The sequence below is a fragment of the Chelonia mydas genome, chromosome 1, assembly GCF_015237465.2.
Source record: "Chelonia mydas isolate rCheMyd1 chromosome 1, rCheMyd1.pri.v2, whole genome shotgun sequence".
In the NCBI taxonomy this organism is placed as follows: Eukaryota; Metazoa; Chordata; order Testudines; family Cheloniidae; genus Chelonia; species Chelonia mydas.
The window spans coordinates 154,701,866-154,813,655 of NC_057849.1; the positions used below are offsets into that span (position 1 = coordinate 154,701,866).

The following is a 111,790-nucleotide window of genomic DNA, read 5'->3' on the forward strand; positions in this document are numbered from 1 at the left end:
TACCTGCTCCAGACCAGTGGCTGGATTGACATAGCAGAAATGTATTGACACGTTTACCCACACACAAATTAATAGAGGTTAAGGACTGCAAGACCAGCCAAGGTTTGTAACAGAATTGTATTCCACATTAGAAGTATATATATTTTATAAACATCAAAACAAAATGCAGCATCCCATTGATTTTTTCCCTATGATTAAATGCTGCTCATTTTCTTTTGCAGATTAAGTACTATATGTAAGAAATACCCAATTTCACCAGGGACCATCAGTATAATCTGCACACTTTTCACATGAGTAATAAAACCCCATAAAGCAGAAAGACATTTGGATTGAGACAAAAATCTCCTCTCATCTCCATTGTGATGTTTTTATTTTAATACTAATGTCACACAAAACCTACTTCAAGCAACATTCAGGGTCTGCCAGAAACTAACCCAAACCAATATATTGAGAAAGAAGGCTGGAAATTATTCTAATCTCCTGTGTCTTGTGTGAATAGCCCAGCTGAAGTCAAGGGAACAATAGGCCTGATCCAAAGTCCATTTAATTCAATAGGAGATTTTTCAGTGACTTCAGTAGGCTTTAGATCATGCCTTATTTGCATTAATAATCTTTTAAGAAGTAAAGTTCGGATCTGACCTATTGTCCCAGCTCTAGATTTTGCAGGGGTTTCCTAACAGTAGGTAATTTAACAGACGACAGGCCGGATCCTGCATGCCTTGCACACTTAAAACTCCCACTGACTTCAGTAGGATTTTGAGTATGCCAGGAATGCAGTACTGGGCACTTCCATTGTCCTGCAACACCCTAAAAACTATTAAATGGGGGATGGACCAGAGCTCTGACTTTATGGCTTGTTTCAGTTTAAGTTAGAGGGTTAATCTAACCTTTTTGTGGGTGTATGTGTTTCCTTTTATTAAGTGTAGGTTTTTAAAAAATTCCCACTTTATATTAAAAGGTGCATTTATAAACTGTTTACAAAAAGGGTTAATAAAGGCTTCTTAGATACCTTAATAAGTGGTTAATCAATTGTTTTGGTATCAAGAAAAGAAATAGGTTGCTTAGAGCCATCTCTATCACCTTCTAGTAAAGCCATTTGTAAGTTTTTTGGGGGAAGGATGAGGATGTATGTCCATGATCTGTGGTTGAAAGGCTTTTTTCAGATTTTTTTTTTTTAAATGTGTAGTCTTCATCTGATGTACATTGTTACCTGCCCTTCATAAGGGAAGGCTGGTGGAGTTAATCGATTTGTAATTATGCTGTGCTGCTAGGTGGTTATTGTAAGTTTAATTATTGCCAGGACAGCTTTGAATCTGTGGTTTCAATGTCACATTAAAGACATAATAAAATACTGATGTGTCTAAGACCAACTATAACACACTACTCATGTCTATAACGTCTATTATAATAATTAACCCTTTATTAACTATTTATAAATGTATTCCTAGTATGAAGTGTGACTAACAAAATCTCTCTCTCTCTCATGGACACATACCAGAGTTGCAATCATAAAACCTCTGCTGTCCTTGAAAATATTTTTATGAACTTATAATTACATATCCAGCAAAGTAATGACTTTGGAGGAAATGCAACTGTATCACATAAAAAGCTTATCTGCTTTTTAAAGTGAGGATTTCTGATCTAATAGAGCATGATTGTAATGGATTTCCAGAACTGTCTATCTGCCTTTGAAAAAACAAGTTGGCATATAGGACTTGTACTGCATTGCACAGGAAAAATCCTTCTGAAAGTGTTTTGAAAAAGCAGTTACTGTACATACCTGAAAGCTACTTTTTGGAAGTTCAATGTCCATGCCATTTTAATTAACAATTAACAAAAACAAAGAACACATATCATAGACTAACTACCTGCTAAGTCTTTCACTCCTCAAAACGGTTTTTGCACTGCAAAAATCACAGTCTCCCTCTCCCACCCAAAAACATTAAGAACTAGTAAACCATTTTTTCTGCATTTGTGTAAACAAAACAAAACGGCCAAAAAATTGTCCCAGACAAAAATCTTGGGTTACTAGTTTGACATGGTATTTTCCAGCTACGTTACAGATTCCTGAAAATATGACTGACGTTGAACTAAATAATGCTAATATAATTAAAGCAATGTGAATACTTTAAGTTTAAAGACAAGGCATGCTTTTTCCATTCAGAGAAACTGTTCATGTAAAAATCCATCATCCATGAAGCATGTTCTGATTTTTAATTTTTCTTTGCTTTGATAGATTGGTTGCTTCACAATATCCCTTAAAAGACAACTATCCAAGAAAAGCTAAATTTACAGTGTTCACATTTTAAAGATTGTCAGTTTTATAGAACAAATGTTGCTAAAACAGTGGAAGATTGATGGATCATTTCTGTTACTATCTGAAAACATGGGTATCTACTAACATTAGGTAAATATTTTGACAGTAGACTACAAGGTTAGTAAGTTTGTAAAAAGGCGCGCTCTCACACACAGTCAAAAAAAAAAAAAAAAGAAGAAAGTGATATTTCAGTAGATCCTACAGAACTACAGAGCAGAACAACATTTGTATTTCCACGTTGCACAGGTAACCAAATGACATGGTTAGGGTGACCTTTTAACAGCATACTTGCGCCATCTTTCATTCTACTTCGTACTGGATGATTAAGTAAAATTATTTAATAATGTGAAAAATAAAATTCTTGAAAGAGTTTAGCAAGCCTAGAAAATCAAATTTGGGTTTGGTAAAGTCAACCTAGCTATTCAATCTACAATGAAACAACAACAAAGTACAGTCAAGTCCTAAATGTTTCCAAGAGTACTCTTCAGCTATACATTTAACAATTCAGAAGTAATACCTGTTTAGGTTTTACTTTGTTCATTTGAATACTACAGTTAAACTTGCATTCTCATTGATTTTTCTTGGCTAGCTTTGCTTTTTGGGGGAGATGATTACAGTCTGAATACATTCCATTTACTATGGAAGAGGGGAGAATTGTTTAGAAATAGAAATGTTTCACTACGTAGAACTTCAGGCATTTAACATCTTAGATTTTCAGGAGGGAATGAAGGTTACTTATATTTCCAACATGCTTTCCAAATTATATTTTGCCTAGTCAACTTTAAACCCAGCTGAATTTTTCATGAATGTTTTGTCTGAATGATCATCAAAAATAAAAGACGACCAAAAATACAACAATAGAGTACCTATAAATCACACAGTTATGGCTGGAGGGGTGACTTTCACCTTGCATAGACTGAATAATTATTCATTAATTGCTCCCAAGCAGGTTTGGTACCAAAAATTGAATCATTAGTAACTTAAATTAACTTAATTACAATCAAGTGCATCTGTTTTAATTTTGCACAATTTCCATGATTTCTTTTTAAATGTTGCAGTTTTAGTTATTAGATGTCAGTCCTTGAAAAAATTTGGGCCCCATAGTTTGTTAAACAGTACCTCTGATTACTAAAACTGAAGTAATTTTACAAATATAGTTTACTTTTCACTATACTGTTTACTTTTTGCAGTTCTCTTGAGACTGACATTAAAAATGGATTACTCCATTTTCTTTTGTTACTAGTAACTTTCCAGTCAATTTCACTTTCCAGGTACTTATGCACTAGCTAAATGCTGCAAACACCAGCAAGAACGCTTACTTATTCTATTGAATACAAATATATATATTTCCACTAGAACTAAGGAAAAAATCCAAGGAAACACTTTTAATTGGTGTAATGATTTGTACAAGCTTGCTTTCGTAAAATCAAAAGGGACATCATCAACTTGAAATCTAGTTATTTTCAACTGAGTTAAAAGTTTCAGGTACTACACCTGCCTGAGTCCCCCTGCCAATATATATATATTTTAAAATCACATTTTCCTATTTTTTGAGGACTCAATTCTGCCAGCCTTACTTGTATTAAGCAGTACATTATTCTACTCACGTACGTAAGTATTTGCAGCACCGTGGCTTCAACTGCTACTAAACATGAACACAGTTGGCTGAATCTAGCCCTACAAATATTTTTCCTCTCACCTTCTGTTGTATGAAAAACATACACAATACAATAGGAAAAAATGGCTCTTCCATGGAAACACTGAAAACAAAGTGCTGGCAGAAGCAAACGGTAAACAAATTGAAAAGATAGAGAAAAGTATATTTGCTTCCAATCTCTGTCAGTTATATTCATCTTAGGTGTTGCTTGTAACAATAGTAGGCAAAATGTTTTCAGACAGGAGTTTGATTTTTAAAGTTGACTGTGTCCTTTTAATTTTGGGGTCAAATTGGACTTGTCAGTATGCCTTAAATCAATTACATTATACCAGTTTTCATAATTAAATCTTTCATTATACACTCTTAGTATTTTCTTTAAACTGCTCAGTACATAGGGAAAGGGTATTACAGGCAAAAACAGAGAAGTTGGATTAAAACAAATACTTTAAAAAATTTAATAATTCTAACCATAATAATACCTCATTACTGCAGTTGAGTCAACAGGCCCAATTTATCACAGGCATAAGTGGGTGCTATAGTAGCGAAGTCAGCTGCTTATGCTAGTGGTGAGTGTAGCCCAATGCCAGTAAAACAAGGGTTTTTTTAATGGTAACCTCTGAAAAATAAATTTGCCGTCTATGTACATGTAACAATTTTTTAGCATCTCCTGTCAAGGTCTCTGTTCATGCTGCCTATAAATTGCCCAGTAAGGCAGACTTTAAAGCCCCAATTCAACAAAGCACCTAAGCATGTGTTTAATTTCAAGTATATGGTTTAACCCCACTGAAGTCAATGGGATTTAAGCACATGCTTGGATATTTTGTGGAACAGGAATGGCTTTAAGTAGGTGCTTACAGTTAACCACATAACTAAGTGCTTTGCTCGATCAGTGCTTAAGATTTGAAGGTAGCGCCCTCCTTCTTTTCACACTGTCCTGCTACAAGACTTCTTGAGTCTTCTGTTATTTGCACTTAACAATGGGGAAAGACCAGCTTTTTCAGCATGAAGCGTCAATAACAGGTGTTCAGAAATAACAATACACAACTCAAGATCTGCAGATAAACTGAAATTAACCATTATCACAGATAAATCTATTTTCATCACTAGTTCTGAGTTTGTTAAAAGATACATAAGGATTTTTTTACAAGCCTGTTGTAAATTCTGGTAGTGATGTTTGTATTTGAAAAGATTCTTTATCGAATCCATGAATTATATTTTTTGTATGTGGAAAAAAATTTCAACTTCAGTAACATAACCCAGGTGGAAAGACTAGCCAGTCAGTTTTTCATTTTTAAAAATCAGACTGAAAAAACATGAATTATTAAATTTCTCTGTTGATTACTAGAAATTTTGTGGATAATTGTACTTACTTACCTGAATACTTATTTAGCAAATATCTTCAGATACAAGTTTAGATACAGAGTTAAATGTAATTTGAGCATTAGTTTACAGATATATAAATCAAAGTTTGACAATATCAAAATCCCATCAAACCGTGGGCCCTTCTTATGCTATTATCAAATATATTATACCACTATGGGATAGCAGAGAACCATGGAACACTAGCATTAGGCATGTTTATTAAATTTGGTCAAATTTTCAGAACCTTCCAAATAGGAATACTAAACATTTATTTTCCCCTTCTGGAAATTTTTTTCTCATGCTCAATACAGTTGTCATTCCAATTCCTACTGAATTTATAAAAATATTTTTTTTATCCAATAATCCCGCCAAGGTAAAAATAGGAGTTTTTATAGCAAATGATAAACAAGCTCACTGACTATGAGAGAAATTAAACTTATTTAAACTGTCATACATTCGCTACTGAATCACACATCTCTATTGTGTGTGTGTGTGTGTGTGTGTGTGTGTGTGTGTGTGTGTGTGTGTGTGTTGTTGCCCACCTCAGACTGGCAGTTTTTAAGGTGCAGAAGCATCTTTCAAATGTGTGTCTAACTTAATGATCAAGTGACACATGCTCTGAATTTACATCGTTAGCCAACCAAGAGTTGTGTTAAACAATAGGTCTAATTGAAACGGCATAATTCTTTAGAAATTGTAGCACTTTCAATATAATGAGAGAAAAAAAAGGGATATTTATGTGGATCATTATATTATTAGATGCAATTTTTTGAAAAAAAAAAACAAAAACAAAAACAAAAACCTAACCTCTCTTCAAAATTCAAAAACACATCTGAAAGAAGTTGCTGCACCTGCAAAGACACTCTTTAAGCTTACTATGAAATACAAAAAAGTGCACCCTTCTATATCTACATATAAAACATATTAGAAATAAAACTTGTGTAAAATGTTTGCTGTGCAAACTATAAAAACAGTCAGTCAGTCCATTCATTTTCCTAAATATTTTGTCACACTCTTGCTTCCTACTGCAAAGAATCACTGTTATCCAAAACAAGCCCACTGATGTTTGTTGTTGAGAGGTCTGCTCCATCATCTTCACCACTATCCACAGATTCATCCTCACTTTGTCCTGCCATCATAACTTGCTGAACAGCCAAAGTAGCACCATCAGACGACAGAGACTGGAGACTGTCTACATTCATGTTGACCGGAGCTGTAATTGTTACAACAGCTCCTGCAGAGATGAAAACGTGTAAACTGAATTAGTAAACAATTAGTAAACTGAAAACAATGATCAAATCAGAATTTAGATTTAACATTACACAAGAGAATTTGTATTTTTTTAAATAGGATACCTTGGAAATTACGTACAACAAACAACTATGTTATTTAGGTTGCAAAGTCAAGCACTCAAAAGTTAGGAAATGTCAGAATTGAGATTGCAAGACACTGTTTGGTCCCTCTGTGTGCATGCATGAATCAGTCTTTAATTACATGATCACAAACTAAATATTTCCCACTGTACCCCTACCTCATTCAGTGCACAGGCTGGAAGGTGCTCAGGGAGTGAATCAGGGTTACTTAAATGGATGAGACTGCTGCCTTATTTAGCTCCCATTGATGTCAACAATTAATTGAAGTGTTGTTGTAGCCGTGTTGCTCCCAGGATATTAGAGAGTCCAATAAAAGATATTACCTCACCCACCCTGTCAACAGTTACTGGCAGCTTTCCTATTGACTTCAGTGAGAGTCAGATCAGGTCCTTGATGCAGACGTTGCAAGGTGAGTAGGGACCTGAGGCAGGGGAGTACAGGAAGGGAAAGGCTGGTCCTGTGATTAAGGCAGTTGGATGCCATCCAGGAGGGATAACTGGGTCTATTCCTCCCTCTGCCACAAAAGTTCCTACATGATACTAGCCAAGTCATTTAAACCAAAAGTTCAACAGGTGGTCACTAATTATATATTCCTCATTTTCTCAGTGCCCAGATGTGAGACTCTTGGGACCTGTTTTGCAGCACTGAGCACACAACACTACAAGAGAATTCAACGGGAGCTGTAGTACCTTGGGCAGTAAGGCAGTGTGGTCTGCAGGAATGAGAACAGCGTGGAGAGTCAGGAGGCCCCATGTAACAAGTCTGGCTCTTCCACTCTGGGAAAAATAATACATGATCATGTAACTAAAAACTATATCATAATACATATGCACCAGGGCGAAGAATTAAGGTTGTGTGGGCAACTTTAATTCTGACATTTCCTAACTGCTGAGTGTTTGACTTTGAGAAACCTAAACAACATTCTTGAAACACATTTTTTCTATATATAATATATTATATACCAAAAAATCCAAGTATTTAGCTAAAATTCTGAGAGAGAAATTTCTGTTAATTTTTTCCAGACTATCAACACAGTGATTTAGCTACATCAGGAAATGCCCCAAAACATAACAACAACAAAAGCCACTTTATTTCTATGTAATAAAGACATTTAAATAAGGAATTCATTTTACTATACATGTTCCAGCCAATTTTCCTTACCATCTGACATTGTAAGTTCATTAGATTGCTGCTGAGCAACTCCTGATGCAATGGAATCAGGCCAGAACCTCTGAACTGGTCTGTTTTGAGCTGTTTTTTTCTTTGTTTTTGGAGTTTCAGAACAGCTGGAATCCAGCATTGGCTGAAGAATTCGTCTTCTAGCATTGATAAACCTAAACATGACCAACAAAAACACAACACAGCTTATGACCAAAAAATTGTGAATGCATGCGCGTTCACGCACACACAGAGACGGTCTCAACCAATGTTTTATGCAAAAAATAAAAATTAAATAGAAATTCATATTAAAGATGAAAAATGCTATTTCTCAGCACCTTGATTTCACACTCCATGTTAGGGATGCACAAGAACCACTGAACCACAACACCTGCTCCTGGAGCACTGAAGTCCTTTGATATTGCAAATCTAACTAAGGAAGCAGCTCTCTACTTCTCCCTGGCTGGCAGGCCCGCTTTCCTCCCTCCCCTACTGCCAGCTGGTACAGTTCTTCTTCTAGCCAGGTGCATTCCAAAGTCCACCCACCCAATATAAGCTGTGAATCGTTGCAGCATGGCCCAGATAATGAATAGTCCTCTAATTAGGGTCCCCCCAGACATGGCTCCTACTTGAGTCATTTGCTCAGGTTCCCTGCTCACCTGGCTCTTCTCTGTTTATCTCTGGTTTGTCCCTAGCTCCTGCCTGACATCCTTTGATGGTCCCACTAAATCTCTCATTCCTGGCTCTTGCTCCAGTCAATCCACTCTCTTGTCAACAGTCTCTGCCAAACAGATTCTCCACCTTCTTCCCAATTCCCTGTAACTCTCTGCTCTCCTCCCATTTACTTCAGGCCCCTCCAATTGCTGCACAGGAACCATCCTTCCGTCTCTTTCTGCTCCTAAACATAAATTCAAAAGTCTGACAAGCCATCAGTAATTAATTTCACTGTAGTTAGGTAAGGAAGGATTTTCTTATGGCAAAGCACAGGACTTTGAATGAGGAGACCAGAGCTCTATGCCAGATATGACAAAGACTTCTGTTCTGTTGGGCGGGTCATTGAAGCTCGCTAAGCCTTAATTCCGTTATCAGCAAAATAAGCATAATACTACTTCCATATCTCTCAGGGTGTTAGGAGGTGAAAATCCTTAGTGCCTGTAGAGTGTTTTGAGCTCCTTAGGTGCTTTAAGTTTGCAGAGTACTGTATGTGGAAGACCACCCATTGTTTCCAGGAAAGTTTAGTGTAGAACTGTAGATTTAACTCTAGATGTTCATGATTTTTTCAGTTTAAGTTAGACTCCTAATTTTATTTCTATGTATTGAACACATGTGGATGGCACTCACATACACAGAGTGTACCTCCATACCTACACTCCAATAATGGACATTAAACCAAAGTTTTGGATCTTACCAATTGTTAACCTGCAGTAGTGTAAGATTTGTCTGGGCTGCAATCTGCTTTTTCTCATCTTCTGTTGGATATGGATGCTAAGGACAAAAAAAAGACAAAAAAAACTTTGTATGTAAACTTTTTGCTTTTTTCTTTCCTTAAAAGAAAATGAAACTTTATTACAATTGATTAAAAATTGCTAGAATAAAAAAAACCTGTTTCATCAACAAAATACATTTTAAAACAAACTTTTACTGATACAGTCACCCTTAACAAGTAAAACTTTACTAAACAAAAACTGATTTTATCCTTATAAAGTGTATATGCCACCATTTAATTGCCCATGTCAAATTCAGGAAAAAAATGCTTCTCACAGCTGCCAGAGTCCTTGTTAGACAGTGTGATCCTTCACCAGCACAGCATGTGGTAAGATTTGATTAGTTACACTGTCTGACAGTTATGTCACATGAGAGTGCTGATGAGCCTTTTGTGGTTAAACAACACCCTCCCTCCCCCCGAATTAAAAATGACAAGGAAACTGTATGTAACATAAGAAATACACGTGTGATTTTCATGCATAATTTATCTGTTGTAACATCAGTTAGCTAAAACAGAAGATACTCCATTAATTTATAGTGCTCTATTTATTACAAATAGAACCTATCTTCCCCTTCCAGCGCACGTATGCGTGCACAGGGAGGACGCTGTAGAATAACACAGAGCCGATGGCACACAGCAGTTGTTGGAAGGTTTGGTGAAAATTCAATTCTCCATCCACATATAATTTATACATGATTGCTCCTGAGTGAGCCATGCACTGGAGGAGTACCTGGCACTAAATCCTGAGCACACTGAAATAAAGAATAACAACGTCTAGAAAATTTAATAAAATCTTGCAGTTCAAATGTTAAATATATTCAAAATTAGGGCCTTATCCAATTCATATTAGAGTCAATGGAAAACTCTAACAGATTTCAGTGGAAGCTGGATTGGGCCCTTAATGCATAAAAAGTAAGGCCAAAAAGTTTTATCTTCCTCAGGAAGCAAATCCAAATAGACCACACAGAAAGTCTTCTCTGAATACTTATGTCTGCTGATCATGTTTAGTCCTTACCCCTATGTGCTGAAAGAGCCAAGATCTCATCACATTAGTAGCGTGCTTTGGAAGAACCCCTCTCTTATTTTTTGACGAGCCATCATCTTGATGCAAGATACTTAGATCTTGGTTTAACTGTAACTGAAGCTGCACAAATAATTTAAGAAAAATGTAGAAAGTTATAGTTACTTTAATGAATAAAGATATTGCACAAAAATTGTTTTTATCATTATGTGAAAAAATGACTATATTTACAGAAGCAATGAAATACGTTAGCTCTATAATCTGTGTCAAAAAAGGGAACTTTATTTACCTGCAGTGGTAGTGGTGGAAGTTCTCTTGCAGTATTATCCTAAAGAGATCCATACTCTGGGTTACATATTATCAGGTTTCTGACGTTTTAGCATTTTCTAGAACCTCTTTCAAGAATTGCTGTAGTTGCCAGAAGGCTGTATTCACTGCATCACAGCTATCAAGTGCCCATTTATTTTCACTTACAATAAAATTCATTCCAGTGCAGGGGGCCAGGCATAATATCCTCCTTATCCTGTAAACACCATATTGAGAATCTGATTCTCTACTGACTTGCAATTTGTGTATCCATTTACACATGGTGCACAGAGTGTAACATGCTATGCTTATTTGGTAGCGTTTCACACTTACTTTACACAGGCGTGACTACACAAGATGCAAGGCTGTGAAGAATCAGGCCCTATGGGCTTAACATGGAGCTTAAATAGTGTAAGACACCTTGTGTGGGTCTTCTGCACTGAGGTGAATTTAACTCTAAGGCCCTTACTTCCCCAGCCTAAACAAATACACCAAAACTCTCAAAGCACAATAGGTCTGTGCATGTGCCTCAATCCATATCATCATCAAAGACGACAATAATGACCGGTATAAAAAGCAGCTCTCACTACTTAACATTCCCCCCGCCTCCAGCCTCTGGAAACTACAAAGCTGAACCGGTGAGAGGCGTACACACCAGCTCCTTAAAGAAAGCCATATATATAAAACAGATACAAAGAATATATGTATGACAACTAACTTTGTAAAATGAACAGCTATCACCAGCTCCACTTTTAAGAGAAAAATCGGCTAAACTCTGTCCTTGAAGTAGGTACGCAGTTTCTTGGGAACTGCATGTATGCACGTTCAAGTTGAGTTTGGCCTGATGAATTTAGATTATTGCAACAATAAGTTCAAAAGAGCATGAGAACAGAGTAAATTAAATGACAAAGTTTAACTGATTGTAGTGGAAATTCAGCAGCTCCTTTAGAAAGTATATAACTGTATGCAAAGCCACTCTACAGGGAGAATCTATTACTTAAATTTACATGCTTAAAATACCAATTAATGAGGTTTTCCTCATATATCTCTAGCTATATGTGTGCATACATTTTTAAAAACTACACTAAAGCAAAATTAAGTTTTAAAGTTTAACTGCACAAAAATCAGGAGATTCTGAATTAGAGTTTCCACACAAATTCTAACTCTACCCAGTCAGTAATCAATGCTGCATGCACTTGATTTATATTTATGCTGTACCTTTTCTACAGCTTCAGAGGCACATATTTAATGTTTTGTTTTACCAACTCTGATACAGAGGCTGTATTTGTTTTACAAGACCATGAGGTTGTATTATATTCTCCATGTCCCCTCAGCTACAGAGCATAACCAAGTGGCATCAGCTGTTTTAGAAAGGGCTGACTGGCTTCACATGTAAATGTTTTTGGTCTCCCAAACCTGGCAGGCCACTGCATGATTAAAAGGAGCACAGCATACAGACTTGAAACGAGACAGTCCTCTCAGTCAGCTGGAATCCTCTGAAACTGAAGTCAGCAGGATTTGAAAAGTCTGCACTTGGGAACAGAGATCATGAAACAGATTTCAAAGCCTGGTGGCCAGGTCTCCCCACAACCCCCAAGACATCTGAAGAAAAAAAAAAAAAAAAGAAGTTGTACTGTATTGTATCTATACTGTATGATCATTTAATGGAAGACCCTAATGTAATGCCTACAAGGGGAAGAGTTCAGGCTACTATAGGGTCCTTAACACTGAGTAGCTTCATTCTTAATTGTTGTATTATTAAAAGCTAGACCTTAATGATTTTTAACACAGATGTATGAAACCTTCATGAGGTATCAATCTTTCCCTCTTTTGTCTCCTTTTTTCACTCTCAATTGATGTATCTAGATGTTCCCACATTGAAAAAATCTGCATCTATGAACATTTGGAGAGATGCTCTTCAGTGTTTATCCAAACCTAGTAGGAAACAGCATAGAGCTCACATATCATTTCAAACAGCTGTGTTACAACTTTATTATTTCTAAACCAAGTTTCTTCAAACAAGACAGAACACTGGTTCATCACCAAGCACTGTGTATATGCTGAGTGTGAATCTATTTTAAAAAGGATGTTCTTGAGCTAAGTGTAAAGTATCATATGAAAAAAAAAATTCTTCGAGCCCCCAAACACATTCAGAATTGACAACACACACAGCCAAATTTTTTAAATTCACAGCAATCGGCTTCTTTGCAGAGGCTCACCATTGTATTTTTCAACTCCCACAAGATGATTTCTTCCCCATTCCCTCAGAAAGTTATGGAACACTAGAAATAGGAATTTAGGAAGTTCTATTTCATGCCCAAGGGTCACAGTGGAATACAGGGTCACAGTCAACCCACAGATGGACTTGGGAGTTCCAACTAAAGTCAAAGGAAGCTATGGACATATATGTGCATAAATTGAGGTTATTTCCCATTGGATGCCACACTTTTCCCATTCAAAGTGGCAACAGTTTTCCCTCCCAACAATCCAGACCAATTTTACAGGTCATGGGTATGGATGCAATTCTTATTAACTCAGAGGTATATGTATCTGAGGGCAGAATTTGGCCATGTATGTGCTATTACAAAGGATAAGTGAATTTTAAATATACTCTTTCATGAAAGAAAATCAGTAATTGTTAATGGGCTTTATATTGTGCAGATGAATCTTCCTGTTCAAATGTTTAACAAATTAATCCACTCTAGGGGCTTCTTATTCCTGGATGATCTGATTTACCACTTTCTGATACATAGACCACTATCTTGATGTTCTGATTTGAGACTGTCAACCTGTTATCAAATATTTTCCCTTCCTGAAATGCAGATTTCATTGGACTGTCCTATTCTAAACTGTAAAGGGCTTCCCAGCAAAAGAAGGCTGACCTTTCTCTTTCTTGAGTTTGATGTAATGCACACTATTTGGCTGTCACCCATTTAATTCAAAACAGTACTCTGAAAGTTTGTGTAGTGAGAAACACCTCTTAACAAGTGTAAAATCTGAAATATATAAAAATAAAGTTTTAAATTGCAAGAAGTCTGCCAGCACCAGTAAAATGACACTTCTGACACCAGCAGTATGACATCATAACATAGTCGTATAAATCCATCCTGCCATAATCCTAGTTCAGTTACAAAGAGTTTAAAAAGGCTTAATGTTTACTCAGTAAAATATTTTTCTTCTATACAAATACTTCTCTGCTATCACCAAGAAGAAAGAAATTGATAGTTGATGTCATGATGCTCTGTCCTGTCAAGGGAGATTTTTGCAAATCTTTGAGATTCTATGCCATATTACAAATGTGGGGATCTTTGCAACAATGCTTAACTTTTTTTTTCTGGAATTAAGGTAATTAATTCTACATTCATTAATTTTTATTTGTGTAATGCTCAGTCTGGCACTTTAATCATACTGAATATATTACTACTAATTAAAAAAAAATAGGTTTTTTTACTCCAAGAAACTATTCCATGAAGACCATGAAACAAACCTGTGAATTCTGGATCCTAATTGTCCCAGGTGACAGTGCTTGTGTCACTACTTGACCTTGTGGAGTGACCACAGTGACTGGCTGATACACTGTACCCCCTTTAAAAACAAAATACAAAATGATGATTATAAAGTAGATAAAAAGTGAATATTTGAAAAACATGCATTTCAACACTAAGATCACTATTGATTTAGTTGGGGATTGGTCCTGCTTTAACCAAGTGGTTGGACTAGATGACCTCCTGAGGGCCCTTCCAACCCTGATATTCTATGATTCAATGAAGTGAACATCTTGGTGGGAGTTACTTTACTGAGGGACAAATAATCATTCTATTTAATTATTTTAATATAATTACTGCTGACAAATAGAAATGCATTTTTTAGATAACTGATATTAACTATATTTTATTACAACTTCTCTAACACATTAAGATGCACTCTTTGATATTAAAGTTTCATTTATAGAAAACTGCAACACGTTTGACTCAATTTCCATCCATTTTAGATATGCCAGATCAGATGCCCATAGTGACCTTAGTGACAAGACATTTCAAGTGTATTTCATCTTGACTGCCAGCCCAACACAATGGTGCAGTTTGGAGTTGTCAGGATTTCACTGTCTTCCAGATCCTGTTACAAATCTACATAATGCAACGAAAGACTTTAAAGCGGAGGTGGGCAAACTACAGCCAGCAGGCCACATCCGGCCCATGGGAACCTCCTGCCTGGCCCCAGAGCTCCTGGCCTGGGAGGCTAGTCCCCAGCCCCTCCCCCGCTGTTTTCCCTCCCCCGCAGCCTCAGTGCACCGCGCCACTGCCACAATGCTCTGGGTGGCCCGGCAGCGCAGTTGCAGAGCCGCGGCCTGACCTGGTGTTCTGGGAGGTGCGGTTGTAGCGCCGCCAGCCACTGGTGCTCCAGGCAGCGTGGTAAGGGGGCAGGGAGTGGGGGTGGGGGGTTGGATAGAGGGCAGGGGAGTTGGGAGGGCAGGGGTGTGGACAGGGATCGGGGAGGTCAGAGGGTGGGGAGCAGGGGGGCTGGATAGGGCAGGCGTCCCGGGGGACAAGTCAGGAATGAGATGGGGGGTTGGAAGGGGTGGCGGATGGGGTAGGAGTCCCGGGGAGCCATGATGGGGCGAGAAGCGGTGGGGTCAGATAGGAGGCAGGGGCCAGGCCACGCGTGGCTGTTTGGGGAGACACAGCCTCCCTTAACCAGCCCTCCATACAATTTTGGAAACCCGATGTGGCCCTCAGGCCAAAAAGTTTGCCCGCCCCTGCTTTAAAGCACAGCATTTTAATAATATATATTTTTTGCCTAATAATATTTTGAAAAAAAACTGTTCTTTTCAATAATAGATCAAATAATTTTTCCATTTATAAAAGGACATTGCATAGAAATATATCACCCTCCCCCACCCCACATACACATAACCCTTTAGATATATTTCTGTGCAATGTCCTTTTTTCGGTTGTATATACATAAGTATATACCAGTGGTTCTCAACCAGGGTTCCGGGGCCCCCTGGAGGGCCATGAGCAGGTTTCAGGGGGTCCCCAAGCAGGCCAGCGTTAGACTCGCTGAGGCCTGGGGCAGAAAGTCAAAGCCCCACCGCATGGGGCTGAAGCCTGGGGCCCTGAGCCCTGCCACCCAGGGCTGAAGCCAAAGCCTGAGCAACTTAGCTTCACGGGGCCCCCTGTGGCATGGGGCCCAAGGCAACTGCCCTGCTTGCTACTCCCTAACACCAGCCCTGGCTTTCATATGCAGACAAACAGTAGTTTTGGCACAGGTGGGCCATGGAGTTTTTAATAGCATGGAGGTGGGGTGGGGGTCAGAAAGAAAGAGGTTGAGAACCCCTGTTTTATACTATTCTTAATTTACACAAAACATATAAAACCAGTATTCAAAAGAACTACTGGGACACTTGGTTGTAGAACATTTGGAAAGTTACTATTATAGGAGTTTTTAATAAAAAAAAGAAAATTCCTATCTTTGTACATTTCTTAACAACTGTGAAAGAAAGCAAAATAAAGAGCAATATGTCAGTTTTTCTTGTGTGTGTCATACCTGCTACTGTTGCCATAGTTACATTTCCCTGCTGCAATGCTGATGCAGGCACCATAATCCCTTGGGGACTGAGTGTGCCTGCAATGGCACTTTGAATTTGCTAGAAAAATAAAATAATTAACTTTAAAAACTAAGTATGCTCATGTAATTTGTAGTTGCAACAAAGCTGGGGCTTTAAAAAGAGGTTCATCTCCAAGAGAAAGACTCCATCACTCAAAGGGCATTACTGCAAACTGACCAGCTTGAAAACATTAGTCATTAAATAATAAATCCATAAAGCAGACATGAAATAACCAAATATATTTGGGGATAAAAAAGATTTTGGATACATAACTAAACCAGAAGTGAAACAACAATTTTCAAAGACACAGAAGATAAAGAGTAGATACAGTGGGTCTCAGGAAGTAAAATTATAAGTGAGTTTGGAGGTTTAATAAATAACTTCATTCCTTCTGCAGCTTTCTGACTTAAAAATGCAATATGCACACAATATCTTAATCTAATTAAACTGTGTACTACAGTTATGTAATTTAAATTATGTTGGTAAACCCTGATCCTGCAAATATTTGTACATATTCTTAACTCTGCCTGTGAATAGTTCCATTGACTTCAAAGGAAACACGTGTAAAAGTTAAACAAATGTGCGTCTACAGCATTGAGAGCTAGTAGCCATGCCACCAAAAATTGTTTTAAGTAATCTCTATCTAATTTCAAACTTTCCTCTCCATGCTTCAAGGTACCAAAAGCAAAAAGTGAGTTTTAAAAACTGAAATTTAAACCATTAGGAATATTCATAGTGCATAAAATTAAACATGCACATAAGTCATTACAGGATCGGCACCCTAGACTGAAGCACTACTAGGTAGTATGACATCATTGTCCACACTCAAGGAAATAGTGTTGCCAACTTTCTAATCACACAAAACCGAACACCCTAGCCCCACCCACTACATTCCCCCTCCCTCAGTGGCTCACTCTCCCCAACCCTCCCTCACTTTCACTGGGCTGGGGCAGGGGGTTGGGGTTCAGGAGGGGGTGAGGGCTCTAACTGGGGGTGCGGGCTCCAGGGTGGGGCCAGAAATGAGGGGTTCAAGGTGTGAGAGGGGCTCTGGGCTAGGGCAGGGAGTTGGGGTGCAGGCTCCGGCTGTGAGTGGGCTCCAGGCTGCGGCCAAGGGATTTGGAATGTGGGATGGGGCTGCGGGTTGAGGCAGGGGGTTGGGGTGGAGGAGGGGGTGAGGGCTCTGGGGCGGAGGCGGGGATGAGGGGGTTCACGGTGTGGGAGGGGGCTCTGGGCTGGGAGTGAGGGGTTTGGAGTGCAGGAGGGGGCTCTGGGTTAAGGCAGGGGGTTGGGGCACCGGAGGGGGTGAGGGCTCTGGCTGGGAGTGCAGGCTCTGGGGTGGGACCGGGGATGAGGAGTCGAGGGTGTGGGCAGGGGCTCTCGGCTGGGGCAAGGGGTTGGGGGGCAGGAGGTGGTATGGGCTCTGGGCTGGGGGTACAGGCTCTGAGGTGGGGCTGGGGATGAGGGGTTTAGGGCATAGGAGGTTTGGGGTGCAGGGCTGGGGCAGAAGGCTGGGACTCAGGGTTGGAGCACAGGCTTACCTCAGGAGGCTCTGGTCAGCAGCTCAGCGAGGCTAAGGCAGGCTGTCACCCGCAAGCACCGCCCCCCCAGCTCTCACTGGCTGGGAACAATGGGCGGGGGAAACGTATGGAGCCCCGTGGCCTCCCGCCTAGGAGCTGGACCTACTGACCGCTTCTGGGGTGCAGTGCGGTGCCAGGACAGGTAGGGACGAGCCTGCCTTAGCCCCCCCCAGCACCGTCGACTGGACTTTTAATGGCCCAGTTGGCGGTGCTGATTGGAGCCACCACGGTTCCTTTTCGACTGGATGTTCCAAAAAGGGTAATAAAGCAATCATTACCCCTCCGATTACTTTATAAAATAGATTAGGTATTGTAATCAGATATTTCAACAACCTAGCAAATACAGTGCACATGTATAAGAATATGTACAGCTGTTGATATTACAAGGTAGACAGAACAGACACACGTGACACATCTCTAAAATATTATGACTAAAAAACAACAAGTAACCTTTGTCCACTCTAAAATGTTTGGATCAACTTATATGTTCAGTTTATACACATACACAGAGCCAAACCATCTTTAGTGAGGCAGATAAACTGGACAGCGGGGTCAAAGCTAAGAAGACATTGCCAAAGAGATACAATGCATAGTATGACAACTTTTTCTTGTGTCCATTCTCCTTCCTAACATCTGTTGTCATCAAGGCAGCAACTCCAGCAAATCCAAGGGTTTTTTTTAATTTTATTTTATTTTTGAAGTTGCTGGACTGAGGTAAGAAGTAAAAGGAATGCAAGAAAACTAATTATGGCATGTCTCTAAGTGTTGACACTTTTCAATAAACTTGTCCACTGTTCAGCTCCTCAAAAGAGGGTTGCTAACCTTAATAAAAACACAGTTACAAAGAACAAGCTAAGCAGCGTATAAGTGGAATTCTTACAAAGTGTAGCAAAAACGTATTATAAATTTCACAGTATTTCTAAGCAAAAGCCCATTTAAACGAGCGTAAAATGTACCTGTGATGGTACAGGTGAGTAAGGACTTCCAGGTTCTCCACTTAGTAGAGTTTCACTGTTCATTTTAGTTTTCAGACAGGCAATGTAACGACTACAGAAATCCTTGCAGAGTTCATTAACCTTTTCTAGCTCAAGCAGATGAATACGTAGCACCTGGATTGCCTTTACCATCTAGAGAGAAAGATGGAAAAAAGACTTAGAAACAAGGCAAGAAAACACTATTACTTTCATGAATAATTAATTTAGGGCAAACTTTAAATACATGTAAGAATATACTATTTCAATTACCAGAACACAGAATTACTGATGCAGAAGGCTGCTCACAATACTCTTTCCCAGGTTGTATTATACTGGAATGTGAAAGGCATGTGTTTAGAACAAAATCCTGTGTTGCTCCACTGCTTAGGTAAACTGTCAAACAAGACAGAACAAACACAAATACAGCATAGGATTTTTCTTGTCTTGGCCACAGTCTATATTACTGTACAATTTTTAAAAAATGGTTGGGGCAGGTGTGGTGAACAATAGTACTCTGAGCTATACTCAGAAGAATGGATTCAATTCTTCAATCCCATTCCCTCACTCCCTGGGCCAGGAGAAACCATAAGTGGTATAGTAGCCCCGCTGGGGAGGAATGCTACCCATTACTCGGCAACCCATGTGGCCAACTAATGCTGCCCTATTACCTGAAAGGACATTGGCAGCAACATAAGGCCTCAAGAACAGAGCTGTGAAAGTGAAAAAGTGGGAAAGGAACCTTCAGTTCTTAGACAAGAATAGAGCCTGTCAGCAAATAAACAAATAAATAAAAATGAGCATTCATGCCGTCCTTTGAATATAAACATATTTGTAATCATATGCTTTAAAATACAGTTCTATTCCAAAGCAAGACTACATAAAACTGACATCTTACTCAACAGATCTGCTCTGATGTGTATTCAGCCATATCTGCTGACTTTAGTAACAAAAAAGCATTGTTTTTCTGCTTTTTATGCCAGTTTGCAGAGCTAACACATGTAAGAAAGAATCCACAGCTCAGCTCACCCTATTTCATCTTGTGCATCAACAGGATTGCTCACGAAACTCCAATCCGTTACCTTCAGTGAGTTTGTACTGGGATAAGAGGGTTGCACTGGTGTCACTCAGGGGATAATTTGAAGACAATGGGAATGCATGTGTAATCTTATCTGGCCTACAGAACTTTATTACTTACAATGTATAAAATATGTTTTTTCCCTTGCCTGCCACTGGATTTTTTTTTGTATCACCCAGAAGCCTTAGACAAGTTGAATTGTTATCTGGGCAAATAAAAGCATCAGACTTCCTGTTCATCAAACAAGGACATTCGGAGAGCCAGAATGACATCAGACACAGCAGCATAGACCATAGTCAGAGGACAGAGTGGATGGAGGAGACTGGTGAAAGGGGAGCAGAAAGACCTAAGTTGCCTCAGGGACAGAGAGGAGCAGCAACACTGAGCTACCAGTGAGAGTGGACAGGAGGAGATGCTGGGCAGAGGGATGGGCTTAGATGCTGTCAGCAAGATATGCAATGCTTTGGGAAAAGGGGCTGATACAAGGGAAAAAGCACACTACTGAGCATATCTGAGGATAATGTGTTGGATATAAGTGCTCTGATCAGAGGTCTGTGCTGCAGTCAGGTAGTTCAAAGACAGTCAGGTATCTTTCCCAAAAAGGGAAGCAATGGTTTAACTTCTCAGCCAAGCCAAAGTAGGCTGTGTATTATTATTTATACTGTAGCAGCACTAGAGGTCTCAACCAGAGATCAAGACACCATTGTGCTAAGCAGTATATGTACCTAACAAAGTCTGCCCCTGACCCCATAAAGCTTATAGCTGACTCAAACGAACTAAAAATTGAATTACTTGCTGCTGCTAAACACAATTTGATTGTATTTAGAATGGAGATGATCTCTCTTTAATACTCTGTTGCAGCCTTCAAACTGCAAATTGGCTCCTTTAAGGACAGGTAGTCTGATTTTTCGCAGCAATCCTTGATTTACACACTAAATACTTAAGAATCATTTGTGTAAAGACTATCTACACACGTAATTTTAAACAAATCTGAAAAGTGTCTGGAAGACATTGAACAACACTGCTGGGTTTTGGGGTAAAAAACCATCATCAGCAGAGCGCAATATTGGAGGCCCTGAGTCAAGTAAGAATAAAGATCATGACACATAAGGAAAATGGGGTACTTAGAGTTAAATGCAATTTCCAGAATTAATTAAAAGCTACTATTGATATATTTCATGTCAGAAAGATTAAATGTTCTGTGTAATTTGCAGAAAGCATGAGATCTTCTTGTAAATGGGTGAAAAACCTTTAGAACTGATTTGCTACACATACATGATCTCTCTGCTGCTCATGCAAAATACACCAAAGCAGAAAACAAGTTGCTTTGTCCTCAACGAGAACCTGTTACTATATAATTTTCTGTAAAGTGTTAAATAAGGAGATCCAACAATTTGTCACCTTGTTTAACACTCTTTACAATCACTAAACAAGATTTTAGTTCTAGAGATTCTGAGATTGAGATTTTGTAATTTGAAGGCCAAAAGTGGCCTTAATCCTAGATGAGAGGTGGGCAAACTATTGCCTGGGGGCTGCATCTGGCCCTTCAAACATTTTAATCCGGCCCTCAAGCTACTCGCGGGGAGCAGGGTCCAGGGCTTGCCCCGCTCTGCATGTGATGTGGCTAAGCGCAGCTCCCGGAAGCAGCAGCATGTCTCCACTCCAGCTCCTATGCGTAGGGGTAGTCAGGGGGCTCCACACGCTGCCCCGGCCAAAGCACTGCCCCTGCAGCTCCCATTGGCCAAGAACTGCGGCTGATGGGAGCTGCAGGGGCGGTGTCTGCGGACAGGGCAGCACGCAGACCCGCCTGGCTGCGCCTCTGCGTAGGAACTCGAGGGGGGACATGCCGCTGCTTCCAGGAGCTGCTTTAGGTAAGTGCCACCCAGAGCCTGCGTCCCTAACCCCTCCAACGTCCCAACCCCCTGCCCCAGCCCTGATCCCCCTTCCGCCCGCCGAATCCCTCCTACTCCCCAGAGCCCACACCCACAGCTGAAGCCCTCACCCCCTCCCACACCTCAACCCCCAATTTCGTGAGCATTCATGGCCCGCCATACAATTTCCATACCCAGGCTAAAAGTTTGCCCATGCCGGTCCTAGATCAAATCATATTAATAACTATGGCGTGGAAGACTTTACAAATGCAAAATTTCTTCAGGAAGTGCCTCAGAAATATATACAGATAGCTAGCTTTGTTACTGTGCTTGCTGATGAATCAACTGACAGGTAAGTAACGGAGCAAGAGATAGTGAAATCCGATTTGTGCATGATGACAAATCTTGTACTCTTTACTGATACCGAAGACTTGGAATCTGGGATAGCTAGTGGTACTACTCGGAATAAAAACAGCGTCAGGAATTGTAAACGTCATGGCAGAATAGCTACAACGAAAACCAAATGGCCTTTCAAGATGGATTGTACAGTAGTGAATACAGGATGTTAAAGTAGTGTGCAAGCCAAATATAGGTACAATTCTCCTTGGCTGGTTGTTGCATCATCCAAAACACTGAGCTGCTATTCTGGATTTCAAAAAAGATTCTCCTTATTCTATATAAAGTTTGGATTTCTTCTGTAAAACATAAAAGTCTCAAAAGATGACAGCAGTTTCAAGCAGTGCACTATTGTGGATGTATTCACCATGTACATTGATTTGCTTGCCCGGCCAGAGCACTGAAGCCAAATGATCATTTTTGATCACTAACAGTCACCCATTTGCTACATATTGCAGAAACTAAGTTAAGGGAATCTTAAGGAGATCAAGACAGGCAAATTTGTGCGCACATTGTTTTCCATGATGGATGGAGCCTACATGATGCCTGAAGTTTTTCCTACTCTTCAAGGAGAGGATCTTTTCTTGTATGAAGTTTTAGCAAATCTAAAAAGTGGTATGTCGGAACTTACAGCAATGAAAGGCAGTCCTAGCCCTTTGGTTCAAAACCTGTAGGGATGACAAAATGCTTCTGAGTCTTTAAAAGAAGAGCTGCAGAAAAATCAGAACCATGTGCTCAAAGTGTTATTTTAAATATAAATGCACATTCACTGGGTTTCAATATCTTGACTACACAGAGTCCTAGTGATAAAAAAGATAAAAAAGCACCGAGCCATTACGAAAGTATACAATAGATAATCTTCTAGACCAGGGGTCGGCAATCTATGGCACGCATGCCAAAGACGGCACATGAGCCGATTTTTAATGGCACGCTGCTGCCTGCCGGGTCCCAGCCGCTGGCCCCACTCCGCTCGCTGCCGAAACCAGGCCAGCAGCGGGCTGAGCGGGGCCGGCGGCCAGGACCCCGGCAGGCAGCAGTGTACCATTAAAAATCCTGCCCGCCCCAGCCCACTCCTCTCCGCTCCCCGCCGCGGGGACAGGGTGAAGAAGCTTGGTCCTGCCACCTGCTCCTGCAGGGCAGGCAAGCTCCCGCCTCCCTCGCCTCTTCCCCCAGCATGCTGGGTTCCTGCCCCTCCTCCTCTCCCTCCCTGCCGCCGATCAGCTGATGGCCCTTGCGAGGGAGGGGGAGAAGCGGAGCCACAGCTTGCTCACTGCTCCGGGGAGGAGGCGAAGAAGAAGTGGGACGGGGCCCTGGGGAAGGGGGGTGGAATCAGGGCATATCCCCTCCAGCCCCCTGCCGTGAGCCACTTTGGGCAGGGGGCTGGGAGCACCCCCATGACCCTAGCCCACACCCCAAGCCCTCTGCCCTGATCCCTACACCCCACCACACACACCCCAGCCCTCTGCCCTGACCCCTGCACCCCACCACACACACCCCAGCCCTCTGCCCTGACCCCTGCACCCCCCACTTTCCCACCCCCACCCTGAGCACCAAATGGGAGCTCCTGCACACCCCCCCCCCACATTCCCACCTGCGCCCCTCGCACCAAATTGGAGCTGCCCAGGTAAGCACTCCACACCCAAACCTCCTGCCCCAACCCTGAGCCCCCTCCCTCATTCTAGCTCCTGGCCAGACCCTAAACCCCAACCCCCAGCCTGCTCCTTCACCCCCAGCTCTGTGCTCAGTGCACTCTCACCCTCAGCTCAGTGCAGAGAGAGAGAGGAAGAGAATGGGCTAGAACCAGGGAGAAGGTAGGTGCCCACCGGCAGCCGGGACCCTGGCTGGCAGAACCCCAGACTGGCAGCGGGCTGAGTGGCAGTGGGCTGAGCCGCTCAGCCCACTGCCGGTCTGGGGTCCTCGCCGCCGGCCCCGCTCAGCCCGCTGCCGGCCTAGGTGAACGGAATCCCAGGCTGGCAGGGGGCTGAGCGGGCCGGTGGCATAAGATCAGCATTTTAATTTAAAATGAAGCTTCTTAAAATGTTTTGAAAACCTTGTTTACTTTACATACAACAATAGGTTTAGTTATATAATATACAGACTTATAGAAAGAGACCTTCTAAAAAATGTTAAAATGTATTACTGGCACGCGAAACCTTAAAATTAAAGTGAATAAATGAAGACTCGGCATACCACTTCTGAAAGGGTGCCGACCCCTGTTCTAGACCAATGCAGTCCTCCAGCGGTTGCCTTTCAAATTGTGTTTAAATACCACCAAATCCCAAATAAATGATCATGAACATGCATATTTAACAAAATGTTTAACCAGCAGGTCACCTACTTTTAGGGGTATATTGTTCTTGGTGGAAATATTGTTAAATAATTGTCCTGTAATGCCGCAGTGGTAGAACATGGGTTTTACACAAAGAACTTAAAAGCAAAAACTACGAAGTGGCAAAGCAAGACTTGATGTAGGTACAAGTAAACAGCCTAAATATAAACTTTTTTTAGCCTCATCAAACTATTCTCTATGCAGAGATGGGCAAACTACGGCCCGTGGGACCATCCTGCCCAGCCCTTGAGCTCCAGGCCGGGGAGGCTAGCCCCCAGCCCCTCCCCTGCTGTTCCCCGTCCTCGGCAGCCTCAGCTCGCCCTGCTGCCAGCATTCTGGGCGGCGGGGCTGCGAGCTCCTGCTGGGCAGTGTGGCAGGCTCTGGCCGGAAGGCGCGGGTGGCAGTCCTGCTGCTCTGAACGGCATGGTAAGGGGGCAGGGAGCAGGGGTATTGAATAAGGGGCAGGGAGTCCTGGGGGGCAGTCAGGGGACTGGGAAGAGGGGGCGGTTGGATGGGGCGGAGGTTCTGGGGGCGAGCGTGGTCAGGGGATGGGGAACGGGCTGGAGGTTGGATAGGCGTGGGAGTCCCAGGGGGCCTGTCAGGGGGCGGGGGTGCAGATAGGGGTCCGGGCAGTCAGGAGACAGGGAGCGGGGGGGGGGGGGGGGCGGCGGGAGGGGGAACGATTAGGGGCAGGAGGTCCCGAGAGGGGGGCGGTCAGGGGACAAGGAGCAGGGGTGTGTGTGTGGATAGGTCGGGTGTTCTGAGGGGGGCAGGGACCAGGCTGTTTGGGGAGGCACAGGCTTCCCTACCCAGCCCTCCATACAGTTTTGTAACCCCGATGGGGCCCTCGGGCCAAAAAGTTTGCTCACCACTGTTCTAATGGCTTGAAGAAGGACCAAGAACAAAACACTTTCATGGACAAAGTCACAATGAGCATACAACAGTAGGTAGCATACTGGAGGGCTTGACTAATGCTAGTCTATAGGATCAGACGGACAGTACTCATAGTATTACCTGGGTATCAAAACTTTTACTTGTTTGAAATAAGTTACCTTGCCTCAGTTCTGACCCTACGTCTCAGATTAATGGTGATACTGTAATTAACATTAAAACAAGGACAAAACTAACATAAGATCAAGTGAGAGCTAGACACACTAAAAACAAGAGAATAAAAATAAAATTCTAGCAGAACAGTCTAACACAGAACAAACAGACCATAGAGAAACGCTTCCAGACAATCACAGCAAAAATAATATTTCATTTTAATTCGCTTGAGAGAAAGAGACCACAGCCTGTAAATTTGGATGACAACATTTTCGCATGTAACAAGTACATCAGCAGTCTTAGCTTCCTGTGGACAAAGCATTAGAATTCTTTTCCCCCAGCATGACTTGACTATTACTTGCCACCTAACTATGGGTGTCAATGGCCATCTGATATTGTCTTTCCAGTTGCAGAAACAAATCTGGAACATCCACTAATGGTTAAATCCAGTAAGTAGAATAATTTGTCCATAGGTGCCAGATAGTAAAAACTACACTGATATTGTTTTAAACAAAGCCAGGAACATACTACAAAACAGGGAACAGAACTAGAGGAATGGCTATGCCAGACAGATCCTTTGTCCGTTTACTTCAGTCTCCTTTCAGTGAAAGTGGCCGGCACCAGATAGTTCAGAGGAAGTTGAAAGAAACCTTATAGCAGGACAGTTACAAAATAAACTGCCCATGGAAGAAGTTTCCTTCAGATTCTCCACCATCTCATCAGATATCTTATCAGATTGGCTTATGCACTAAAAAATGAGGGTTTATTGTTCTTCTAAAAAACTGTATCTGTTGCAACTGTACTGAATCTAAACCAAAGTCCATTAAAGTCAATGGAAAGACTCCCACTGACTTCAATGAGAGTCATATCAGGCATATTATCACTAAAAAATGTCTAATCCTTTGATGTCTATTAAGTTTGGCTTCAATGACAATGAATTTCACGTGTTGTGTGAAAACTATTTTTTAAAATCGGCCTTAAACGTGTTGCCTTTAAATTGCACTGAAAATCCCTTGCTCTGGTATTATGAGAAAGAGTAAACAGGAGTGCGCAGATTTTTCTATATATTATTCATTATTTTGTCCACCTTTACCATGACCATTTTATTTGTCTCAAGATCACTTTTCCTGTGGAAAGTCTCTCCTTGCCTTTAAATAATACCATAAATCTGATGAAGGTAACAGACAGCTCTGAGTTTCGAAACTACTTCTCATATGATAAATAACTGCTTGGATTAGCAACACCACCTCCATATGTCCCCCACAGGAATATATTGGGAAATACAGTCAGACACACTACTCGCAGAAGGCCAGCTCAATACCTTGGGGTCAGCAGACGCATCAAAGATTATGTTCCAAAAGAATGCACATACGCCTGAGTGTTGCCTTTGAAAATTGTTAGTGTGCACTTCTGAGTAATGCAACCAACCATTAGTTAGATAATTCTAACTAATCTTTAACTCTCTGGAGCAATTCAAATCAGTGTAAAAATAAATTGATAATGTTAAACTGCTAATTTGTTAAGTCTTCTTTTTAAATGTTGCCAGATAGCTTTTCACTACTCTGGGCGATTTGAGCTACTCGAAATACTCTGCTTGGTAATATTTGTAACAGAATTCGCAAAACATACTGCTAACAAGTCTCACTGGTAAGCCCCTGTGGCATTCTTAGTACTGACCCAATAAAGAAATCTCATTACCTAATGCTAACAATGGTTGTACCATTACATTACACTGCATCTAGGATGAAAAAAATACAAGTCCTAATGTGTATCTTCTCTCGGATAGATTACTTCAGAGTCATTCACTGGGGTCTGATCCAAAGTCCACTGAAATCAATGTCAGTCTTTCCATTGATTTCAATGGTCTTTGTACGAGACGATGTTCGGAGTGGCACCCTTTAGGATACTATGCCAACTGGTTCAATTGGGTGCAGCATGGAGGAACTGAATCCTCTCAATTCAAATAATCAGACAGTGCTGAAAATTTAATTTAGATGTCACCCTCAACTACAGGTGCACTAAGGTAGTCCTTAGAGATATTTCAAGTAAATTCTGCTGGAGTTTCGCATGCTGAAATCTTTTGCATAGCATTAATGCAGAAATGCATCAACTCACTTAAGTGAGTAGCCCTCATAGTATCAAAGTAATAGGAAGTCATCAAAATGACTAAAATTTACTAAAAATTGCTGAAGGTAATCACTGTGCTTTAAGGTTCTGCAACCCAATACAGCTCACAATCCACTCCCATTTTAGCCAAATGGCTTCATTCCCAAAAGATCTGTGCCATGTGGGCAAAGCACTCTTTAGAGGCTATGCACACTTTATCAACCCCTTCCTTGGGAGTATCTCAGCCAGTTTAGGTGTATGAGCCACGTGAATCACCTGTAGGGTGCTGTTACTGATCCATGGGAGACTCCCAGACCATCCTTTATGACTGCTCAGAATGTCCTGCAATTAGTGGATTAGTCTCTGTGCTGCCCTTGAGCCATGTGGGTTTGCCGAGAACCATTGTCACAGTATCCCAACTATTGTGGAGCTACTGTTCCCTCAGAACAGTCCTTGAAGCAACACTGAGTAAGTCATAAGAACATAAGAATGGCCATACTGGGTCAGACCAAAGGTCCATCTAGCCCAGTATCTTGTCTTCCGACAGTGGCCAATGCCAGGTGCCCCAGAGGGGATGAACAGAACAGGTAATCATCAAGTGATTCATCCCCTGTTGCCAATTCCCAGCTTCTGGCAAACCGAGGCTAGGGACACCATCCCTGCCCATCCTGGCTAATAACCATTGATGGAGGTTTTGAACCCTGTTATAGTCTTGGCCTTCACAACATCCTCTTGCAAGGAGTTCCACAGGTTGACTGTGCATTGTGTGAAGAAATACTTCCTTTTGTTTGTTTTAAACCTGCTGTCCATTAAGTCTAAATTCTGAAAGCTGTTTCCCCCTCTCCAGACACAAAAAGTAAAAAGAAAGCTCTTTCATCTTGGCCAAGCTCATTGCTCTTCTTCTGTTGGTACCGAAATACGTGGTTTCTTTTAAATCAATACTGAAACGCATGGCTCTTCCTAATTCAGCTCTTGTTCCACGATGAGCCAACCAGACACAGGGTTCTTATGTCAACCCTCCTTGAATTATTAGTGCTCCCACAACAAGGGAGGCTTGCAACTGGTTGCAATGGCAGCCTTTCCTCCCTTATAACTTTTAAAAATATATATTTATAAATCCAGGTGGAATGGGCAGGAACCTTCATTACAAGGTTGATTTCTCCTCCTCCTTCCCCCTGCCCCCCAGCTTCTCTTCTTCTGTCTTTGGCCCCAGCTCATCCTGGCAAAGAATGCAGGCACCAACAGGGACTGTTATCAGGACAGCCCAGAGAGACTCAGAGTGGGCCAGACAACTGCAAGGCTCCCTTCCTTCCAGTCCAGTCCCCACTGCATTGCCTCAGTTCTGACCCTCTGTCTCAGATTAGTAGTGATACTGTAATTAACGTTAAAGCAAGGACAAAACTAACATAAGATCAAGTGAGAGCTAGACACACTAAAAACAAGAGAATAAAAATAAAAATCTAGCAGAATAGTTCAACACAGAACAAACAGATCATAGAGAAAAGCTTCCAGACTGGAAGGAAGGGAGCCTTGTGGTTGTCTGGCCCACTCTGAGTCTCTCTGGGCTGTCCTGATAACAGTCCCTGTTGGTGCCTGCATTCTTTGCCAGGATGAGCTGGGGCCAAAGACAGAAGAGAAGCTGGGGGGCGGGGGGAAGGAGGAGGAGAAATCAACCTTGTAATGAAGGTTCCTGCCCATTCCACCTTGATTTTTATATATATAATTTAAAAGTTATAAGGGAGGAAAGGCTGCCATTGCAACCAGTTGCAAGCCTCCCTTGTTGTGGGAGCACTAATAATTCAAGGAGGGTTGACATAAGTACCCTGTGTCTGGTTGGCTCCTGGGGAGTAACTCTTCTGCTCATTTCTTTGGTGCCCCTGACTGACTGGACTGTATATTGACGTGTGAGAAATCCAGAATGTCCAATAATACCAACAGGTGGGGGAAGAGGTTACACTGGTCAGAGGTGTCATTTCTTAATTATCTCATAGTGGAAAGCTCCCAAATAGGGGAGGAGTATGACGAACACATATACCATTGAGAACCTATCTAAGGTATTTGGAGTAAGACATAAACAAGGTCAAACGATCTAGGGGCAAATGAGCTTTAAAGATTTCGATTATTCCTCTTGAAAGAAACCAGGAACGGGGGACAAAGGAAAACAGCGTCTTTGTTAATATTCAAAAAGTTAAAAATATCGTGAGGCAGTATCATCTGATCTACCTCATGCAGAATAAAATGACTTTCATTTTTACTTATTTTGATGACAGAATCTAAGGCAGATTAATAGAAGTCTGGAAGAAAAAAACCCCACAGGAAATGTTAAGATGCCAGTCAAAAGCTGTGGCCGATATAGAAGCAGCAGCAGTCAGGCACTCCATTGCTGTCAGTCGTGAAAGAACTGACAGAGGCCCTACAGGCTAATAAACTGGCAGAAGTGAGGGAAGAAAAGAGCTGTCCCTCAATTCTAAGACTATAAGAATTCCTGCCAGTCAATATACTAGGATCATGGACTTATAAATGACACTCTAACACCAATGGTCTGTTTAGGGAATTCTGCTTACAGTTCTGTCATGTTAGCAAGCAGAGTCACAAGAGCACGTACCATGTCACTCATGACATCAGAGATGACTGAATCTGAAATAATGGCTGAAATCTCTCTCAGAAAGAAATCTTTATGGCTATTTAAAACCATTAAATGTATTTCCCCCCTCGACAATGAACCTCATATTTAAACAAGATATTTTAATTGAAAACAATCTTTGAAGGTGTGAAATGTCTGCAGCGGGGCTCTTTCCTTTTCAAGAGGAATCTAAAATGGTGACAGCAATATGGTGGGTCTTACAGAATATCAGTAAACCTGCAGTGTTTTCCATTGGCTCGGCTACACTTTTCATATGGTGGGAGAGAACATATCATTATAGCCATTAACATAGCAGTTATTCTTATTACCAATACTTATGATAATATAGTGGTATGAGTACTTCACAAGGCTTCACTGGGTCATTAACATTCCAGTTAAAATGAACAAACACCACGTGCCCCTGCTGCTTGCAGCTTTCAAAAAGCCGGTGGAAGGACCTGGTTTATTTTCTCTCTTCCACATTCTGTTCATTATTTTGGTCTATGGTGGCAAAAGCCACTCTACTACAGGATTTAGCCACAGAACCGTTATAGGATACAAACACATTTCTTCTTCTTTCTGTCTGGGCAAATTATTTCACAATGTCAATGACCTTTTCTTATGCAAGTTACATCAAACCTTGCTTCTCTGTTAGAGAGATACAAAAGCCTCATGGCTGAAACACTAGACAGGGACTCAGGAGTTCTGAATTCTCTTCCTAGTTGGGACTTTGGACAAACCACTGAATCTCTGTGCTTCAGTTCCCCATCTGCAAAGTGGGGATAGTGAGATCTCTTCACCTCATATAGGTGTTGATTATGCATTAATGACTCTAAGGTACTCAGACTACAGAGGAGTGCCATTGAAAGGCCTATAAATATAATGTAAATATTTCACTAACTCCTTAACTATGTCTCCATCTTTCTTGAACACAAACTGGGTTTTCCAGTCTAACTCTGTTCAGTTAGAAGTCACCAAAACAAACTTTCTACTTGACAATGGAAATATCCTAAGCTATCTATCTCCCTTTCATTCAAGTCTAGTCATGAGTCGCCCTCCACCATGAGCTCCTCTCTGCACCTCAAATGTATATAAGCTGCAAGTAAGCCTACTGTAACCTTTTCAGTACAGCACATCGTCTTCCTTCCACTCCAAGTAGCTTAATTTAAATATGTATTAAGCTCTTTCAATGTTTCCTTATACTTCACTCCCTCCAGTCCCCTGATAGTTTCCAATGATCCTTTCTGAATTCCTTCCAGTTTGTCAATACCTTTCTGGTCTTGTACCCAGAAAGAAACCCAGTATTTCAACCACAGTCACACAAGTGCCATATAGATAAGAACTATTACCTACCTCCCTGCTCCATGATATCATGTCTTTCTATATGTATTGACTTGTGTCTCCCACCTTTCCCTTCCCCCAAGTTATTAACTGCATGTTTTTAATCTTTCTAAGTCCCTTTCTATTACAACATTCTTCTGCCCTGACTTGTTTCCCCAATTTCATTAAATTCATAAATGAAACGTGTTTACTGACTCTTCAAGACCGCTAAAAATGTTACCATCAGCCTTTGTGGGCATCCCAATAGACACCTTCCCCAATTCAATCTATTGCCATTTATCATTAATCTTTGTTTACAGTCTTTTAATCTATAAAATATATTTATGCACACACTTTTAGAAAAGTAAGGATATGAAACTCTCTTTTCTCCAAAGATACATAATAGATCCCTATTCTGAGTCTCTAAAGCTCCAAGACTGTGTTTGTAAAAACACAGAACTTGCAACCATGTAGGAATAATATAAATATGCTGTAACAGAGTGCAAAAACCAAAGTAAAATATATCTTGATCAAAAGACAATACAATAATCTTTTTTGCCTGCTTTCAACAGGTTCAATGAGGTGGACTTCAAGGAATAATACCTTGTAAAAATATGTTTGGAACTCTGTGTGGATGCCATAGATCCCAAGCCAACATTTTTCTGACACTCATCGTTAAAACCACCGAAATCATAGCCCTAACAAGAAACAGCAACATAAGATGTACTAAGACAGACTTCTGAGGTTGAATTTATGGAGAAGGGACTTTACTGGGCTTGACATGTGTGCATGAGAAGCTAGCAGGACTCACTGACCTAAGTAGAATACAGAGAAAAGATATTTCACTGTAACATAAAAATAAGGTAGTCAAACATTTTTTGTGTGATGCATGCCAGAAGAGCCACATGGGCCTTTTTGGACCAGACAGTGAGTTCTTTCTGTGTAAGTTGGAATGCTCTTTTGGTAGGCTTCTTCTGAGCAACTGGGACTTCAGAGGTACTGAATCTCTGATCCTCTACCCGCAAGTACTCATGAGCAGCCTAATTTGAAGTTCCTTCTCTCTGCCTCGTCTGAAATGGCAGAATTCCATTTATTGCTACAAAACAGACACAACCTTATAGGACTCTACATTTGAACAGCTTTTTACATAGGCCCAAAATACCAAGCTGAGTATCATTTAGAAATGCTGTCTCAAACTGATTTATCATTCAACACAAACTGTTCTACTTGATTTTTTTTTTTAAAAAAAAGATTTGCTTATATTCCTATTGCATACCATGCCTCAGACTTATTTTTATGTATAAAAGTTAGTGGGCAAATTTTCTAACCTTTCCTCCCTCAGACAATGCAGATGCATCAGGGCAAAGAACACGCAACAGGAAAATCTGACTAGATAAGTTATATAGTGAAGCAAAAATTATCTGATTGCTTTCTGAGAAACTACTCTGTACAGTCGACTGGATTGTAGTGGGTATATGTCTTAACGCATCTCTAAATATAATGTCAACCTCAGCTGTTTTATGAACACATATTGGAAACAACTATTGAAAAATGTGAGGCATGTGGTCAAAATGAAGGATGCAATACATCAGTGGTTCCCAAACTTCAACAACCTGTGAACCCCTTTCATTAAAATGTCAAGTTTCACGAACCCTCTCCTAAAAATGAATATTTCCAGGGATTTTCTCCTTTACCTGAGTGTAAATTACAAAAGCAGTGATCTTGGAAATATAAAATTTGTTTTTATGACATGATTACACACTATTTATTATTAATTATTATGTATAATTACATTATGAAAAAGGCAACATTCTTCCAAGATCTCACTTTCGTAGTTTGTATCATTTTGAATAAGCCTGTTATAAGACAAGGCTCCTATGTTTCATCAAGGAGTATCAGATGTGAAACAGCATGAAGGTATTTAAGAAGCCAACTCAAAGACTTCCTCTTTCACAAGCATTCAGGTCTTGAGCAGTCCAGGCACACAACGCACGTTACAACAAAGCTTAAACTTATTCTTCATAATAATTTTAAAAACAATACTAGTTGCCTATTTAATTTTAAAAAACAGAAAAAAATATCCACCTCCCTTTCTATTTCATATAAGGAGTCTTGAAGTTTAAATATGTGTGATAGATATGCTTGCTTTGATCTGCTTAGCTCTTGGAAGTCCAGGGGCTCCGGGCTGCTGGCCCCGGGCTGCCTAGGGTCCCTAGAGACAGCTCTGTCCACCATTAGGGAATTTTTCCCCCCCCGAAAACTCCCTGTAACATTTCGTGAACCCCCAGGGGTTCATGAACCCCAGTTTGGGAACCACTGCAATAGATGTTTATAGATAAGAAAAAAAAAAAAAAAAGGATAAAAAGATTAAGTTTACAAACTTTTTCTGATCTTTAGTTTCAGAATTCAGTACTTGCAATACTAACAATACACCATTGTAGGATCAAAAGATTTGGGAATCTACCAAAAGCAGCAGTTGAGAGAAGTAATTGGGAATAAGAGGGAGAAGTGTCATTTGCTTCATAAAAATGCTTTATACTTACTAAATTATCAGTTTCTGGATCTTCACAAAAAAAGGGTTTTCCTTCCTTCTCCTGCTTCCTTACAAAATTTTCAATATCTACATCAAAACTAGCAGAGGTAGTGCCTTCTGAGCCCTGTGTAGATTGTTCACATTTTTCAAACAATAGTGCTAACAATGGAAACAGTGGGTGCCTAGGAATAAATAAATAATAAAATCAGGCCTGAATAAATATTTTTTTACTTTATATTTACTACTTTATAATGTTAGGTATCCAAAAAGTAAAAACCTAACCACCACTCATCCAGAAAAGCAATTCTGTAAGTTTTATTAACAGATTATATACAACACAACTGATAATATTAGCCAAAATACATGTGAGGGGTTTTTTTTTGTTTTTGTTTTTTTAAATAAGAGTGAAACTGTATAAGATTTAGACATAACTAAAGCTGTATAATAAAGCAGGACTATGTAATTGGACCTTAATAAGAAGAAATCATAATTGCAGTTATGAAGCTATGAAATGCCATTTTATTAATTGTTATTTAGTAGAAGGTGATGTATTAGTACAATGTGTAATGGATTAACACTGACACAAAGAATGAAACCAGATTTAAATTACAAAAAAACAAGCCTGAGAGCACACATCTGGTCTCCAATATGTGCCCCATTTCAATATAATAAAATCACCTTACAGTTTGGTACAATTGAGAACGGCCTGTATTATGAGAGACTCACTGTGAAATTAGCTAACTTGGCTCAGGTCAGGACTAAGATGATTTTACCATTAACTCACTTTGTCATCTTGGCCAACTCACTTACCCTCCCTCCTATGTGTCATTTTCCCCATGTGTAAACTGGCAATAACAGTGCCTTTGTAAAGCACTTTTGGTATGTCTACACTGCAAAGTGAAGATGTGATTGTAGCATGGCTAGGCATACATATGATAGCTTTAATTTAGCTAGCACAGGTCACAACAGCAGTGTACTCAGAGCAGCACAGGTTTCAGAATGGGCTACCAACCAAAGTACATGGCTAGGGTCCATGGAGGGCTTGTATTCTGGTTGATAGCCCATACTAAAGTCCTTGCCACTATGTGTACACTGCTACTGTTACCCACACTAGCTAGATTAAAGCTAACACAGGTATGCCTACCTGTGCTACAATTACATCCTCACTTTGCAGTTTATACATACTGATTAATATCTTCAAATGAAAAGTGCTAAGATAAGTATTTTTGTATTACAGAGTTGTGAGAAAAGGCACATTTTTATTTATTTATTTTTAATCTAAAAGAAAAAGTGGTACAGGTTTCGTTGATCACAAAAATAAAATAAAAAACAAAACAAAATAAATGAGAAAAGGCCTCAGAAACTATTGAAGCTAATTCTAACATATAAAATATAATGGGACAGCATGAGTTAAAGTCACTATTCCTCAATAGCCTAGACAAAATATTGTTGCTAACTTAAAGCTTGATGCCTGCTGCCCACTACAGCTATAGCAATATCTGTTTTTAATAACTGACATGTGCACTTCATAATATAGTCTTCAAGATCATGCAACAGAATCCTAAATTTGGGGAAATTTTTGCCTTAAGTAAAGAATCTAAAAATGAAACCATTTTATTTGAACTTACTCATCGTTTACTTGCAAACTACAACTCATCTGGTTTTAATCTGCCTAGTTAAAAGAAAAAAAAAAAAAAAAAGGCAAAAACACACCCCGAACTGTACTTTTTACCTTTCAAACACACAACCAAAGTCCACAATACTACCTGTAAATGGCCTGCTTGTCTGCATCCATTGGCGTCTGAGATTCTACAGGGGCAGGACTCACTCCTTCTGCATCAGTTTCAGAGCAGTTTGGGTCTTGTTCAGTTTTTAACTCGGTTACTACTTGCATCTGTAGAAAAAGGAGGATAAGTTATTTTACGTCACCAAGCACAAAGATTTATTAGTAAGTATACTGTTTTCTAAGTAAATAGCAATGCAAAAAGCTAGTAAATTGCCAGAAGGTTGGTATGATTTGGCAATTATACAAAAAGCATAAGCAGTAACAAGAAACTCATTTAATCCTTGACACTTTCTGTTGGATAGTGTAAAGGTCATTTCAAGTTTCAGCACTCAGCTTTAAAATTGGGATGACTGATATTAGTGAACTGCTAAAGCATTTTGTGTCTCACAAGCAGCTATTTTTGGAATAGGTTAGACATATATTACTCCAAAAATGAGTTTATGAAAAGGCTGACTTACCAGCCTTTGTGGTAAAATCACAATAAAATTTTTACCCTCCTATTGATTTCCTTCTCCCTTTCCACAGAGATGCTGATGGAAATAGGGACTCTGAAGCTAGTTTCCTAATCCATTAAAATTTACACTTTGTTATACAGAACTGAAATATAGCATTTGCTGCAGTCTTTCACTAATCAGGAATGTAATTTCGCCTTACAATTTACCTCTAAACTTTTACATATGCAGATGATATTAAACAATATAGGAATACCTACTCAATGTAAAAAGCAACAGCAGTTGTATTTAAAAAGTAATATTTACTAGTTTTTCAGCAGAATGGAGCAAAGTAACTGCCATTAAAAATATTTTAACAAGGCATTTGTTTGCCAGTTCAACTAAATGAGCTCATCTTCATATCCATGCAGAACAAACTTAATCACCTTAAAACTGAACAACAACGACAAATTAAAATCAAGTTAAGTGAAAGATACCAGCCTAAAAAGGCATCCAATAGCGTATGTTAGAGAGAGACTATCAGTCTGAACAGCTACTCTGAAGTTTGTGTGGGAATGCAGGGCACAAGTAAATGCTGCAATAGTAAGAGGCAAGAAAAAGATGCAAAACAGGAAAGCACCAAAGCACCTTAAAAGATAAGCCTGAAGAGTCATGATTTAAACATTACTAACAGGATATAGAGTCCTGTAATCTTTGGGTAGTTTTATGCTATTCCATGATCATATTGGGTATATTATAGCTCCACGAGAGCATTGTTAGAGTTACAGTAGGGCAATTCAATCTGCACATATAGAACATCTTGAATGGCACTAATGGACTGGGAATGCCTTTGAGACTTTCTGATGGCTTTCTAAAATGGGACTTCCATTCTTTTTCACCTACAGCAAGGTATCTTTAGATTAAGAGCCCGCTTAAGGGGGACAGAAAGATCATCCCACTTGAAGAACTTATCCATCATGGAATCCAATCTTCCCTTCAAAAAGGATTGCATTTTTCTTCCAGCTTGAACATTTGTCACGTCCCCCTAGGGGCACTGAACCAGTGGCATAAGAAGATTCTTTTTCTGCTTGAACCATGGCAGTTTGTGTCTTATGCAGAAAAGCCAGGCTGCATTAAGCACCATCACCACCATTAGGATCAAGGCCTCAGAAAGAAAATTAAAAAGCACAGAAGGACCCACCCTCACAAGGGTTGTCACCACCTTGTTCTCAAGAGCAATCCTTTGAAGAAAGAGTCAGCCCCTTAATAAATATTAGAGTAACCAATTCAGACGTCATCTAGGGACAAAGCTGCACCTAATTCCGCACACAACAAACAAAAGGAATTTAAGACACTATCCTGAAGTGAGTCTTGCATAGGCTGTTTGTTCTTTGTTGTCTGACATGGCTGAGCCCTCTTTTAGCTCAACAGGAAATTTTGAGAAAATGGCAGAACTTCCTAACCCTCAAGAAGTTCTCTCGGAAGGGTTAGCTGATTTGGAAGCCACTGTGCCTGGAGAAAGACATAAATCGATGGACTTATTTTTTGGCTAACAATGAGAAAACAAGTTACCTAAATCTGGGGGCTACATTCTTTCAGCTGTTTCCTGCTGATGACAGAAGCCAAGACACACCAAAACCAGAAGACTACCTTGTGGCAGAGTGCTTCTGAAGCGCAAAACAAAAAAAGAACCACCGCTCTGCTCCTGAGGGAATTCTGCACCACTGTGCATTCACATAATTCATGTGCCGTGCAGAATTTTCTTTCCTCAGCACAAAATACATTCTGCCAAGAAGTGCTGCAATTACGCCTTTTGCCCACCAGGGGCCGCTGTTGTGCCAGAACAGAGAGCAGACGCTCCTTGGTGGAAGCAGCCCCAGCTGCAGACAGGGAAGAGAAAAGACTCTGTTCCCCACAGCGTCCTACCTGTGGGGCTAGTTCAGGAAGCATGGTATATGGGGAGGGTGGAACACATGGAGCTGCTGGGGAGTTACAGACTGGGGTTCAGAGGGGCTAGTGGGGGGACAGACTAGGGTAGGAGCTGAATGGACACATGGGGATGGCTGAGTGGGGACACATGGGGACAGAAGGGTGCAGGGACACGGTGGGAGAGGTGGCCGGCTAAGTGGGAGTTCAGGGACACATGGGGACGGGGCAGATGTGCCTGACTGAATGAGGCTAGGGATCAGCGAGAGTCTGCACGGGGGAGGCTCCCTAAGAACCCCTCCTACCCCACCCCCCAAAAAACGGTTCCATACTTCTCCCACACACACCCAACAACCCTCCAAGTTCACGCCTAGGCTCCCTCCCAGCAATTACTTTCCTCTTCCTCAGCTCCTCCATTATCCTTGACTTCTCCAAGTCTTTGCACTGCTTCTGAGGGGTGCGGGAAATACATTTCTGTATTGTAGTTTAAATAAATTACTACTCAAAATTACATAATTGCGGATAGATATTTTGAAATAAATTACCAAAATAATTGAAACTGGCATGATTATATTGTGTTATTTTGACAAATAAAATATACAGAATTTTGCCAAATTTGAAACTATTGTATACAGAATTTTTAAACTTATGGCGTAGAATTTTTTAGGGTGAAGAATTCTCCCAGGAGTAAACTGCCACTAGCCAGGGTGGATTTGATTTAAATCAAATTGATTTAAATCATGACTTAAATCACTAGTCAGGAAGACTCGATCTAATCATGGATTTCTACATAAAAGTGCATTCTTGTTGGTTGTTATAACCTTAATACATATTCTTCACAACTCAGAGATAGATGTAGGTTTCATTTTTAGAAGGTACACACTATACATTTTTAAAGTGAAAACTTTTCAGATTAGTTTTACAGCTATATCAGAAAAGAAACGATTGTTTGGTTATTTCATTTACCAAAGGTAACTGAGGCAGATATTTATGAAGTCATTGGGAAGTGAACTATCTCCAACTCAACAGGTTAATCATTAATATTTGGAGGATTTTCTTGCCATGTTGTATTAGGAGGAGAACATCACCAGACAGACATTTAAATTGTTTTATTTAACTAAAACAACGTTATGTATTCTGGATTTTTTTCTTCAACAGCAAACGTATGATATTTTAACAAAACAAGCACAAGAATTTTTGAATTTAATTAAACATTCAAGTTTTTTTTAAAACCAGGTTTGTTTTTGTTAAAATTGTTTTTAAACTAAAATAGTTAAATGAAATATTTAAAAAAAAATTAAATTGATGTCATCCAGGTCAACATGAGAAACTTAAAATATTGGCTTCTGCAGCTCACTCAGTTGTCTTCACCTTCATTTTCCTGTTTGGTCATAATCTGGGAAAGAAAAAACAAGCTTTTCAGGTCCCAAATGATTTCTCAATTTGGAATGAATTAGTCCAAAGGAAGAAAATATTCTTTCTACACTGGCTGAAGAAGCTACTGCTGTTAAAAGTGAGATCATCACTTCAACAGTCTCTGAATCCAAGTGCTTAAAACAAAAAAGAGTTGAAACCCTCATCTAACACCTTATCTCTGATTACAGAGACCTTAACAGTGCTTTTCTGTTGAAAATGGATTGAAGACTCCAAATCCACCAGTTAACTCGTGTCTTTCTTTAAAAGATCATCAGCAAACATATATTTCTTGAATGGTTCACCCTTAGTTCTGAAGTTTATTATAGTTCGCATTATGGAGGAATAACTGCTGGATGTCCATGTCATAGCCAACTCCTCTTCTTCAGCAGTTAAGGTTTGATCCTGGTACGGAGTATTGAGAATATTTGCAAGAAAATAAGCTGAAAATAGTGCTTGTCCCATTCGTTTTTTTAATGCTTGTAATTTAACTCTGTCATTGCATATTTCTCATTTTAAGATCTCACTCAGTTCCTTCCAAATTTCAACAGCATCAGCAATAAAACAGCTATTTCCCTGCATTTTGTTCCAGGCTACGGAAATAGACTTCAGGGTACCCAGCATGTGTTCAACATTTCTCTTAAGATCAACGTTGAGAACTTTGGCTGCGACAGTACCATCTATTTTTTCATGATTTTGTTCCAAACTGTCATCAGATTAGGCCAGTTCTTGATACAGTGCTCAAAACAGTCCACTACTGAGTTTCACTGCACATCTTGTGGGAGAGTTAGCTTGGTTCCTCCCACTCTTTTCAGAGCAGCCGCTGCAAAGTGGTTGTTACGGAAGTATTTTGCAATTTCAACAACATTAGCCTTTATTTCTGGAACACTGAAGTCTTTGGCTAGGAGGTGCATCACATGATCACTGCAATCGTATGTTATTAGCTTGGGACTTTCTTCATGCTCTTCTAAATAATTTCTTCTCATTTTGGATACATTTGCAGCATTTTCTGTGACTAAACTGCATACCAGACATTTGAAATTTTTTTCACACTTTGTTATAGCTTTTATTGCTACTTCTTGTAAGTATTCTGCTGTGTGTGCATTTCCTGATGTATCAATTGTTTCTGTAAGGAAGACATTCCCTTCTTCTGTTGTCACACAAACACATACAACAGGATCATTATGGACATTGCTCCACCCATCAAGACTCAGGTTAACAATTTCACCCTCTAAACTTTTTGCACACTGCTCAATTTTTCTTTCATACACTTTATCCAAATTTGCCTGCAACATCTGCTCTGTTGGTGGACTGTATCCCAGTCTGAGTGACTGAACCATGTTAATGAAGTGTGGGTTCTCAATCATATGGAAAGGAGAGTTTGTTGCATAAACAAACCGGGCAATTTTTTCATCCATTACCTCTTTTTGTAATCTGCTGGTTTTTATCACAAACTTATCTTTACTGGTTGTTTCTGGATGATGGAGTTTTTTTTTCTTTTTGCTACAGCTGATATACTGTGGCTATGTGACATACATGATGTGACTGAAATATTATCATTGGCAGATAACTCTGAAACTATGGAAAATTATGGTGATCTTGAAGATGGATAGTCTTCAGAATCCTGTATGTTGAGGATGGATTCTCCTAAACAAAATAAGTCAATGCAGTTATTTAATTATTATTACCATACTGCTCATTTAGTATTACTCATTTCATTCACTGATACTCAGTACTACTTTAAAGGTGAAATTGTAAAAAGATGATCTGCCTATTTCAGTTATTTTTTTATCACAACTGCATCTAAAATGATAGTACCATAGAGTAACAACCATATTTTTTGCTCAAACACGACAATTTAAAAAGAGTCCAGAAGGAAGACAGGCAGTCCTTAAGAAAGAAGTATGAAATAAAAAAAGTTTACCAACCTGAAGATCCTGCATATTCAGACACGTTCCTTTCATCATCTTCAATACAGCTTCCTCCTGAGAAGGAGCACTTCTCATGATGTTGTTTCATTCGGGCAACCAGGCCTTGCATTTCTTTGTTGCACTGTTTGCATTTTGCAAGCATGCCTGTTTTACCCACAGGTAGAGGAACTTCATTAAAATATTCCCAAACCGGGTCTCTTTTACAGTCTTCTGCCATTATAGGTTTTCCCTTCTAGTGAGAGAATGGTATGGTAGATCTCAAATTAATGAAGGCTACACTCAGAAAGACCTTAAGACTTCTGGAATATGCTGCTCGAATAGTTTCACTTTTGTTTCTACTGCCTGTCCCTTCCTTCTCACATTTATCTCCAGACTTCTTCTCCTTGTCCGGATCTATTCCGCCCCCAACAATCTTCTATTCATTGAACTTTTTGAAACTTTGCACTTTTAGAGAGATAAAAGGGATTGACTCTGTGTACACAAATTTGCAGAGGGACAACAGGGTTGAGGTCTGTTATTTCTCACCTCTATATATTATTTATTTATTTAAAAACATTTTTGCTGTTAACAAGCATGTTATCTCTGGAGTGGAGACACAAATTCACAGGTTGAGAACTGCAAAACTAAGCATCTCTGATGGTATCTTCTAGACTGAGCCCCATTGGGTAGATAGAAAGATTAACTTAAAGAATCATACAGAAGCCCCTGGAATCTCATAAGATTGGATCCCTAATCCATTAACTATTGGAACTCATTTACAAAACTTTTCTTAAACATTACATGAACATATTGTCTCATACTATAGAATTAGAATTTATAATCCCTATTCCATGATGAGATCATTTTAATTAAGATACATTATAGCTCAAAGATATCTTTAGACAGGTTTTTTCCTCAAAAAGCATTTTATCAAAAAAATCCGATTTTTTAATTTTTTTTTTTTTTAAAAAAATCACTGATTTTTATCCACCATCTCTTTACCAAGGCAAATAAGTATTCTAAACTAAGTAAACTTGTCAAAGAAAAGGGTTTATGGAAAAAAAGCTCTCCAAAATAAAAGCAGGAGGTACTCCAAAAAGAAGACAGCAATCCAGAGACCTGCCTCTTGGAAATAAAAGAGAACTTACTGTTCAGCTAACCAGGCCTCTTTGTAGGGGAAGCAACAACTCAGTTTTTCTTCTGACAGTTAACACTATCTCCATCTACTGGCAGGAAGACTTGTACCTACTGCTCAGGCTGGCATACAGCAATAACGGAGAACAGGTCTTCAGAGTGCGGATCAATGGCATGACTTGCCCGCAGACTAATGTTAATTTGAATGCAGTTTTAGGAACCACTGCTCAACGATGCAACATCACATCACATATAGAGCCTAACCTAAAACAAAAAGGTAAATTTTTCACTTGCTAATAGTAATGCAATACATAGAGGAGAAAAAATGCTCTCACTTGTTGCCCATCTTGATAGTTGTCTATACTTAATGTCTGTGTTGCCATCATGGTTAATGAAGGGTTTATAATGTCAAATCATCACAAGAAAGAACACATATTCTAGAAAAGAGTAAAAGATGTCAGTTACAAAAATAATTTTTTTAAAAATGGATTCTACACAATGCAAAAAATGTTACCAAAATTTGTGTGCGCAACAGCAAAGTGACTCAGTTATTTAATTGATCATGCAATTATATTTTTTTTTTTTAGGCAGCCATCACTCTTGCAAACAAAACATTTAAATTAATTGAGCTATGGCAATTTAAGGCTCTGAACCCTACATGTTTTCCTTCTGTAATGTGTCCAGTCATCAGGAGTGCTTTGGTTGTTGCCAAATCTTTCCCGCACTCTTGCATATCACTGTAGTATATGACCATTAAGATGACTAATTATTCATTATTTTCCAGATGTATTCTATTTTCTAGATATTAAAAACAGTCTCAAGTGGAGTTTTTCCATTGAGAAAACATTTCAGGTAGTTTGAAGAATATTCTCCATTTTCATTTTGTTGAAGGGTTTTCATATCATGAACAGAGGAAGGTCACAGCTAAGGATACTATTTAGTCACAGAGATCATGGCAGTCACGGATTCCATGACTTTACTGGACTCCATGACTTCTTTGGCTGTCAGGGACTGAAGCTGGGACCGTGGCTTTGGCCAGGGCTGTGAGCCCCTGTCCTGGGGCTGTGACTGTGCATGTACCCCTTCCCCCTTGACTGCAGCTGGGGATGTGTGCCCTGCCCTGTAGCTGGGGCTGGAGCCGGGACTGTGCGGCTTCCGCTGGGGCTGTGTATTCCCTACCCCTTTGGCTGGGGCTTGAGCCAAAGCCATGCGCAAACTGCCACCCCAAACATACTGGGGCCAGGGCCATGCGCCACTGCCACACTCCCCACACCAAAATGGCTGGAGCCATCTGTTGTTGTCCACTCCTCTCTCCCCGCTGGGGCTGTGGGCCCTTGCCCCGTGGCTTTGGCTAGAGCTGGAACCTGGGCTATGCACTCCCCACCGTGGCTGCTGCCAGGGCTGGAGCCAGGACTGTGTGCTCCTGCCCCCCAGCTGTGGCCAGAGCTGGAGTCGTGGGGCTGCGTGCCCCCCACCCATGGCAGTGGGGCTGGTGCTGTCAGTCCGTACCCCCAACTGGGGCTCCAGCTGTCATTCTTCTTCCCTAGCTCTTCCCCCTTCCCCCCAGCCCTGTCTCCTGGTTACTTTTAGTAAAGTCACAGACAGGTCATGGGCTCCTGTGAATTTTTATTTATTGCCAGTGACTTTTACTAAAAATAACCATGACAAAATGTTAACCTTAGTCTTCGCTCTTTGGGACAAGCTTTTGTATGTGTTTATATGGCACCTAATGGGGCTCCTATCCTGATTGGGGCCTCTAGGCACTACTGTACATTTTCACTGATTTTAAGGCCATAAAGGTCCATTATGATCATCTGATCTTCTGCATAATGCAGGCCATAGAACAGCACCCAGCAATTCCTAAATCAAGCCTTTATCCTGTGGTTGAGCTCTAGCATAATGTTTAGAAAGACATTCAATTTTGTGAAGAAAGGGGATTGGATTCACATTCCTAGATCCTTTAAACCTTTGTTTACAGTATTAATGAAAAACTAGGAGGAGGCTATTTTCTGGTTCTGGTCTGGAGGCAGCAAAGATCTCAAGAGAACAGGATTTTTACAATATTTCAGTCCAAGACAGTAGAAGCCTCACAAGAACACCTGATCTTGGCAGAAGCTACACCATTCCAAGTCAAAAACCTCACAAGAGCAGATCATGAGATTCTGTCATTTAATAACAGAAAGCCTAGGCCTGATTTGTGTATTCTTGGCCCATCTCCATTTAAAATGCAACTGTCCTTATACTCACCCCACACAACCCCAAAGCAAGCACTGAAGATATAAGAACTATTAATACTGCATTGCATTAATCTATATAGATATGGGTGGGCAGAGATGCTGGAACAAATTTTTATAGTGGGAGTGCTGAAAGCAGAAACCATGTATTTGGTTGTTATTACTACTTCAAGCCAGGGGGTGTTGCTACACCACCAACACCCCTAGTTCCAGCATCCCTGGGGGTAGGGCAGAAATTAACAATCTTCTTCATAACACTTTTCCATTATAACAATCTTTCTTACATAAGATTTCTCATGACAAAAGGTACATTGCTATATTGCCATAAACAAACTTACACACATTAATACTGGGATAAAAATCAAAACAAGAAAGGTATTTTGTACCTAGATATTACAACACTAGACTTCTAACACCTTTAAAGGGATCTTTAAACCTCATTGGTCCATAGTGATTGACACCATTGTAAAAAGGATGTAAGCGGTGGCCAAAGGCCTGGTTGGTAGTTGGTATTTGTACCGTCTGGTGAGGGAGGTCTCTAAAGGTTCTCCACCTTAGGTGGACTGGAGAGCAGTGCCTCCTTCCATGTGTTACCTAGAAATACAAGACCGGACTGAGGTGGAAGGTCACTAAAACAGCCTTATGGCTCAGTTTTTCCATCTGTAAAATGGAGATAATGCTTTCTTCGAGTGCTGTCCCTGTGGATGCTCTGCTTCAGGTGTTGGTGCATCCCAGTGCCGTTGATCAGACATTTTGAGTAGAAGTGTCCGTTTGGGACACACGTGTGCAGTAGTCATCTTGCGACACAGTTGGCGCCTCATCTAGTGAGCGCATGACCTCACAGAGGAGAAGATACCACCCTACCCCGCGATCAGGACCCCTGACCTCTCTGCCACCTCACCGTCAGGGACCACCTAAATGGAGACACTACTCTATTCTCTCCTGCTCCTCAAAAGATTGTGCTTCAGGCTAAGATCTGGATACCGAGAAGGATGGAGAGTGTCTAGGTCTTTCCCTCTGAGTACTCTCCCTCTGGGAAACTGTTGCGTAAAAGCAACTCATGAATCCCAGCAAGGTCATTGCATGGGCATAGGCCTGGGGGGCCATCCATGGGTGCCCATACCAAGGCCCAGAATCACACCTGGTCTCCTGGTATCTAGTACGCGTGTGCAGTTCACACTGCGTAGTCCATGATATGAGGGGGGGGTACGCAATATCACTGAATACAGAACTTCATCGACATCTTTGTCTTCACTTGAGAAGGAGCGAGCAGTCCCAGACGGTGATGGTGAACAATGTGGTACCGGTTACACTGTGCGAGGACAGGTGCGTACCGCTGGGAGCTCAGTGCAAAGCAGGGGTGATTCCAGAGTCTCAGAGATGAGCAGGTCTTTTGGGAATCTAAATTCCTTTATTACCGGCATCAACAACATCGGTATCAGGGACGGTATTTGCGTAGGTACCATGGGAAGCATGTGCATCAACGCCCATACTGTTGGTGCTGATGGTGTCGAGATGACTATGTGCTCTGTCAATTGTGAGGTAGGTGGTGGCCAAGTTCTTGTCAGTGCCGAAGCACTTGGTACTGTGTGTTTAGGTGGTGTCCTCTGTGCCGTCTTTGAGGTTCTGGGCTTCTCTTTGCCTCTATCGCCTGACAGCGCAGTCTTGTCCAGTCCAGTCCTCTGGGGGTCCTTGGACTTATCGGCAGTGTTGGTACTGGAGGTCCCAGGGAGTCAAAGATACTGTGTTTAGTACTTGACAGCATGGAGGCTACTGACCTTGTCAGGGAACTCTTCCTGGGATAGCTCCTTGGTAGGCAAACTTGGGGCCCTTTTCTTACTCTCTTTGTGAGAGTCTGCTGCCTTTCTCTTCATGGATAGTGGAGAGTGTGAGATGGCAGATGTCGGTACTGTTGGTGATCGTTGCTCTGGAGAGATGCCAGGACTGTAGTCTGAGGCTAGTCGCAGCAAACTCTCCATCATTAAAAGTTTCAGCTTCAATTCACAGGCCCGAGTTTTGAGCTTGAGACACTGTGTGCATTTTTGTGGGAAGCGCACTTCTCCCAAGCAACGAATGCATTGGGAGTGCCCGTTGCTCATGGGGATGCCCCTTGGCAAGAGAGGCACCTTTTCAACCCAGGGTATCCTGGCATAACCCCCATGTAGGGATAACTCCTGTGAAGGAAAGAATTTAGGGAAACACCAATTTGAACTAAACGGTAACGAGGAGGAAGAAAAAAAATTTAATAAAGAGAAAAAGGGAAAGAAAATGGAAGCAACTATTAACTATCTAAATTTTAAAGAAAAAACATATCATCATAAAGAGCACTAAAGGCACTTGCCTAGAACGGGCTTTGCAAAGACTCTGTCTCTGGACAAGGGCGGTTGCAAAGGAATGGATGACGGTTGGATTACACAGCCCTATATAGCTGCTGCTCACAACGTGAGACCAGGGGAGAATGGGCTCATGTGCAGTCCAACAGGCACTGCTACCAAAAATCTCAGATCCTAGGTACAGGGACGCATACACACCTAAGGTGAAGCACCCACAGGGACACTACTCGAAGAAGAATCTATTTTTTCATGTTTAACTGCCATCTCAAATTTAAGACCTATTAAAACAGGTTTAAGGTTTTCTACTAAAACTTCTCCCTTCTCTGACTTAACTGACAACGTTACAATACTTCCAAAATCTATATTCTCTCTCCTCCTCTTCATGTATCCAATCCCTGTAATTCATGTTGTTTCTTCCTCTTTAGTATTTCCAAATCTGTCCTTTTCCTCTTTGTGATCATTGCTCAAAACATGTCTACACCCGATCATCCTCTTACCTTGATTCTGATAACTTTCAATTATCTTTTACCATTCCAATATACTACTACTGTTAGTTTTCTCACACACCATTTGACTACCACATTTTATTCTTAAGAACATAAGAATGATCATACTGGGTCAGACCAATGGTCCATTTAGCCCAGTATCCTGTCTTCCAATAGTAGCCAATGCCAGATGCTTCAGAGGGATTGAACAGGATATATTTATATCAAGTGATCTATCCCCTGTCATCCACTCCCAGCTTCTGGCAGTTAGAAGCTGAGGAGATCCAGAGCATGGGATTGCATCCCTGATCATCTTGGCTAATAGCCATTGATGGACCTGTCCTCCATGAACTTATCCAATTCTCTTTTGAACCCAGTTATAGTTTTAGCCTTCACAACATCCCCTGGCAATGAGTTCCACTGGCTGACTTTAATTGTGTGAAGTAGTACTTCCTTTTGTTTGTTTTAAACCTGCAGCCTATTAATTCCTCCATCCTTCCCATCTCTTGCTGTAAAAAATTAAAGCTCCTTCTCATCACCTAGAAGGGTTCACACAATCTTTCTTCCACGTACATCTTTGCTCTCATTTCTTCTTCTCCCCTCATTTTCCTATGCTTTCTTCTTCTTCCCCTTCACTCCCTCCCCCGACCACTTATCTTCCTCCTTCCTTCGTCTCCTTTTTCCATTCTCAGATCTCTGCCTTCTAGACTGCTGCCAACTACCCCTGAAAAACCTCCTTGGCTTCCTCTGAGAAGCTCCCTCTCTGCCCCCCTTCAAAAAAATCCAGCTCTCCTATATCTTGTGCTTATCTGATCTTACTAAGACTAATCTCTTCACGATGGTGAGAGTATTTATGTTCTGTAAAACTTTTACAGCACCAAGAAACAACTTCATTTTAATATAGATTTTTGCTATTTAATTTCTTAAATGTGGTGCTAAATATTGTGTGTGGCACCACCCATTAATGTAACAAGGACGAATAAAAGGTTCACATTTTATACTACTTTATAAATACCACCTTAGGAAAGTCCAATAAAAATAAAATAAAAAAGGATAATGAAATTATAAAGTATTTAAATGAGAGTTTCATAAGCCAAATTTTCATTTATTTTCTTGGGAATTAGATCAACGTGTTTTCTCAAATCCTTAGATACTTGGAGGTTTCTATTTTCTAACCCAAATTTATTAAATAATGACTACTAGGTTAGCGTCATTCCACTATTTAATTATGGAATGGAAAGAATGAGGAACATTTCAAAGTTCTTGCTACATTTGTCTTGGGTTTACTATTTAAATTCCACTATCCCATATATTTACTAGAGGAGCATATTTAGCTTGAAGGTATCAGTTAACTGCTACTCCATCTCCATAAAACTATAGATTCAGTATCTGTTTTTTGGAATGGCAAAATATTACAGATTTCTCCAGTACAGAAGTTATAAAGAGGGGAAGGTGGGAATAGAAGGAATAAATGCACTTACTCATCAAACCTGTATTATTTCGTTACTGTACTGAGACACGTGATTGTAAGGACTAAGCAGTCTTGTGAAGACCAGTGTTCATCTTAATATTTAAAGTGGAGGTTTCAGTAAAATTTGTAGGATTCTAAAGGGCCACATTCTAAAGTGGCTGCTTTCTCAGAGTTTCATCATATCTTCAGGTGTGTCTCTTTCTGTTTTATCTGATAGTTTATGCTTGGGGAAACCAAGTAGATGTCTTCACTTAAATGGAGTGAGGAAAAGAACTGTACATTTTCCCTACTCTTATAGGCTACTCTCATTTCATGTCTTAGGGGGATATCAGAGGGACAAACCAACATAGCTCTATAAATTTACATTGTGCCTCTCTGATCTACTATAATTATTTGAATAAGTCAAATTAAATGGATAAAGGAGAATCAGAAGACATAATTTGGTAAAATCCTTTTGAAAGTTCATATTAAGTCCCTCACAGAAGGCTACTATGGAAACTATGTAGTCACCGAATGAGAGACGATGTTCTGTTCTTAGTAAGAAACTAGTCAGAGAGAAAACAGAAAACAGGAATAAATCATTAATTTTCAACGTGTAAAGGGAGTCTGTCCAAAGGAATCTTTTTCAGACTAATGTAATTTCATACCATTATTAAATGACCTGAAAATAGTGTGAACAGTATTGTGGCAAAATCTGAAGATAAGTTATGTACACTAATCAACACTACAGAAGAACCTGAGGAACTTAACAAGGTCCTAACAATGGCCTGGATGACCCCATCATGCCTGATTCTGACACAGAGGAGACTCTCCATGTTTGCACCTCCCCCACCTATGTGGAAGGGGAGGAGGAAGAGATATTTGGTAATTGGAAGCAGATCAATAGCTCATTCCACTGCGAAGGGCTCCAACATCACCACCTCTAAATGGAACATTTGAGAAGGACCTCTAAAAGGAATCCTATTATTATAGCGGTCCTCCCCTATAGCCTCCTTCTGTGGATGAGGAGGATACTGGGCAAGCCAATGACAGATAAAAATTTAGCTAAGACAACTCCAAGGTAATGCAAACTGAAAAGAACAATTTGAGATAATCATGCACACTGATTGGCTCTAAATTAACTGAATCTACTCAGGAAAGACTGAGTCTTCATTGTGTATAACTAAAGAAACATAGCTGTTCATTATGCAGTGGTGGCAAAAAAACCAAATTATGTTAGGTTTTATTAAGAAAGGGAGAATATAAGAAAGAACAATATAATGTCTTTATATAAATTGGCTGTACATCCTCATCTGTAATACTGCACTCAATTCTAGTCAGCAAAAATATAATTCAATTAAAAAAGGGATAGAGCAGAAATAGAGAAGGTTCACAGAACAGCAACAATGATGATTAGAGGCATGGAAAGATTTCCTTGTGTGAACAAGAAGGTCTATGTAGTTTAGACAGGAGATCAACAGGTGAGCTGAATCATATATAAAATCCTTAATGGTATACAGGTCAATCATGTGCTCCTATTTACTCTCATAATAAGAAAGTGGACATCCAGTGATATTAACTCAAGGCATAACTACCTTGTGGGATTCATTGGTGCAAGATATGGCTAAAAGAGAGCTTTGTAGGATTCAATAAAGAAACAGATATAAACAATGTCATTTGCAGGAAGACTAAATACGGCAGATAGTTATAAGAGATATAAAACCTCATTCCTCAGGGTATAAACCAACCATTAATTGCCGCGGGTCATGAAGAAACTTCTATGGAATTATTAGTGCATAATTGTTCCTTATAGGATTTTTTGTTTACTAAACTACATCTTCCTCTGAAGCATTTAGTACTGGCCACAGTTAGACAGACAGATACTGTAGATGTGGGCCACTGACCTGATCCAGTATGACTAGTAGCAGTACCAGTAGTAGTACCAATACTTTCTATACAACTGCCCATGTTTTTGTGTTCATACATAGCAAAGTAAAAAAAAATAAAAATGGGTATTTCTCCTGCCCAAGGCAGGCTAGCGAGGAACAGACTGCACTTTCCATTGAAATATAATGGAATTTGCCTCCATTTGCACACTGCCTGTTAGAGGAGGAGTTAACATGGTACCAGCTGCAATGAAGCTGCTCACCCCTTTATTTCAACTGGACGTAGAAGCCATTGTCTTATTCCAGCAGATTGAATTCCAGGCTCATTGCTGCACAAGATAGCAGATACACACCTAGGAATCAACAAGGAAAAATTCAGATGGAAATAACAATTTGGCAAATAGCTTATCAGCTGGAAACAAATCTTTTTCCCCCCAGAAAACAGAGTAATAAAAACAAGGGTTATAAAAAAAAAAATGTAATGGTAAGATGTTTTTTCTACCATTTCTATTTTGGGGGGGGAAAAGGATGTATTAAAAAAAGAATAAACTGCCCAGTCTTTATTGTTGACTTGCCCTGATCTTACAACCTCCAATGTTGCTTTTGTTAGTGCTTGCAAAGGAAAGCAAATATTGCGTCTGCTGATCTTCTTTCCATTGTATGTGGAACCTTTGTATTTTACTCTCTGGATAAACATCCATTTGCTTGGGCAACACAAGGCAAATTCCAAAATAAATCTAGTGATGGCAAATCAGAACAACTGTGTACTGTCTTACAGGAAGCTCTTCCATATCAAATCAAACACAGAGCCAACAATTATTAATCAGCTTTTTTGATATCCTTCTTAATTGTACTCTCTCAAAATAAGTTCAACAATTATTAGTGAAAAAAATAAGTGACCTGCTACATGAAAAAATATGCAGAATGTAATGTTGGGAATTATTCATCCCATATGCAGAAAGCTGGTAGGTTGTATTGTAGGTTTACAAAGCAGTTTAAAAAGACTTCTTTAAATTATCACTTAATATTGAATTATGTTTGACATATTAAAACTAGCATTTAATGAGTGCTGATGCAGAAATTATGAAAATGTACTCAGAAAATATGGTTCCTGAAAACACTATTGAAAAATGGCAGTTAACCCAGAGCAAAGTTTATGGTCAATAAAACTATCTCAGGGGAATGGTCAAGATGCTAACGCCATACAGAGGTCAAACGGTGAAACAACAACAACTAAAGAGTGGTGATTCTTTAATACACAGTTGTGATTTAAAATAAAACTATGTATTCACTTATTCAAGACTCCATATTTCTAATCATAAAGCAATATTTCTAAAATTTAGCTACAATGAAAAAAAGAAAAACCCCAAATCCAAATTTTGGAAACTGAACTGGAAATGGTTGGATTTGAGATCTAGAACTTCAGCTGTGTTCAGTGTAGAACCAGTACCTCAAATGGCCAGTTTTTATTCCTGGGATAAACTATAATGAGGACACAGTGGTTCATAGTACTTTCTCCCTTTATCCACCAAAGCCCCACCTCCCCCAAGAAGCTGGACATCCCCCCTAGTTTTCTGCAACTCCCCACTGTTGTCTTTGTGGAGGGAGATCTGTGGCCTCAGTACCGCAATTGCAGGCAGTATATCTGGGGACCACTACATTAGCTTTATGAATGTTATCGGTACGTTATATGTATTGTGGTGGGCTAGGGATTGTATTCTACTCTATGGGGGAGGTTTAACACTGCTCCTCTAGGAATTAAAAACAGTCCCTTGACCCTCCCTCATGTAAGATACCAAGTATGAGCAGGGAAAAGGTGCTTAAGGAGGACAAGACCCAGGTGGAAGGGTGCTACTGAAGTGTGGAGACTGGATGGGAAAAGATGTTGTGGGAGGAAATTGTGTTAGTTTGAATGGGAGGGAATCACATGAGGTTGTGGTTGTGCAGTCCTCCCCATGAAGATACTTGAGGCCTTAGCAGACTACTGTGTTTTCCTGTAGAAGACATCAGAGGAGACTGGAGTGCCACTGGAAATCATGGGGCCTCCATAGGTTGGGACAGTGTGAAGCTTGGGCTTGAGTCTAATATTGCTGAGGTTTTGTAAAATTAATTTTATTCCTCGTGTACTCCTACAAATAGGGCAAGATTTAAAGAGGGTAAAAAGAGGGAAGGTATGAGCACTCATATATCACAGATTTAGATGCTGATAAGAAAATTAAAGGAACCAAAGGACATAAAGAGAAGAAATTCTTTAATTGCCTAAATACCAATGCTAGGACGCTGGTAACATAAGGAATTGCTCATTTTTTGGGCATAAATTCAGTCTAGTTGGTATTACTGAAACCTGGTGAGATGATTCACATGATTAGAATGTTAAAATCAATGGTTACACCCTATTTAAGAAGGATAAAGGGGAGAGAGAGTGGCACGCTATGTCAAAAATGCCATTACCTGTTTCTGAATCACTGACAACTTGGAAGAAAATGATCTTGAATATTTATGGATCAATGTCCTAACAGATAAAGCACAAGATGGGGTATTAGTTGGTGTCTGCTACAGACCAGCAAAACACAGTAGGGAACAGGATGACCAGCTCCTTACACACTTATCTATAATATATAGGGAAAAATGCTACATGATCATAGAGGACTTTAATTTGAGTGACATATTCTGGATGTCTCATGCTGCAGCAATAAAATATCCTTGGATTTCTAAACAGTATAGATGACAATTTCCTAACTCAAGAAGTGTTGCATCCAACATAGGGGAACTCTATATAAGACCTCATCTTAACATATAAAAAGGACCTGGTCACAAAACTAAAAATTAATGGTAGCTAAAAACAAGTGATCATGACTTGATTATTCTGTTTGCACACTAAATATGTAAAGTCCAGACCAGTAATATATATACGTGGTACTTTAAAAGGGCCAATTTCACAAAACTTAACACACTTATGAGCCAAGTCAGGTGGAAAGAGGAATTTAATCAGAGAAGTATGAATGATAATTGGGAATCATTAAAAACACCGTACTAAATCCCCAAAATCTCACAATTGAGGAAGAATGCCATATTGGTTAAAAAAAAAAAATCTAGCTGGTTTAGAGAGGAAGTGAAGGCAAATATAAACAAATGGAAAAAAGGAGAAGTTGATAGTAGTTAATATAAATCAGAAGCTAGGAATGGTAGAATATTTATAAGGAAAGCAAAGGGATACAAGGAGATATCTATGATCGGAAGAGTTAAGGACAGTATGGAGTTTTTTAAAAGTGTATTAGCAACAACAGGAATCCTAAAAATAGTATTGACCCATTACTAGATGAAAATGGTAGATTTATCAGTAGTAATGCAGAAAAGGCAGAGGTGTTCAATAAATATTTTTGTTCTGTATGTAGGTGAAAAAAAAAGATGAGGGAGTTATATCATATGATAACATTCTTTCCATTCCGCTAGTATCTCAGGAGGATGTTAAACAGCAGCTACTGAAGTTAGATATTTTTAAATCAGCAGGCCCACATAACTTGTATCCAAGAGTTTTAAAAGGGCTGGTTGAGGAGCTCACTGGACCATTAATGTTGATTTTCAATAAGTATTGGAACACTGGGGACGTTCCAGAATACTGGAAGAAAGCTAATGTTGTTCCAATATTTTAAAAGAGTAAACAGGATTACCCATGTAATTATAGACCTCTCAGCCTGACACTGATCCAGGGCAAGATAATGGAGCAGCTGATATGGATCTTGATTAATAAAGAATTAAAGAAGGGTAATCAATGCAAATTAACATGGATTTATGCAAAACAGATCCTGTCAAACTAACTTGGTACCTTTTTTTGATGATACTACAAATTTGGTTGATAAATGTGTGTTGAAGTCATGTACTTAGAATTCTGTAATGCATTTGTCTTGGTACTAACATGACATTTTGATTAAGAAAGTAGAATGACATAAAATTAACATGGCACATCTTAAATCGATTAAAAGCTGGCTAGCTGATCGGTCACAAAAATGCAACTTTAAATGGGAAATCATCATCAAGCAGGTGTATTTCTCATGGGGTCCTGCAGGGATTGGTTTTTGGCCCTATGCTATTTAACACTTTTATCAGTGATCTGGAAGAAAACAAAATCACCACCGATAAAGTTTGCAGATGACACAAAAATTAGAGGAGTGATAAATAATGAAGAGGACAGGTCACTGATGCAGAGTGATCTGGATCGCTTGGTAAACTGGGGGCAAGCAAACAATGTGCATTTTAATACAGATAAAAATAAATGTATACAACTAGGAACAAAAGAATATAGGCCATACTTACAGGAGGGGGATTCTATCCTGGGAAGCGGCAACTCTGAAAAAGAACTGGGGATCCTGGTGGATAATCACCATAACATGAGCTTCCAGTGAGATATTGTGGCCAAAAGGATTAATGCGATCCTCAGCTGCACGAACAGGGGAATCTTGAGCAGAAATAGAGAGGTTATTTTACCTCACATATGGCACTGGTGAGACTGCTGCTGGAATAATGTATCCAGTTCTGGTGTCCACTGTTCAAAAAGGATGTTGATAAACTGGAAAGGGTTCAGAGAGCCATGAGAATTATTAAAGGATTAGAAAATATGTGGTATAGTGATAGACTCAAGGAGCTCAATCTATTTAGCTTAACAAAAGAGAAGGTTAAGGGGGTGACTTGATTAGTCCGTAAGTACCTACAAGGGGAACAAATATGTGATAATGGGTTCTTAAATCTAGTTGGGAAAAGTATCACACAATCCAATGGCCAGAAGTTGAAGCTAGACAAATTCAGACTGGAAATAAGACAATTTTTTAAAAAACAGTGACAGTGATTTAGCATTGGAACAATTTACAAGGGTCATGGTGGATTCTTTATCACTGGCAATTTTTAAAACAAGATTGGATTTTTTCTAATAGCTGTGCTCTAAGACGGCAGTTCTCAGTCAGGGGTCTGAGGCCCACTGGGGGGCCGTGAACAGATTTCCGGGGGTCCGCCAAGCAGGGTCAGTGTTAGACTCTCTGGGCCCAGGGTAGAAAGTCAAAGCCCCATCGTGTGGGGCTGAACCTCGCCACCCACAGCTCAAGCTAAAGCCTGAGCAATTTAGCTTTGTGGGGGCCCTGTGACATGGGGCTCTGGGCAATTGGCCTGCTTGCTACCCGCTAATGCTGGCCCTGTCTTTTATATGCAGAAAAACAGTTGTTGTGGCACTGGCTGGCTGTGGAGTTTTTACAGCAAGTTGGGGGAGTCTCAGAAAGAAAAAGGTTGAGAACTCCTGCTCTAAGACATTCTGGGGAAGTTGTAAGGCGCATGCTATACAGGAGGTCAGACTAGATGATCATTATGGCCATGGAACCAATGAAAGCCAAAATGGAGACTATTTTAGCTTGATATGGTCAGAGAGAGTACAATAACTTGGCAAGTGTAAAATACTCCATATCCGTATAGGTTAAGAAGTCAAAATCAAAGTCAGTTTGCTTTTGTCACATGAAAAAGACAAAGCTCCATTGAGGTTTTGCTAAAAAGCAAAACAAGGTAACCTGAGCCCAAGGGCCCAAAGAAAGCACACAAAATAATACCCTAGCATCTTAACTGAAGCATTTACATTGCACACTCATTCTCACAATGCCTACTTCATCTATTAAAAACACAAAGACCTGTGCATACCTTAACAGATGCATACATTAAAGATAGTTTAAATCAATGAACTTACTAATGCAATAACACAGCAACATAGTGTACAAGAGTGTACTGTGTTACAGGGACTCATTCATTCCACTGCAGTTGAAGTGATTACTTGTCTCTGACTTACCTAAACACTACTGAGCATATACTACAGTTGTTCTGTGTTTGTTATTTATAGGATAGCCAATAATATGATGAACATCCGATGAAGTGAGCTGTAGCTCACGAAAGCTTATGCTCAGATAAATTGGTTAGTCTCTAAGGTGCCACAAGTACTCCTTTTCTTTTTGCCAATAATATTGTAATCTTTGTTTGGAGGATATTCATATGTGTCTATGGGATACCCAGAGCATCAGCTTGCAAAAAGAGCTTGTCTACACAGGGAAATTGACTAGCATATCTAGAGCAGAAGAACGATTCCACTATGCTGGAGTGACTTTGCAGCATGGCCATTCTATTCCAGAGTGTCACTTTTATTCCAGAATAGTATGCCCACACAGGGGAGTTATAACACCATAGCTATAGCAGAGTAATTGTTCCATTATAGCTGAAAAGTTATTCCACTATAGCTAGTCAATTTTCCCATGTAGACAAGCCCTAAGAAAGTCACTGATATGATTTTCCATTACAATAAGAGGAAAATTTGATTTTATATAATTTTTCTCTTGATTGCTTTGTGATCCAATCAAGCCACTACCCCACAGAGACATGAAAAAGAGTGTAAGGCAAAGTTAAGGTTTGAGTGCATCTTACCTTTCAAGAATGTTAAGTTGGAAATCCAAGAAACATAGAGTTAAGCTTGGATTTCTCAAGCAAGGCACCCAAATTTTGCCCATGAGGAGACAAAAGCTTATCATCATCATTTCTTTGCATGTGGAGTGTTAAAGATATGCATTACATAACACTGGTTTTATGTTTCATAGAGACATCTCTACTGTTACTTTGTTACTACATTAATCTTTATATTATTACATGAAAAAAGCAATGTAATAATCTGGGCATGCTAAATCTGCATATGGATCATTTTGTGTCTAGTGACACTTGGAAAATTGGATGCCACATGCCATCATAGAGATTGAGCCTATAAAGTACTATGCATTTCACAGGAAGTGTTATGTGCCTTCAGCATTTGACAGGATTAGGTCCTTAATGATGAGTGAGTAAACACTGCCTTCAATATACAGTTTGTCAAACCAGGAAAATTGAAAAATTATTTTATATGTGCTACTTATGACTAACAACGTTGTGAACTGGCACAACCATTGTGTGATTAAATGAACCTGTTTTTACGGTCACTGTTAAAATGAAACTTTAGTATGGATGGACAAGGAAGTACAAGTTTTTAATTTTCTAAATGCATCACTATGAAGGCAAAATTAAACAAGTTAGGATGCCTCATTTAAGAAGCACAACCTAACTCTGCATTTCCTTTTTTTGTTTTTACATTAGCATTCTTGAGGTAACATTCACTTAACCCAAATATATACGCCTGCAATCTCCATTTCACCTTAAAGGTTCTGGGATTTTAAAAAGAAACCTTGGGCTAGCTGGAGGAAGGCCCCTTTTTCCTATGAACCGAAGGGGGTCCAAAGATTGGAAGGTATCCTGGAGGTCTCGAGTGAATGTTACCTGGGGCTGCTGGCTACAAAGTCTCCAAATAACCAGTGTCCTCTTTACCAGATGGGAGTGGGAAGTCCTGTAACTCTACAAGGGTACTCAGAATCAGGGATCCTCTCCTACAGGACACAACAGTTCCCTTCCTCTCAGCTTCCTATTGTACACAGGACTTGGGCTGTCCTCCTAAATTCTGCAGGAATGGTGGTGAGGAATAAAGTGGACTGGAAGGAGACCTGAAGTTCAGAAGAAGTGGAGTAGGAGGGGGAATCTCCTTATCCCTCCTTTTGCTCTCAAGGCCCCAGGAAGGGGATCTCGGCCTTTTCTCACTAGTCTCCAGGACGCATTTAGGGTTTTCTGGTAAATGAAGATTCCCTCACCTGCTCATGCCGGCTTCCTTACATCATGAACCTTAGAAAGCTTGTGGCCTCCTGCTAGTGAACCTTGGGATGCTCATCACAGTCCCCTATTCCCACTGGCTTTAGCAGCTTCGCTTGGCCTCCAATTAGCCAAATTATGTTCATATGGGACTAACATAGGCAATGGTTTCTGAATAGGTAGTTATTCAATATTTTATTTTAGCCTCATAATTCAGTGTGGCCCATACACTATTTACTGCACTTCATCCAAAGCCAGCACAGAATAAAGAATTATTCATTTCTTAAGGCTTTTTCTGGGGTGCTCTCAATGTAACACCTTAGTTCTTTACAAACATTAATGAATTTATCTTCACAATATCCCTGTGAGATTAGATATTATCCTCATTTTAGACATGATGAACTAAGGGACAGAGACCAATGACAAAAATGTCAGAAGTGTCTACTAATTTTGGGTGCCCAACTTGAGACGCCCAAGGCCTGGTTTTTCAAAGTACTTAGTATTTTATAGCAATGAATATGCTCAGACTGGAGCTACCATTGACATCACTTGTAATCATGAGCTCTTCACACTTCTGCAAATTTGGTCCAAGATGTCTCTTGCTGGGCACCCAGAAAACAAGGCACACCCAGTAAGTAGCCAACTGTGAAAACGTTGGGTTTAGTGACTTGCCCAGAATCACAGAGGAACTACATTACAGAGGCAGGGATAGAATCCAATTCTCTAGTGAAGCATTCAATTGTCTTAACCACAAGACCATCCTTTCCTCGTCCTGCAGTCCCCTGCCTTTTCACAGCATACCTTCCAACTTCTGCAACAAATGAAGTAAGAGTGCTAAAGACCATAGCCTCATTCACTACAAAACCTGGATTCTTCTCGAGAGCACAGTCCTTGTGTGCACTAAGTAAGTCAGGAGTCCAGCAGGTTTGCGATGGTTATATCCACAGCACAGTCCTCTGCCACATAAAATAATGGACTAACCAGTAGCAGTAGAAGACGATGTTCTATGTGGACCTGCTACTAGAGGGACATGAGACAAATTTTGTCAGTGGCTTTCACAACTATTTGGTATCTAGCAAAGGAATGTTGAGTCAAAAATAATGGGTTTAATTCCAGTGTGCTGTAATGGTTAGAGAATCTTCTGCTCTTGTTCCCCCTAGCCTCTCCTATCCCCTCCTGCTCCCATCCACCATGCATAGCTCTTGGCCCATCCCCACCCCTGCTGCCCCCACACCCAACTCCTATCCCTCTCCCTTATTCCCTTTGCTCTTTTCCCTCCGCCCCTTAGTTCCTATTCCCCCATTCCCTTTCCCCTCTTTTTGTCCTATTGCATCTTGCCCCTGTTGCCCTCTCCTGACTCCTGCTCCTGTTCCCCTCCCCACCAAGTTCTTAGTCTCATTACCAACCCCTCTGCTCTTTACCCCTCTGCATTTCACTCAGGCTGCTTCCTCCTTGCTCTTCTTGCAGTCTGAGCACCAGTAGGAGGAGCACTGACAGGAGAGACACTCCGTTCCTGTGCCTGGCACCACAGTGGCATTGGTAACTGGGAGAAGCAATTACAGGGAAGGTCCTGCTCAGCCCATACAGCCCTGGGATGCTGCATGCTCAGTGCAGATGGAATCTTCATGGAATTTAGCTGCCAAACTCTAATAAACTGCTAATCACATGTAAACTTTTTTCAGAGGCTTATAACTCAAATAAATTTAGGCAAGTTTTCACAGGGGCAGCAAAAAATATAATCCTGGCACAAATGCAATCACCCTATCAAATTTCAAGTCTCTGCATCCAGGTCCCCCAAAACAAAGGATGTAAGATTTTTTAATTGGCAAAATGTATTTTTCCTTAATCTCATTCTCAGAAATGGTTGAACTGTTTTAGCTGGAACTTTCCAAAATAATTCATTTTAAGCCCAAACAGTTTACGTTTGCCGAAGTTAGAAGCAACTGAAAACAGGATTTTATACTGGAGAGTGTCAGGCAACCTTACTATAGGCACTGCTATCTTCATCACTTAGAATATATAAATGAATTTAGTGGTTATGAACTGACTGACCTGGAAACGTAAGTTCTTTAGCTAAACAGGTACAGCATGAGAAGTGCATACATACATACACCCACACACCTCTCACTCCTCTATATTCTATACACACAGATATTATGTACTTCAGTTCCAACTCCTATTTTAGAATCCCCCGTGTTTCTTATATAGGACATATATTTGAGAGAACAAAAACTAAGCCTGCATTACTGTTTTCCCCACTCTTTAGTCCATTGTTTTTAACTCTAAAGTAAGTAAATGGAGAGGGCCTAGCCCACTGTGACTACCCCCAAAACACACTATATCCTCAAAAAGGGCAGAGAAATAATCCCGAAAGCCCACAAACACAGGTTTAATCTGCTGGCAGTGTAATTCATTTTTATTTTATTCCACTAGAAGTAAATCATCATATCCCTTTTATTATCAGCAATAGGAACTGCAGAAGAAGGGGAGTTCCACCAGACAGAGCCAGAGAATGCTACTCTAAGGGCAGTATATGACTATTATTTAAGCTGGCAATTCTACCCCCAGTTGTAAAGATCTGCTTTACAAAGCCTGGAATGTAGACCCAACTATTATATATTTTTGATAAAGTATTTTGCTGAGTTACCAGTTGAGTATTTACTAAAAGCTTCACCAGTAAGAGACAAATAAGGAATAGCAAGGGTTTTTTTTGTTCTTTAATACAGCAGCACAAATAATACATTAATTTAAACATGGCTGATGCACACCACTGAATTTTAAGAGTTGGATTTTTTATAAATTGTTTAGAAAACACACTCTTTAAATCAGTGATACTGAGATTAAGGCTCTGGAGCCACAAGTGGCTTCTTAATACATCTCCTGAGGCTCTTTGAAGTACATGATATTAAAACAGTATCGTTTAATTATTAACCAATCAGAACGCTTTTACTATGTTATTAAATAATTGTAGTTGATAGTCATTTTGCTGTGAGAAAAACTATATATGTGTGTATAGAAAATGAAACAACGAATTCATGCTACTGTGGCTCTTTTGAGTAATGCTGATCATTAATTTGGCTCCTGAACCACTGAGGTCTGAGTATCACTGCTTTAAATTATGTACTAATACTAAGTTGTTGACATACTCTTTCTATTATAACACAGAAATGACACACAGATTATAACAGAACAAGAAAGACTGTCTCCAGAAACAACAACCTGAGACCTAGTTAAACTCTCAACTTGAAAACCCTTCCCTCCCTCCCTCCCATACAGTACCCATCAAAGTCCAGGGTTATTTAAATTAAATTTTTGATTGTACTTTGCCACTTGGAACTGAAATGAACATTTAGAATAACCAACAACTACTCTATCTTAGCTCACACATTTATCGTATTAAACCAAACAGTGGTCCACAAACTTGTTCTGTACATTCAAGGAGGAAGAACACATGTATGCAAAGCAGAAGATCTAGGTTTTATTTCCAGTTCTATCACAGGATGACCTTGGATATGCCACTTAACTCAGGTTATGTCTACACTAGCACTTTTGTCAGTCAGGGATGTGGGGAAAAAAAACAAAAACACAACCCGACCAACGTAAGTTATCCCGACAGAAGCACCAGTGCGCACAGCACTATGTCGGGGGGAGATGCTCTCCTGCCGACATAGCTACCGCCACTTGTTGGGGATGATTTAATTACACCAACAGGAGAGCTCTCTCCCGTCAGCATAGAGCAGCTACATGGGAGACCTTACACCTACACAGCTGCATCGGTACAGTTGTGCTGCTGTAAGGTCTCTAATATAGACATAACTCAGTTTCTTCCTCTGTAGAATGGGAATACAGAGGCTATTACTATTTACTTATCTCACAGGATTGTTTTGAGGCTTACTTAGCTAATATTTGACACTGTCAGATGACGGTTGCCTTGTATTTTCTAACCCCACTTTCACTTTCGTTCTGGGCTACCAATGTTCCATGCTTATGACATCAGAAACACTTCCATGATAGTGAAGTGTGACATCAGAAATAATGATTAGTGAATGAACTGAGTAAAAGTAAAAATTTGATTATGAATGAAAATATTTTAGTATTCAGCAATCATGGGAAAGGATATGGATGGCTTTTGATGAAGTATTTTGTAATACTTGTCTAGGTGCAACCAAAGCAAAGAGTTAAATCCAGCTCTGTCTTTAATTTACTGTTCTGAGAACCTTACAACACTTAGAAAAGCAGTGAGTTGTACATTGCACACGATACGGATTATGGTAAAACGGTAAAAATGGAGTAAGATAATCCCTTGACAGAGTTATTCTTTTTAACCAGACACACCCCATAAACAAATGAGGTAAAAAGGCACCAGCTACTGCAAGAGATTAATAATATATCTGGAATTTTAAAACTACGCTAAAATAGCTCTAATTGTTTCACTTACTACAATAAAGCACATTAATGTCTTTACCCTGCTGGTGTACAACACTTTTGTAAACTCAGGTGCATGTCACACTTTTGCAGAAGTGCCTCTTCAGCCCCAGACTACTAAATACAAATCTCATACATTTTTGATCCACATCTCTTTGGCACTCAGGACATTAACAGAACCATTACAACAGACAATTCCACGAATGCAGTGGTACTGTGGGTCATTCATACTTGGTTGTTAGTATATGCCATTCAATATAAATCAAATAGTTATGTATGGTAATGCCTTTTAAACCATTTCCAGTTTACTTATACATCAGCTATTAGACCCTTTGTGACTTTATTACAGCATTGCATTTGCAGTGTGGATAAAATAATATATAAAAATTGGTTCTTGCACAGTAGTTTGTTTTTTTCCAAAGAGAAAAAACACAGCAACTAAAACTAGCAAAAGACACCCAATTTGTAAGAATCTGAAAAATCCGAGACTGAACATGTATTTCTAGCATACCCCAAACTCTTACTGATTTAAGTGGGAGTATAGGGAATACAAGATTGGACCTTGTTTTAAAAATATGGTATTTTTAAACACAGAATGCCTCAAAGGAGTACCCAGGCCTCTACAACTATATTTAACATGGAAAATAATACAAACAACAAAAATCTAAAAGTTAAGCCTTTTACTATAAAGAAAATGAATGTAAGCCAACAACTTGTATGCCAAATTGGACTTTCCAAAGGTGTATCACAATTTCCATGTAACACACCACACAGAGCTCTTAAACTTCCATAAAGCACACAGCAAATGGTAATGAAATACTGTTATAGTTCAGCAGAGCACTTAAAGCAAGTGAGTAATAAATAAATAAATATCTCACAGATGAAAGGAAGCAGGTATAATTAACCTCACTTTACAAATGGAGACACAGGCGAAGTGGCTTGCCCAAGGTTACTCAACAGATCAGTGATAGGAATAGAACCGCAGATCTCCTGAGTTCCACCCTAGTGCTAAATCCTCTAGACCACACTGCCGGTGAAGTCAATGAAACTATTCATATGCTTAAATATGTCCTTAAGTGATTTACTAAATTAAGGCTTAAATTAAGAACTTGCATAAAGTTTACATTTTGACGTTGACATTTGTGCCCTTTATTATAAATCAGGGACAGGGGAATATCTAAAATTGAAAATATTCATGGTGACAGACTAAACTGAAAATATGTTTGGAACCCAAACTGAGCATTGAAATTATTATCATTTGTAACAAAAAATAAAGAAGCACTAATTTAGGTATAATAAAAACAAAGAGGTTAAACTCAAAAGACACACTGTACTATTTCACCAAATAAATTTGATTTGTTATTGGTCTCATTTTCAATAATTTAAGACAGCTCATTATAACTTTTGTACTTACTAGTTTATAAATATACAAATTATCTGCAATTTTTGGCAGAGGTATTAAGAAAATGTGTCCACAATATATTTTTATTATCTGCTACCCTGGAGATTGTGGGTTTGGATCAGGAAATTTCTGATGCTCCAGCAGTCATTAGTTTTCTGGCCTGCAATATAATCTGAGAGATTAAAGTATCCTGTATACACAATTAACATTCTTGAAATACATTTTAGGGCTTGTCTACACATACACACTGTATCATTGTGACTATACATGTATAGTTAAAGAGGTACAACACCCCTATGTGGACCCAGTTATGCCAGTACAAAGGTGCTTTGTATCAATATACTCATATAGGTATTGTTTATTTCCAATCCCGTATAACTACGGGTCCAACTAATATAACTCCTTCAAGCTAAAATAAAACCAAAAAAAAAAAAACAAACCCTAACCGAATCCGGTATACCAGTACAAAAACTGAGTACAGACCAAACACTGGAAATGAAAGCAAGATCATGGACTTTAGAATAAGCAAGCAGCGATAACCAGTGATCAGTGTAACAAGAAATCTTTAAAAAAAAAAATAAATAAATCAAGTTTTAAATTGGACATTGTAAATTAGATGAATCTTTTACAATAAAGTAAACTGACCTTCAAAAAACAAAAAAAACTGTGATTCCCAAATTCTCCAAAGAAGTCTACAAACTAAGCCAAAATGTGTTTCATACTCTTTACACCAGAAAGATATTTGAAGGAACAGACATCATAGTCCAAGTAGGGCCAAGGAAAAAAATTAAAAAATAAATTTTGCCTGGATTGCTCTATTTGGGAAAAATAGTTTATTATGTAGCACAACATTCCTAATTCATAAAGCTATCAAAATAAACCTGGAACCTCACTTTCCCCACTGAAACCACACATCAGTTACACTTCTGTAGATGACTGGGACAAAGAGAGGACATTAATTGAAAGATACATACAAAGTCAAAAACAGCAATTGTATCTCCAAGGGTGTTGGAAATGTTAGCTGCGGGGACACCATTCTACAGATGAAAAATAATCTTAAAAATAAATAAATAAATAAATAAATAAAGCAAGACAGGCAGAGAAACACACAGTATATATGTTAACCAGTGAAGGTTTAACTGGTGAGCTCTGGGTGATATCTACTGGTACATGGGACGCACATTTCCAGAGACTCAAGATGTGTGGCTAATTGAGGGAATATTTCAGGATAGTAACAATATCGGTACCCCATTTTATCTAAATATATGTACTACAATAGTGCCCAAAGGCTCCAGTCAAGTTTTGGGGCCAAATTGTTCTAAGGTGCTGTGCAAACATGTAGGAAGTCATGCTCCATGTCTCAAATTGCTTATAATATAAACTGAAACGACGATAACGTAGCAGGTCAGTTTAGCATAGAGCTAATAAGACCAGCCACTGCCTAGCCTAGCTATGAACACAACTTGTAATTTCTGAGTCATTTAAAAGACATCATGCCCGACCACTAGTCAAGACAGCCATCATTAACTGGCTGATTTCTTGAGGGTGTCAAGGCAAAAGTGGAATTCAAGCTGGGATGGGAGGAGGGCTGTGAACTATTCAGTTGGTATCTTTGTTGTTTATGTGGGGGCCTAACAACCCACCCCTGCAGGCCAGGTCTATTGGTGTCAGGCTCAAGTGTTTACACTGTAAGCTCCTTGGGGCAGGGACCCTTCGCAGCTTTTCTAGCCTCTATAGGGAGGAAGCAGCGTGGGCCATGGAGGAGCTCAGACTAGGTGATCTGGGGGGCTAAGGCTCAAACTCTCAGCACCCAACAATCACCGGCGCAGCAGGCCGGTGGGCGCGGCGGGCAGCCCACGGCCCGGCCCCGGCGGGGCTGTGGCGGGGTGGGGGGTTAACACCGCGCAGAGGGGCGCTGGCGCGGGCGAGCTCGGCTAGCGGCGACGCGGGCAGCTGCTCTTTCCTCTCACCCAGGGACTGCCGCGGGCCAGGCGAGGCCACAGCGGCAGCGACCGCAGCCACCTCCCACCCTGCGGCGGGGGGAGGGGGTGGAGAGCAATGCCCCCGCCGGCAGCAGCCCGACCCCCGCTCTATCGGAATCTTCGCAAAGGCCCTTTAAATATCCCCCCCTCCCGCCGCCTCCGCCCTCGCGGCACAAACAGCTGTTACCCGTCCCCCTTCCCTCGCGCCGCCTCCCTCCCCTTCGGCGGGCGGGCGGGCGGGCGCGCGCCCGCGCGCGCGCCGCCTCCCTCGCGCTCCCACAAAGGCAACGGTTAGTCGGCGGCTGTTCCAGAAATTTCCTCGCTCCCCCCTCCCTTCCCCGCGCCTACCCGCCACCGCCCCTATCCTCCTCCTCCCCCCCCCCCGGGTTGGGTATAGCGCGGGTGCCCCCCTCCCCGCTGCTCCGAGTGGCGGGCTCTCGCTCCCCCGCCATCCACGGTCTGCTTGTGTGTCTGGGCCCGGCCGGCCAGCCGCCGGCGACGGGCGCGCCGTGATGGATGGCTGGCTGGGAGCGGGTTTGAGTGACAGCGCTTACCTGGGTGCCAATCTTCGTCACACTGACAAGCGGCTGCAGCAATCGGGACCCGCACCGCCGCGACACGCGTCACCACGCACACACACACCCGGCCAATCGCCGCCCGCGCCACACCTAACGACAACACGCTGCGCATCACGCCTCATCAATATTCACCAAGGGGGCGGGGCGAGCGGCGGCGCTAGACACGCCCACCACGAAACTCGTTGGAGCGAGTGGGCGAGGTGAACAGCACGGCTCCTCCTCACGCCGGCGTGCCCCCACACGTCCGTAATGAATACTCATAAGGGGGCGGGGCGAGCGCCGTCTCTGTCACGCCCCCTTCCCCGCCTCTTCTGTGTGGTCGGGGTGGGAACGAGGCGAAACCAACTCCCAAGGGCAGTCCGGGGGGGCGGAGATACCAAGTGAAGCGGGGGAGGGGGAGCCGCAGGCATTTGCAGCGGGGCCTGCTACAGCTGCCCCTGATGGTTCTGCCCTGAGCTGGCGCGAGAGGCCGGGCGTTTGGCGCCCTTGCTCTGCCGCCCCCAGGCTCTCAAATGCCCCTGCTGCCAGGGCGCCCCTCCCTCCAGCCCCTGGCAGGTGCGGTGCCCCCAGGCCTCCTGGTGTGTGTGTGGCTTTGCCACCCCCTGTGTCCCAGTCGCTCTTCTGCCCTTTCCACCCCACCCGCCACGCAAGGCCCTGGTGTTCGCCCCACACACAGCCAGCCTGTTGCCAGGGCCTAGCTGCCCACGCTCAGGGATGCAAATAAAGGCAGGGGGCAAAGGGGAGCAGCCTGGGAATGGGCAGAGCCCATCTCAGCAGCCCTGTTGGTGTTACACAAATGGGCACTGCTGCACTCCGTTTGCCATAGCCTTCTGCAGAGCCAGGCCGCGTGAAGAGCCTTGGCCAGCTGAGCTGGTGAAATTGGCAGCAGGCTAGCTGAGTGTCTATGCAATACGCAAGCGTGTCCCATATCCCCTAAACATGACCACACTTCTCCCCATCTATCAAAGCCCTACTCTGTCCCCACTTGCAGTTTTTGTCTCTGAGAATCTGGTCACCCTACACCTACATCAGCACCTCGCCAGTCATATATTGTCATTTTAGTTGCCTTCTTGCCTGAGGAGGCGTACAAGGCCTGGTCTACACCTAAAACTTAGGTAGCCCTAACTATATTGGTCAGGGCTGTGAAAAACTTCATATCCTGCGCAACATAGGTCGACCTAACTCCCACTGTAGATGCAGCTAGGTCAACGGAAGAATTCTTCCATTGACCTAGCTACCGCCTCCCAGAGAGGTGGATGAACTACATCAAGGAAAGACCCCTTCTGTCTATGTAGGAAGTGTCTACATTACAGCCCCACAGCTGTAGCACCATTGCTGAGCCAGTGTGATGTAGACAATACTCCAAGTGAGCTCCCTCTTGCCACTTCTCTGTACATTCAGATCCATGTGGAGTTAGAGACTGTGAATGTGATAAAGAATAAATCTGGCAGAAACAGGGAGAAATCAGTATTGCCAATCCCAAGTTTTCAAAAACCAGGTGACAAAACTCATAATATTGTCTAAAAAAATCATGAGGTTTTAATAATAATAAATTTTGTATTTTTTATTTGCCTTCTGGCTTTTGAGCCTTTAGGGTTCACGTCAAGCTTTACTCTGCAACCACTGGGTCTAGAAACATCCTCTTTTTAAAATGAAAGCTGACTCCAAAAGATAAAGCTTTAAGAAAACCACCAAAATATCAAGAGACTTACATTAAAATTGCAAGTGTTGGCAACAGTGAAAGGAGAAAACAAGGAAAAAGAAAAATATAAAAAAGGAATTGGAGGAAAGAATATGCACTCTTTTCTCTCTCCACCCCTAGCTGCCAAACGATCATGTGCTCCCCCTTCCCAGCACTACAAAGGGTCCAGGACAGGAGGAATGATACAACAAAAGGTAGAGGAGAGCCAAAATGAGGGGGGTGGGTGGAGTGCTTTTGCACTCTGTAGAGTTCCATAGCTGTGGGAGTACATAATATAAAGCAATGGTGATATTGATGTGCAAGTCTCTTTTTTTTTTACTTAGAAAACATGCAAAGTGAATACAAAAACTTTTTTGCATAAAATGGTTGTCACAGTTCATGGCATCTGTATTCCCCCTCTTTGGTCCATCAAGGGAACTCATTCTAGGCTCTAAGCTCCAGGCTCCGCAGTTGTCAATTCTCTTGGGTAGAGACCTGTGTCTCTCTCCCTTCTGACTGGGGTATTTCCAGGCTGAACAGTTACCTGCCTCCACTGTGTTATACGCCAAAAGATAGACTGCCTTGGCAGGCCTGCTTTGCTGCTCTGCTCAGAGACAGTAGACAGTGTAATTACCCACAGTTATAAGTTACCACACAGCTCTTTCTAAGCAACCACTTCTATTCTTAGGCTAAAAGCACTACAGACAAATCATATTAAAAACAATAAACGAACCTACACTCATGCTAGTAAACTTACCAGAGATTACCCCATCCCAACAAGGCTCTGACTGGTGATTAGTCCTTCAGACCCCTCCAGTTCATAACAGTTTTTTCTCAGAACTTACTCCCATATCTAATAGGGCCTCAGTGGACCAAAGACTTTCCAACCCATCCCTAACAATTGGGGCCCCACTTGGAGCAGAGGTCTGTCCATTTGCTGGATCAGAATGAAGCACTTGAGTCACTTTAGCTCAGGTTATTTAACCCAAAATCCTCTTTGTTGGACAATTCCCTGGAGAATTCAGTTTGAACCAGTATAGGCAAGTCTCTTTCCAGGTGGTGGTAGCTCTCTGAAGGTGTTACAAACTGAGTTAATTTGCCCAATCGCACCCCCCCACCCCCAAACTCCCACTGTTCTTAGTTCCTGGAGGGCTGTGGTCCCCTTTGCACACAGAAATTCATACAATCCCTTAAGAGTGCATAAACTTTTGTATTTTTAGTCCAATTAACTGTTAAAATACTTAAACTTAATTTGATAAGATTTAATTTAATTCAATAAAGTTTGCCCAGGATATTGCCATAGCTGTCATAGTGTTTAATGCTTGTAATTACAATTTGCAAAAAGCTTAAAATGACTGGCACTACCAAAGTCTTGCAGTTCAAGTAATTAAATACCAAGGTTCTCATACTAATTTTAACTTTTTTTTCACACTTCACATATTGAGTACAAACTGTACGTGTAGTTCTGAGAACTGAATTGGGCTTATTATATAGTAAGGCTACCTTTAATAACTTAAGCCCCAGTCCTGCAAACACTTATGCATATGCTTAATTTTACTACCACGAGTAACCCTAAGGATTTTAATGAGACTGCTCATGGTTGTAAAGTCAGGCATCTGCCTAAGTGTTTGCAAGCTCAGGACTCAAGTTATTAAAGGAGCCTTAATATATAACAAGCCCAATTCTGTTCTCAGAGATATACATACAACTACAATTTTCTGAAATAGGATTTGTACAATTGTATCTGAGGGCAAAACGGGATCCTGTATATACACAGTATACCTGTTAAGGTTACTGTGACATCCTTAACTTTTGCAAATCCTAAGTTCTGATTGTTAAAATGGTATGCATAGTATCATATTGATGTAAGTTTTATACTTAACGTATTCAAACAGAGAAAAGGAAACATTTCATTTGACAATAGTTAGTCTTTATTATGTACTTTGAAGCTTTTTGATATATAAGCATTAAAAGCTATGTTTTAAAGTGGTGTTGGGATGGGTTACTGTGTATGTGGCAATCACTAATGTGTATAACATTATACTGAATAAAAACTTTAGTCCCAATTATCAGGTTGGCATAACATTGTCATAACAGTATTTTGCACAGGTTTCCATTACAATGCTGTCAGTTTCTTAAGTGCTGAGCTTTAACAAAGGAAGGTCTCAACTGCTGCTCTCTTTTGTTACTAATGGAAAAAAAACAGTTAAATAATAAGAGATACATGTTAACCATTTTGATGTCCTATGGCTATTTGGAGTGCATCCAGAAAAGCAGCCTTTGTATGTCTGTCCATGTATGCTGAACATTCATATAGTCTACTAGAGTTTTACATGGCATAGTAACAGTAGTGAAAAAAATTTGAGACTCATTGTACAATAGATGTGGGACTCATGTTAATACTAATAATAATCTATTTAAGTCTATATTAATGATTTAACTGAGTCTAAGTAGATATTAAGCCCATGAATACAGTATAACTCAGTTGATAACATTCCCTCTAGGCAAAAATGTTAAGAGATCATGTTCCACAGCAGGCTTTGGGCTCATATCAAATTCTGGCACTGCAGTGCAGTACGGCTCAAAGGGAATTCTGCACAGTAATCAAGATGTAATTCTTTGGATGAGATATCACACAGTGGTTTCATTACCCATCTCTATTCAGAGAAAAAGTAAAGACCTCAAGGCATTTCCCAAAAAGAGAAAGGAATAAATCCTATCTCCCGTTTGGCATTCCCTCTCATTAAAACAAGTTCTAATTTCCAGGGCAGTACGTTAGCTGAATCACTGGCTGCATAATAGTTATTCCATCTGTTTATACAGTTGAGTCACTGCATTACCAGTATCGAATGAGTTATTTGGAAAGAATGTTAGGCTATCTTGATTATAAAATATATATATATATTCCATTCTATATGTTCTCCAATACTTTGACACCTTTCACTCCCGTTTTAACATTTTAACAAATGGCTGAAAAGTTAGCGGATAGTACCAGTACAACAAATACAGCAGAGTGAATAGTATTACAAAAATAACCCTGCCCCTATATTGCCTTCCTACCTGCAACACTCTTTGCTGCAGGAATTTAATGGTAATGGAGCTAAATTATTTCACAAGTCACTACATTTATTTTCCATTTGAGACATCATAAACAAATTATATAGACAGAGTTTGAGGGGAAATTATCTGTTTTTTATTGGTGCCAAGAAATTGTGGATATTTGTCACTTGATTGCAAACTTTCTTCCAAAATATAAACTGTTTGAAAAGACACAGTAAATTTTAAACCTAAATTTAATCTTTTTTTTTTAAAGGGGGGCAGGGAAGGAGGGGAGGCCCTTATATGTATCAAAACATTTTCTTGATTTAAATATAAAAATTAAATGAGAACATTTTATTTAACTGTTACCCTTTAGTGTTGCGAATGCAAACAACATTGTTCTAGTCAGTGCATGAGAACCTGAGAATGAAACTGACTAGAAATAAAAATAAAACCAGTTAGTCTACATTCACTTTCCAATAAATGGGTGAGATCCATCCCCCAAATCTAAAGTCAGTGGAAAGACTCCTGTTGGCTTCAACAGGAGATGGATTGGGTCCCAAGTGAAATGCAATGAAATGCCAAAAGAAAACAAACATCAGAGGTTCTCAAACTAAGGTCCACAGAACAGTTGCTTATGGTCCATGGAGACCTGTCTTTACTCTTCATTTCCAGCTGCTTTTACAGGTCTCCAGGGTTTTCATAGCATAGAAGAACTGGGAGGCTTTCCAAAAGCAGCCGGGAATGAGGTGAAGGAGCCAGCCAGCCAACCTCTGCTGTATAAATGGAACAGGAGAGGAACCAAGAGCTACGCATAGCAACTAGAATAAAAAACGGGAGTAGAGTGACCAGGGGAGCAGAAGAAAAGAAAACAAGGCAGCTAGGTGGTATGTCCAAAAAAACAGGTAGCTGCTGGAGATAATGTCCAGGAGAAAAGAGAATCAAGCTGTGGGAAAATGTATGCAGAGGTACAGGAGGACTACATAACAAGCAAGCATGTGCAGTGAAAGAAACGTAAAAGATGGCAAAAAACAGTCGAGAAGCATGAACAGAGAGAAACAGAACAAATGGGAGGAAAAAATGAAAGGAAGAGGAAAAGAAGAGAATATATTAGAATATAATATAATAAATATAATAAAGAATATAATAAAAAAGACACAATGCATTGCATTAAGGCAGTTAAAAGACATACATATTTTCCTGATAATACTGCTCAATACAAGCAACTGCTGTAGTTCCCAGAGTGATATTATGTGACTAAAAGTGCATGAGGAGTTTTATTACGGGGAATCTCTATTAAGATATGGTCTATACTATCAAAATATTTGAGAATTCCAGGAATAGTAAAAAGTAAACAATATTTTAAAAATTCTCTTTTAATAATGTAAAGTGTTGTTAGTAGCGGTGATACTTTAATACAGCATACTTTTATGTTGATTGTGTGCCTTTTATAAATTTCAATATACTTAACTATACGCTTAAATATCACACTGAGCTGTGTCCAGAATTCAAATGTTGGTGTCATAACCTGAACTACTTTCAAAGAGTGTCAATAAATACTATTATATGTGACTTTATCACCTTTACATAGACTACAAGAGCCCTCTGAGCTACCATAAATTAACTTTTCAGAACTGTAACTGGGCACACCCTATAAAACATTCTGAAATATCAGAAGTTACACCAATGGAATACCCTCTTCATACGTGCTTTCTGATGTTATCCACAGTAAAGATTTCACATGTCCAATTCAGCTTTCTCTCTCAAGGGGCTGTTTCACATATTCCTGCTTTATGAGCAACACCACTGAACACTGTCAGACTCATTCACTTTTTGCCATGCTAGCCCCTGCAAATGAAAATGTCTGCTCACAAAAATGAGCATGCTTGTATTTCCCATATATTTTTTACATCAGAAGATTGAAACAAACCCACTTAGTGTCTATTTCAGTGTGATATTCATATAAATGTACTCTGTATGCATATTTGAATGTTCAATCAATTCTCAACATTTTCTTTCTTTAATTAAAAAAAATAGAAAATTAAATGCAAAAAGTCACATTAATTCTGTATTATGGTGGACATTTTTAAGCCCATAAGAGTCAGGAAGTTCAATGTTAAAGGTAAAAGTCAACTGTAATTTGACGATATTGTTTATTTTATATGTTAATCCTTAGAACAATGGCATGGTTCACACTGCCAACCAAATAAATATATTGATTATCATATACAGTCTCCAGAGGCACAAAGTAACACAATTTTATAACATAAAAGTGTACAAAAGACACCACACATGCACAATGGTGCCCAATTATAGCTGCTACAGAAACCATAAAAACTGTACATTTTTGGTTTAAAAAGTTCACCAATAACATTTTACCCTACCATAGCTTTTTGCTTTTAGTATAAATAATCTGGTTAGAAGATATTTAGAAACTGAAAATATTGTGTGGGGGAAAACATGTAATGACTACATAAGTTCCAGATACTCCCATAGCGGGTAGTACTGTGGTGGGACATTATTGGGATAGTTAAAAGAGAGAAAGGTTTCAAAATCCATGCCTCTATGTCAAGTTTTGGTCCAGGCTTATCCCAGGTCCAGTCTCTCCTCATCATCCCTATTGCTGATAATGGTTTGCTTAGTGGGAAAAGACTGTAGTCGCAACTGCAGTCACTGCGAGAATCCATTGGCTCAAAATTACTCTGAGTCAGAGCTTCATGCCATTGTAAGGTCTATAACAGCTGCAGCAGTAATACATCTGCAAGTCATTTGAAAATTTCATAATGAATAAAAAGTTATCCATCACACAGATGTATACATTATATATAAACCCTACTACCTATTCAGTTACACTTCCAGTAACCCTCTCTCCTTTGTATACTATAAACCTCCCTGGCTGCAGTAAGACACCTAAAACTTACTATATGGTGTAGCAATCCCTGCATAATATTACCTAACCTATTCTACCTATTTTAAACAAAAGATAGGATGTTGAAAAAAGAGAAGGGGAATAGAAAGCTATAAAAATTCATAATGCAAAAGGGAACTATTAATAGCATGAGACTGAGTGAATAATATAGTGAAAAAATAAGGTGAATATTGAGGAACAATGAAAAATATGTACTTTAAATATACAGTTATGAGGTTTTGTTAAGATCTCCAGGGATCTCTAACACATCCCAATGCCCCCAGCCTGCAATCTGATACTCAATAACAAAGTCAGGATTTGAAAAATAAAAACTCAGTATAATAATGAAATGGGGGGGGCAGGGTAGGGTAGAGAAAGGGAAGCTATGAGTAACTATGAAGATTTTAGAAAATAATAAAAAGGGATCAAGTGTAAACACAATCCATGGAAGGAAATGTATACATGTCCACCAATTATGAGTCCAGTCCTGCAGGATGTTAAATTCCTCATGAAAGGTGCTGAAAACCCTTAATTTAGGAGTTCAAGTTGCTCAGCAACTCAGCATCTTGCAGGATTGGGCCCTATGTGGGCTGAAAAACACCAAAAATGTTATTCTATATTTATCTAAACAGTAAAAATGAATTAGACAAGAAACATTTTCACCATAAGAACTATGTACTGACAAGGCAAAATCCTGGCACCACTGAAGTCAACTGGAATTTTGCCATTAACTTCAATGGGGCCAGAATTTCACCCATAGTCTCAAAAATGTTTAAAGAATATTTCATTTTACTTAATCTTTCATTATCTATTGTTTGAAAACTCCTTTTACAAGCTCAAAAGTAAGTTTTGTCTTTTCCCATTTGTTTTACTCTGTATTTTTGTGTATCAGTACAGTATCTTTCATAATATCACTATAGCTCGGGAAACAGGATTTGTTAATCAACTTGCACTTCCACAGTGAGGTGGCTATCCATGCAACAACAGATCACACCATAATTTAGTTTCTATATAAACGAATAGTTTTTAAAATAATATGGTTAGAAAAGTGACTATGTGAAAATGCTTTCTTCCTCAACAGATCTGCTTCTTATGTGCATTCAGAGCCTGAACTGCTTACTTTACTGACAATTTTCAGAGTAGCAGCCGTGTTAGTCTGTATTTGCAAAAAGAAAAGAAGTACTTGTGGCACCTTAGAGACTTATTTCCCCCCCCCAGCCCCGTTCCTCAGACGTTCTTGTTAACTCCTGGAAATGTGCTGGAAATGGCCCACCTTGATTATCACTTCAAAAGGTTTTCTCTCCCCCCACCCCACTCTCCTGCTGGTAATAGCTCATCTTAAGTGATCACTCTCCTTACAATGTGTATTTTTTCATGGTCTGTGTGTATATAAATCTCCTCACTGTATTTTCCACTTTATGCATCCGATGAAGTGAGCTGTAGCTCACGAAAGCTTATGGTCAAATAAATTGGTTAGTCTCTAAGGTGCCACAAGTACTCCTTTTCTTTTTGCGAATACAGACTAACACGGCTGCTACTCTGAAACCTGTCATTATGCAAGGCACTGCATTTAGCCGTATGGAATGGAAATCTATCAACTTCATGAAAAAACTCGTACAGATACAGACAGACATCATCTTCCTTTCCAAATGCAAACAGATGGACATCGTACCAAAAGGACTGAAGGTAAAAAATCCATTACAATCTACATACCACACAGACTATGCTGACAGCTTGTGTCACACGCTTTCAAAGAAACTGCGGAACCACCTGATCAACATCCTCTACAGCAAACAGGGAAAGATTAAGAATGAGCTCTCAAAACTGGATACTCTCGTAAAAACCAACCTTCGACACAAACTTCCTCGTGGCCGGACTTTACTAAAACTAGACAAGCCATTTACAACACACACTTTGCTTCTCTACAAAAGAAAAAGGACACTAAATTATCTAAATTACTACATGCCACAAGGGGCCACAGCAATGGTTCCCTTAACCCACCCAGCAATATTGTTAACCTATCCAACTATACTCTTAGCCCAGCAGAAGAATCTGTCCTATCTCGGGGCCTCTCCTTTTGCCCCTCCACCCCCACGAACATGATACAGTTCTGTGGTGACCTAGAATTCTATTTTCGACGTCTCCGACTCAAGGAATATTTCCAACACACCTCTGAACAACATACTAATCCACAGAGACCTTCCTACCAACACTACAAAAAGGATTCTAGGTGGACTCCTCCTGAAGGTCGAAACAGCAGACTGGACTACTACATAGATTGCTTCCGCCGATGTGCACGGGCTGAAATTGTGGAAAAGCAGCATCACTTGCCCCATAACCTCAGCCGTGCAGAACACAATGCCATCCACAGCCTCAGAAACAACTCTGACATCGTAATGAAAAAGGCTGACAAAGGAGGTGCTGTTGTCATCATGAATAGGTCGGAATATGAACAAGAGGCTGCTCGGCAGCTCTCCAACACCACTTTCTACAAGCCATTACCCTCTGATCCCACTGAGGGTTACCAAAAGAAACTACAGCATTTGCTCAATAAACTCCCTGAAAAAACACAAGAACAAATCCGCACAGACACACCCCTGGAACCCCGACCTGGGGTATTCTATCTGCTACCCTAGATCCATAAACCTGGAAATCCTGGGCGCCCCATCATCTCAGGTATTGGCACCCTGACAGCAGGATTGTCTGGCTATGTAGACTCCCTCCTCAGGCCCTACGCTACCAGTACTCCCAGCTATCCTCAAGACACCACTGACTTCTTGAGGAAACTACAATCCATCAGTGATCTTCCTGAAAACACCATCCTGGCCGCTATGGATGTAGAAGCCCTCTTCACCAACATTCCACACAAAGATGGACTACAAGCCGTCAGGAACACTATCCCCGATAATGTCACGGCAAACCTGGTGGCTGAACTTTGTGACTTTGTCCTTACCCATAACTATTTCACATTTGGGGACAATTTATACCTTCAAATCAGTGGCACCGCTATGGGTACCCGCATGGCCCCACAGTATGCCAACATTTTTATGGCTGACTTAGAACAATGCTTCCTCAGCTCTCGTCCCCTAATGCCCCTACTCTACTTGCGCTACATTGATGACATCTTCATCATCTGGACCCTTGGAAAAGACGCCCTTGAGGAATTCTACCATGATTTCAACAATTTCCATCCCAACATCAATCTCAGCCTGGACCAATCCACACAAGAGATCCACTTCCAGGACACTACGGTGCTAATAAGCGATGGTCACATAAACACCACCCTATACCGGAAACCTACTGACCACTATTCCTACCTACGTGCCTCCATCTTTCACCCAGACCACACCACACAATCCATTGTCTACAGCCAAGCTCTACGATACAACCGCATTTGCTCCAACCCCTCAGACAGAGACAAACGCCTACAAGATCTCTATCAAGCATTCTTACAACTACAGTACCCACCTGCTGAAGTGAAGAAACAGATTGACAGAGCCAGAAGAGTACCCAGAAGTCACCTACTACAGGACAGGCCCAACAAAGAAAATAACAGAACGCCACTAGCCGTCACCTTCAGCCCCCAACTAAAACCTATCCAACGCATCATCAAGGATCTACAACCTATCCTGAAGGACGACCCATCACTCTCACAGATCTTGGGAGACAGGCCAATCCTTGTTTACAGACAGCCCCCCAACCTGAAGCAAATACTCACCAGCAACCACACACCACACAACAGAACCACTAACCCAGGAACCTATCCTTGCAACAAAGCCTGTTGCCAACTGTGTCCACATATCTATTCAGGGGACACCATCATAGGGCCTAATCACATCAGCCACACTATCAGAGGCTTGTTCACCTGCACATCTACCAATGTGATATATGCCATCATGTGCCAGCAATGCCCCTCTGCCATGTACATTGGTCAAACTGGACAGTCTCTACGTAAAAGAATAAATGGACACAAATCAGATGTCAAGAATTATAACATTCATAAACCAGTCGGAGAACACTTCAATCTCTCTGGTCACTCGATTTCTGATCTAAAAGTGACTATTCTTCAACAAAAAAACTTCAAAAACAGACTCCAACGAGAGACTGCTGAATTGGAATTAATTTGCAAATTGGATACAATTAACTTAGGCTTGAATAGAGATGGGGAGTGGTTGAATCATTATACTAAATAAAACTATTTCCTCTTGTTTATTCCTTCTCCCCCCACCCTCAGACGTTCCTGTTAACTCCTGGAAATGCGCTGGAAATGGCCCACCTTGATTATCACTTCAAAAGGTTTTCTCTCCCCCCACCCCACTCTCCTGCTGGTAATAGCTCATCTTAAGTGATCACTCTCCTTACAATGTGTATTTTTTCATGGTCTGTGTGTATATAAATCTCCTCACTGTATTTTCCACTTTATGCATCTGATGAAGTGAGCTGTAGCTCACGAAAGCTTATGGTCAAATAAATTGGTTAGTCTCTAAGGTGCCACAAGTACCCCTTGTTTTTTTTTTTTTACTGACAATAAGTTTTTATTGGTTGCATATAAAAAAAGACAACATATATCTGTTTTATGATCTAAACCAACTGAGAAAATACATACCGTAAAAATGAAAAATCTGTTAACACTATGAATGGCTCATCTGGAACAGGATCCTGGTGGATTCTTAGACTGATTTTTGTTTTTAAATCTTATAATGTGTTGTATTTCAGGGCTGTAAAATCCTCTTACCAGTGGGATGGCCTAAGCACCTCTTTCAGCCAACTGGCAGAGGGCACAAGGATACATGGCAGTCCAGGGATCCCCTAGGTTCACCAAAAGAACATCATGCAAAGCCTCTAATGAAAGTCTGTGTCACACTGGTCATCCTACTCACTATGAGATGTATGCACAGAAAATGTGAGGATTTATACATATATTTATGCTGAAAATTACCTGCTCTAGGCCTTGTAGTTAAATGCAAGTCACTCAAATTGAGAAAAAACTTCTTCAGACTGGAAGTGGGAGATACTTATTTCCTTGGTGGACCATTGTGTACTGCGTGTTTTACAATAGAATTCTGTTAGCATACTGAGTGAAATGTTAATGAAGAGCTTGTGGAGACTACAGAAGGAAATTAACAGGAAAAGGCAAACAAGGGTGGGGAGGGAACCCTGTTTTCAGGTGAAGATCAAAGGTCTGGTTTAGTAAATCTGGGGTGCAGAGACATGCCCTGGCATCCTTCAGTCTGTGAAGATACATTGCCAGCAGGCATGATCTTATGAAAAGAAGATCTCAGTAATCCTGGTTGAAAATGCTAGGAAAAGGACTTAGGGTAAGTTATTCAGCAGGAAATGGGAATGTTTTGTGAGTTTAGTTTAGGCTCTAGAAAGCATATTATGATTTTGGTTTTTATGTAACCATTTGCTTCCAATATTCTTACTTACTGTCATTTGAATTTCTGTTCTTTGATAATAAACTTATTCTTGTTTTCACTATAAATATATCTAAGTGCTGTTTGTTAACCAGAGTGGTGATGCTGAGTTAAAACTAGTAAGCTAGCCTGTCCTATTCATTTGTGAGTAATGAATCAGAGAGTTCTGTGAGCATTCAGTGGATCAGGAGCTGAGCACTACAGACAGATGCTCGGAGCACTGACCTGTACAGGGAAGGCAAGGCTAGCAGAGGCCTGGAAGAAAGTGTTTGTGTTGCCAGAGGTTGGCAGAATCAGGGAGCTGATCCACAGCAGATGCAGACAAGATTTCTTCACAGTCAGGGTAAGTGGTAATTAGGTGCCTCACAACCCTGGGTACCCTGGGAAGCATCACTAGTGATGCTTTCAGAGCAGACAGCATCACTGCCTTTGCTCCTGCTCACAGCTTTCCTAAGATACAGCAGAGTAAAACAGATCAGAATGGTCAAGTTCACAGAATACCTGAACAAACATGAAACGGACAATAAACAGATTGTTTTCACTTCGTTGCTTCATGCAGTGTTGCCAACTCTCTGAATTTTATCCTAAGTCTCATGATATTTGATGTTTTATTTAAGGCTCCAGATGCTGGAATCATGTTACTACCTGAGAAACTTAACTTCCATTAAAAAAAAAAAACGAACCGTTTCTACATCCCTCATGGTTGGAAGGAAAAACTTGAAAATGTGAACACTTAAGGCTTCAAGAGCAGAAGGTAAATAAAAAGAACACAACCTTTATTAATGTTTAACTGTCATGATTTTTAAATCCATCTAATGATTTTTTGGGAACACCTCAGGATTTTCAAATGCTCTGAGTTGGCAATACCGTGCTTGGGAACGCAGAAGCAAATACTGAAGCTATTTGTGGAGGAGGGGTACCCAAGGACAAGGAGCCTAGCGCACTCTGATTAAGACCCTCACAGCTTACAGATAGGGTGATCACGTGTCCAGTTTTCGATTGGAACACCCGGTCGAAAAGGGATCCTGGCAGCTCCGGTCGGCACTGCTGACTAGGTCATTGACTGTCCAATTGGCTTTGCTGCACAGTGGGACTGGCCGGCTCTCTGCTAGCTGCCGCGTGGCTCCCCGGAAGCAGCTGGCATGTCCGGCTCCTAGGCTTAGGGGCGGCCAGGGTGGCTTCAGGAGTGGGCCTTTAATGGACCCATTGAAGCTGTGATAATGTGTGGTCCTAATTCTACTCATAAAATTATAATAACTTTAGTGAACAAAAATCGTAAAGCTGGTTGTGAAAAATGGAAAGAGGGGAGGGAAAGAATCATGAAAACCTTTGTGAAATTTCATTTTTTAAAAAATTACCCTTTTTAACTATTTTGCTGCCAGCTCTAGCATCCTGTAACAAATAAAACCTGAAATTAGCATAATATATTTGTCAAAACAATAAATATGCATTTTTGGGCCTTGCAGTGAAAATGAGCACATGAGCGAGGGTGGGGGAGAGCAAGCGATGGAGGGAGGGGGGATGGAGTGAGCGGGGGCAGGACCTCGGGAAGGGGCAGGGCAGGGCCTCCGGGAATGGGAGGGGCAGTGAGCAGGGCAGTGGGAGGGTCAAGGGTGTTCAGTTTTCTGGAATTAGAAAGTTGGCAAGCCTACTCACACCAGCAACCAGGGGGCTGTGGGAAGTGTAGCCTAGCAGATCCCTCTCTGCCCTTTGGTATCCACGAGGATGCTGGGGAAGTTTAGAGTAGTGCAGATGGTGCTTCCCCCTCACCCCAAACAGTGAGGCAGGAGACTGTGATGAGGAGTTGGGAGAAAAAGCTCCTTCTCGCTTCCAGCAGCTGAGGGGAAGGAGAGGTTGGAAATAAGGCTTCCATTTTATCAGACACCTGCTAAGAACAGGTTGATATGAAAGCCACAGAGCAGGATCGAATAACCGAGTAGGAATCCCCATTTTCCCTGTCTCCACTAGTAGGCCTCTGGCTAGTAAGTGCCTGGAACATTTGTAAAGCCATTTTGTATCTGAATGTCTTTACCACTGCTTGACTGTAATTTCAGAATTGCTGGCATTTATAAACAGAGCAGTTGTAGTATATTTTTCTGATGGTGTTAATGTGTATAATGTGTGTCTTGGGGAGAACTGGAACTAGCTCAAAGTTTCTGGATTAAACGATCACTTATGGAAGATATATTTTAAAAATGCTTTTCTTACTTTTTACTCCAGTTGGCACTGAAAATAAACAAGATGTACAAAGGAGGAGAGAAAGTAAGTACTATTACCCCATTTTACTAAAGGGGAGCTGAGGTCCAGAGAAATTAAGGTCCAGATCCACAAAGGTATTTAGGCTCCTAAATCCCACTGAAATCACTGAAAGTTAGGAGCCTAAATACCTGTATGGATCTGGGCCTAAGTGATTTGCCCAATGTCTCACAGGGAGTCTATGGTACCTTAGGTAACTAATCCAGTCCAAGTCCAGTGCCTCAGCCACAAGATCATTCTTCCTCTCTCTTCTCACATCCTACATATGTTTTCCAAAGACTACTTTTCCCTCTAAAGAGTGGAGAATTTGGCCCATAGTTTCACATGAGCCCCGAAGAGAGTTTGGGTAACTTAAACATAGCTTGAATTGCTGAATTTGAACTGTTAAGTGTTGGGGATACTTTCAGGGTTGGGAATGTATGAGAATGGGAAATGAAAGTGTGGGGGGGGGCTAACCTCTGTTAGCCCCCTTCTGGAGCTGCAAGAAAAAGCCATCATGATCATGGTCCATTGATTTAACTGGGGTACTAGCATCTGCCTAAAATGGTACACGCTGTGGCTCAACCGTCTTTACCAAGCCTCACATGTTCTCCTGTGGAATACTGCATAGATTTTAGGGCACAGATTATTTCCAAGGTGGGGATTAAAAAGTAGCAGGCAATTAGAAAATTTGAATAAAAATACAAATGTTACAATTAAGTAGCTTTTATGTGACAGCAAAAAGAACAGGAGTACTTGTGGCACCTTAGAAACTAACAAATTTATTTGAGCATAAGCTTTCATGAGCTATAACCCACTTCACAAAACTATCCATCCAGTGCCACTGAAATAGTCACATTTGGGAGGGAGGGTTGGCACCAGCTGGTGCTCAGCAAACTGCAGAGTGTTTTGTAGGGACAGAAAAATGCTGTCTGCTAAAAACCTAAGTATCAATCTTGCTGAACCTATAAGATACAGGTACAGTATATAGTACACTAAGTAGATGCTACAGACCAACACATGCATCAGACTGGGCTGTCACTGTGCCATCTTTCCCACCACCACCACCACCACTGTCCTATAATGTGGCTTTCCCCACAATTACATATTGTAAAAGTGTCTCCCAGCACTGGGTAAGGGTTTGATTTCCAAAAATAACTGAATGGACGCAGTCTATCAAGGAGTAACAACAAAAGATCTGAAAAACTACATTGGGAACTATATCTTCCTGAAATAAACATTTAGGATACATCTCCAAAACCATGAAGTGTATGCAATTGTTTAAAAAAAGAAAAAAAAGAAAATCAAATCTATTTAGGCATAGAATTAGAAATGGGAAAATCTGGAAAGGATGTTGCTGGGATATTTTATTTAAAATCCTAATCCCCACAGAAGATTGTCATCTAAAAGAGGAGAAAGGAAATTATTTATAAACACTCCACCACCATCCCCCAAAACCAAACCAAAATATTAAAAGAACATTAACAGTATCAAAGTCAAGCACTCAGAAGTTAGGAAACATCAGATCAATGCGGCCTGTTTAAACTTCATTTGCCTCCCTTGTGCACATGGATATGATACAGTCTTAAATTACACAATTGTATGCTACACAATGTAGGATAGGGACCTTAGACTGTAAACTCTTTGGGTCAGAGACTGTCCTTTACTGTGTGTTTGTACAGCATCTAGCACAATGGGACCCTAATCTTGGTTGGGGCCTCTAGGTGTCCTGGTAATATAAATAATTCACCTTCAACTCCCTGAGTTTACTTCTAGCCTATTGGGAAGGATTCCAGAACAAAGAACTGGTAAGGCTCTTAAAACAGGTTCCTTACAAGCAGTACACTTGGGACAGCGTGAAGATACAGTCCCTCTGCACAATTGCCTGAGCCAGCATGACCTCTTCAAGTGTGTAGTTCCAAGTGGACAGAACATTTCACAGAACTGCCATTCCCACTCTGCCACACCTCTCCAGCAGGCTCAGACAGTTTTGGCTCTCATCTGCCAGTATTAATGGAAGAGAGAACACGAGCTATTTGAAGAGTTACCCAGCTTCCTCAAACCTTCCTAAATGCTTGGAAAAGGTCCTGGTATTTTCATGACCTTTTGACTGCAGACAAGAAAGAGTCACCATAATGCACATTTAAAAGCAGCTTGGTCAATGGCAGGACAGGGTTCAAGACCCACATGCTAGGGCTAATGCAACTATTCAGAAAACCATTTACTTTGAACAGGAGTGATTGTTTTTCCGCTCAGCTTTTCAAAACATGGAAGACACTTTGGAAGAAATTATCTTAAACACCATCAAGTTAAAAGACTTTTCACCTATTTAAAACAGGTCTGAAAAAGACTACTGACTTCAGTACTAGTACACCTGTTTACTGGATCTCAAAACAAAAAGTCTTTATATTTCTGTTATTCATAACTTCAATTATTGCATCTGAATTAAAAAAAATCTTATTTCTTATCGATTTCTGCTGTTTATCTTAGCATCTTAGACAACGAAAATAAACCAGTTTCACTTTTAGCTAGATTGTAGTGAGTTTCTCTTTTACAATCTCATCTACTTGTAGAATGCTACATTATTTGGATTGCAAACACTGCTTTAAAATTTTTATTAAGAATTTTCTGCTGGGTTTTGTAGAACTTGTTTTGGGCCTAATTTGTTTTACTTTTGCAGGTGTAACAGAACTGTGTAAACATCACAGGCTGAAAGATTTTTGGAGCAGGGATCACGTCTACCTCTGACAAATGTCTAAGACAACGGGACACAATCCTGACCTGGATGATGTCATAATATATTACATATCATGTATTATAAACAAATTATAAAAAAAAAAGGATAGGTTAGAAATTTGTAAATCTTTTGATCATTATATTGCATTCTGTTTTCAGAGCAAGAGGTGCTTTGAAATTAAACTGCATTCAGAAAAGAAATGCAACTAGTCCTTCTGTAACAAGCAACTACAAGAAATTCACTCTGTACTGACAACCTTTTCTACAAAAATCCAGGAAGTAATATTTCTATGGTGATGGTAGAAGCATAGAGCAGTTCAGGTCTCTTCTCTTCATTGTAGAATACAACACGGACTATAAGAGAACATAGTATTAGGGCATGTATTGATAGAATTGTGACGTTATTCCAATTTTGACCTTTATGGCCTGTGTTATACAGGAGGTCAGACTAGATGACCACAGTGGTCCCTTCTGGTCTTGGAATCTACGCTACCAGCACTCCCAGCTATCTTCGAGACACCACTGACTTTCTGAGGAAACTATAATCCATCGGTGATCTTTCTGGAAACACCATCCTAGCCACTATGGATGTAAGTGGGTAAGTAATACATAGTTTAGTAGATCTACTAAAAATAAATGAATTTTAGTAGAGTGGAAACTCCTTTAGGTCCTAGTCTGTACTTGAAGTTAATAGGAATTTGCCACATAAATCAGGAGTAGCACAGGAGTAGCCTTTTGTAGTTGTGAAAGAAGGGTAGCAGAGACAACACACACAGAATGTCCTTTTGGCCTGTATGACACAGTTCAAGTAACTATCAGATGGTGACCCTCTTCTCCACATCTTTTCATAGATTCCAAGACCAGAAGGGACCACTGTGGTCATCTAGTCTGACCTCCTGTATAACACAAGCCATAAAGGTCAAAATTGGAATAACTTCACAATTCTATCAATACATGCCCTAATACTATGTTAGTCTGTAGATCATGTTCTCTGTGTATATAAAATCTCCCCACTGTATTTTCTACTGCATGCATCCGATGAAGTGAGCTGTAGGTCAAGAAAGCTTATGCTCAAATAAATTTGTTAGTCTCTAAGGTGCCACAAGTACTTTTCTTTTTGAAGGTGCCACAAGTACTCATTATTATTAGACTGTACTTTATTTTTACTTTTACTCTATACAAATAATATCTGACATGATCTACAGACTCCTTATGTAACTACAAAACTAAAACCATGGTCTGCAGATATTTTAGCACTGGTATAGTTCTGTATTATAGGCCTGACATGCAGTGCATTTAGGACTCTATTCTGCTCCCATTTCAGTCAATGACAAAACTCCCACTGACTTCACTGATGTAAGACTAGGCTCTTCAGTAGGAAAACTCACAAGGCTACTTTTGAAAACACACATTTTCATGTTTATGTTTCTTAGTAACAGCACGGTCCTTCCCATCTTACAGGTAGAGTATATATGGTTTCAGAATAGGACTTGCTGTCCCAGTGAACCCCGATGTTTCATTAACGTTAGTGTCAACATTATTAGTATAAATGTGCATGAAGAGTAAACACATGGATCTGTATTTTCCATTTGCTGATTTTTAAATTTCACAGCTCTAAGTGTAGTTAATGGAGGATTAATGTGCATCTTACTTTCATTTTATTAGCAAAGAGAACAGTTCTCTTGGTTCCTACTTAAAACGCTGAGCAACAGATTCATGTGGGCCTCTTGCTCACTTTTACTACAGTTATAAAATGCTTTTTAAATTAATTTTGCTGGGTGAAGATATAACTAACTGCTTTGTTAATGGCACCCAGGGATTTGTGGCCAATATCCAGATTGTCCACTAGCTGACTTCATTTTCCCTTTGACCAAACTTGTTCTAGTGTTTGTAAAAGTAAAAGCAGGTAATGGAAAATTCTGGGGTTGCTGCAAAGCACATTGCTTGAAGGCCAATTAATTTTTAAAATAGAAAGAAGAAAACCAGAGTGGAACTAAACACACATAAGCTGGCAACCATCAAAGTAGTTTCCCATTGGATGGAAGGTGGTTACTAATAGGATAAAAATATAAATTTACTGGGACCAGTGTAACCATTAACACAGGATTTATGAAATGAAGACTACTTTTCTCCCATCACAGCACATTTTTCATAGATTAAGTGAGACCCAACAGCTACTTTTATTTTTATTCTGAAAGAACAGTAGGAATTTAAATATGGTCCCAATGCTATGCACCAAAGCTCCTACCCTATCAGCACAAGGAGTTACTGATTTACACTATCACTATTGCTTTAATTATTAAATATTCAATTCTCATACATATGGAGATAATACCCCTAAAAGTTTAATTGATGCAATGTAATGGATTAAGAATTGTCCAACTGATGTTCCCTTAAATATTAAATAGCTTGATTTTTTTCAGAGAACCTGCATAGAATGAACTAAAATCAACTGAAGCTGTAATTAATCAGCTTTATGGGTGCCCCCTCATTTGCTCTATTACAAGTTCTAGGAGTGTCTCAATTTTGTATGTTATGTAAGGATATAAGGAAAATTTATATTCGAATGCTTCTATCAACAAGGATATTCTTTACCATAGCCCCATCTTCAACCAAAGGCTTTAGTCCTCACATCATGCATAAGCTCTTTAAAGCAGTGATTGTCTTCTTGTATGAAGAGAACATCACAATGTGGACACTAGCAGAATAAAAGTAATAAAATTAATAAATAATAATAATACAGAGAGGCATATAATGGAAAAACAGATGTACATTCATTAATTTCCTTCAAAATAAACAGTGCTGTGAATCAGAGGGCAGGATAAAGGCCAAAGTTTAGAATCAGATTACATATCAAATGTTAGGTGTCAGCTTAGACCAGGGGTGGCCAAACATACTGACCCTCTGAGCTGCATACAACAATCTTCAGAAGTTCGAGAGCTGGGGAGCGCCAGCCAGAGCGGGACTTCAACCCTGCATCGTGGTGGTGGGGCTAGAGGCTTCTGCCTCGTGGGGAGGTGGGGTGTCTTGGGGCTTCAGCCCAGCAGGGAGTCGGGGCTTGGGGCTTCAGCCCTGCTCCTGCTGAAGCCCTGATCACCGGCAGATACCTCCCGCAAGGTTGAAGTCCTGAGACTTCCCTCTTTGCAGGGCAGAAGCCCCTACCTCCATCACCCCACCACAGAGCAGAAGCCTGAGCTCCTCCCCCCAGCATGATAGGTGGAGAACGAGGGAGGGCCCCTCCGCGAGCCGCACTTTAAACTGTAAAAGAGCCGCATGTGTCTTGTGAGCCACGGTTTGGCCACCTCTAACTTAGACTACATCTTGTGTCAATATGCACTGGGATCTAGAAAAGCTAATTATGAAGAAGTCAGGGTGACTAATTTGTAACTTGCTAATGGACTCTAACACAAAGTGACTGTGATAGACAAGAAGTCCTCATCAAAACCATCAGCATAAGTTACTGCAAGTTTATTTATTTTTTACAATATAGACAATGCAGCAGTGTCAGAGCAATTCATTCAAATAAGATTCAACATTTCTTTTCATCTTGGCTCTTTTAGTGCCTCGGTGACAGCCTTCCAGAAGATGGCTGAGGCTGTCTGAATTTTGAGAGCTCCACATCAAAATCCACAAAGGTATACATATTATATTCATGATGCTGGAGGTTCTTGTAGGTAGAATTATCAAATTCCTCCTGTGCAGATGCAGAAGCTGTTTTGGTCTCTGTGGAACAAAAAGAAGACTAGTGAACCTGGTTATGCCAAAAGAGAGATAACATTCTTTCTGACTGCATCAGTTCCATACAGTTGGAGGCTCCTCATTCATTGAAACAAGAAAAAAAAAAAAAAAAAAAAAAGTCAGCCGCTACAGTGTAAGGCAGGGGTGGGCAAACTACAGCCTGCGGGCCGGATTCGGCCCCTCAGGGCTTTGGATCTGGCCCACGGGATTGCCACCCCCCGTGGTGCCACGAGCCCCGCGCCGCTCCAGGAAGCGGCCAGCACCACGTCCCTGCTGCCCCTGAAGGAGACGGTGCAGAGGGCTGAGCGCACTGCCCTTGCCTATGAGTACCTCCCCCGAAGCTCCCATTGGCCAGGAACAGGGAACCACAGCCAATGGGAGTTCAGGGGAGGTATCCACAGGCAAGGGCTGCACACTCAGCCCTCTGCACCCCCTCCCTCAGGGACGTGGTGCCAGCCGCCTCCCGGAATGGCGCGGGGCCAGGGCAGGCAGGGACTCTGCCCTGGCCCTGGCGCGTGCCGCTGCCACCCTGGAGCAGCTCCAGGTAAGCGGTGCCAGGCTGGAGCCTGCACACCGAACCCCCCTGCACCCAAACTCCCTGCCCTCAGCCCCCTGCCTGCACCCCAACCCCCTGCTGCACCCCGCCTGCACTCCAACCCCCTGCCCTAAGCTTCCTTCCCGCACTCTGCACCCCTCCCTGCACCACTGCCCTGAGCCCCCTCCCACTCTGTGTACCCCGTCCTGCACCCCAACCCCCTTCCCTGAGCCCCCCTGTACATCCCGCACCCCTCCTCTTCCCCAACCCCTTGCCTTTAGCCCCTTCCTGCACACCGCACTCCCTCCCGTACCCCAGCCACCTGCCCCAGCCCTACATTCATGGCCCTGCACGCAATTTCCCCACCCAGATGTGGTCCTCCGGTCAAAAAGTTTGCCCACCCCTGGTGTAAGGATAAAGTTGCTAAACTTCTGTTTGTATCTTATAAAATACCAAGGAAGCACATCACACATCTTTAATTGAAAAGACAGAACAACAGATTACTTGAATCAACTACCACAGGATTCCAAATATATGACTCCCTTACAGTGGAAAACATTAGCAACAGTGTTTTTATTTCAACACACAAATGATTTACTATTCATGGAAATGAGTCGGTCTCTCCTGAATGTTGCCTAGTATACACTTAATGTCACTTAGCTTTACTACCTGGTTCTCCCCACAGCCAGAACATTATGTGACACTTAGCAAGCCAAGAGATGCAAAAGAGCATTAATTACACATTTATCTCTATCTATCATGTCAGACCACAAAATAAGGACATTAAAACAAGTTAAGCTGATGATATTTTCTAATAAAAACTTAGTTACAAAAAGGATTTCCACAAATTATTTCAACTGTGGCTGTATCAGAAAATATATCAAGGACTTTATATTTTAATCCCCTCTCCCCCACATTATGAAATTTCTTGTGTACTCTTTATTCTTTTCAAAACCTCACACTGGCTTTCTTTTCTAAAGAAATAATTCTGAATGAATAATAAAAAGCTTAAATTTCTGATACCACATATACTGAAGCGGGCATTAATTTTTGTACTTTAGAAAGAATACACTAATCTAAATAAGATCTTTTATAACAACATTACTGTTCAATTCACTTTACCACAAAGGGAAATTGTGAGAAAATTTTTTCCAGCGCAAGAAGAAAAGCAAAACATATTTCTTATGCTAGCCTGTACTTTTATATAAAAAGGGTTGACAGTCAGAAAGAAATTTAAGTGCGATCTAGCAATAAAAGTTTGTGCCACTTGTATACAGTGGTTTGTATTTGTTTATTTTATATCAAAAACTTTACCTTCTACAGTTATTTGTTTCTTTCATAATGTGACAGTCTCCCAGAAAAATAAGCAAGAAACAGAACATTGTGTTTTCTCCATAATCTTTCTATTTTGGTGCAGTGATACCATATGTTTCAACACATGTATCTGTTGCATTTTGTAACTGAGACTCTTGCAAGTGTAACAAATCACAATTTTGTTTAAATGGCAGGTAGAACTATGAAGGCAAACAATCTAGTGCCTTCTATTCAGTTCCTAGCAGGGTATATCTCACAACAGAAACCACTACATACATATTTGAACCAGGTGTTGCAATCTCTGCTGGAAAGAGCTCCAAGAATAAGCAAGCTTAGGAAATAGCACAGTCAACCTGCAAGACAGGTTCCTTCTAAATCAAGAGATGGATGCTCAGGAAAGAGCAGACAATTTTTTCTTGCCCACGATGCACTGCACTTGGTTCCTCAAAAGAAGACTTTATTCCTGAATTCTTCCCCCATACATCAAACTTCATATACACTCTCTCTCAAGCAGAATGAGCTTTTCACATGATGTCCTTGTTAAGTGAGTTGGAGGTACACTTCTTAGTTACTTTGCTGGTAATTTTACTTACCAACAGCTAATGGCACATTTGTTTTGATGAATGTTTAGCATTCCTATTCCACTTTGTGGGATGAAGCTAATTTAAAGTACAGATTTCTAAGTAGGAAAAATGTACAATATGTCTTGCAAGTTGGTCTGGTTGCTGCGTTTTCAGATAAATGAAAGAATGCAGAAACAGGAAGGAAGTGTAGGTTACACAAAATCTGTGACCAGTACTGTTAACTATTGCTCATCTGTTTATAAAAAAAGACCAGCAAAAGGGAGGGGGGTAGGGGGGGAAAGGGTCCCCATAAAATAGTTAAATGAAAACGAGATTTTGCTCAGTTACATCTATTTAAACAAGAAGTGGCTCCTTCATTTACTTCAATGAAGTTACTCTAGATTTACTCTAATGAGTGAAAGCAGAATCCAGGCCACTGTTTAAAATACGAACTAGTTAAGAAAATGGTTCATACTTCACTTTGATGCAGCAGTGCATTTTGCAATAAAGCCTTTCTCCAACTCACCAGAGGTTAACTAGACCCATTTAATTTTCTAATTACTTTCTAGGTGTTAACTACTGAGGGGAGTGACTGAGGCTACAGGGCTTGGCTCTCTAAGGATAGTATTGTTGGGAAAGAGAGAAGCATCAAATATAGACAAACGTAGGGAAAGGTGTTTTACAGGTTTCAGAAGCTCCTTCCACTGGATGTGCAGAAGGGCAAAAAATTGGCAAGGTGAATCATAACAGTGATTGTATTTTAAAAATCTTGAGGAAATATCCTTGGATTCTAATGCTGAAGGTAGGTCAAATTAGTGGTTGACTTTTCCTTTAAATAAAACCTGCACCCCTTTTGCTCAGCATTGTCTCCTGAAAATTGACATGCAAAAAGCATTACTTGTCATCTAAGGCTCTTGCAAATAATTGTGATCTTGCAAATAGCCTTATTTGTGTTTTCAACCTTGCAAGTAGGCAGGTTCTTTAAATTAAGCGTGCTAGCAAAATGGTAGCCAGATTTTTGAACGTCAAAAACAGGACACCTAACATTCTCATGGGATGGAGGAAGAAAAGAATGCACCACAGAAGGTGTTGAACAAATTGGGATGGAGAAATTTTTTCTTTTATTGGACTACGGGGAACACAGGAAGTATCTGGCGGGGCTGATGGTGTGGGATTCATGCAACTTGTGGGTGGGAAACTGAATTGTTTAAGGAGACCAGTTATAACCAGGAAGGTTAGGCGAGACACAGATATATGTCTGGGAGATGATTTGGGGAATGCATGATGTGTGATAGAGAGAGACATCAGTGCCCCCTTTCTCCCCTGGCTATCTTATTGATTTCGTTGGGTCCTTTGCTGGCCTTACATATTGCTCACCTTACAAGTCCGCCGGTCTCATAGCCAACTCCTGTTCCTGTGATCCTCCTATGCTACCCAAATCTGTTGCAATCTGTGGTATGGCAAAATTGGGGGAGGCGGTGGCAGCATCTGTGCAATGGGATGGTGGCACATTCAGCTCAGCAGAAAGGCAGCTACGGGGTTTGTACGCAGAAGTTAGACAGGAAGAAAAGGGGAAGAATCCAGAGGTTGGGCAGAGGTCGCTGGCTGTCTTCAATGTGGTTCTACTGAAACTGCAACAAAATCCTGATTTTATGACAACAGGCTATGACCAACCAGAACAGTCCCTCAAAACTGAAACAAGCGTGGTTACCTTACCTGTTAACAAGTATAATGTTGATTTAAGAAAAAAATAAGTACAATGAGATAAAAAAATATGTTTCCTTCCACCATCATAACTAGAAGCTGCATATTAAAAAGGAGAGAGAAAGTTTTTCAACATAAGCACACATGACGACAGCAAGAATTTATCACCAAGGTGTGACTCTTTCCTCCACAATGTGCTATATCAGCTAGCTTTATAACAGAATATGGAGAATCCAGATCAAAGAGTTGATATTGTAGATATAATTTAAAATGTTATTTCAAGCCCCAGCCCCAGAAGAACCAATATAGTTCAAACAATTTAAAGCTGTACCCTGTATAGTGCCTTGCTCTTCAGTCTGAGCTCCAGCTTCTTGAATGATCTCCTCTGTTGTAGTGTTTACCATGAACGGTGTCTCCTTCAAAAACTCCTCTTGTAGTTTAGGAGCAGCTTTTTCTTTTGTCTCAGTCTCCTGTACCTCCCTTGTCTCGGTTTCTTCCCATCTCAATAAAGTCAGCTTTTGCTCCACTTCTTGCTGAGGCTCTGGCGGAACTTTTAGCTGTGCTGCTGCTGGTGGGGCTCCAATGGGAGTCTCCGCCAAGTGCCTAGGTTCCTTAAGTCTGACGGCAGTCAGCTTTTGGCTCTCTTCAGCCTGTGTTTTTGAGATGGACTTCTGCAAATCTGTCCCTTTTAGGCTTTGTTTCATGGAAGGTTTTCTTGTTTCTGACTTTAATATTTTACTGTTGGCTGTTGCTGTTTTACCAGACTCCATCTGCTTGATGTGAGGCGCCTCAATTTCTGGTCTGTAAGGCTTCTTCTTAGGTATATATTCTTTATCTCCTTTCTGGGACAAGCTCTTGTCTGCCAATGTCATTACCTTCACCGTTCTGTTCTCAAAAAAGAAGGGATCGTGTCTTGGAAACTCTACTCTGGTTTTAGTGGCAACTCCTGAGGCACTATCTTCTTCATCAGAATCAGAGCTAGAATCTGATTCGGAGCTGGATGAAGACTCTTTCTCAGCCAACTTCTTGCTCAACCCTCCTCTTGTTATAGAAGCCTTTCCCTCAAGTGAGGAAAGTGTTACTCGCTCAGGAAATGCTACCAAAGTTTTTCTTGACAAGAATTTCCTCACCTCTTCATCCGTTAGCTTTACAGCTTCATCAGTGCTAGTACTAGCTATGGTCTTGGTCTCACCTTGATTTGCAGATGGTGGGTGAGAACTAGGAAACAACTTTTTAGGGAATTCAACTGTTGTTTTGGTGGCCAGCAGTTTGGTGCTCTCCTGAGGTGCCACCACATCTAGGAAATGGCATAAAGAGGATTATTATAATTTCTGACACTCCTGTTAATTTGGAGTTCCTAAACATCCAACGTTAAGTTTCTGAACTGCTCTGATATAAAAATCAAATTTGAAAGTGTAATTTCACTAATTGCACAACCCTGGAACAGATAGTTACCTTTTCTATATTGTGCATATATCTGAACTCTACTTAGCATCAGACATTCTTTATTGCTAGGACTGGAACTCATATGAGATCTGGCTTTTATTCCTTGCTGAGTCTGAATTCTTGTGAGAGCTCTGCAATGTCACTGTCTTTCTCTGTGCCTCAGCTCCCCATGACTAAAGAGGGACAAATATATCTTCCTATTTCACAAGGGTGTTAGAATAAATTCATTACCACATGTGAGGTACTCAGATACTACAGTGATAGATAGAAACCTAAGAACAAGACAACAAAGAACACGAACTACTGAGTGATCATTCTGATAACCATCACAACAGAATAGCTATCTTCATAAGCAACAGAGGGATAACTCATGAATGATGTTTAGATGGCTACAGGTCTCTCCCTTGTTCAAGACCTCATATACAGTATAAAGTAACTGGCTGTAAAAGTGTCCCCATAATTTGCCTGCTGAATTGTTACATAAAACCTTGTTTGTGTGATGCACAGCCACAAAATGCTGCCCCTTCCTGTTCTTGAGCTTCTCCACTTGCTATTTTGCCTTCCTGCCTTCTTCCTCTCTGTCTGTTTCTCTGTGCTGGGATTTCTCCACATGGACGTTTCAGTGGATTTCCTGATCCTGTCATCGGCTCTCTGATTATTCCATACTGGGGACGGTAGCAAGCTAAGAGAAATTGCCAGCCTGCCCACTCTTTCTCTGAGTAGACGTGGGTACCTCCACTAAATTTTACTGTCTCGATTGGGGAGCTGGAAAGAAAGCAGTAACTTCTAAACTGTTACCCACCCGTGGGCCTTAGGTACTCAAGGCAGATTGTGTGGTCTGCTGGAGGAGTGGAAGACCAGTGACAGAGACTATTCTTGTGAGGACAGGGAGAGCTTCAGGAAGAGCTGGCAGCTGCCATGCAGCACTACTAAACTCTCCCACTACTCCCACAAATAGCTGCATGATTCCCACTTTGGTGTGTAGTTTAGTGTAGCTCTGCCTCATAACTTGGAAGTCTATGCTGCATAACTTGGATCTAACCGTACCACATAGTTCACAGGGTATTGATTATTTCTACACATACTTTTTCCACCAGTTTTAGTTATGGAGATTAATTAGGATGTATGAGAAATAAGCGATTCTGAGTACAGTTAAGCCTTCAGCAACATGCGAGTTAAGACATAAGAGAAGTCACAGATGCATGAAATTAAAAACATTTCATGAAGAGAAATATTGTTCTTTTATTTATATTTCAAATACAGTAGTTTAAGTTAAATACTGATTTATTATATAGGTATTATTAACTTAAAGTTTGTGTCTCTGAAATTTTTATGTAAGGCACAGCAAAATCAAATACTGGGTCATCAACCCAGACGCCATGGTCTACAGGCATTGTCACTGATATTTGAGAAAGTTTATTCAAATATAAAAAGATTTGTATTAAATACACAGGACGTGGCAATGTAAACACAAGAGTCCGTGGTGGCTGGGGTGGGGTGGGGGGGAATATAAACAGAGCAAAAGCTGGAGTTGTATTCATGCTGGGAAGTCTTTAGAAACTGAACAAAAGAAGGCAGCAGCAATACTGAAATCACTCAAATGGAGTATTAATACTGTGCATCATTAAAGACTGGAAAAAAAGATTATGATTTAAAATTCAGTGAAGAGTGAAATATTATATTTGTCAGCATATATCATTAACCATGCGATCAAATTATTAATGGTATAGAAGTTTAGTTCGACACTGAGCAGAAGAGCATTTTCGCGAAGTCAGTGGCTATATTACCAAGCTTTTTGACTAGCAATATTGAGGTGCTTCCAGCTTTGTACCACAGGATGCACTCAACTAACATTGAACTGAACTGGCTCTGTTGGAACGATAACATGTCCCTTTCAGTGGCTGGCATGGACATATTATCCTCATGAGTGACTTAGAAGATAAACATAACAGTGGTATCATCAGCAGAGGCTCTAAATGATAGAAAACAGCAGCCAGCAGGACAAGTAGAACCAGTTTAAAATGTATTCATTTTCAGAAAAATAGAATATGGAAATGTCATTTTTGTTCCGTCAGTGATTTCCACAACAAATGTGTTCATTTTATCAAGGCAAAGAAGATTTTCACACCTCCTCAAGCTGGGATCTGAAAAATCAGGCTGTGTTCTATGTATTTTTATTACCAATAAAATACACTGGATGGAATAATCATGTACTCAAAGGAAGATGTCCTAATTGGTCTTTTTCTACACTATCCAGAGGCTTACAAGAGTTAGAGATTCCAGAAAATTGATGCTATGATACTACAGTGATGACAACCCTAAAAATACCATATAAAAATATACATAAAACAATAATTATACCAAAACCATGCTTCGAAACAAAGATACTATACACAACAGTAACTGGCAGCAGCTATTGATTTAAAGTATTTTAAGTTTGTACTTTTCTGAGCATTATCAATGACGGGAAGGCCACAAAGGCTCTTGGGTAAGCTATCCAAGGTTTTATTTCCCAAGCTTTTTCAGAGATCAAGGTTAGGGATTGGGAGAGTTTGTTTTGGAGAAATCTTTTCAGGCAGGTTCTTTTTAATCTGTCTTTGACATGTGTGATTATTAAGTTATTTAAATTTTGCATATGCCTAGAAAATAACTAATAGATGCAATGTACAAGTTGAACAAATAAAAACAGCTAACTGTATGTTATTTTCTAACAAGATATGCTCAGTCCTAACCTCCTAAAAAATACTGAAAAATGGAAAGTTTGGGATTGACATACATGTACATGTATAAAGCTTAAATTACAAGCAACCAACATGATTGTTATGGATCAGATACTATCATTTTCTACTTTTTCATAAAATCCCAATCAGTATTTTCCTAAAATAATGCTAAACTGAGATTGAGGGCATTTAAGCAACTGTTTCCATTTTTTATGAAAACATTAAAAAAAACAGGTCATTGGCCCCAACTCTTTGAAGGGATCCAGAAGCACATGCTCTTGAAGTCCATGAAGTCCACTTTTTGCTCAGGAGTAAAAGTCCAAGATTCTGAATTATTTTTGTAGTATTAGGGCCTTGATCTTTAGTCTGGTCAATTTTTATTTACAAACATGTAGCTGAAATTGTTACTTAACTTTTACTCACTTTAAGTGATTAAAAAAAGGGACAGGATCTAGATATTACAGCATTTTATAAATACTCTATCGCAGGGTGGATAAGAATCGGTTGATTTAAAAAAATCAATTTTTTAAATTTTAATTAAATACAGGTTTATTTTAAAAAACTATTTAAAATTAAATTTGAAATTGTGACAACCTATATTAAAACAAACTTTCTATAATCTATAAAATCATTTATATAATATTAAGCAGTACATTTGCTGCCAACTTTTAAAGAAAGTCAAATCACTGAATTTGTGGAAGCAATTGGAATGAGAGTTTGAAGTACGAAACCTGCTTTTGACAGCAATAGCTTCTTCTCCAAGTGCAGAGAGAACATCTTTATTTCAGTTTATTCAACTAGTTCAGTTCAATGTTCATTCAAAGTTAAGAAACCAATTAGAAGTTTAAAAAACAGGAAGGCTTATTTTCCTCTTCCAATCCAAAGACAAGGTGTAAGGGGATGAATCATAGAATCATAGACTTTAAGGTCGGAAGGGACCATTATGATCGTCTAGTCTGACCTCCTGCACAACGAAGGCCACAGAATCTCACCCACCCACTCCTGTAACAAACCTCTAACCTATGTCTCAGCTACTGAAGTCCCCAAATCGTGGTTTGAAGACTTCGAGGTGCAGAGAATCCTCCAGCAAGTGACCCATATCCCACGTTGCAGAGGAAGGCGAAAAACCCCCAGGCCCTCTGCCAATCTGCCCTGGAGGAAAATTACTTCCTGACCCCAAATATGGCGATCAGCTAAACCCTGAGCATGTGGGCAAGACTCAGCAGCCAGACACCCAGGAAAGAATTCTCTGTAGTAACTCAGATCGCATCCCATCTAACATCCCATCACAGGCCATTGGGCACATCTACCGCTAATAGTTGAAGATCGATTAATTGCCAAAATTAGGCTATCCCATCATATCATCCCTTCCATAAACTTATCAAGCTTAGTCTTGATGCCAGATTTGTCTTTTGCTCCAACTGCTTCCATTGGAAGGCTGTTCCAGAACTTCACTCCTCTGATGGTTAGAAACCTTTGTCTAATTTCAAGTCTAAACTTCCTGATGGCCAGTTTATATCCATTTGTTCTTGTGTCCACATTGGTACTGAGCTTAGCTTAAATAATTCTTCTCCCTCCGTGGTATTTATCCCTCTGATATATTTATAGATAGCAATCATATCTCCCCTTAGCCTTCTTTTGGTTAGGCTAAACAAGCCGAGCTCTTTGAGTCTCCTTTCATAGGACAGGTTTTCCATTCCTCGGATCATCCTAGTAGCCCTTCTCTGTACCTGTTCCAGTTTGAATTCATCTTTCTTAAACATGGGAGACCAGAACTGCACACAATATTCCAGATGAGGTCTCACCAGTGCCTTGTATAATGGTACGAACACCTCCTTATCTCTACTGGAAAGAGAGCTACTAGTTCTAAAATCTTGAAGGACTGGTAACCTAGAAACAATCAGTTGAATACAAAAAGAAAAGGAGTTCTTGTGGCACCTTAGAGACTAACCCATTTATTTGAGCATAAGCTTTCGTGAGCTACAGCTCACTTCATCGGATTCCGAAGAAGTGAGCTGTAGCTCACGAAAGCTTATGCTCAAATAAATGGGTTAGTCTCTAAGGTGCCACAAGAACTCCTTTTCTTTTTGCGAATACAGACTAATACAGCTGTTACTCTGAAACCAATCAGTTGAATACACTAACTACAGATAATGCTTCCTTTCTTTAATAAGGAAGTTAGTTGTATATGCAAAACATGTTTTGATAAATATTTTTTGTTATATATCCAGCACATAAAAGGTAGTTTTATTTAACTAATAAAAACTGTTTAAAAATGTTTCTGTGCCTTTAATTTTAATTTGCATCCAAATAAAGCCTGATACAAATCACAAATAAAAAATTAATCATGATCAATGAAGAAATGCATCATTAAGCTTTTTCTAACAAAGTAAAAGATTAATAATCCAAATAAATATAAATTAAGCTACATAATTGATTAAATAAACATGTATAGAAATAGTGTATCCTCCTGGTTTGCAAAAAGCACCAAATTTAGTGTAATGGCTATATTTAAATGCAAATTAACATGTTTTAACAGCCAATGAGAATCACTTTCTTGAGGAAAATAACTAAAAAAGTATAAATGCAAAACAAGATTAAAAGCCATTATTTAAATCAAGGTTTTCTGGTCACTGATTTGAATCATGATTGAAGTCCATGATTTAAAAATTAGTCTATCCTGCTCTCTCTTTTTGAAATTTATGTCCAGATTCTGACTTAGGTCACAGGCAGAGATGATCCAAATATCCTTGAGCTTTCTGAGTATTTCAAAGTTCCAACCCAGATCTGTATTCTACTTAGTTTGCAAGCTCTTCAGGGGAAGGACTGCTTTTTGTTCCATGTTTGTGCAGCATCCAGCACAATGGGGCCCTGCTCCATAAATGGGGTCCCTAGGTGCTAGTGCAACACCAACATTATCTTGCAAATAGTACCTTTCTTTATAATGGGCTATACCCCCAACCCACCAGAGGCCAATGTCCCAGGCTGTGAGGGGAATGTTTGAAGTCCAGATCCAAGTTTTACAGTTTATACTCATCTCTAGTTACAGGTGAAAAGTGAATTTCGGAGACTCATTACAGTCACTTTGTTCACATGCCAAAGCCACTTCATACTGGGATCCCAGCAATCTGCTAAACTGAGGCCAAGGAATCCAATAGCTTAGCTGTCGCAGGTAAGATTTTAGGCGTATTGGCTGCACTGGGGTGGGCAGGAAAGAAATGTTTGGCTTACAACAGTGGTTCTCAACCAGGGGTCCAGGGCCACCGCGAGCAGGTTTCAGGGGAGCCGCCAAACAGGACCAGCATTAGACTCGCTGTGGCCCAGGGCAGAAAGCCGAATCCCCACAGCATGGGGCTGAAGCCCAAGCCCTGCCACTTGAATCTGAAGCAGAAGTCTTAGAAACTTAGCTTTATGGTGCCCCTGTGGTTTGGGGCCCCGGGCAGTGCCCTGCTTGCTACCCCTTAATGCCAGCCCTGCTGTTTATATGCAGAAAACCAGATGCTGTGGCACAGGTGGGCTGTGAAGTTTTTCTAACATGTCAGGGGGGGCCTCAGAAAGAAAAAGGTTGAGAACCCCTGGCTTACAATACATAGGTCTACATTTTGCCTGATATAAACCAGTTGCAACTAGTCCTTTGCTAACATGGGCGTGTGGCAAAACCCATCTGTTTGGTAAGAACTAGTGCAGGTGGAGGCAGTTGAGGGTGGAATTTCCATGTGGTGAAGGGTTTAAGTTTTATTGGTTTGCTGACTGACAATAAGATGAAGTGTGATGGGAAGCTGTTGTTTTGGACAGTTTCATATGGTCCTATAGCATTTTGTTTTTAAATTACTTCTGGGGGCATTCTGTGCCAAAAAAATTAAAAATTCTCTGCACAATATTTTAAAATTCTGCAATTTTTTTTGTCAAAATAACATTACATAATCGCACCAGTTTCAATTATTTTTGTAATTTATTTCAAAATACCTGTCCGCAAGTATGTCTGTAACAATACAGACACACAAAAATACCCCCAGGAGTAGAGAGTTAAAGAAACCGCTATGACAACCCAGTTCCTGTTTTTCTGCCCTCTTCCCCACCCCCCAAGCCAAGCCAGGGGGCCAGACACCCACAACCCCTGCCCCCCAAAAGCCCAGCCGTGGGGCCCTGCCAGCCAATACACCTGAACCACCTCCCTCCCAGAGCCCAGCCACGGGGCCCCCAGCTCAGATACCCGCACCCACTCCTCCCCCAGAGCCCAGCTCTGCCCCCCCCAGCCCAGACACCCTCTCCCCAGAGAGAGAGAAACAGCCTGATGCTTGGTCCCAGGCTTGCACAGAGTTTCCTGTGTGCCACCTTCTCCTTCCCTCAGGGCATGCTGGGAACTGCAGCTGCCAGGAAACCTCTAACTCCCTCTCCCTCCCTCCAGCAATGTCTTCTATGTGCAAGCTGGGTTCTGCTGGGTCCAGCGGCCCATAGTGGTGGCTAGCAGCACTGCAACCCATTTCTGTGGGGAAAAGGAAATTCTGCAAGTACATTAATTTCTGCAAAATTCTGCATTGCACAGTGGCGCAGAATTCCCCCAGGAGTATTAAATGTATGTCAAAGGTGCCCAGAGTGTGGGAGTCCTCTGATATGGATTATGTTTATGAAAATCAAAATCGATAAAACTGCCCCTCCCCCTTAAGATTTATAAATAGTTTCATGACATAGAAGAATAAGTCACAAATTTAAATTAAATTAAAATTTGTAATCTGGACATTCTACAGACTAAAAAGCCATTCAATTGCTTCTTGTTAAATACCAAATGAAAAAATGAAGTTTCTATTAGTTGTGCACCTATTTTAATGTGCTCATATACATGACAAATGCACACAACCATCAATTTAAGAAAAAATAAATATCTTACTCTTTTCTTGACCTTTTTCAGAGCCCTCTGATTTGGTGCAGAGAGAAAGAGATGGAGAGAGGCTTCGGAGTCCCCATGCTTCTAGCTGTAAAGTCTGCAAAATTAAAATCAAACAAATCTCTTATTTTTTTATTAGATAGAACTTTGATTTTTCATCTGTAGTGTTCTTCTGATTTACTGTTAACTACTGATTTCCATAAGGTGCAAAGACGGATGATTGACGTGAATTCCCTGGATGCAGTAGAAAGGTGATGGTGGAACGGTTATCTCATTGAGATTCCTCTCACAGATTTACTTTCTGTGAAACAGCAGAGACTAATCAGAAATTCCTGTTCCTAAATTATACAGATAAAATACTGATGCTATCTATGTATACCACTTATACCAAGGAATAGTACAGTTTAACTATCTAGCTTTACCTGTTTCCTTCCATACTTTTAAATGTTTGTTTAGTTTAACACACTCAACTCATAGAATCTCTTACAATATGAAATTATAGACCAGAAATGCTCATGACACCCACTCACCCTACATTATATTACATACAAAAATGTTAAGAAAACATTAGGCTGCAAAGCCAAGCACTCACACTTTGGGAACTACTAGATTTACCGTTATCTGTCCCCAGTGCACATCCAAGCTGTGCACTGATGAGGAGCCTGTGCAAAAGACAGTATGCGAACATGTAACTGCAAGATCCTAATGCATATGCACAAGGAGGCCAAGTTAAGGTTGCATGAACAACCATAAATCTGTATGCAGTGTTTATGAAGCAGTGTTGGTCCCAGGATTTTAGAGAGACAAGGTTGGTGAGGTAATATCTTTCATTGGTCCAACTTCTGTTGGTGAGAGAGACATGCTTTCAAGCTCTACAGAGCTCTTCTTCACAGAAGCTCTGCTGCATCCAGGTCATGGTTTGGATGGAGCCTCGTCTGGCTCTCTTTTTCCCCACCTGGGAGGTGGAAGGGCTCCTACAACAATGGTGCTCCTAGGAGGGTATGTGCATGAGACACTGGAACCACAAGCTGGGTCTGGAGAGAAGTTATGGAGGGAACCCGCTCCAGTCTCTTTCCACTGCCCTGGCTACTCTCATAACAGCTGTCTGGCAGCAGAATATCTGCTGCTTGTTCAGAACCCAGGCCAGGCTCTTTGTAACAGTGAGGGTTTCTGGTAAGCTGCAAAAAGGATCCATTACATTCTCTATAATGGAAAGCATAGGCAACCCAAATATTGGGGTTTCGACCAGCTCCCCTTATGCAGTTCCACTGCAGGCTACAAACTCTATTAAGTCATGACTCTCCTGCTTCATATGGTCCGGAGTCCCCTAACTTTATTAGCCAGTGTCAGGGTTCCCTCCCCACTCTGAACTCTAGGGTACAGATGCGGGGGACATGCATGAAAGACCCCCTAAGCTTATTTCTACCAGCTTAGGTTAAAAACTTCCCCAAGGCACAAATCCTTCCTTGTCCTTGGATGGGTACTGATGCCACCACCAAATGAGTTAGACAAAGATTCAGGAAAAGGACCACTTGGAGTTCCTGTTTCCTTAAAATATCCCCCCAAGCCACTTCACCCCCTTTCCTGGGGAGGCTTGAGAATAATCTACCAACCAAATAGGTAAACCTGGTGAACACAGACCAGACCCTTGGATTTTTAGGACACTAAAAACCCCAATCAGATTCTTAAAAACAGAACTTTATTATAAAGAAAAGAAGTAAAAGAAGCACCTCTGTAAAATCAGGATGGAAGGTAACTTTACAGGGTAATCAGACTCAAAACACAGAGGATTTCCCACTAGGCAAAACTTTAAAGTTACTAAAAACAGAGATAAACCTCCCTCTTAGCACAGGGAAAATTCACAAGCTAAAACAAAAGATAATCTAACGCCTTTCCTTGTTTTACTTACAATTTTTGTAATCCTAGACCTCATTTCAGACAGGGTTTTAAGAGATGTTTTTTCCTGCTCCTGGTCCCTCTCTGGCTCCGAGAGAACACAAAGAAAAACCTTCCCCCACAGATTTGAAAGTATCTTTTGGTCATGTGCCAACCAGGTTATCTGAGTTTCTTAACCCTTTACAGGTAAAGGAGGGATTTTATGCTACCCTTAGCTGTATGTTTATGACAGCCAGATACTCCAAAATTGTGCTTTTTACTCTCTCGTATATAGGCAAGACAACAGTCCCCCATCACAATCACATTTTACTGTCTATTCTCAATACACATTGCAGAAACACCTTTTGGAATATTAGGTGGAATTTGAAGGGGGAAAAGACTGGAGGGGCAAAAAATCCAATCTAATTTATCCATGCTTCTTATATAAATTAGAAATCCCATTGCACCTTTCCCATTCTGAATTGGAGACCCACACCTACCGCTCATATACAGATCACTTCTACCTACATCCAATCAACTCTACACAAACACCCCAACCATCAACCCCAACTACTACTGCCAGAATAGAAGAGTGTTTCCAATGTGTCTATAAAATGTACCACATTTTCAACTGTAGACAACTATTGCAAAAATTTCTCAAAAGCTGTGGTTATGAAATACATATAGCGAAGCTCTATGCAGGCAGTTAGGACTGTTCTGAGCCAGGGCAATGTGATTTTACACATGCATATGTAAGATTCTATGAACAGCGAATACATTTAAGTATTTATTTACCTACCCCTCACTATTTATTTCCTTGCTTTTAAAATGTTTAGGAATTTTAGGGGGGCAGGGGTGAGGGGGGTTGGACTAGAAATTTAAAAAACCTAGTAGTGTTCCTTAACTTACACAGTAGCAATTTTCATTTAAAAGAAAACAGCTATGGAGCACTTACAAGTTTAAAAATTGCATACGTTCATGGCTTCCTGTAGCTCACTCTGCAAATTTTAAACCCTACTGTAAAACCAGGTCAGGGGACAACTATTTTGTTACCAGAGCCTCTGACTGTTATTTATGTAGCACAGAAAGGGCCAAAATGCTCTTCCAAAACTAATATTATTGGCATTATCCAAATATTGAGCCCAAAGAAAATACCTCTGAGTTTTAATCCTTTTCTGTTCAAGAAGAAAGAAATTTCACAAAACATGCAAAAAACACAACCTTTTGCATTTATACTTCTGGAGAGCATCTATATTAGAAAAAAATAATAGTATTCATACTGGATCAGCCAGCCAACAACAATGCTTAGACCCAAATTTCATGATACAGTGATAAAAATGCCTCTCGAGACCAAAGCTGAAGCTGTTTGGCGCAGCCGCTGTAATACAGGTACAGTACTCATTTTTTTCTAGTTTAGACAAAACTGAACAGTCTGTGCTGGAAAGATTTCAAGGGCTTCTCCTCTCTCCCGACCCTCCCCACAGTCAATGAACCATTTTTCCAGAAGGGTCAGGGTAATGCTGCCCAGTGTGCATTCAAGCATTATAGTCTTATTCTGTAGAGGAATTATTTGTTGTTTACACTGTTTCCTTCCAGAATGACCTTTTTGGCTGTATTGGATCATGTTTTATATTCTGCCATACTGTGTCCTGGTTTATGTTATATTGCACTAAAAGGAAAAAAACAGAAAAAGCAAACAGCAAGTAAAGCTCAAATGTTTGTTGACACCGTGGGCTACACTCCTAAAGCATGTAGCAGTGAACAATTCTGTTTTGGTAGAAAACGATACATAGGTTTGGCAGAAATTAATTTAAAAAATAATAATTTTGGCAGATAATATTAATGTTTATTTTTGAACTTTTTTTCTATTTTTATCTATTTAAATTTTCACAATAGCGGGAAAATTCTGAGGGATGTGGGACAATAATTATTTAATGACTGTAGATGTTGAGATTCAAAAAGTTAAAGCATTGTAACTGTTAAAACACAAATTGTAAACATCACACATCAAAGTATATCCTTAAATCTAACTAATAAATTCTTACTTTTTGCCTATCTGTACATTATCATCAATAGAAATGTTTTTGTCAGTTTGTGCGTGTACACTGAAATTGACATTTACTGATAAAAATCTAATCCTTCCAAGCCTAAAGATACACAGTAGTTTTTTGCCAACTCTGTATCTCTGAGGCACATGGAACAGAATTTGAGATCTGGTCATGGACTACCTACCTATCTAGCTCAGTGTCAGGCAGTAGCCACTACCTATTAAAGAAAGACAAAAATCAGTTTAAACACACACAGTCAAATGTAAAATGAGGTACAGTATGTGTGTGTAGGATTTTCTTCCTGATGCCAATTATAGTAAATTTACTTTTTGAAGCATGAGATTTGTTTTCACCTCGATCTGTTTCTTGCATTATTGTGTAGAAACATTTAAGACTCGTTGCAGAGCTTATAACTAGGGTTGGCAGAATTCTATTTTTTTTTTATGTTGACACATAATATTGTTTATTTTTAAGCATTTTTTATTTTTATATTGATTTAAATTTTCACAGTTGCAGGAAACTGGGGTGGAGTCAAACAATAATTATTTAATAACAGTAGATATTGAGATTAAAAATTTAAAGTTTTAAAAATTAAAACACAAATTGTCAACATCACGTCAAGAACTATAATTGATCTTAGCCAAAAAAAAAAACCCAGAGAAGCAATATCCTTAAATCAATAACTCAGACCTGTTATTACTATTCATTCACTAGTCCATTTGTAACAAGCCTAATTTAAAAGTCTAAGTCACTGGATTTTTGACTGTAATAAGTTCTCAGGCAGCTTTTTTCTTACTTTCTCTATCTCTAAATTTTGATCATTATCAATGGGATATTTTTCATCAGTTTGCGTATGGACAGTGATATTGACATTTACTGGTAAAAATCTAATCCTTCCAAGCCTACTTATAGCCATGTTTGAAACTATTTTCAAGCATCATTCTAACAGATTGCATCAAATGAAGTCCAGTCTGCCTGGGCCTTTTCTTCAGGAGGAAGGCTAACAAGTATTAGACACACTTTTCTCCCCTGGTGTGGGCATGACCAGACATGGAGCCTGGGCCTTGCTAGGAGGGACAATAGCAGTCCTGGCTATTGAAGCATGCCATCAGGCAAACAAGCTGGAATGTTTTGAAAATCTGCAGTAACACATTTCCCAGATTTTCCAGCCAGGCTCCAGTGCAGAGAGAGGCCTGTCTACAGCAGGGCACTGAGCACACCACTCTGGTTGGGACTACAAGGGGACAGCACAACGCCATGCTCCTAGCCACAGCACTGCTGTATGCAGGCAGGTCTCCACATAGGGTTGCCAGCTGTCTGGTTTTCTGTCACTGGGAACCATGGCCAATGGGAGTTGTGCAGGCCGCTGCCTGCAGATGGAGCAGCGCAGAGCCACTTGGCTGTGCCTCCGCATAGGAGCCGGAGAAGGGACATGCCGCGGCTTCCAGGAGCTGCTTGAGGAAAGCGCCACCTGAAGCCTGCAACCCTGACCCACTCCCATGCCCCAACCCCCTTCTCCAGCCCTAATCCCCCTCCCTCCAAACCACTCATCCCCAGCCCAGAGCACCCTCCTGCACCCCCAACCCCTCATCCCCAGCCCCACCCCAAAGCCCACACCCCCAGCTGGAGCCCTCACACCCCAACCCCGTGAAAATGAGCAAGTGAGGGTGAAGACAGCAAGCGGGGGGGGGGGGGCACTAAAAGGGGGCCGAGATGGAGTGAGCGGGGGGCAGGGCAGTGGTGTTCAGTTTTGTGCAAGTAGAAAGTTGGCCACCCTTGGCTCCAGAGCGGAGCGGCCTCTTGCCACAGCACTGCCCCGCCCATCCAGCACAAGGGGCAGCAGCCTCAGAATCCCTCCTCCGGGTCAGCAGAAGGCTGAGCCCTCCCAGCACATGCACAGGCCCGACCCACCCAGCCGCACCCACAGACGCATGCGCAGCACCTATGGTGCCCCACCCCTCCCTCATTGTGTCCAGGCTCCCTCTGGGAAGGTGAAGCACAGAGAACAGGACGCATGCGCACTAGCCACACTCCGCCTCTCCCCAGCCAGGGAAACTGAACCAGGGCGACTGGAGTGGCGGCAGAGTCCGGACGCATGCGTAATTGCTACTGTCCTTGCGCCCCCGCCCGAGGAGCCCCGGGCCCCTTGGGACGCTGTACGCAAAGGCGGGGGGGCGTGGCTGAGTTCTGGCGCATGCGCTCCAAACGGGAGCCGCAGCCCTGAGTTGATTTGAACGGGAAGTCCCACTCACGCGAGCCGGCCAAGCGGGGACCGGTGTTTGCACCCCTCTTACCCCCGCCCACGGGAGAGCATCAGCCCCGCCGCTTACCTTGAGAGTCACGGCCCGGCCGCAGCCCAGCAGCGAGGAGGCGGCCATGTCTGTGTCTCCCCCACCCGTCCCCCGACGCCGCGGGGAAACACGGCACCAGCAGCAACGGTACCCACCCCTCCGGGCCTCGTTCTGAGTGTCCCCGCGGGGTGGGCGGGCCTCGGTGCAGAGACTCCGCCCCCTGGCCGGCAGCGTTCCATCTGCCCCGCCCACCGCCACAGGAGCCAGCCCTACTCCTGCGCTCGCTGGTGCTGGTGGCAGCGGCCTGCATGCATGATAGCCCCACCTACATGAGGAGCCCCCACTCCCTGTGAGGGGACCAGCCCCCCCCTCACAGCGGAGGAAGCTGAAGCACAGTGTGCCAGTGACGGTGACCTGCCCAAGAGCACGTCCAGCAAAACAGGAGAAGCGTTGGGGTAGCAGCAGGCAGGCAGGAGTGCATACTCCAGCCTGGTTGCAGAGGGGTAGGTGGACTTCTGTCTCTGCTGCTGGGGTCATGACTTCACATCCCTGTGCTTCAGCCACAGGACTGTTCCATGTATAGTGCCAGTCCTGAAGCATCCAAAGAACGGGAGAGAAGGTTATAGCTATGATCTTTTGTAAAGACAAAGATTTTCCAACAAGACGTTGTTAGCTCTTTTCAGTGCAATTTTCTAAGGCCTCAATCCTGCAAAACAACAACTACTAAACAGAGGGCTTAGTACCTCCAGTATTAAGTGTTGTGCAAGATTAGATCTTAATTTTGCAGGGAACCAGTATACTAGCAAGGAGCATGCCATGTAATTAAATTTTCACTTGGAAATATGAACACAGTGCATAACAAAGTCTAAATAGCAACAACAGGTGAAGGTGCAGTGACATTTTAAAAATAGCTTATCTAGTTAGGTTTCAGAGTAGCAGCTGTGTTAGTCTGTATTCGCTGTAGCTCACAAACGCTTATGCTCAAATAAATGCGTTCATCTCTAAGGTGACACAAGTACTGCTTTTCTTAACTAGTTAGTGATATTAGAAAAGCACTTTTAAACAGAGTGCCAAATGAAATAAGTATTAATAATTACTTTTTAGGACTATATGCACAGAATCAACCCCCTGAAGTATCCAGTGTTACCAGCTAGAGTGAAAACAACAAGGAATCTTTGTGGCACCTTAGAGACTAGTAAATTTATTTGGGCATAAGCTTTCATGGGCTAGAACCCACTTAATCAGTTGCATGGAGTGGAAAATACAGTAGCAGGTAAATATATAGTACATGAAAAGATGGGAGTTGCCTTACCAAGTGGGGGGTTAGTCTAATGAGACAATAAGGGAGGAAAAATCACTTTTGTAGTGGTAACGAGGGTGGCCCATTTAAAACAGTTGACAAGAAGGTGAGAGTAACTGTAGGGGGAAAACTACCACTCTGAAACCTATCTAGAATGATAATTTCTAACATTTATAGAACATACAGTAGGACTCCTTTTTCAAAACACTGTTCAAACATTAACTAATGAATTATCAGAGTACATGTTAAGTAAGTACACATTGTTATCCATATTTTACAAATGGGGAAACTGAACAATCAAGGCCATAAATTCTGTCTCAAAGTTCTCAGTATAGTTTGACAATTTACTTTCATGCAGGCTCCTGTGCGCACAGCTCTTTGTCGGATCAGAGCCTAAATTACTTGGCCCAGGACCTATGGCAAGTATGTGACAGACATAGGGTTTAGAACTCAGGAAAACTGCCTTCTTAGCCTTAGTTCATACCACTAAACTACACTGCCTTCTGAAACTTAGACTTAAATAAACTGTTACTTGCAGAGAAAAATCTAGGCATTGAAGTGTAGCAAATTTAGATTGAATCACTTTTAGTTTATATATTCATAGTATAATTTGTACTGATAATGATTAAAAAGCAGAAGCTTTAATTAAATCTTGACTTTCTATAAAGCTTTTCCCTATGAAAGTTATAATTTACAGACCAAAAGTAGAACACTTCTACAAACATCCATGTAGAAGTAATTTTACAGACATGAATTCTCTCTTTAACTTCAAACTACTCATGTGCATAAATTTAAAGTGTCTGCAAAATCTGGGGTATTAGTCAATGTTTAAGGGACACTTAATTTGCATTTTTGATTAATTTAAAAATATTCAGTGTTCTTAGAGTATGTCCTGATAGTTTTTTAAAAAATCCTTTAGAACATATGAATATAGAGGTTTTCCTGTTCCTTTCTTTATATTTATCAGAAAGAAGCTTTGGTTGAGCACGAGACTCAGGATGCCAAACATCCTCAGGCTCACTCTTTATTCCCTCCTCTCTTTCTCTTTGTGCTGCTTGTTCTGTTTCAGCTGTCATGTGACTGTTCTTGATGAGCACCCCTTGCAAAGCCCAGAGGAGGGAAAGCACCATTAACAAAGCAGTCTGTTATTACTAAGTAATCACAAATGTGTTAAGGGCTATTTTGCAATTTATTTAAAATTGTTGCATATTATTCACATTTTGAGGACAAAGTTCGAAATATGGCATGGGAACACAAAGTCACACAAAACATACACTGCAGCTTATTGAAAACCCAACAATTGGATCAACTGATTTGGCTGCCAGCCACAAATGATAACAGTATAGAAGATAACCAGCAATTTGTGCTGAAGACAGCATCACAGAGAAGTTGGGAGTGTGTCTGCATTACATTCATGCAGGTAATGTATTCACATTCCACATTTTTGCGGGTATTTTCCTAATATTTTCTTTTTCAGAGATCTGCAAATCCCTGTCAGAACTCAGAGGAAATCTTTTCCCTAGCGTTTAAAAAAAAAAATACATTTCCCTCAATCTTATGACCTCTGCCTCCCTTTTCTGCCCTTTTTGTCCAAATTTGTCACTGGGTGCAAAAGCAGCCTTTGTAGATTGTATGGTTTTTAATTGCTCAAGTTATTAGAGAACACAAGTATTGAAAAGGGACATCAGGCAAAGGATTCAAATTTTTCAATAAACTTATTGCACATAATATAGCTGTGCCATTGTAATTCTGTAGCACAGATGTTTCCTACAACAGTGGAAGGAGGTTTTCATTCCTCCTTTTTTAGTGGTGGTAGCTAGCTCAATGGAAGATCTAGCCATGTTGATCTAGCCATGTCTGCGCCAAGAAGTTAGGTCAACCTAACTATGCTGTACAGAGCATGAAATTTTTCACTGCCCTGAAAGATGTACTTAGAATCTAGTCTTAGATCAATCTAATTTTTAAGCAGAGACCAGGCCTTAGAAAGAGGTATTACAGGCAGTAAGATCTCTGTAAGCACTTGGGGTTGTCCTTTGTTTGCTTTTGAAACCATGCATGAAAGATGACAGGTAACGGATTAGAACTGATCAAACAGAAATCTAGCTACCGATTCTGAAGGCCAGGAACCTCTTTGCCTCAACATTCAAACACGTTTTCT

The 111,790-nt window shown here is 40.6% G+C and overlaps 2 protein-coding genes across 43 annotated transcripts; both read right to left on the reverse strand.

The window, feature by feature from the left end:
* Window positions 1–2,191: 2,191 nt before the first annotated feature.
* Window positions 2,192–67,290, reverse strand: PKNOX1 (PBX/knotted 1 homeobox 1). Of its 40 annotated transcripts, none has more exons than XM_037903224.2 (17): window positions 67,174–67,274; window positions 55,439–55,580; window positions 53,576–53,636; window positions 51,388–51,477; window positions 43,072–43,173; window positions 35,903–36,030; window positions 34,147–34,318; window positions 18,822–18,992; window positions 16,228–16,327; window positions 14,168–14,265; window positions 11,399–11,521; window positions 10,664–10,702; window positions 10,369–10,497; window positions 9,276–9,352; window positions 7,871–8,043; window positions 7,399–7,485; window positions 2,192–6,570 (listed from the first exon to the last, which is right to left on the reverse strand). In XM_037903224.2, the coding sequence occupies exons 5-17, from the start codon at window positions 43,120–43,122 to the stop codon at window positions 6,359–6,361; spliced, it is 1,560 nt and encodes a 519-aa protein (XP_037759152.1). In that variant the 5' UTR covers window positions 43,123–43,173; window positions 51,388–51,477; window positions 53,576–53,636; window positions 55,439–55,580; window positions 67,174–67,274; the 3' UTR covers window positions 2,192–6,358. The 40 variants fall into 40 exon arrangements, with proteins under 40 accessions (XP_037759152.1, XP_037759147.1, XP_037759162.1 ...); XM_037903219.2 differs by lacking the exon at window positions 67,174–67,274 and adding an exon at window positions 65,612–66,763; XM_037903234.2 differs by lacking the exon at window positions 67,174–67,274 and adding an exon at window positions 65,283–65,605.
* A 21,376-nt stretch (window positions 67,291–88,666) lies between these two features.
* Window positions 88,667–108,648, reverse strand: NDUFV3 (NADH:ubiquinone oxidoreductase subunit V3). 3 transcript variants are annotated; one of them, XR_005226032.2, is made up of 5 exons: window positions 108,372–108,540; window positions 102,122–102,215; window positions 93,399–94,364; window positions 92,741–92,994; window positions 88,801–88,936 (listed from the first exon to the last, which is right to left on the reverse strand). XR_005226032.2 is itself a non-coding variant. In XM_007064482.4 (4 exons), the coding sequence occupies exons 1-4, from the start codon at window positions 108,417–108,419 to the stop codon at window positions 88,770–88,772; spliced, it is 1,275 nt and encodes a 424-aa protein (XP_007064544.1). In that variant the 5' UTR covers window positions 108,420–108,648; the 3' UTR covers window positions 88,667–88,769. The 3 variants fall into 3 exon arrangements, 2 of the variants coding, with proteins under 2 accessions (XP_007064544.1, XP_043394094.1); XM_007064482.4 differs by lacking the exon at window positions 92,741–92,994 and having other exon boundaries at window positions 88,667–88,936; window positions 108,372–108,648; XM_043538159.1 differs by lacking the exons at window positions 92,741–92,994; window positions 108,372–108,540 and adding an exon at window positions 102,310–102,412 and having other exon boundaries at window positions 88,667–88,936; window positions 102,122–102,241.
* Window positions 108,649–111,790: the final 3,142 nt, after the last annotated feature.

What these genes read in the sequence shown, in the direction of transcription:
- NDUFV3 (XM_007064482.4), bottom strand. Translation starts at nt 108,419, where the DNA reads ATGGCCGCCTCCTCGCTGCTGGGCTGCGGCCGGGCCGTGACTCTCAAG. An exon ending in GCCGGGCCGTGACTCTCAAG is followed by an intron (nt 102,216 to 108,371) that starts GTAAGCGGCGGG and finishes TTAATTTTGCAG; the next exon opens with ACTTTACAGCTAGAAGCATG. An exon ending in AGAGCAAGGCACTATACAGG is followed by an intron (nt 88,937 to 93,398) that starts GTACAGCTTTAA and finishes TTTGTTCCACAG; the next exon opens with AGACCAAAACAGCTTCTGCA.
- PKNOX1 (XM_037903248.2), bottom strand. Translation starts at nt 43,122, where the DNA reads ATGATGGCAACACAGACATTAAGTATAGACAACTATCAAGATGGGCAA. An exon ending in GACAAGCAGGCCATTTACAG is followed by an intron (nt 34,319 to 35,902) that starts GTAGTATTGTGG and finishes ATTTATTCCTAG; the next exon opens with GCACCCACTGTTTCCATTGT. An exon ending in TTAGGATCCAGAATTCACAG is followed by an intron (nt 11,522 to 14,167) that starts GTTTGTTTCATG and finishes TAAATTCATCAG; the next exon opens with GCCAAACTCAACTTGAACGT.